This window comes from Takifugu rubripes, chromosome 10 (genome assembly GCF_901000725.2).
Source record: "Takifugu rubripes chromosome 10, fTakRub1.2, whole genome shotgun sequence".
NCBI lineage: Eukaryota > Metazoa > Chordata > Actinopteri > Tetraodontiformes > Tetraodontidae > Takifugu > Takifugu rubripes.
The window spans coordinates 3,844,784-3,982,949 of record NC_042294.1 but is presented as its reverse complement, the minus strand read 5'-3'; the positions used below and the strand labels follow the sequence as shown (position 1 = coordinate 3,982,949).

The 138,166-nt window shown below is 43.1% G+C and overlaps 14 protein-coding genes and 1 non-coding gene across 31 annotated transcripts in view; 7 read left to right on the top strand and 8 right to left on the bottom strand.

Moving 5' to 3' along the window:
* LOC105416982 (sperm-associated antigen 16 protein-like) overlaps positions 1–1,603 on the bottom strand; it is a 1,683-nt gene extending 80 nt beyond the window's left edge. The window contains exons 1-3 of the mRNA XM_029842838.1: positions 1,591–1,603; positions 1,355–1,395; positions 1–820 (exon numbers count right to left, since the gene is read on the bottom strand). The exon at positions 1–820 is cut by the window's left edge and continues 80 nt beyond it. Of these exons, the coding sequence (XP_029698698.1) occupies positions 79–765 (687 nt within the window). The 5' untranslated portion in view covers positions 766–820; positions 1,355–1,395; positions 1,591–1,603 and the 3' untranslated portion in view covers positions 1–78. The remainder of the gene's footprint in view (positions 821–1,354; positions 1,396–1,590) is intronic.
* Positions 1,604–2,394: 791 nt separating this feature from the next.
* On the top strand, positions 2,395–3,743 carry ndufb4 (NADH:ubiquinone oxidoreductase subunit B4). Its single transcript, XM_003967859.3, has 3 exons — positions 2,395–2,617; positions 2,900–3,043; positions 3,600–3,743. The coding sequence occupies exons 1-3, from the start codon at positions 2,435–2,437 to the stop codon at positions 3,660–3,662; spliced, it is 390 nt and encodes a 129-aa protein (XP_003967908.2). The 5' UTR covers positions 2,395–2,434; the 3' UTR covers positions 3,663–3,743.
* Positions 3,744–3,877: 134 nt separating this feature from the next.
* On the bottom strand, positions 3,878–10,539 carry hgd (homogentisate 1,2-dioxygenase). The gene is made up of 14 exons (XM_003967860.3): positions 10,379–10,539; positions 9,469–9,540; positions 9,240–9,328; positions 9,039–9,144; positions 8,302–8,361; positions 8,129–8,220; positions 7,961–7,995; positions 7,753–7,832; positions 7,445–7,544; positions 6,642–6,766; positions 4,880–4,984; positions 4,664–4,790; positions 4,142–4,323; positions 3,878–4,063 (listed from the first exon to the last, which is right to left on the bottom strand). The coding sequence occupies exons 1-14, from the start codon at positions 10,391–10,393 to the stop codon at positions 3,920–3,922; spliced, it is 1,332 nt and encodes a 443-aa protein (XP_003967909.1). The 5' UTR covers positions 10,394–10,539; the 3' UTR covers positions 3,878–3,919.
* Positions 10,540–19,928: 9,389 nt separating this feature from the next.
* On the top strand, positions 19,929–25,832 carry arxa (aristaless related homeobox a). Of its 2 annotated transcripts, none has more exons than XM_003967861.3 (5): positions 19,929–20,360; positions 20,597–21,158; positions 22,336–22,381; positions 23,730–24,061; positions 24,499–25,832. In XM_003967861.3, exons 1-5 carry the CDS (start codon positions 20,171–20,173, stop codon positions 24,758–24,760), a joined length of 1,392 nt encoding a protein of 463 aa, XP_003967910.1. In that variant the 5' UTR covers positions 19,929–20,170; the 3' UTR covers positions 24,761–25,832. The 2 variants fall into 2 exon arrangements, with proteins under 2 accessions (XP_003967910.1, XP_029698943.1); XM_029843083.1 differs by having other exon boundaries at positions 19,930–20,360; positions 23,730–24,057; positions 24,499–24,673.
* A 2,231-nt stretch (positions 25,833–28,063) lies between these two features.
* Positions 28,064–63,495, bottom strand: pola1 (polymerase (DNA directed), alpha 1). Its single transcript, XM_003967875.3, has 37 exons — positions 63,319–63,495; positions 62,912–63,039; positions 62,594–62,690; positions 62,449–62,523; positions 62,260–62,375; positions 62,114–62,176; positions 61,925–62,026; positions 61,695–61,836; positions 61,448–61,610; positions 61,150–61,322; positions 60,960–61,072; positions 60,736–60,849; positions 60,583–60,657; positions 60,377–60,515; positions 60,147–60,301; positions 59,977–60,061; positions 59,823–59,884; positions 59,632–59,721; positions 59,428–59,544; positions 59,185–59,360; positions 58,969–59,098; positions 58,737–58,856; positions 58,572–58,662; positions 58,331–58,455; positions 58,083–58,232; positions 57,835–57,957; positions 50,364–50,396; positions 50,152–50,244; positions 49,855–50,060; positions 49,648–49,780; positions 49,438–49,569; positions 49,135–49,309; positions 48,477–48,655; positions 46,790–46,921; positions 42,784–42,900; positions 35,035–35,128; positions 28,064–29,307 (listed from the first exon to the last, which is right to left on the bottom strand). The coding sequence occupies exons 1-37, from the start codon at positions 63,365–63,367 to the stop codon at positions 29,171–29,173; spliced, it is 4,404 nt and encodes a 1,467-aa protein (XP_003967924.1). The 5' UTR covers positions 63,368–63,495; the 3' UTR covers positions 28,064–29,170.
* A 354-nt stretch (positions 63,496–63,849) lies between these two features.
* On the top strand, positions 63,850–70,710 carry LOC101065897 (choline-phosphate cytidylyltransferase B). Of its 4 annotated transcripts, none has more exons than XM_029842964.1 (9): positions 63,855–64,355; positions 65,007–65,200; positions 66,087–67,183; positions 67,582–67,698; positions 67,812–67,963; positions 69,373–69,451; positions 69,525–69,667; positions 69,745–69,933; positions 70,024–70,710. In XM_029842964.1, the coding sequence occupies exons 3-9, from the start codon at positions 67,018–67,020 to the stop codon at positions 70,246–70,248; spliced, it is 1,071 nt and encodes a 356-aa protein (XP_029698824.1). In that variant the 5' UTR covers positions 63,855–64,355; positions 65,007–65,200; positions 66,087–67,017; the 3' UTR covers positions 70,249–70,710. The 4 variants fall into 4 exon arrangements, with proteins under 4 accessions (XP_029698823.1, XP_029698824.1, XP_011606103.1 ...); XM_011607801.2 differs by having other exon boundaries at positions 63,857–64,355; positions 67,084–67,183; XM_029842963.1 differs by lacking the exon at positions 65,007–65,200 and having other exon boundaries at positions 63,850–64,355; positions 67,084–67,183.
* A 600-nt stretch (positions 70,711–71,310) lies between these two features.
* Positions 71,311–77,326, bottom strand: pdk3a (pyruvate dehydrogenase kinase, isozyme 3a). 2 transcript variants are annotated; one of them, XM_011607802.1, is made up of 13 exons: positions 76,940–77,326; positions 75,637–75,778; positions 75,486–75,557; positions 75,012–75,196; positions 74,853–74,942; positions 74,002–74,079; positions 73,773–73,849; positions 73,556–73,657; positions 73,366–73,473; positions 73,135–73,248; positions 72,912–73,032; positions 71,852–71,899; positions 71,311–71,658 (listed from the first exon to the last, which is right to left on the bottom strand). In XM_011607802.1, the coding sequence occupies exons 1-12, from the start codon at positions 77,040–77,042 to the stop codon at positions 71,871–71,873; spliced, it is 1,221 nt and encodes a 406-aa protein (XP_011606104.1). In that variant the 5' UTR covers positions 77,043–77,326; the 3' UTR covers positions 71,311–71,658; positions 71,852–71,870. The 2 variants fall into 2 exon arrangements, with proteins under 2 accessions (XP_011606104.1, XP_003967912.2); XM_003967863.2 differs by having other exon boundaries at positions 71,311–71,899.
* A 953-nt stretch (positions 77,327–78,279) lies between these two features.
* Positions 78,280–82,666, bottom strand: slc51a (solute carrier family 51 member A). The gene is made up of 8 exons (XM_003967876.3): positions 82,330–82,666; positions 80,730–80,881; positions 80,575–80,648; positions 80,269–80,427; positions 79,343–79,454; positions 78,888–79,034; positions 78,636–78,741; positions 78,280–78,539 (listed from the first exon to the last, which is right to left on the bottom strand). The coding sequence occupies exons 1-8, from the start codon at positions 82,403–82,405 to the stop codon at positions 78,391–78,393; spliced, it is 975 nt and encodes a 324-aa protein (XP_003967925.1). The 5' UTR covers positions 82,406–82,666; the 3' UTR covers positions 78,280–78,390.
* Positions 82,667–84,316: 1,650 nt separating this feature from the next.
* On the bottom strand, positions 84,317–92,955 carry zdhhc20b (zDHHC palmitoyltransferase 20b). 3 transcript variants are annotated; one of them, XM_029842962.1, is made up of 14 exons: positions 92,833–92,955; positions 90,920–90,946; positions 90,675–90,769; positions 90,455–90,575; positions 90,306–90,375; positions 90,180–90,212; positions 89,936–90,056; positions 89,497–89,532; positions 89,164–89,296; positions 88,425–88,551; positions 87,329–87,418; positions 87,117–87,229; positions 86,965–87,010; positions 84,317–86,879 (listed from the first exon to the last, which is right to left on the bottom strand). In XM_029842962.1, the coding sequence occupies exons 3-13, from the start codon at positions 90,732–90,734 to the stop codon at positions 86,970–86,972; spliced, it is 945 nt and encodes a 314-aa protein (XP_029698822.1). In that variant the 5' UTR covers positions 90,735–90,769; positions 90,920–90,946; positions 92,833–92,955; the 3' UTR covers positions 84,317–86,879; positions 86,965–86,969. The 3 variants fall into 3 exon arrangements, with proteins under 3 accessions (XP_029698822.1, XP_029698821.1, XP_003967926.2); XM_029842961.1 differs by lacking the exon at positions 92,833–92,955 and adding an exon at positions 91,760–91,892; XM_003967877.3 differs by lacking the exons at positions 89,497–89,532; positions 92,833–92,955 and adding an exon at positions 91,760–91,892.
* LOC101069753 (arylamine N-acetyltransferase, pineal gland isozyme NAT-10-like) lies at positions 92,115–93,811 on the top strand. 2 transcript variants are annotated; one of them, XM_011607806.2, is made up of 2 exons: positions 92,115–92,234; positions 92,678–93,811. In XM_011607806.2, exon 2 carries the CDS (start codon positions 92,728–92,730, stop codon positions 93,586–93,588), a length of 861 nt encoding a protein of 286 aa, XP_011606108.1. In that variant the 5' UTR covers positions 92,115–92,234; positions 92,678–92,727; the 3' UTR covers positions 93,589–93,811. The 2 variants fall into 2 exon arrangements, with proteins under 2 accessions (XP_011606108.1, XP_029698826.1); XM_029842966.1 differs by lacking the exon at positions 92,115–92,234 and adding an exon at positions 92,278–92,326.
* marchf6 (E3 ubiquitin-protein ligase MARCH6) lies at positions 93,771–101,674 on the bottom strand. 2 transcript variants are annotated; one of them, XM_011607804.2, is made up of 25 exons: positions 101,190–101,674; positions 100,648–100,747; positions 99,786–99,859; positions 99,440–99,583; positions 99,168–99,240; positions 98,920–99,088; positions 98,604–98,787; positions 98,322–98,383; positions 98,212–98,244; positions 98,079–98,130; positions 97,944–98,002; positions 97,782–97,862; positions 97,576–97,644; positions 97,416–97,490; positions 96,528–96,662; positions 96,215–96,435; positions 95,971–96,108; positions 95,666–95,888; positions 95,500–95,569; positions 95,217–95,398; positions 94,969–95,103; positions 94,790–94,879; positions 94,582–94,714; positions 94,356–94,491; positions 93,771–94,240 (listed from the first exon to the last, which is right to left on the bottom strand). In XM_011607804.2, the coding sequence occupies exons 1-25, from the start codon at positions 101,206–101,208 to the stop codon at positions 94,153–94,155; spliced, it is 2,745 nt and encodes a 914-aa protein (XP_011606106.1). In that variant the 5' UTR covers positions 101,209–101,674; the 3' UTR covers positions 93,771–94,152. The 2 variants fall into 2 exon arrangements, with proteins under 2 accessions (XP_011606106.1, XP_003967913.1); XM_003967864.3 differs by having other exon boundaries at positions 98,604–98,790; positions 101,190–101,672.
* Positions 101,603–103,884, top strand: cmbl (carboxymethylenebutenolidase homolog (Pseudomonas)). Its single transcript, XM_029843150.1, is given in 6 exon segments — positions 101,603–101,608; positions 102,426–102,685; positions 103,273–103,431; positions 103,464–103,522; positions 103,525–103,720; positions 103,722–103,884. Coding segments are annotated over 6 exon segments (843 nt in total).
* On the top strand, positions 101,991–102,064 carry trnat-agu (transfer RNA threonine (anticodon AGU)). Its single transcript has one exon. It is a non-coding gene; the product is annotated as a tRNA-Thr (tRNA).
* A 39-nt stretch (positions 103,885–103,923) lies between the features above and the next one.
* cct5 (chaperonin containing TCP1, subunit 5 (epsilon)) lies at positions 103,924–107,349 on the bottom strand. The gene is made up of 11 exons (XM_003967865.3): positions 107,099–107,349; positions 106,673–106,733; positions 106,429–106,593; positions 105,915–106,113; positions 105,565–105,757; positions 105,296–105,445; positions 105,090–105,209; positions 104,765–104,950; positions 104,555–104,692; positions 104,291–104,471; positions 103,924–104,202 (listed from the first exon to the last, which is right to left on the bottom strand). The coding sequence occupies exons 1-11, from the start codon at positions 107,201–107,203 to the stop codon at positions 104,075–104,077; spliced, it is 1,626 nt and encodes a 541-aa protein (XP_003967914.1). The 5' UTR covers positions 107,204–107,349; the 3' UTR covers positions 103,924–104,074.
* Positions 107,350–107,483: 134 nt separating this feature from the next.
* Positions 107,484–135,609, top strand: mtrr (5-methyltetrahydrofolate-homocysteine methyltransferase reductase). 8 transcript variants are annotated; one of them, XM_011607810.2, is made up of 15 exons: positions 107,484–107,594; positions 108,092–108,236; positions 108,362–108,515; positions 108,586–108,733; positions 108,840–109,296; positions 109,367–109,480; positions 109,559–109,715; positions 109,792–109,880; positions 110,855–111,035; positions 114,757–114,799; positions 116,206–116,386; positions 116,986–117,104; positions 120,635–120,727; positions 122,678–122,884; positions 123,886–131,150. In XM_011607810.2, the coding sequence occupies exons 2-15, from the start codon at positions 108,093–108,095 to the stop codon at positions 124,028–124,030; spliced, it is 2,232 nt and encodes a 743-aa protein (XP_011606112.1). In that variant the 5' UTR covers positions 107,484–107,594; position 108,092; the 3' UTR covers positions 124,031–131,150. The 8 variants fall into 8 exon arrangements, with proteins under 8 accessions (XP_011606112.1, XP_029698281.1, XP_029698279.1 ...); XM_029842419.1 differs by lacking the exons at positions 107,484–107,594; positions 123,886–131,150 and adding exons at positions 107,619–107,972; positions 132,542–135,609; XM_029842422.1 differs by lacking the exons at positions 107,484–107,594; positions 123,886–131,150 and adding exons at positions 107,619–107,972; positions 121,911–121,951 and having other exon boundaries at positions 122,678–122,867.
* The last annotated feature ends 2,557 nt before the right edge of the window (positions 135,610–138,166 follow it).

Genomic DNA, 138,166 nt, shown 5'->3' with positions numbered 1-138,166 from the left:
GTGTCTCGATGCTTTAAAATTGGAGTGAAGAACCAAAAATGGCTGCATGCAGGTCCGGTTATTTACAGGTTGAGGAGGTCACAGATCACAGGTCGACTCCAAGGCCAGCTTTCCTGTCTGATTTGCCAGCTCTGCTGCCTTGTCTCTCTTCCACCTCATCAGCACGGTCTGCTTCACAACTGCATGGTACTTCTCATTCCACCGTTTTAACTCAGACTCGTAGTGGTTGTACTTGACCTTCAGTTTCCTCAGCTCCTCGATGAGCCTGTTTTTCTCCATTAGGACACGCTGGTGGTGCATCTGCTGGATGTGTCTTGCCTTCCGGACCTTTTCCAGTATATCAACTGCTGCAGACGATGCCTCCCTGTATTCTTTACCCTCCTGTTGGATTTTTTTAAAATTACGAACTAGGTGTTGGATTTCTACGTACACATCTGGCACCATCTCCACCTGCTGGGTATCCACCACTCCCCTTTGTATCAGCTCGGCCCATTCCATCTGAAACCAGTCAAGTGTTTCTGTCATGCCCATTTGGAAGAGAAAACTGCTTAAGAACTCATCCCCAGTCTCATGGTGGTGCAGGATGGGAGCAGCAGCACTGGCCTCTCCCTGGCTTTGGATGGCCTTAATAGTGGCCTCCAAATCTGCTCCCCCCTTTCTCAAATCCCAGTCATCATTTAGAGCGCCGTCTTCACAATGAAAGGCAGCATCTCTGTAGTCTGGAGCCATCTCATCCTTTTCAAGGGGTTCAGGGCTGGCTCTCATGCTTTCATTTATAGGTTGGGTATTGGGTATTGTTGCTTTACCTGTCAAAGAACCACTGAAAGATAAACACACACACATCCTTGTAAATCTAGCATGTACATCTATGCCTTAAACTTTATTGTTACACATCTTATAGGCAAAGTAATTGTGGACATGTTTTTTAGAGCTCGAAGTTACAACTAACTTAAATGGTTGGTGCTTCTCTGATTTTCGCTAAATTCAAGTTACATCTATCTTTTTGAGGACTTTCATGGGCATAATGCATTAGACAGCCCCTAACTCTAACCCTAACCAGCCCAACTCACCTACTAAACTAAACTAAACAGACTTCTAGCCTCAAGCCTAAAACCATGTCTAAACCATCAAACAGCCCTTTGAAGTTGTCTCTGTCAAAATGTCTTCACATCCCAAATAATGGTCTCACTATGTTAATAGAGTACATTTTGTTACTCAGGGTGCTGCAAGAACAAGAACACACACTACAATTTCATATAAAATTAAATCAGTACAGGAAATGTCTGTCCTTATGAGGCAGAATCTGGCCCACTCCACTGCTTTTCTCAGGAGAGCCTGGTTGCAGACTTCTCACCTCAGGTCACTTCCGGTGTATGTTCCCCTCTCAGGCAATCCCTTGTATCAAGCCAGGAAAAAACTAATCAGGAAACTTCAAAATATAATTGTGTGAACGCATTTGAAAGAGGTGGCTTTTTCCTGTATTTCTTGACTTGACCAATCTCCATTTTTAAATTAATTTTGAATGATTGAATGGTTGAACTGAACACACACTCCTGCAAAGGAAATTTAGTCTTGTGGTCAGTATCTTACCTCGTATGTTGTATTTCTTTATTCTATACTGGTAATATAGAGGACAGTTGTAAAACAATGCAACGTCATCGTAATATATTATGTTGCTTTAGATAAAAGCTCCTTTGATCATTGAAGGAGCAAATAATGGCAAATGGATAAAATGTTGTGACCTCACCAAGGCCTGTTTTCATTCCTATGGGACAAAAAACTGACAGAGGCATTGCACATTCAAATGTGAAAAGTGATAGATAATTTACTTCAGTTTGTTATTAATAAGAATAAAATATGAAAGAAGGTTTAAACTGTCCACTGTACATTAGTGGGTAATTTATAACAGATTATATAAGCATAATGCACAATTTCACTCGTAGTTGTTTTAATTCAAAATACAAAAGTTGGTGTGTTCTGGTTGGGTTGCTACCAAACCCTTCTCCAGGATCAACATGTGTTCCATATGTTGATGTGCTATAAAATATATGATTTTGTTAGACATTAATTTAATAAATGCACAGCTTATACATATACCCAAATAAATTTTTCTTTTTCTTTTTCTCATATTTACAATGTAGAATCTGACCCACCTTGCGTTGCATTTCCGTTTTAGCTGGTTGCTATGGCATCAAGAGAACTTTTGATTTTGGCCACAAACTATTGTGACACGTCTTATAAGACAGGTAATTGTAGACTTTCAAACGTTTTTAGAGTCCAAAGTTACAACTAACTTATTATTTTAACGATTTTTAAAATAATAATAACAGAACAACTGTTATACACACCTCCGAAACAGTAGGTGGCGATGTACACCGTTTAGAAATAGATCACCCCCATTGATGAAGTAGAAGAAGCGTTTCCGTCGTCATCAATGATCATGGCGGACTACAAGGAGGCGCCCTTGGCCAGTCGGCCTCAAACATTGGACCCAAAAGAGTATTTTAATGTGTCACCGGAGCAGCGACGTGCAGAAGCGGACCGGGCAGCACTGCGAGCGAACCTGAAGCTGCAATATCTGACTCAGCTCAATAACCCGCTTAGAAAAGAGCTCATTGTAAGTGCTACCTGTTAGCTAGCAATGTCACCCCTGATAATAGTCCCAAAACTACAATTCTCACATCACCGCCCAAAAATATTTTGCACATTAGCTTGCAGTTTTGTCCTGGGAACTTGGTTTATAACAATTTCAAAAATCGGCTTGGTCTTAAAACGGGTTGGTGTTGACAAACCTTAGCGTTGATGATGGTAAACACTCATATTTACGCGACTATAGATGTATGAAGAAGCGTTTCCGTCGTCATCATATAAAACTTGCATTGTGCTGCACCGTTTTTAGGAAGACCCTGCTCTGACACGTTGGGTGCACGCACGCGCAAACCCATATCTACACTTCAAACCCACGTTCAAGACATCGCTGCTCGGGCTGTTGTTTGGAGTGGTGCCCCTCTTCAGCCTGTACGCCATCTTCAAGACAAACAGGGTAAGAGCTCTGCTTTGTCCTGCAGCCAGCATCTGGACTCATGTCGGAAAAGTACAACAGAGAGTTTAAGGTTCTGTCCGTAGCCACAGAATAAATGAGATGCTACTGCTGGGTCTCTATTAGTTGGAAATTTCATATCAGATTTGGGATTTTTATTCTTTTGTGGTTATTGCTGCCCTGAAATATCGCCGGGGTCTCTGTAGGCGGTTTACTTGAATTCCAGCAGCACATGACCTGCCGAGCTGATCATTTCTCCACATTTTGGAACCTAAACTCATAGTTTACTATATACAGTATATATTTCTGAACATGTATATTTATTAACTTTTTAAGTTATTTTTCTAGCATCAGACAAACCAACAAATACAGGCTGTCATTGTTTCCCTTGAAATGTGTTGTGCTTTTCATGCGTTTCTCCTCTTGTCATGGAAAAGGGAGAGTGCAAAGCTGGGCTATCATGTTCTCTACTGTAAATCACAATATCTCGACCATTAAAAACATGCGGTGTGAACATCTTGATGCTCCTTACTAACCATAATCTGTGTTCTGTTAACAGGATAGAAAGGAGGAGCAGATTCAGAATGGAACCCTGACCCGCAAATTCAGTTTGTCATCATGAGCTCCTGTACAAAGATCTAATTTATGTTCTAGTGATGTTTGTAATTATTATTATCCAAATAAAATAATCCCGTCAAACTGCCATCTGCTTTTTATTAAAGCAAAATTGAGATTTTTCGGGTGTAGTTTTGGGCTCAGACACATACTGTACACCTGTGGTGGGTTTATCTCAATGATGATGAAATCATGTAGGAAAATATGCACAAAATCAATTAGTTGTTTTCACTGCATTCAGATTTTATTTCACTCCTTGCTTGTTTATTGTTTGCTGGGCTTCCAGCTTGGATCAAAGTGGCTGCAGAGGTCTTCCCAGCACTGGTAGTAGTTCTTGTCAAGGGTCTGACATGTTTGCAGGCCCCACTTGGTCACAGCCATGCTGAATGATGATTCAAACATGAAAGCCTGGGGGGAGAGACGGACAAACTGAGGGTTAGAGTGCTTTCCTCTTAAGTCCTCATTAAGCCAGCAGTCAAGTCTTACCATGGTTCCTTCAGCCACCCTCTCGGGTTTGAGCTCAGCTCTGCTGTTCTTCTCAAAGCAGTCCACGTCCGGACCATGTGGGGTCATAATGCTGTGGAGGCTGGCCCCGCCTGGCTGGAAGCCCTCCTCTTTAGCTTCGTAGTGGCCTTTGATGAGGCCCATGAATTCACTCATGCAGTTACCTAACGCAAACAGCAGAGGGAGCTCTAATGCGGGCCACGCTGGGTGGATCGTTGTAGAAGCTCCACTAGATGGCCTTCAAGATCTTTACAAGCAGAGAAAAATGTGGCCTGGCGCTGCCTCAGCTGAAAGGACCCGTACAGCAGGTGGATGTTGTCACCCACTGTCTTGATGCGGGATGGATGATTAGATGGTGGCTTCCGCATGGCTCTTTTCATTTATTATACTACGAAGTTAATTGTATTGATGGAATCTTCTACTTGCATTGCAATTAAATTCCAGCCTAACTGCTGATGTTTTTCTTTAATAGCAAACAGCGTGTGTGTTGCAAGGCGGTCTTACGGTGATAGTACGGTGGACGGAAAGTGCGGTCGGCCACACCCCACCGAGGTGGGAAGATGACAAAGTCAGCAATGGCCACACCGGGTCGTGTAGATTTGGCAGTCAGCACTGTAAAGATTGATGGATCCTACCAGGAGGTTGGAGGGGGAAATAAAAGGCCACTTTAGGGCATTTTGTTGAACAAGTTGATCAAAGGAATGTTATGTTAGCTCTCACCGCATGATCAAAGGCCACACAGTTGATGACCATGAAGTTGGTCAGGTTGTACTTGTATGGCGTGTAGTTCCCATGCCAAGCCACCACATTGAAAGGAGAAAAGTCCTACGTAGAATGAAAACAAATAAGGCGACTCTGCCCTAGCAACATGCACAAAGGGTCTTAAACTGAGGCTTTCAGGGAGAAAAAAGAATAATAAACGTCTTTGTAATCTTACATTGCCAGTGAAAGCACTTCTTGACGGGAGGGGGAAAAGTGGTTATAATGATAAAGGTTGATTGTGAAAGGAGGGTATACTTCTTTCAATTCTTTCAATCCCACTGAAATGAGGCTACAGGTATTGTGGAGTAATTGGCTTCACAATCAAACTTTCCCAAACTTTGAGCGTTTTTTGGAACTCACAGCGGCACAGCCATGCGGGGGAGTTGGGAGGCAGCTGCAGTAACAGTGGGTGCAGAGATATTTCTTTATCTTGATTGTTAAAACCACGGCAATTTTATATATTTTCTCTGCTCTGATAATGCCGCCGCGAAAAAGACATTCAGCGGCAGCTCTAAAATCAATACCGTTCATTACAACTCAGGCAGCCTCCTGAGTGACCTGCATGCTCCCTGCAAGCACACCTCTCGTGCACAGTGCACACATGCACTATTACACAAAGACGAAATCATGCACACACCTGCACACTTAATTAATTAATTTAATTCAAACACATCATTTCACCTATAAACACAAAAAAAAACCACTTTTTACATTTTAGATAAATATAGATAAAGTGTTACTTGGTGCTGGTAATGTCTTCGACATCCTTTGCTGCATTCAATTCAAATAAAAAGAAAGGGAAAATGGAGCACGGCAACCACTTGCACACACATGCACACAAAACACAAACATATTGGCCCAGTCAAGCAAATAATAAGTTAATTTGAGCAATTTTAGTGCTCCACAGGGGAACAAAACAGCAGGACCAAAGGGGGAGAGGCTGCATCTCGCCTGAGATGAGGTGCGCATGTCTCCCGTGTTATTTTCTCGCCCCTGTGGCCTCACCCTTCTTGACCTGCAGGGTGGACATCATAACCACCGTGTCAGGTGCAGACCTCTGACACCCAGCACCAAACAACGGGCGGCGCCCATGAAATGGGGGGAATGTTTGTTTTGCTCCAACGTTGGATAGTCACCCTTGTGTACTTCCTTCTATGCATAATAGCAGTGCAGTTTGACTTGGTTTCCACGGTTACAACCCCCATCCCCCACTTGTGACAAACCTCTCCTCCCACAAAAAAAAAAAACAGCCCTCCTGTCAGACATTATTTGTCGATCCAATTATGCACCCAACAGGACATTATTGAGGTGCAGCATCATTCTCTGAGTGAAACCTGCTGAAATTAACACTTAAAACGTGTTTCCTTTCCTTCACTCTGAAGCTCAACGGGTCCTGTCTGTTACTCCTGGCTGCCTTAACTGATTATGAGTAATTAAGACTCATAAATGAGTTGATGCAGAAACCTGCTCAATGGGTAATAACCAACACTTTGATATTAAATCATCGGGTATGGCATTCCAATTGGCGGGGGCATCTAATGGATCATATGCCTCACTTGTACAGTTTCCTGTTTGTCATTTTTCCAGTCCACTGGTGTTTACTGAAGCAAACATGCTAAAAAGGCTAATAGGGCAAATATGACTGTACGCGTTGTTCCCTTGTCGCACGGCTACGTGTCATTGTGCTGAAACGGAAATTGATGCACTGCTGAGCAGTCACCTGTTGGCAGGCAAACAGCTTTCCCTGGTACTTGTTGATAATGGTGTAACCTGCAGCCACATGGCGATCCTCATACCAGGCAACCGGGCACTGGAAATCTCTTGGGTTGGCCAGACCATTGCCTCCTTTAAAGTAAGAAAGGTCACAGTCACAAATGGATTAACAGTCCTGGCAGTCTATTTTATTCCTATTTAATTTATCCTAGCAGGTTTCTCTCCTCTACTTGTCCTCCCCCTTGTCCTTCCCCCCTACCCAGCCGGCCATCAGCAGGATGGTCCCCCTACATAAGCCTGGTCCTGCTCAAGGTTTGTTCCTGTTAGGGGGAGTTTTTCCTTGCCACTCTTGCTTGTTGGGGGTCAGGCCCTGGGATTCTGTAAAGCGCCTTGAAACAATTTTGATTGTAACAGACGCTATATAAATAAAGATTGATACGATTTGATTTGATTTTGAGGTTGGCATTCTACCTGCTAACCTCTGGTTTGCCGTCTATCTGGTAGGACGGAAAAACCAACTGGATAACAGTCATCTTAGGACTGGTGTGACACTTTATATTTCACAGGTAAAATTAAGTTGAGAGTAATCTTCATCTACAAAGAAGTTGTTGAGATACTTCAGTTCAGGCAAAAGTGTCAAGGGACTCCGTTAATTAAATGTTTATCCTCTGTGGAGCGTGAATCCTACAAAAGCTCATTGAAATGAATCTGATAGCTGCTGTCCAGTGACCACAATGTCACTGGACAGCAGTTTTTTCAAAATCACATTGATAGTACCATTTTAGAGCACTCCCAAAATGCTTCACACACCTATGGGCCCCAGGTCTGGTAGTTCAAAGTGAGCTCCATACACCTCAAGGATGTAGCCTCTGGTTGCTCCAAACACATCCACGCTGAAGCGCATCCCTTGCTGGTAAAAAAAAAAGAAAAGGCGAACAGGTCTTTAGTGCTGTTTATAATCTAGATATTGAATATTAAAAGTGCTTTAATTGTACTGTTTTCTGTGTTGGTTATTTTGGTATATTTTGAGGTTTATCTTATAGAGACCACAATATGTTTGCAGATAATAGAAACTGGAGCATCCAGAACTGTATTTTTCTGAGCGAAATCACCCTCACCTGGATGACACAGATCTCGTTCGGCTCGACCAGCATTTTCCCAAATTCAGTGGTGATCAGGATCTCACCCTGCTGGGGAACTACAGAGACAAACACACAACGGGAGATGGTAAAAAGGAAATCTAAACAGAGAATAGCGACTGGGGATTGAGCAATCATCCTCCTGGTGATGGATGACAGTGAAAATATCAGCAGCCTTTTCACTCACCAATCAGAAAGTCTCCATCTGAGTTGTTGAAGCACCTGTATCAGGCATAAAAATTACATTATATATGTGTGTGTGTGTGTGTGTATATATATATATGCTTAAAAATGTGTGAAATGTGTGAAAATGCTTCTATCATGAAACATGGGGCCCATTTGCAAACAAACCCACATGTCAACCATGGAGGCATTGCAGGTGTAGATGTGGACGCCGATGCCATTTCGTGATTTGGCATCTCCGGCACCACAGATGGTGTGTAGACCCTGCAAAGACGGACCCAAAATTCAGATGAAGGAACCCAAAATTTGAATCGGAACCCTTATAACCTAAGTCAGCTCACTCACGGTGGCAAAGTCCACTTTTTTTTTGGTGGGTGTGGGGATGGAGAAAGGCAGCCATCTCAGCTGAGAGAAGATAAAATATTGTCAGTTCATTGACAACAAGCCTAAAAGAGTGTTTTGTAGGCTGTTGCCAAATATAGACAGTCTGGTAGCCATAATAAAAATGAGCAATTGCTGAATGTTGCACATTTACCTTTGTTATATATTTTTTTTAAAAATTAAAAAAAACATCTGTCAATAATAAGGTTCCAAAGAACAATAATGTTTCGACAGTAAAAGTTATTTATATGGGTCTTTTTGCATGTTGACATCTCTAAAGTGGGCGGGGCTTCAATATCAGGAAATTCTAATCTAAGATTTGAAGTCTTATTTAACTATTCACTTTTTCTGCCTCACAGCTATTATTTTATTAGGTAAATGTGAATGCAGCTGAGTTAGCTTAGCATTCAGACAAGGTCAACAGGCTATAAGACAGAAGACGAGTAGGTTGGTGAGCATTAGAGGTTCAATTTAGCATCAGGTTGCTAACCAGCTGCTAATTTTATCAAACAAATTGGAATGGTGTCAAAAGACTCTAAATAAATTAAAATGTACAACATGAGATTTGCCCTAAATGTGAGGCCTTGCCTGCCTTAATACACCATTCTGCCTTTTCCATCCATTCTACCATATATAAACCTTCTGGCGTTTCACCAATGCATATATAGTATACTAGTGTTGTAAACAGAACCTTTGCACACCTGGTTCGGGTCTGGTTCCACCTCATTCCAGTTTTCTGTCAGATCACCACAGGGTGCTGCAATGAAGGGCTTATGCTTGACAGAAGGCAAAATGCGGTACAACCAACTGCAGACAAAGGGGGCGATGGAAAGGCAATTTTATTGTTCCAGCTCCATTTGGTGATAAGTGAGTTGATCTAAATGTCAGGAACAATTAAACACCTCCTCTTATTGGCTGGCCGTGGGCAGGTGAACGCAGAGCCTGAGAGCTGCTCGGCATAGAGGCCATAGGGACAGACCTGAGGACTGTTCTGCATAGACAGATTCCCGTTTAGTTATTATTTATGCTATTAATCATATGTAAAGATTTATCTACTTTAACGAGTTCAGCCAAAACAAGCAGAAATAAAGATTAAAGCAGCTGTGGCAGGTGTGTGTGGGTGTGTTTTACCTGCCCCTCTGGTAAAGCCCCAGGACAGCGAGGGTCTTCAGAGGAGAACTCATTCCCAAATCCACTCATGTACTGCAACGAGAAAGACAGGCGCAAGGGGGTGGGGGGGGGGGGGGGGGAATAAAAGCTCCCATAAACATCACGCAGCTTCATTGTAATTCAGGAATTCAGGATAAATGTGTTCACGCTGGTTATAATTAAATTTTAAAGCTTGTCATTACAGCCATGTCTTTCCGTTAATTGTTGTCACATTGATTCGCATAAGATCTAAAACAAACTGCGGTTGTGACAAATCCCCCCAACAGCCAGTCATCCATTACTTTTGTGCCACTGAGTAAAAACGCTAATTGCGCTCACGTCCTCTTCCTCGGTTGCATTTTGCGCCGTTCTCACATCGCAGCGTCATCAAACAGACCAGCCGCAACGTCAGAAAACTTGCTGAATCACTGTCAGTCTGCAAAAACTGGCTCAACCTCTCGGGAACGTTTCCAGACGTGCGCGTCACTGCGCTTGGGGACCAATGTCATTTAAAATGGTATTTCAAACCCCTGGTTAGATGACTTCCCAACCTCCGTTGGACTTAATAAATTGGATTAATCAAAGTTACCGAGAGAGGGTTTAAGTGTAAACATCATTATTCCGATGCTTTTTCCGCTGTCCACATCTGGGCAGCTGCTGAATGCAGCACTCTGATTGGTTGGAAGCAACACCGCCCAACACTCCCAAACAGGTTAGCACGGCTCCAGGTTTATACAGTTTATTATTTCTGTTGCAACTTGTAGATCATCTACGCCTACAGTCCTGCTTTCATCCATGCAGTCATGGAATCGCCACCATAACTTCCCAGGCTGTTCAAGTGTTGTTGATGGTGAACAAGTTATGAAGAGAGTCGGGAAAATTAGAGTTTTACCTTGAGACCAGCCATTGTGCAGCCTGTTGAAGCTCTGACTATCCAAAGTGTTTCGCCTGTTATAAATGATCTTGTAGCGCTCCTGTACAACTCTCAACGCATCCTCCTCGACCAAACTCCACCGTGGGGCCGGGACCTGCGCTTTATGGAGCGAGGGGAGAAGGGGGCTGGAGTCTTTCTCAACATGTTTTTAATTAAACCCTGACAGACTCTGTGACGCAAAGGCAGACGCTCGGGCAGGATTGGGTCAGATTGGCAGAGCGTGTGTAAACAATTATCAACGCAAACAAGAGCGGCCGTTCTATTAAAGCTCTGAAGGTCGTTGAGCTTGGACTACAAAGCGTCGTAATATTCCTATAAATCAGGGCAAAGACTAGAATATGGTACAAGCCCACATCTGACTGGACAGACAAGCGTGGATTTATCGTCAAACGGTGGCGAATTTTTCCAGAACTGCTTATATAAACACGAGGTCGTGACCCTATAAAATCAACAAGGGACTACGTGTGAGTCAATATGTTCAGCTTCACCCTGAACTGTGACAGCAGCAAAAAGTTCTATTGAAACGATTCCTGCTGCTGCAATAAAGCGCTGGATTTATAATCAACGTCTGGGATTTTATTGTATTGCACAGTTTAGACACTGTAAAAGCACTTCTGTCAGGATTTAATGAATCTTTACACTCTTCATACTGGGTTTTCTCTTGACAAAATGAACAAAATATAAAATAAATATACAGTTCTGGTTCACTTTAGGTTTTGCACTCCAGAGGATCATCAAGTTGCTCTTAATTCTGTTATGCTGTTTTATTTCAAATGATTTAACAGATGCATAATTAACCAGCATCTACCTAAACCAGCCCAACAGATCCACTACAGAACAGGCAGTGAGCGATTCAACGTCTGCCTGAGCGACAAAAAACGACCTGTACGTTACTTTACACAAAATATATTCAGGTCATTTCGTGAAATAGATGGTCAAATGAGGTGTAATGTCCCCCGTGCAGCATGTATCAACAAGAATCAATTCTGCCTCTGTCCTTCCCTCGCTTCTCCTCCCGTCATTTCATTTCTTTTTGGTAGGTGTCGGGGAAAACTAAATGACGGCAATTCACGTAGTGAGGCACAAATAAACTCGTCGCGGCAGAAGTAACTGTTCTCCGCCGAGGCATGTAGCCGAAGCCCGTACCCCCCGCTGAGAGCCAGCCAGGGTGCTGCGCCGAAGATGAGAAAGCCCAATGACAGGAAAATATCAAGTCCCAGTCTGAGGAAATTGATCTGCTCCTTGCATGGAGAAAGAAAATGAGCCATTTTAATTTCATCCCTGAGCCTGATGATAGAATTCTAGAGTATTTGGGTCAAATCCGGATGGTGCCCGTGTGTTTTAAGAAATAGCTGGAGGCAGGAGAGAGGAGACCGCTGCCCACTGACACTTATATCTATGCATGAGTAAGTGGGCTGTAAATGCTTTGTTATTAGATGCCTGCTGAACTCAATGGTTTGAAGATAAATGGTACACTTACCTGGCACTGTCTCCATATGCATAAACAAGCAATCTCTCTCTCTCGCTCTCTCTCTCTCTCAAACTTTCCAAGGCCTTTCCTCAACACTCTGACCCTCCATAAAGCATCATAGCATCCAGGTATGAAGATACACTCCATATGTATTCGTATCTTATTTCTGAATTTGATTTCTTAGCCAAATGCTAATGCTAATCTAGATCAATTTTGCCTTGTTGCACCAGAAGTTGCTATTAGCCATTCTTGCCTTGTCCTATATCAAAATGCTGCAATCATATTTAAAATTTAAACCAAAATGCTGTAATTCTATTAGAGTACACAAACCCCCACCCCTTTCTGCACCTGTATCAGCAACTGTTACCATACTATTAGCATACACACGCACACACACACACACACACACACACACACACACACACACACACACACACACACACACACATACATACATACATACATACATACATACATACATACATACATACATATTGGTATTTGGTATTGGTATTTTGGAAGCATGTTTATTTTAATGGTCAAGGGAAAGCTGTCTTCAGCCATCAATGTTCACTCACTGGTCTAACTAACTATGCTGTTTTAGGACATAAAATTACATCTATTTTGCGCTACAACCTCAATTTAAGGCCCTCATTTTGCAGCACAGTACCACCCATATAGGTTATTTCATGGCTCAGAATCCACACCTTCAAATTTCTGTCAGAACAGCACTTTATATTTGTATCTGTGATTATCTATATGCATAAATGTAGATCAAGTATTCTTTTGATTAAATTAATCAGGCAGATCCAAGTAGCAACAACTAATTAGAGCTTACACTTATCTCCCTGTGCTTGTTTCTTTACAGGTGTAAAGTTTCTTCAATTCTGCCATGAATGGGGAAGGCAGGCGCCAGATATGCCTGTTGGACACAAAGGGGAACAAAACATCATTTTTATACAGCGTAAATAAGCGCTGAATTTTTATTCAAAACGTGTAATTGAGTCTTTTGTTGGCCCTCCTGATATTGCACAGAATTCAAACCATTCAGTCCCAGCAAAACGTCGGCAATTCCACAGAGAAGATAAAGTTACAGTGATGCAATTTATTCTAATCAGGCAGCTCTTTGTGTTCTGAAGAGCTGCTGCAACTGTTGCTCAAAATATTAAGAAGGGGGGAAAAACAGCACTGAAACAAGTTTTTTGAAGGACATGAGCGGACTCAACGGGCATTGTTGCTACTTGGCTACATCAGTCGTCGACAAGAACGAGCTTGTATTTTTGTACTTTCTAATTACAGCCCTGTTACTTGCCATCCCAGCTTAATGTTAAATGTCTCCTGATGTGAGCTATCCCATGCGGCTCACATCAAGGCCACGTTTGACAGCTCCATTTAACGCTGATTAGATTTGCAAGGACATAGTATGCTCTCTTTCCCTCTCCGAGTAGGCCGAGTATCTCCTGAATCCTATATTTTGCCGCTAATGTTATGCAAATGGTTTAATATGAAGATAAAGACTGTTGCGGCGTGCGGAGCTCATCTGGTTCACAGCCTCGCGTTTCCAGGACGATAGCTCTAACAAGGAGGGCACTATTTGGGAGTCGTTAAATGATGGCCTTCCTGACACGCACCCGCTCGCAGCCGCTGCCACCCGCCCCGTGTCGGCCATTAAAGTAGCTCACACCCACACCAGGACACACACTACAGATGCCTTTTAGTGCCAGCTCCCAGTTTCTTACACACCACAGTGTCACAGAATAGAAAATTACACTCTCCTCCCACAGAGAAAATTGCTTTGGAATTGCTTGGTTATAAAGATGTGCTTTAAAAGGAGGGGGCGCACGCAATGAAAAGGACACACACACACAAACACAATTACTTAAGAACTCTAAGGACAATTCTTACAAGTTAATCAAAGGATTTACCAATTATTGATGTCAAAAGGATTATGTCGCCTATCTGTTTGTGTCTTCTGCTTGTGTACTGCAAGACTCTGAATGAAAGGCTAGTTAGCGCATCTTTTGGAGTGTAGATCCTGAATTATGGCGCATATGAACAGCAGAGATGTTTTCTACACAGCTAGAGATGAGCTATTAAACAAAACAAAGCAGGGAAATAGAAGGAATACGTCGCGCTGATGCCGTTTCAGAAAAGCAAAGAAGATGCAATGCAGTAGAAGGCTGAAGACAACAAGGTGAAAGGACCAATTGGCATCAGCGGAGCAGCATGAGTCTCATCCTCTTAGAAGTCCAATTCGTGTGGAGACACTTCCTGTCAGAGAAGGGTTCAATAAGGGATCTCCTGAGGATACATGTTAGCATCAAAACAATAGAGGCCTATATACCTTATCACTATGTACAGTTTACATTGTATTATAGTTTATATATCTCATATTGTTTTTTGACAGGATGGTTAGATGAGGAGTGCATTTCATGCAAGTGCAATAAACCACAATAAGTCCGCAACTGGTTAATCTTAACGCTGTCTATGTTATTAAAGTTAAATCTCGATTCAAAACAAACTTAGCATATATTTAATATCATTGCTTTGCAGTAGCCTTACCAAAATAGCATAGCATATCTGTCCTGCCCTCCCACGCAGCCATTTACAGGAGGGTCCTCCCATATGAACCTGTCCAAGTTTCTTCCTGTTAAAAGGGTGTCTTTCCTGCCACTGTTGCTTGTTGCTTTCTGCAAAGCCCTTAGAGACAATTTTAACTGTAACAGACATTGTATAAATAATGCTGAATTGAATGACGTAGGATAACCAAACAACAGAAATGCAACATGCGATGACCCAGGTGCAGAAAAAGCCATTGTGAGGCTAATGATGATGCTAACAATAACACACACTGATCTCCTGTGTATACCACATGTATGTCATTATACACAGAGTGCATATAGTTTATCATACTTAGGGGGTCGTCTAATCATTAGGTCACATCTTAGCTATGCCGTTATAGGTCAAGGCTGCCGGGGTCCGGAAACATGATCACCTGACAGGCCTCTGTCACCCCCCACTGGGTCATGGTTTCCTCTCCTCTCCTCTCCTTTCCTCTCCTTTCCTCCTCCTCATCAAGCAGACTAGTTATGCTGATTCCTGTGTAGTTTTTCTGCTTCTCTCCCCCTCCATTCATTTACAGGTATCGCTGCCTTTAGAGCTGCATGATGACCTCCGGCCCCACTGACCCGTTGTATAGTGTATTTTTGTGTGTGTTTCTGTGCTCTGTGCTCTGTGCTCTGTGCTCTGTGCCTCTCCTCTCCTCTCCTCTCCTCTCCTCTCCTCTCCTCTCCTCTCCTCTCCTCTCCTCTCCTCTCCTCTCCTCTCCTCTCCTCTCCTCCTCCACCTCCCCCTCCTCTCCTCTCCTCTCCTCTCCTCTCCTCTCCTCTCCTCTCCTCTCCTCTCCTCTCCTCTCCTCTCCTCTCCTCTCTCTACCCAGCCGGCCATCAGCAGGAGGGTCCCCCTACATGAGCCTGGTCCTGCTCAAGGTTTCTTCCTGTTAAAGGGGAGTTTTCCCTTGCCACTGTTGCTTGTCTGGGGTTAGGCCCTGGGATTCTGGAAAGTGCCTTGAAACAATTTTGATTGTATAAGACACGATATAAATAAAGATTGAAATTTGATAGTGTTTAAAATGCTCAGTAATGTATTCAGACAGGGGAACCTTAGCTCCTTAGTAGCTGAAGGTTTGGAGAATCATAATGGTACATCAGCGCTAGCTGTGTTTTCCTTGAAAAGTAACCAAAAGGAAAGAGTGTGTCTTTTGTGTGGTGTCAGATATACTGCCCACACCTCCCCTCTTTAGAGTGTGGACAGGTAGAGAGGATACCTCCTCTAATATCTGCAGTTTAGCCTGGCGAAGGGTGGTCTGAGATTTGAAGAGGCCAACTTGAAGTGAATGGTCTTTGCACAAGGGTGTGTTTGTGTCGCCGTGGTTTTCTTGTCCAAATGCGTATCGGACCAGTGCCAGTGTGCAGCTGATGCTGTCTAGATCCAGCAATCTGGCACACGTGAGTGCACACACACACACACACACACACACACATGCATCAATCTGTGAACACCTTCATTAGGTCACAGGCAGTCCCAGCGCTGGAGGTGTAGCTTGGCCGCTCTTGCGGCCTCTCAGGCCAATTTAGGGGGAGAAAATCACTTCGATCCTGGCCTGCAAGTCTGAAGGTCCCCAGCGGGAGACAGTGAAGCCCTGCAATCTATATTGGATTTATTCCTTTTCCATCTCCAGGCCCCACACGCCCCACAGAGAGGAAGTCTCAACTGCACTGACTCTGTCCCCTAAGACAATATGTTATGATACACACATGAGCACACATAATGGTGTAAACACACACAGGCATACACACACTCAGAGGTGCACCTAGTCTATCTTCAAGTCACACTCCCCCCACAGCAAGCAAGTTCTAGTAGCACACTTTCTGTCCCTGTGGGAGCTGCGCTGGGGTCAAGAAACACTTTGTGATGGACAGAAAAGAGAGAAGCCTCCGAAGAGGTGAGCATTGTTCCGTATTGTTCCAAATTAAAAGGCCCCTGAGGTTAGAAAAAATAAAAAAGAGACAAACTAAAAAGTAAAAAAAAAAAAGAATTTACATAAAACTCAGACAAGGTCAGAGAGAAACGAGCTTCTTAATTTAGTCTAATCAACAGTGATTTGCATCACGCCATTTGCGCATGGTATTGCTGCTAACTGAATAAATGGACTTCTTCAGACTCAAGGGGGGGCTCTCCGGCTTTGATAAGCTGGCGACATAACTGATTTGCATATATTACTTTGATTATCTCATTACTGGGATCATTCTTGCGGATTTTTTGACACCCGCGCAATCGAATTAAAATGAAGGCACGCAATCAATAAAAGGGCAACGAGGCTGTGAAAACAGGCGGCACCCCAGGTTTGTGTGGTCAACTCTGACAATGATGATGATGATGGTGGTGGTGGTGATGACGATGATGATCTCTTCAGCTCAGTAGTTCCTGGACTCTGTAGTAGGTTTATGAGAGTCCTGTGATCAAAGCAGTAATCAGTGAAGACAATCGGGGCCGTGAAATTGCCGCCCGTGTTCGGGTGACCTCTTCACCTGTCATGAATCCAAGAGAGGCCCGCATGCGGCTCAAGTCGATAATGGTGCGCACATCTCTCCTCTGTACTTCTCCGGCTCAAAACGACCGTGGCACGGTGAGATCGTGCGTAAGGACGCACACGCCATGTGATAATATATTGCAACGCAGTCGCCACAGTTACCTGGTCGGGAGCAGATACCCCCCCCCCCCCACCCCCCTTCCCCAAGATATTCTAACCACATATGTTCGAATGTGGAGCTTAGAGTAATTTCAACTGTCAACATTCATCTGTGCATATCGTGCTTTTCCTCCGCCACAAACCCTACAGAACAGTTTTCTGCCCCGCGGAGACGCTTGTGCACAAAAAAAACAGTCGGAAAGGAAGCCACATGTCCACCTTTTAAATCCCTGATGTAAATAATTACAGCTCTGGAAATTGATTTCTTTCTCCTTTTCCAATGAGCGAGGCATCCGCATCACCCCCGCCCGTCCCCCGAAGAAAGCAACCTCTGTTGAAGCATTAAGTCATTAATTATTTTCCTTACATAAGGACAAATTATCGAGTCAGTTGAGCGAAATTAGAACCCTTTGTTTGTGATCAGACCGCATTACCGCTGGAAATTACGGATGATGGCTGCGTGCGCGCTCGCCTTTGTTGTTTCGATCATCGCCTGTCGCTCTGAACCCGCGCTAACAAAGTCATTAAATTGACTCCCTCTCGCTCTCATTATGCGGGCTGTTAATAACCGCTAATTAACTTTGCTTACGCGCGCCTTTAAAAGCCTCCCACCCCTCGCACGCTCTCTCTCACTCTCTCTCTTTCCGCCCCTCTCTCTCCCATTCTCTCCTCTCTTCCCTCTCTCCTTTCCTCCTCGGCCTCTCAGGCGGTGCAAGTGTCCAATTATGCTCGCGTAAAAGGATATAGGGCTGTTAATGAGTCACCATCTCCAAGGCCACTGGCGAGCAGCGTTTACACGTGTTGCATACGGACAAAGTTTAAATATCACATGAAATGATCAAAGAACATGAAATGCAACAGAAAATCTTTCATGAAAGATTTTTGCATTTAGAATCTGCGTTTGAGCGGTTGAAGAAATGGTGAGTTTCGATGACTGCAGTTCGCTGTTTAGTACAGAAGATGGCGCCCGATGAATAATCTACAACGTATCTGCTGCGCGGCCTGCAGCGCACCGTCTCCGGCCTTCACATGGAGTGGCGTGAACAGGGAGCGTTTTCTCAAAAGGAAAAAGCCTTACATTTACATGCTTGACGCTAAGGGCTTTTAGGTTGACGCCAAACGTACAGAAAACATGCAAAACAGCGTTTCCCACCGCAAAGTTACGGGACGCAAATGCAGCGGGGGCCGCGGAGGTGGCGCTGAACATCGGTCTCTGTCGTCGACATATCGTCACCTGCGCTTCAAATAGACAAAATTGAAAATGTAGGAAAATTAGGCACCGGCTATTCTGTGCCACCCTAATATGTGCGCGTAATTAGTGCATTTAAACAAAGCGCGGATGTCCTGCTGGCTGAAATGCCGGCTGACATCTCTTTTTCCGCAGGGTTAATAACAGTGTGCGGATAAATGAATCAAATTGTGGCCCCCAAATTACAGAGCGTCTCTAAATACCCGTCTGCATTACTCACGTCTGTTTGCGGCGGCGAAGGAAACGGCATAACATTTTAAATTGTTATTACACGCATTACATTGATTTGTGCAAATAAACAAGCTGGAAACTTTGTGACACGCATAAAAAGTTGTGCGTGGGTTTAACCTGCAGGTGTGAATATCTGATTATTTACTGCGTTAGATTGTGTTACACTGCAGAGGTTTACTGGCTTTTTATTTCTGTAAATAAATCTCTATATTGTTAACGCGATGAGAAAGTGCGGTTGGAAAACAAATCCCAGCTGCATAGCGATCACCCGCGTTGGTGTCCAAGATCAGTTACACATGGCCTCAACATGATAAATGTTATATTTGGTTAGAAAGAAAGAAAGAAAGAAAGAAAGAAAGAAAGAAAGAAAGAAAGAAAGAAAGAAAGAAAGAAAGAAAGAAAGAAAGAAAGAATTGAATTCTGAAAATGATCCTTTTAGCAGTGATGGGCTCTGAGGCGAGGAGAAGGGTCATGCCATTCACAGCGGGTTAAATAGACTTTCATTTAAAATTACATTCTCGATCCATCTCTCTATCTCTTCCCCTCTCTACGGCCGACTCCCTTTCGGCTCCCTGTTTCTTCACCGCCGCAACAATGTCAATGAACAGAGAGCAGCAATGAGAAGATAGATAGATAGACAGATAGATAGATAGATAGATAGATAGATAGATAGATAGATAGATAGATAGATAGATAGATAGATAGATAGATAGATAGATAGATAGATAGATAGATAGATAGATAGATAGATAGATAGATAGATAGATAGATAGATAGATAGATAGATAGATAGATAGATAGATAGATAGAGGCTGAAAAAAATCCTGTGCCAGATTTAGTTTTGTTGCTACATTTGCTACATGTTGCTAATGTATTATTATTATTGTTGTTGTTGTTGTTGTTAGTATTACGAACAGATAACTAGTGCACAATTAACTCACTTTTTTGGTTCATGTGACAAAAAGGAAAAAAATCAGCTAAGCTAACATGAAATTTTTTCATAATAATGCAAAAACTAGAAATTAAGGGCCGATTTGAATACTCTGAAAAAAAATGTCTGGCAAAAAATGTGAGGACATTACTGTAATAGCAGTTTAGGTTGTTGATTGTACAGAAAGTGATTTTAATGTATATTTTTATTTGAAGTCCGCTCGTACAGCTTCTCAGTCCAGTTCGCTCCAGCAGAGAAAGAGAGTCCAGGCCAGATTTTGTTGCCTTTCGCCCCCGCAAATTAACTTTAATCGCAAAATATATAAAGCGGCTCCGCGGTGGCTTCACGCGTGAGAGCCAATCAGGCGCGATAACAGCCTACACGCGTGCGCGCAGAGCGGAGAAAGCGCAGCGCGAGATCTGAAGCGCAGCGCGAGGCGGTCAACCAGAGAGAGAGACAGAGAGAGGCAGAGAGAGAGGAAAAAAGAGAGAGCGTTGAAACAGACACACCGGCCTTAGAGGGGGAGACGGAAGAGGGGGAGCGCGAGGGGGAGACAGTTGGGAGAGAGTGGGAGACTGACAGGCGAGACCAAGAAGCAGAAGAAGCCAAACGTCGACATGAGCGGTCAGTTCGAGGACGATATCTGCGACCGCAGCGAGAGGAAAAGCAGCAAGTCCCCGACCCTGCTCTCCTCTTACTGCATAGACAGCATTCTGGGTCGTCGGAGCCCCTGTAAGGTTAGGCTGATAGGGACGCAAAGTTTAACGGGACTGCCCGGTAGAGGGGAGCTGGAGAAGACGGCTGAAAGTAAGTTTCATTGGCCCTGACCGAAGTTGTCCTTGTTGTTGGAAACGGAAGTCAAAGCTCGGCGAAATTCGCTAGTTTTTAAAGCATTGTGAATGTTGATTTTTAAACTCGCGTTTTGCGTCTTATAGAGAGCTACAGCTGTTTTTAGATCCTAAACGCATTACAGCAAAATTAAGATGCACAAGGGAACATCACAAGGAGCTGTCATTTAATTGCAATCTCGAATCCCGTTTCAGAGCCAACAAAGGACTTTTGTCTCACCTCTGACATGCACCTGCCACCAAAACTCCGCCGGCTCTACGGGCCAGGTGGGAAATACCTTCACGATCACAAAGAGACTCTGGACAGGGAGCGACTGCTCATGGAACAGGCCAGCGAGAGCCTCAAAATCAGCCAGGCGCCACAGGTGAGCATCAGCCGCAGCAAGTCCTACCGGGAGAACGCCTCCCTCGGCCGCGGAGAGGGCGAGCAGAGCCCCGGCGAGGGCTCGGAGGACAGCAGCCTCGGACTGGTAGACCTCGGTCCGTTAAAGTTCGAGGAGGAGGCCGGAAACAAGGAGGAGAGCTGCAGAGACGCGGCCGCGCTGTCCCCAAAGGACGAGGAGAGGGAGAGCTTGAACGCCGGGGATGGGGACGTAAGGGACGGGGAGGACAGCGTCTGTCTGTCGGCGGGTAGCGACACGGAGGAAGGGATGCTGAAACGGAAGCAGAGAAGATACAGGACTACGTTCACCAGTTACCAGCTGGAGGAACTGGAGAGGGCTTTCCAGAAGACACACTACCCCGACGTCTTCACCAGGTAACCATTAAAAATTTACTCTGAAATTGTGAAAAGCTGAATTCTCAAAGGCTCCCAAAAGTCTGTTGTTGTTGTTATTATTATTATTATTATTATTATTATTATTATTATTATTATTATTATTATTCGCAAAAATATTTGAATATATGAACGGAATCAAGAAATACGTTTTCAGTTAAAATCAATTCCTAACATTTCCGTATTATATTTATCATATTTCTATATTATATAGACCAGTTAGGCGTAAAATAACACGAACTACTCAAATAATTCCTTGAATTAAGGCGATCATTGTTTGTATTTATTTTTCGCGACTCCATAAAATTCCCCAGAAGCAGCTCTGGTAAATTCCGCTCGTCTCTAAGTGGACCCGGTGCGGATGGATGACACTTCGTAAAGCTCCCTAACACCCAAAGCCTCCGTGGTCCGCGTAAATGGGCACAACAAAGGGGGACGGGGCACGACAGCGAGAGCGCTTGTGGTGCCAATATTCGCGGTGCAGCTCAGGTTACCCGCTGGGCGTGGGGAAAAAAACCCTAAACTGGACTCTAACTTAAAGACGTGGGGGTGGGGGTGTGGGGGGGTGTTTAAAAAAAATTAAACTTTAAAAATAGCTTTTAAAATATACACCTGTAGAAATAATTGCCACATTCCACCCACATTTTACCATTCAAATAAGCTACAAGACGTATATATTTTTTTACATGTATTTTCAAAAAGAAGAGACTATTCCTATTTTGAATCAATTTACTTTTAAAGCGATTTGTAAGTCTAATTTGCGCTGCGAGCGCATCTCGCGGCTGAAAGGAGCGCGTCAATTGCTTCGTGGCAGGCTGGTTTGGATGTCATTATTGCAGCCATTATGTTGTTACAGTGACAGCCCGGCCTGTGCTGGGGAAATCTAACAATCACCAGGACTATTTCTATCCATCTGTGACAGACAAAATAGAATATGGCTGCGGCGTCTTTCTGCGTGCCAGTGTGGAGTGCGGGTGCTGCTGCTGCTGCTGGTTGGGATCGAACCTACTTTCGTCCTTTATTGTTGACAGTGAAAAACAGGAGCGGACAAAACAGAACTTTGCTTCCAAACGGCGGCCTGCAAATCTTGAGTCTTTTCCTTTATCTTCGACACCCTTTTCCTGCTCTCTCGAACTTTTTTATTATATTTTTCTTTTAGAGAGGAGCTCGCAATGCGTCTGGATCTGACGGAGGCCCGTGTGCAAGTAAGTGGCTCGACTTTCTGCCCGTCTTATCTGTGTAATGGAGAAGGAAGCGGTTTTATGTCCTCCATAAAATGCTCCCCGCGCATGGAGCCGGATTATAACCGGTGATATGCGTCACTGATCGAGGATCAGCGATTAGGGGCCAATTTGAGGCGGTAATTTATTACAGAAGAAACGTGTTAAATGGCTCCAGGACCTGCGCCTGGAGGGTCTTTCCTGTTATTGGACGTTATTACGCGAGGACGTGTAGACGTTTTAGCGGCAATTAAGGCGAAACTGGAGATTCATAAACGGCGCACTTAGTGCAGGAGCAAACATTGTCCATATTCCTGCGACGTGATGCTGTTTGGATTCCCATCAGGAGGGAGTTGGTGGATTTTTTTTTTTATTTGATTTTTTTTTTTTTTTTGGGGGGGTGGGGGGGTAATGCTATTTGATTTCCCATTATGTGATTGCAATAGACCTGCATTGATCCGATGCATTGCACTTGGGAGCGAATGAGAGAGGCCATTAAAGGTGTTTGCTCCCCCCCACACACACAACCACACCCCCGCTCCCTCTCTCTCTGCCCTCGCCCTGAAAGCGTGGCCCGCATGTCGAAATAACCAGAGAGACAGTTCAAACACGGCGGAGCTCCGGGAAGTTATGGCCGACGGTAAAACAACAGATGTCTCTTTAGGGGGCTGTAGGTGAACAAATCACTTAACGGGCGCCATCAGGAGGTGATAAAAACTCATAAATTCCCGAGGGGCTGTGTCATGCTAAACAGCACTCTGAGAATAATGTGTGTGCGCAGGCCCTGTCGCTCAAAAGCTCGCCCGTTCAATCACTTTGCTCCTGTTGACATTTTGCTCATTGTCAAAGCCCCGTGCTTCTGCAGAGCAAACTGGGCACCAGTGGATGCGTGGGAAAGTTAAATAGTCTCTCGACGGCAGCTCACTTGTTCTACATTCTCTTAAGAATTTAATTTAAAGCGCATTAATTGTTATTGGAGCCGGTTCAACGGTAATTTTCTGGATCTTTTGTTAACACTGCTCTTAATTATCCCACCCTTCACTCTGAAATCTACAGGGACACGGAGGTTTAATTAGACAGAAAGTAGATTTAGGGGACGGTGAACAGCAGGGTTTACCTTGCATGTAATTACTGCTGACTTTTCGCCTGTTGGCACCTGAAGCAGACAACTAATTGAGCACACTGACAGAGAATGCTAAAGCTGAGAGGGAGGCTAAAATGTTCGGAATACAAGATATGATGGAGCAAATGCGGCTTATTTACGCCCAGAGGTTTTTATTTATGCCCAGAGCTTTTTATTTAAGGAACATTAAAAGACGTATGTTTTGCCCAGGTATGGTTCCAAAATCGAAGGGCAAAGTGGAGGAAGCGTGAAAAGGCTGGGGTGCAGGCCCACCCATCAGGACTGCCATTTCCAGGCCCCCTGGCAGCAGGCCACCCCCTCAGCCACTACCTAGAGGGGGGACCCTTCCCTCATCATCCCCATCCTGCCCTGGAGTCTGCCTGGACAGCTGCTGCAGCAGCCGCCGCTGCCTTCCCGGGCCTGGCACCACCACACCACAACGGCTCTGCTCCACCCCTGGCTTCTCCTCTGGGCCTGGGCACCTTCCTGGGCACAGCTGCCATGTTCCGCCACCCTGCCTTCATTGGACCACATTTTGGCAGGTACATTTTAAATTGATCTCTTTTATTTTTCACTCCTTTTGCACAACAAGTTCAGAACAAACTGCCGTAAGACTGGAGGAGGCCATGTGACCATGTGTTGTGTCCACCATGTCTGAGAATCTAAATATGTTAATGTGTTAAGCTTTAACAGTGTTATGAATACAAGCTGCCAAATGCCTTAATAAATCAGCACGCTGTGAGGAGGTGACATTCCACATGCTACCATTAGCTTCTACATTATTTTTACCCACAATATTAGACAGATTCATGCAGCAAATTAAAACCATTCTGGTTAAAGACATTAGGGACCCACTCAAAGACTGCAATTTTCATTAGGGTATCACATTTCAGATGATATTTAACATCCTTATTCAACTTTTTTTTAATGAATATTGATGCTAATCCAAGCTAATGGGATAATTTCTGTACCTTCTCAGGCTTTTCTCCAGTATGGGTCCCCTGACCAGTGCTTCCACAGCTGCAGCTCTCCTCCGTCAGCCCGCCCCAGCAGTGGAGAACCCCTCCCACGCAGGTCCTGTCCTGCCGGACCCATCCAACTCATCCCCATCCTCCTCTTCCTCGGCAGACCGCAGGGCCTCCAGCATTGCCGCACTGCGCCTCAAGGCTAAAGAACACTCAGCCCAGCTCACCCAGCTTAACATCCTGCCGGCCGGAGCTGCAGGGAAGGAGGTGTGCTGAACACTCATCCACCCCCCCCCCCATCCCCACCCCTAGTCCAATAAAGAAAGAAAAAGCCTGGAAAGAAAAATCTATTCATACCTCTGAAGGCTAGCGTCCCGAATTCTCCAACAAAATAGCACGACCAAATTCAAAAGAGCACTGGATGCGAAAATGTGTGTGCGTGTGGTTATGCATTTTCCACCAAAAACACACTGTAGCCAACATTACATCGCTGAACACAGATAAATAAACTGTGAAAGTTTTGAATATTTATTCATATTTTCCAAGCACCATGTCATTGCATTATCATAAAACCTGAGACTATTATTCAAGGAGTTTTTGGGACACACACACACACACACACACTCTCTCTCTCTCTCTCACACACACACACACACACACACACACACACACACACACACAGCACACACACACACACACACACAGCAGAACCAAAGGAAAACACATCACCCTTGCCTCCACTACAGGTCTGCTTCCTCTTTTGCTGCTTGACTGTCCTCCACCACGTCAAAGTATTTTTAAAAATTCTATTCACATTTATTTACTTATTTACTATTTACATTTATTACTTAAAGGTCCACCCAGCACCACCATCATCAACCACCCCTTTATTTTCCCAAGTCTGCCTCCAGGACACAAGCAAAAATGGAGATGTGAGATCTGTCTCTCATGAGCTGATTGTGTGAAAGAAACCTGTAAATATTGTTTAAAGCTGAGAAGAAGATGAAGAAGAAGAAAAAAATACAACAAAAGACAATTTTCAAAACAGGTTTCACCGAGCTTGTTTTGATATCTTGCACTCTGTGTAGTGTTTTAATGAATGTGTAGAATTTCACCTGTGTTTTTCCATTATTAGGCTCATAGATACAAATATTTAAGTCGATGACGACATGAGTGAAGTTTTTCTTTTCTAATTGATTGTAAGTTTCCTGGTTCAATAATGTTAATTTTAATACATGGAGTATCTTTTCAAATTTCTTTAGGACTGACTTATAGGTCTAATTCGGGAAACACAAATAATGCGAAATAGATTATTATAGAACTATTAATAAATCGTGTTATGGAAAAATGGTGTTTGAGATTCTTGTGTTAAAGTTGTTTGAACGGTGACGGAACATGCCACGCACTTCTGGGTGTTCACGCCGCCTGCTTGGTGGGATATTACCCATTTCTGGAGGCGCGCCGCTCCACCTGAATGACGCGTAAATCCAGCGTGCAGCGGCGCGTCTGTGCCCTCCCCAACGAACGGAGTTGACAAAATACTGACCATATATTCATGAGCGTAATCCCCGAACATGTGAAGCGGGCGACAAAAGCGAGGGCTTTTCAATTAGATCACCCACTTTTTTTCTTTTTTTGGGGGGGGGTCACAAAACTTCCTTTAAAACCCCTTTAAAGCGCTAAATTGGTCTTAACATCTGTAATGCCGTGTCGATGCAAGCGAGTCCCCTTTGTCATTAATGAAGTAACAAACCGCTTCATCAAACGGCTTACGCCTACACATGCGCACACATAGAGGGAGATTTAACCCCCCTCCCTTGTCTGGATCTCTCTAATGCAGGACTATTACAGCAATCAATGGTGATTCTCATCCGTTTGACCCATCTATGGTCTCCAACCATTTTGCGTGAAATTACTCTGCGGATTAATGTAGCCCCCCCCCCCCCCCCTTTTTTTTAATCACCCCCAAAACCATCCACATTGTTGCGGGCCTGTCGGGTTTACATGTGTTAATCTCGTGTACCAAATAAGTGTAAATGAGAAATTTGGGGATAATTTGGACGGATGTATCCTTGCATTCTCGGAGAAAATTCACCCAGGCGCATTATAGGAATGAAAATAGGAGAAATAACAATTTTCCACTACAGACTCCGTGTTTTTAAAATTCCATTTCCTTTGCTCGAATCCAGTGAACCGTGTGTGTTTTTCCATATAGGGTTTTAGATGAGATAGTCCACGAAGTTGTTAATCTTATTGTACATATAACTAATGAATGGCAAACCAATTTGTCCCTAATATCCAGGGAATGCCGGGAGGCGGATGACCTGCTGGGAGCGCGGCTTAAACTTTCTTTCCTGCGCAGAAAGGCGAGAAAATTGAAATGGTGTCGCGCAGGGCGGATCGGCAGCGGATTTATAAGTCACACTTGTTGGCTGTGTGTTCGTTCAAGACAGACCTGCACTCGGGATTAGACCCACTTGTTGCATGAATGATCATGGTAATGAATGTTGATGTAAAAGACTCAATCATGCGGCGATGTCGCGCGAAAATAAGATGAAAATCGTGAATTGCTTTGCTGGGTCAAATCCACGGGCCTTTGGCTCTCATGCATTCTAACAGGTTAAATCCAGCCCCCCGCCCCCTGCTGCCGTATCGTGCCCATTTTCATCATCACCATCCATCAACGTTCTTGATTTTGGCCCGTGATTTTGGATTCTTCACGGCCCTTGTTTCTCCCACCGCGTCCCTGGCCGGAGAGAATAGGCCCAATCACTCCGCGGACGCAGACTGGAAGCGTCCTCGCTCAGGGGAGACCCCGCTCTAAAAGGCGCTTTGATGAACAGCACCCCCCCCCCAACTCCATCACCACCAGCCTTTCCACCTCTTCTTCCCCGCAGGCGGAGAACCAAGCGCGATGAAAGGCCTGAATAGCAAGGCCACGGCACTGCGCTCCTCTCCCGGATCGCCCCTTAATTCGCCGTCTCTCTTGCTCTCATCCAATTAGCGCAGTGTATTAAGCGGTTTATCGTCTCATAACCGGCTTTTCAGCACCAACAAGGGAGACACTTTGCAATTGGGCCGGCTCTCCTTTTGACACCCTCTCCGCTGCTTGTATGCGCCAGCGCGCTATGAATAACGCGGGCAGAATGGGCGACTAATTCCCTCATCAAAGCCTACCTTGTCCAGCGCTGGTCAAAACGACAAGCAATAAAGCTTAACACGACAATACAAAGAGACGTGTTCGACCTTATTAGCTTAGCAGGGTCGAATTAATGCGAGGACTCAATTTGACTGGGTTTTGCGCCAAACTGCGAGGACAAAACGAGGCCCTCGTACTTAAAACCCCGCAGCAACGGCAGTGGGAACGACAAGGTTGTGCAACTCTGATTTGATTAAATCCAAGTTTGGGAAAAAACAGGCACAAGCAACTGTGGGAGAAGTAGTCGTGGGCTCTGATCTGATTGGAAATGTAAAGTTATGAGGGTTTAAATGCACCCAGACACAATGTGCACTGAATCAAGGTTTAAGCCTCAGCCCACTTAAGGTTTCCTCCACAAGTAAGGAGTTGGAAGTGATTTGTGAGGCACGCTGTCTTTATGGAAATTTACACTACAGGATGGAAGCTGTATAAATACAAAAGGTTTTCTTTTAAAGACTAAAACGGTCAAGCACTTCATGGCATAAACTCTAAACTGTGACTGCAGTCAAAAGCAACAATACATTTTCTATATTACCGGTTAGCTTCAAGGGACATGCTGAAACCAGCTGCATGCTTTCATTTAGATTTATATTTAAAAACTACATTTAGATGGGTTAGGGTTAATATATAATACCCCCAAACTGTTATCTTTAAACACCATTGTGTTTGCTGCAACAGTATTATGGGCTGGGGGGCTGAGATACATCTTTACTATGACCCTTTTAATTTGATTTGTTTGGGATTTAAAAGATCACCAGAATTTCTGACCTTTTTGAGTTTTTCTTTTTTAGTTTATTTCAATCAAATTCACTTTTTACTAAAGTTTTCATTTAAAAAAAAAAAAAGGTTCTCAACATTAGCAAAATACTCAATATGAAACATTCTGGTCACAGAGTGGGGAGAAAAATAACATGAAGCGATCTGAGCAAGACAAATCAGACAGAAAATGACAGGCATTAAAACACAATCTCTAAGGAGAGGAAGGGTGAAAGGGATGAAATGACATCAGTTAAGCAGAGGCGGCGGAGAAGATCAGCTGTTCGATAGGGAGACAAAAGCAGTGGGGGGAGCAGCCCGTGTGGCCTCCTTCACCCCGGCACTCCCTTCATCCTGGGGATCTCTCTGACAGGCGGCGTGAATAGGGGTAATCAGGACGAGTGTCCGATCGCTGCGGGCATTCAGTGGTCTCAGTGGCCGGGGTCACTGTTGTGGGACAATTAGTGGCTTCTGGTCCGACGCCTCCAAGGGTCGAGCCTTTTTTCCTCCATGAGTACGCACATCTGGGCACAGCTAACCCACACACATTTGGGTATGGACGATCATTTGGGTATGATTGCAGCTCCTCTTTACCATACAGGGTCAGGATGTTGGGGTCAAGAGTCTGGGGTGTCTGTTAAAGGAAACTGTCCATTTTTCCCCTCATATAATGAAGCAAAAGTATGGAGTTGGATGTCCGACTCAGGTTTTCCCAGTGGTGCTGTGCTGTTTTACTTGAGGGAGGTAAACGCTTGGAAGAGTTTGGCCAGGTTAATGTCGGAGTAGCTGCTGGCTGCTAAAGCTTTGTCGGGCACCTCTTTCAGCCGGCGGTACACCTCTTTTTCTTTGTTACAGTTCTTCACGTGACCTGGAAGCGAAGGAAGAGAAAACAGGAGTTAGTAATGTTGCCAGGTTGGGAATGTATGGACTGCAGACAAGGATCATTTGGGATCTGAACACACTACACATAAAGCAAATGAGTGTTTATTCCCTGATCAGACAACAAACAGAGGGAATATATAATCCACAAAACAGAGTGATGGTGGTGTACGGCCTCAACACTGTGCAGAATTGCTGTGATTGGTAACGGAAGCTACACCAACTGGATAATTTTGTTGTGACTGATTGAATCTCCCCACAGATTTCATTGAGATTGGCTGGATTTGCATTAACTGGCAGTGCTGAGAATCCCAGATGGGCCTGGCGGGTCTCACCTTCCTCTGCTGTGTGTGATTTCCTCCTGCAGCCTGTAACAGTAATTGAACCCAGTGCCCCCCCCCAATGGAGCGCTAGCTGATCCAATGTTATCCTACCAGCAACGCTACAAGTTTGAGGGGTGTCTCGGAGAAACGAACCACAGGGTTGATGACGTGTGCGCAGAGATCACAAAATCAATGGCAAAGCCAGATGAGAGCATGGAGTCAATATCTCGGCCATTCTGTCCCCTCAGGTGGGCCATAATAAAGCCAGAGAGGAGGCTGAAAGCAACTATCCTGGGGCGGTACACAAAACTAGACCTTTACAACTTACACTGAGGTTCAAGTGTAGATTACGCTTTATGAAACCAAGTAATAACAAACTATCGAACAAAAGAGTGCATGGAGGAACGTGAGCGGTGGTAGTTGATGGAAACGAGAGAAAGTTTTCTTTATGTGACTGACTTACTTTCTAAACAGCTGATGAGACATTTAATTTGAGCCTATTTGATAAAAAAAAAGCCACTTTTCTCCTGTGTAATGCACATGTGGACTGACTAACAGACAGGGACTCAAATAACTAACAGTTTTTCCATTGATGCTACGTGCTGACGAACACTCTTGATGAATAATCACCGAATCACCTTTGATTGGTCTAATATTTACATGTCTGTGCATCTGTGCACACACAGGAGCGTTCCATATGGCTTGTTTGTTCTGTTCTCGCCACCTCTGCAGCTCCATCTCCGGTCTGCTTCTTCCTGCCTGTTGCATTAGTGGCTGCTGGATAAATAACAGCCTGCTAACCATGAACAAAGGTTAGACACACAAATCTACAGTGTGACACACACACATGTGTGCAGGCGATGCTAAAACTGGTGACGGTATTGGTTACCCTACTGCCGACGGCAACAATTACCAGCTAATCTGCACGTTAGCGAGCGCAGAGATGGAGAGAAAAAGAGATGGAGAGACAAACTAGTCCATTTATCCGGGGAATAGAAGACTGGTGATAATGCACGATCAGACGAAAGCAATCATGTCATCATTTCTGAAAGGTGGTAGAAAATAATCCCCCCCACCCTCCCTTCCCATCCCTCGCTCCTTTTCCCGTTTCCACCTCAATCACCGTGGGGCGAATAGATAAAGGAATGATTTGAGAGTCACAGAGAGGAAAAGAAAAGAGGGAGAGACCTTGCTGCACAGCGGGGAGTGCGGCTCAAATAAATTGCCTTCCCCTAAAGAGCGAGTGTGAGGCGGAAGGAAGCATTTCGGGGAAGGCCGCGGCGTGAAAGAAAACGGAGGGAAGGAAAGATGAGAGGAACGAGGCTGCAGCGCCACGTAGGCATCTAAAACCAAATGATTACGTTGGACGTGGCCCGCTCGCAGGAAGTGCATCAGGGGTTATCTTTGCTCTAACTAGGTGTTGTCACACAATTGCACATACTCTGGCAGTCCTGGGCACAAGTAAATCGAGGCTCTGCACGCTCTAACTAGGTGTAAATACAATAACAAGCCTGTAATTAAGTGAGCATGATGAAGTTAATGGAGATCGGCCATTCCGCCGGCCGCCTCCATGAATATTCTATTAGGCTGGTGGCGACGGGCAGCTGGAATAGCAGTTAATTTAATCACCACTCAGAGCAGAGGGAAACTTCTTTGTGTGAGTGTAATTGCACAGAATGAATAATTGATTTGACAATCGTACCCGTGGATTTCGCCACCCTGCATTGTATCATTCGAGGGAGCGAGAGACAGCGACAGCGAGCGAGAGAGGAGGAAATGGGAGGGGGGGAAGAAAATGGAGCGGCAGAGGATGAGGAGTGGGAGGGTAGAAGAGGAGCAAATGCAGAGGTCTGAGAGTGGCAGGGAGGCTGTCGGTAAATGGATCATTAGAAAAGCGCAGCTCAAGGACAATTTATATTTTATCAATGCGGTGGAATTTCATTATTGCTTGCACACGTAATCATATTGCCCACACTCGAGGCTGAGACCTGAAGGTGTGTGTGTGTGTGCGCGAGCGGTGAATGGAAGAGATGCTACTGAGAGGGACAAGAGAGATAAAAAGGGAGGATAAAGGAGATGAAGAAATGATTTGAAAGTCATTGATACGGGATGTTCCCGGCTGCAGAACGGAGCATGTTTTTCCCCTACGGAGGGTGTGTGGGTGTGGGTGTGTGATTTTGTACGTGTGTGTATACTTTATTAGTTCTCCTGCAGCGGATGAAATTACCTCCATGCTTTACTCAGTCGCAGCAATCAGGCAGGAAAAATGCAACGTAGATAAGCCGGGCACACAAACGCACATCAGTGCTGATGAAATTATTCCGCCTTAACTAAAAGCTCTGCTGTGTGAAGCTATTTTACTCTGCATTATTGTGTATGTTTGGCTGAATGAGCAACAAATATTGGCCATCATCTGAACAACAGGTACCGTTCAGAGAATTTTGCTTCCTCCTCATTGAATTACATCTAATTTGTAAATCAGTTTAGGTGTTCGTGGTCTATAAATTAGCCTGTTAGCATTTTCAGGATGAAAGATATAAACTCGATGTTCACAGCTGGGAACCAACCAACTAACCTTCACAAAGGAACAAGGGAGGGTGAGGAAAGGGACGCGACTGTAATCTGACTCAACTACAAGTCTCCTGTTAGGAGCCAGAGTGGTGCCTTTTAGCTTGGTGGTCAGTTCGAACCACGGGGGGAAAAAAAACACCTTGAATTTACCTGGGGAGTGCTAGGAGAAAATATTAACTCGCTTTAAAATTGCCCTTATTTCCAAGTTCATTCATGTGTATAAAGAAGCAATTCTTCCAAAACAGGATAAAAGACAATGTGTTTCTGTGTACTTTTCCTAAACGGAAAGGAAAATAATTCCAGTCAATAGACCACTTTGGATTTCCTTAAACTAGCTCAAGCAAATTGAAATGCTGCGCTTGTCATGGACTAGCTTTAGCTGAGCGTTAGCACATATTTACAACAGGATGTGTTGCTGCCTTGCAAGTCACAATTGTAAAACATTGCTTCCAACTCTTGCTCTAAAACAGAATTGTAGATGTCCAGTGATCACCCCACCTCTTCCATTCACTCCACCAGGAAAACAGTTGGAATGTATGCACATGCTTCTGCAGGGGCAATGCTCAAAGACAGTAGAGAAGGGTGTGAAGGGTTGTGTGTTTCTGCCCTGTAATCTAAGCAGGGTGGCCTCTGGCTGGGTAATGCAGTAATATGTGGTATTACTGCCCCAGGACAGAGTGATAACACCCTAAACTGATATTTTATAGCAGCAGGAGTGCCCCGACAAGTGTGGCAGATACACTATTGTATGTCTCATTAAGTGAAACCACATATATTCACAATAAACAATATTCACAGTTTGTGTGATGTTTAGAATTAAAGCTAATTCAGGTAAATCTGTGATTGGTGATGTTGGCCTCTATTACCGGTAATAAAATTATGGCATACTATGTAATCCCTTGAAGTAATAGAGAGCTAAAGTCATTTAGTCTGCTGTTTAAGAATAATTAGCTGCTGATCTAGAGTTTAACTGTCATGCAGAGACACAGGAATATTGTTTGTGGATAAAATCTGCCCAGAAATAGTGTTTTCACTTCCATCATGCTTGAAAATGATGCACACTGATGTTGATGGTACAGTACCTGTAACAATAACACAGTGTAATGAACCAAATCAGCACAAGTACAGCAGCTGGCTAGCATAAATGCTCCTGAAGGCATATGTGGTGAGCAAAATAGAGGCTACACACCACAATAAACTTCATTAATGAAGTAAATAATAAATAACACACCGCTTAAGAACAGAGAATGTATCAGAGAGTCATGTCTGTGGTGATATCTGGTGTATATCTGCCAACACTAGCTACGCTCAAACCTCCCAGTTGTGGGTCACATTTTGCAAAACATTACAATCTCATCACACCAAACGGTCAATTTAACATTTTCCTACTCCTGACGGTGGAATAATTTAATGCTCACTGGTTCTCACTGGCATTCACGCAGAGTGTTGAGCTGAGAGACACGAAACAATGACATACGGCACCAAAGGAAGAACTTAGGCTGACACACACACTCTCTTTACATCCAACAGTATAATGTGGGTTTTTATGTCCACCAATAGGACAGCACACAAATACCTGGCATACGTGTCACATCAAAGCCTCCATGCCGGTAGGGGGCAACATGTACTTTAGCTTTGACATTTGTCTACTTGTGATTGATTTGTTCTTGTAGTAAAGGCTCTCAAACACGACTGTTCATAGGGCCAGTCAGGAATTGATTGGCGATGATTTCTTGCATCTGGCTGTATCCAGGAATAAGAGAAGGCAAAAATGGAGGCTATAATCATGTTAGTACTCCTTGCCTCTTACCCCCTCCTCTACACTGGCCCAATCCTTCTATTTCAGCTCCCTCCATTTTCTGAGTGGTCATCTGTTGATTACATGTTGTATTTACCTCTGCTATCTCACTCTCTGGCCGCCTCGCTCCAGCTCCGTCAGGCACACACGTGCTCTTAGCATTTTAGGCATACATACATATATAAATATTTAATCAAATAAATAAATCCCCCAGCCTAGCAGCCCCTTCTAATCAAGTGACATCAATCAGGAACTATGGGTAAAGAGGCCTTGTGTCTGACGCCTACCGAGCACACCCAGAGCCATGGAGTAGCGTCTATTTGAGTCCAAGGGGGGAAATATACGCTCCATGTCCCATTATAGGAGAAGGGCTATCCTTTCCTCAGCGCGCCCATTACTAGCCCTATCATTTCCCCAAATCTAAAACCTGTTTTCAATCAACACAACCAAACGAGTGCCTGTCTAAGAGAGGGAGGGGGGCAGAGGGAAGCGGTGGAGATAGACGGTGTGGTAGGGGTAAAGGGAACGCCATCGAGGGCTCTTTCCTTCTTTCTTCCAGTGATTGAAGCGTTTTGCATTCTGTATGTGTGTGTGATTGAATCCGTCTCCTAAATTAGGGCTGTCGACTCGAGGAGCTGAATGTTCTTAACCCCCACCCTCGCATCCAATGCCCATCCTCTGCACGCATGCCTGTGTGTGTGTGTAGGGTTAGGGAATATTGTAAGTATAGCCTTCGTAAAAGCTTAGCCATTGATTGCTAATTCTATGGTATATGTGAATTTTGGAGGAAACCCAGTTAGAGCATCAAAATTGTTGTAGTAACTTGATTTCTGACTGATAAAATGATTTTGCAGAATAATAAACTGTACATTTCAATGGGGAGAAGTGACTGTTGTGACAGTAACATTGAGACAATAATTCCAGGTCAGAAAATTTCAGAGACATATCTGCACAGGAATGATCAGGATGAAGATTGTAGCGTAATGACAAAGAACGTGTTTGTGTGTGTGTGTGTGAGTCTTACTCTTCTCATCAGCCTGGATTTTGGAAAATGCAGCCTCCCAGTCGAAGATGAAGCGATAGAAGCAGAGCTGGTTGTACAGAGCTTTCTCAGAATACTGCAAAAGCAAAGTGAAATAAGGATCAACAACAAATAAACGCAGAGCAAAAGTGACGGTGCTGCGGCATTGTGGCTGAAATCAGCTGCATTTTCTTCTAACCCTGACGAGGCCGTCTTTTTCAGCACTTAAACATAATATGTGGATTATTGAGCTGTGCGGCCCATTTTGTGACCTTTTGCGAGTCCTCAGAATTGATGCCACTTCAAATCCGCCACATCAGATTGGCGCATCCCTATGAGGAGTGTCAAATGCCTGTTTGCAAAACGGTTGCAAATGACAACAAGCAGTTTTGTGAGTGACGCTCAGTATCAGGTCACCCTTTAAAGGCTGTTAACGGCTAAAATGAGGCTGATCATTTTCCTTCACTTCTCGGCCTTTGTCCACCTCCCATTGTTGCCGTGCAGCTAATTTGTAATGACAGCTGAGCGCTACACCTCCATCCTTTTATAGCAAATGAGTGAAAGCAAGTGTTTGAAAGAAAAAATTATTCCAGTGCATTGGTGACTAACTCTTTTCTGTGTAAAAATTCCAAGAAATGTGTCATTTATTTTTGAGCTAATGTTCCCAATCTTTAGTTGGGAGTCGCTGAATCGCTGATGTCGTGGGTCACCAGCAGATAACCCACATCAGCGTACATTAATATTGGGCTACAAGGTTCTGCTTCTATATTTCAAAATATTTTCAGACAAGTTGAGGCTAATTCAGCCATCTATGAGAATGATCCTTAAAAACGATTAAATTAAATAAAAGCAATTACCGGTAAATTAAATTAAAGCAAAGTTCTAAAGACAGTTTTCAAAACAGGATGTAATAATGCAGCAGTGCAGTGAGTTGGAGATGCTTAAAATTTTGCAAACCACCTGTAAAGAGTCTGATATAAATCCATTATGACCAGACTACAATCTTTTTCAAGGCTGGAGAAGGTGGCGCTGAATTTGCAGCAGCGCCCCCTGTTGGCAGGAGATGACTTTTTCTTATGTTAAAGTTGATTTACAGCAGAGGTGTCAAACTCAAATACCCAGTGGGCCAAAATTCAAAACTGGGACAAAGTCTATATATAATCTATATAATATAATTACATTGCAGACCAGAATTTGACACCTTTTGATCTACAGCGTAGCGCTAACAAAAAAAGCATCCTAAATAAGTCTCACACGCTGTGTCCGAAACCACACACTCGTTGATTGAGTGAACTACATAGTGCACTGAATTTAAAATGATTGATCGGACACTATGGCGCACGTAAAATGACGTGTTCATAATAATTGGTGTCGCATAATAATTACGAACCAGTCGCCGGTAAAAGTTGCCAGGTCCATTTAATTATTTTAACCCATCTGAAACACACCCCAATACATTCAGCGGTTGTTTTTTGGAAATGCAATATTTTACGCTAGAAATAACTTTTCAAGCCAAGACGTGATGGCACATTCTCAAGTCATATTCCGCTGTAGTGAAAGCATTTAATAAAGCAATTTTTCATCAAGAAATGGATCCAGAGCTACTTTTCATCTTTGACGGTTGATTGACTTTTTTTTTCTTTTTTTTTTTTTTACACATTTATGTTGTAATATTTTAAGCTGATCATATTGGACCCCTATTGAAAACAATTGTAAACTACACATTGATTTCTTATTTCCCAAAAAATTCCTATATCAAACCGCACAGTGGAAATTACGTTAAAAAAAACGTATCCCATCAGCCTTTATGGTATCACGTGATACCGTAAAAGCCAGTGGGATACATTTCCGAGTTAGAGAGCATCGGTTGTACACTACTTTTTGCAGTGCATTGTGGGATACATTGAGTGCACTACATAGGGTACAGCGATGCTCACTAAGAATTCGGACACCATTTCAAAATGGTGTGCACACTATCGAGTGCACTATTAGGGTATAGGGGGTGGTTTCGGACACAGCGGCAGTGTGTTGACAACTGATGCATTGCTATCATTCAATCAGTGAGTAAAAAGGGCATAGCAGCAATGATAACGAACAATTCTCAATGGGGGATTTAACGGCTAACATATCGCAACCACCGAGTTTCTGTACACATGATGGTTCCAATGGTTTCTTCTCTCCATCTCTTTGTCTCAAAATAACCACAACCTACACAGTGATCCAAGTCTTCAGCTAATAAAGCAGTTGTCGGTTCAGTATTACATAAATGGCTGTGACTATAGCACAATGAGAATGGACGGATTAAATTACCGGGTGGGGGGGGGGGGGGGGGGGGGGGGGGGGGTCGAGACTCTGACTCTGCAAATGTGCTCAATTGACTGTATTTCTGTGAAAACATCTCCCGTCGTAGGTGACGCAGCACAGCAACACAACAAATCTTCTCGCTTTGTTAATCTGTACTGCAATTAACCAGATAAGAGACGGAGAAAGAGAGAGAGGAAAGATGGCGAGGACAAACAAGACGGCAGAGGTGGGAGGGAAAGAAGGGGAGAAAAGTATACTCAGAGAGAGAAGTTAAGATGGAGAGAATCTGACAGCAATGAAGAACAAGAGAGAGAAACGAGGGGATCGGGCCTGAAATACCCTCCCTCATAATAGTTTGTTGTGATAAGCCATTGTGAGAGAGGCATGTGAACAGCCGAGGCTGTCAATTTGATTAGCCATTATACTGCATGTTTAATTGCAGTTATTGGCTCATCATTTCCCCGCCATGCTGGAGAGGGCATGCTAAGCCCCGACCCCACACTGCCATCAGGTGTGCACTGAGTGCTTTATTATTACCACCAGGAAGAATCCCCTGACAATTCCTGTGCCTTGGTACTTCTCTGTGTATGTGTCTGTGTGTGTACGTGCTTATTATACCTGCCAATCCACAATGTGCGTAATTGTAATTTCAGTTTTCACTGCTGTGGGATAATCAAGTGGCAAGAGTATCTAATGCAACTATATGCAAAGTGAGTGTGTGTTTGTGTTCAATAGCATTCTATGGCTGCCCACATGGCATGCACAGCTGCTGACCGTTGATGCACTGCACAGTCAACAACCAAAGTGTGCACATCCCCATAATGGAATCTCAGTTATGGTTGCCAATGTTGAAAAAGCTCGGAGAGCACAGAAATGCTACGTGGCATCGTCTCGGCTTGAAAATTAAACACACAGTGTGCGTGCTCTCTCATACACACGCACGCACATGCACACTCACGGTATATTCAAACAATGTAATGTTGATTGAGGGCGGGCTGGTGGCTGCTTAGCAAGTGACTGACAGGTGTCAAAAAGGCGTGATAACAATGTTACAGGGTTGTTATTGAATTTAGGGGCCCTCAACCCCACCTTTCTTTCTCTCTCTTGCACACACACACACACACACACACACACACACACACACACACACACACCTCGACATTCAGCGTGGTGCTTTGTTCCTTCACTGACACCATTTCAATTTTCTCCACAAATCTGTAGCATTTTCAGCCTGACTGACTAAGGAGCAAACCAGCTGTGAAATTGCCTCTCTCTCGGGAGCACAAGAACCCCCCTGCAACCCCCTCCTTGTACCCCTTGCTCCTTTGCCTCTCTTATCCCTGGAACGACACACACACACACAAACCCTGGTGCATATATCCACAACGCGGTTAAGCCAAAAGTGGCAGGACACAATTAAGAATAAAGGATAATCCCCAAAAAACATGTTCAATCCCAAAGATTGATCCTAATCTGACAGCAGAAAACACTCAAGGTTTACAGGAAAAGAAGCACTTAGGACTTCCTTTGGGTGTTTTGAACCACTGCCTATTTTTTTGGACAAGAACCCACAACCAGCGACAGAAGATTCCAACCTCCAAAGAACTTTCCATCATTCAAGCTCACCAGTGAAGCAGTAAATTAAAAGATAGTTCCTCTGAAGGATGGTGCAAAAACAAAAAGAAACACCTGTGAGAGGGCAGAAAACAACAACCGTTCAAGGCCTTGGCATGGACGCAGCTTAGCAGTAAACAGAAGAGCGACAGAGACAACAGGAGGCCTTGGAAAGACTTTTCTGTGCATTGTTCAAACCGCCGCTACGATATTTGAGGCCTCGCATGGCCGCAGCTGCAGAAGGAGACAGGAGGAGAGAGGAAGAGGATGGAGAGAAACAAACATACATTTTCCCTCAGCTGTGAGGCCACAAGGCTTTAAAGCTCTTGAGCTTTTTAAATGCAATGAGCGTTATTGCCGGTTGTGGTAGTCATGCCGATCAGCTTCACAAGACACTATAATGAGTCAATATATGTAAATCTTTACTAGGCAAACACGACGGGAAACAAAGGCATTTAACTGGTGCTCTCGCTTGCAAGCCTCCAGCGATTCAGCACCGGTAATTTCTCCCCATTGAAAGGCATAATTGCCTGCTATTTGAAGATATTCATGCTCAATTTTTGAAATTAATTTCAATTGGAGGGAAATGTAGAAATGTCAGCTCCAGTGAAAGGGATTTGATTTCAATTATCCTCGCTCAAAGGACTGTGATTTCCAAATACACTTAAGCAAAATTATGACAAGAATTTTTGTTCAGGAAAATTCAGTGTTTAAAGAGCGATTAGGCGATAATGGGGCAGCTTTGAGCCGGCAGTGAATGCAGCCGTCTCCCTCTGAAAGGCACTCAATTATCTCTGATTGCTCCCGCTATAATGTATCAAATAGAGATACCTGCTATTGCCGTAATTTGTGTGAAAATTAACATGCTGCAATTTCCACTAGAGGGAAAAAGGGAGCTCTAATGGGCGCCTAAGCGTACATCAATAAAATGAGGGGAGAAAAAGAGAGATGGAGAGAGGGGGGTGATGAGGAGGAGAGAAAGAGCAAGCTGGGAGAGAGAGAATAAGTGGAAGAGCTAAGGAGGGGAAGAAAGTGAAAAGGATGGATGAAAACAGATGAATAAAAGACAGGGGAAAGAAGAAAAATCGAGACGGGACACATTTGTGAGGGGGAAATAAATGGCCCATTTGTGTTAAGCACTGATGGAAAGATGAAAAGTGAGGCAGTAATTGAGGGAGAGAAAGAAATTTAATTTACTGAAAATATTACAAATTGCACCTGTGCATAACTCCTCAAAATTACCAACCAATCAAGGCAGAGTGCCTATTACTCTCCCATTACATGGAGATCAGATCACACTCTGAATGTGTGTCCAGGGAGGGGAGGAGGACGAATCACGGAGAGATAAACAGATGAGGGGGGGGAAACCGCAGTAAACGTGCCATTATGCAACGAGGAAAAGACGGAGTCAATATAGAAATGTCAGAAATGTGGGTCTCCACTAATATTAGTTTTTCAATCAGGGAAGCTGCCAGCACACCAGGAACTCCAGCAAGATGCACGCAACAAGAGGCAACATATGCCTCGTCCCCCACCAGTGAAGGCAGAAGGAGGATCCGAACATTTATTAGGAATATTAATATGTAAGCTACTTGGTTATTAAAATCAATGTGCTGGTTTGATTATTTTTTTTTAAAGAAAAGAATGCAAGCTTTGTAGAAATCCAGCTAAGGCAACGTCATGGGAATAAAATAGCAGGAGAAGGGAAGGAGAAGATTTAAGAGGGTTTAAATATCTCCCCAAGTGGCACTTCAGCAACTTTGATGCAACTCTTTTTAAGTCATAGAAAATTATGAACAATTCAATTTTATATGTATAATATATGTAATGTCTAAATAAGAAAAAAACATTTGTATAAGCCTAGATATCACTTCTACAACTACAAGGTTGTGCTTTTTGCTTAAAGCAGCTGAGCAATCAGGAAATGAGACAGCAGACAGACACTGTAAACACCATCTTTAACTATTTCTGCAGCAGATACCCTTCTTTATGGCACAACAACCCCCAGACTATGGAAAACAGCAATACTTACCAAACATATATGACAGTATCAATCATCAACTGTCCCTGTTATTTGACGCCCGACAGACACAATGGACTTTGAATCATCAATTTGTGGACAATTTCAGTCTTCTCTGACTTAGCTGCTAACTGCTGCTTTTTATATCCCCAGCTGAGGGCTGTGCACATACCGAACCATCAACATGTCACACACTTGTCTCATCCTGTCGGCCTGATGCCGTTACACCAACATCAATACAATAGGGGCTTCAGGTATTATCCTTTTGACCTTGCTTTTTCTCAAATGTACAGTCACTTTCAGTATTTCTCTGTAAATTAAAGGAGTAAAATGACAGAATGTAGAGATCGGACACTGGTCATGGGATGTGTAAAATAAAAAGACTGCAGGTTTTTAGGGCAGAGAATGGGGCGCACATGTTTTATTCAGTACTGCGGTTTAAAGTGCCACGGCCCTCAGACACAGCAATGGTTGCTTAAGTGGCTACAGTGACAGCAAAAATTGGCCTTCTGGTTTACAACCTGTCGCCACAGAGTCAGCCCCAGCAAAGCAGCCGGCGGGGTAGGCAAGAGCGAAGCGCCCCAGATACAAAAAGAATAAAAAATCTGACAAGAGAGTTAAAGCTAGAGTTGAGACAGGACTGGTGAGAGAGGGGCAGATAAAAAGGACAAAAAAAGAGCCTGATTGAACTGTCATGGGCAAATTGAAAGGCTGCTGAAAGAGTGTTTCTAAATCCAGTAGTCAAACTAACAGCACTGGGAAAGATGCTTTTAATGGTTTAACTACCAGCTCTGGACTGGCTGATGAAGACATGAAGGCAGATGTGGGTGTTTGTGTCTCTCTCTCTCACAGGTACATACATACACATACATACACACACACACACACACGTATATGTATGTACCTGTGAGAGACAGAGAGACACAAACACACACATCTGCCTATACATATGTGTATATACGTATTTTCTGGACTATATGTCGCTCCGGAGTTTAAGTCGCACTAGCCAAAAAATGCATAATAAAGAAGAAAAATAGATATATAAGTCGCACTGGACAATAAGTCGCATTTTGGGGGAAAATTTATTGGATAAAATCCGAGACCAAGAACATACATTTCATCTTGAAAGGCAATTAGCAATCCATTAGCATGGATTAGCAATAGCGTTACAGTATGCTAACGTAACAAATTCAGGTACATGACCCACAACGAACTGAGTACGTGTCTGCTTTGTTAACGTAACATATTAATAGTTATTCAGATAACTATAGCATAAAGAACATCCGAGCAAGTTTACCAAACAATCAAGTCTAACTCCATAGACGAAGCACCGCTTCTTCTTCTGCGTCACTAAAGGAACTCGTTCCTCAGTACACACGCCTACAACACCCTCTTGTGGTTGTCAGTGTGAAAATAACGACAACGTGAAATTCTGTAATGTATTTATATAAGTCGCTCTGGAGTACAAGTCGCACCCCCTGACAAACTATGAAAAAAAGTGCGACCTATAGTCCGGAAAATACGGTGTATACACACACACACACGCACACACACGCACACACACACACGCACACACACACACACACACACACACACACACACACAGACACACACACACACACACACACACACACACCTATATATATGAAACATGACAGTAAAGATTACCAATGGACAGCAAATATAAGGAAAGATTTAGGCTCTATAGCACTAACGGCTGGACAAAAATATATAAGCTTTGTGCTTTGAGCCTGACCTTTTGCAAAACAAGATGAGTGTTTTTTCATTTATTCCTGTGTGAGTGTGTGTGTGACCTCAGGTCTGAGGGTGGCTCTGGAGCAGGCGGGGCAGATGGGTCCCTGGCGAGAGAAGGCAATGGGCAAACGTCTGGTCCTGTTCTGGCAGGCCTGGTCCTCACACACCAACCAGCCCTGTGACAGCAGAACAATCAGATGCATCACTATAACAAACTTTACAGCTAAATGAAGAATGCGATTTATATTTAGATCATATATGCGACAAAACTTATCATGACACCGAAGGCTACATCAGACACACATTCACAGCACTGGTCCAGCTAAACTTTTTATGAAATCCCTAATTTATTTGAGACTCTGGCAACAGTTTTGTTGAAGATTGATGCTCCCCTTTAGCTGCTTCCACACAACAAAAGTGACAAGAAAACTCAACATAAAGGGAAAAACGTGAGGGGGTGGAAAATTAAAACTGCAACAAGAGCTTGCAAGTCACCACCAGCTGCTGTGCGTCAGCGCCCTGCTCTTTGCGGGCAGAGCGATGGACAGCCAAAACAGCAGCAGTTAGGACCCCCTGGGGTGAGACAGTGACCCTGGGCAGGTGCTTTGGACTAACCCTCTCAATTTACCCACGTCTTCCCGATGCCTCTACCCCGGTCATTACTACAGAGGGTTTAACGGAGAGGGGCTTAATGCCCAACTAATGACAGAGCTTTAGTCCCACATCATCAGAACCTCTCCCACTTTCTTCCATCCATCCATCCATCCATCCATCCATCCATCCATCCATCCCACTGCTTTTTCCCCACCTCCCCCCTCCAAACCACTGCACCTATTTCTCCATCATAGACCACACACAAAGACAGGCAGGTGCTGCTCCTCTGATTGATTTTTATTCTTGGGCTTTGTCATCTGTTGATCAGTTCTGAGCAGCTGCGGTGGCCATAAAAGAAATGTTAAAGATTTTTTCTCCCTTGAGGTGTTGAGAGAGAACCCAAACAAGCTTGAATTTAAATCTGCGGAACTTCATCAAATCAAAAAGATAAGCTTACTAAAGTTGGTGAAGCCTGTTCCAGAGGAAGCCAGGCTTAAAAAGTGAAATAGACTTTTAAAATCGCATATTTTATAAAAGCTATCTCTCTCTTTCCCACTCTCTTACACACGCACACAAAAATCCCTTCTTAATTAAAACCAAACACACACATGCACATGGCCAAGTCCCAAATCAATTAGAGCAATCCAAGAGTTCACAGATTTACCCACAATCCCCAGCGTCAACACTAATTATCCAAACACCTGATTTTCTTGGGCAAGGGACAGTGCATCATGGGAATATCAGTGTGTGTGTCACTGTGTGGCTACCTGATTACTGTCATTTTATGTATTTATACTGGTTCCGATGGGTCTTGCTCATAAAAACAGCCACTTTTGAAGGAAAATGTTCAAATAAACTACAACAGATCCTGTGCGGGCAAAAAAAACAAAACAAAAAAAACCCCACAGCATTGAAGGAAAAAAATATATAATTGAGGCATTTCGGGGAAGTGAGGGTGGGGGTGTACAATCGAAGAATAAAGGACCATAATTGCATAATTATAGCAGTGGATACCTGACATGCTGAATGCAGATGTCAAAAGAGTTCCACGTAATTAACGCAACACAGACAAGGCAGCACCATGACAGGGCTCACCACGGAGCGGACCCTCTAGTGATGTCTGATATAGTTTGATATTCAAAGCGATTGTAAATTCCCTTTATGGAGCCCACGACGGTAATGAAACACTCTCTTCCATTGCAGAGCGAGACCATAAAGGCAAGAATGCAGTGGTGTTCTGCACTGTCGATGGGATTCAAGAGAGTGGGGTATACTTTTGTGAAATATTTTGATTTGATGTGATGATTAAAAAAAAAAAACACATAGTGAAATTTTACAAATCTGTTACAAATGCTGTATTTAAATCACTGATGGAATGCCTAACTGGTGCTCAAGGATTCACCTTTAAATAGCTTTTATAGTTGAAGATCTTGTCTCTTGATGCACTCAGAGCACTTAAAAACAGAGGGAAACAACTGGCATCCAGTTTACATCAACTGTCAAAGTTGCTCAAACAAGAGCAGCCAATGTTCATTTCTGCCAAATGTCTATTAATTTCAGCTCTGTTGTTTACAGCACCAAATTTAATAAGCGTTCACCAACGTGACTCCTGAACTGGAAGAATCCACCTGACCAGAATGAGCTTTTGTTCTCCGGCATTTGATACTTCTGCTCTTAAGTGAACCAGAGAAAAAAATTCAGTTTTACTTCACCGACTCCCCCGTCTCTCTCTTTCACACTCGCACAAAATAGAGCTCGAAAGGTCCCACTTTGTACCTCCTCCGCTTTATCAAAGCGTCTCTATTCAACAATTTGACCTTTTGTTCAAAACAGGATTATCACCTCCTCTGGTCTTCATTCACTTTCTCTCTCCCTTCTCCTTTCTTCTCTTGCCCCTCAGCCCGTTTCCAGGGGCGACCCACATGACGAGGGTAATTGCAATAATTTGTTAAATGCCATGGCAACGGTGGTTGGGGTGGTGACAAGTATTGGGTCGTTCAGGAAACGAGCAAATCTCACATTTTGCCAAAAGGGGCAGGATGAGAGGATGACAACAGCGTGTGAGTGTGTGAAATAAAGTGAGGAGTGAACGAGTGTTTGCCCATTCTCAGGGTGCTGGTTTATTGATAATAGTGGGGGGAGCAGGAGGTAATTTCACTAATGATTAATGTTTCTGTGGTCCTTGCTTGGGACGCCAACACATGCAAGGCTTCTACGCACGCACACACACACTTTACCGGCCAGACAAATAACTCTATTTGAACTCTCCCTCAGCCTGAAAGGAATCCTTAATTACACAATATTACCCATCTTCAGTGCCCTGCCGTGTGTGCTGTGTCCACTGCTGTTCAGACTCCAGTGGTTCGTGTTCATGTGTGTGTGTGTCTGTTGCTGTGTGAGGTGTAAGTATTCAGTGGTAGCAGCTGTTTCACACATCATGACAAAGAGCTTGAGGGGGCTTACTCCCCACTTATTCACCAAACTAATTGATTTCTGTTCAGCACTGTGGGAGAGTAACCCCCCCCCCCCCCCCCCCCCCCCCCTCTTTGCATGTGCACACATGCAAAGGTGCATTCCACTTACTCAAGGTGTTACACACTAAAGTGAGAGAACTCTTCAAAGACAACACAGGCATCCAGTTTACATCATATCAGACTTTGAGGACAGTGACAACTTGCCCTAAACCTGATTCCACTCATCCTAAAAGGAATCCAGTGATGTGTTTTGGGTCTCTGGGTATCAGCTTGCAAACAATGTGGCAACATAAATGAACAACACTCCACAAGCAGAATGTGCAAGCAGCCTTCAGCAGGTAGCTTCTATATTAAAATAACTGAATTAGTAGCATTTGTATTAATTGGCTTTCATTTTCTGTGTTAAATTAGGCTGAAACATTTGTAATTAATCAATTAATAATACAAAACATAGACAAATGACAAACTCGCATGTTTTATCATTTTGTGTCCCCTTAATTTAATGGCACCTAACTAAATAATTATTGAAACCAACAGCTCATCTTGATGAATTAACTAATAATGACAGTGAAATGAAGGATTCATCTGCATTTTAGAGCATTTCCTCAGAAGCTAATTTACATTTGGGCTATATTTAGGCAAATTTTGAGATGGCACTCATCATTTAGCTTAAATTAACAAGAAAAAATCAAGATGATGGTGATAAAATTGCCTGCTCCAGACAGCAACACACTTGCTGAACACTGCAAACCCAAAAACTGCAGTTTTTGTTTAAGTAATTTTGGATCTTCACAAGTAAGGCAACCAAGATTGAAAGTTAGAAAAAACGGTGGGTATGAACTATCCAACACAAAGTCCACCATTAGGTTCTAAAGGAAGTCCATTTAGTGGTCTGCAAGTCCAAAAACACAGTATTTTTCTGAGCATGTTGGTTTAAGTGAATGTGAGTTGGTGGTTTATTAGCACATTTCTAAAAACTTGGCACACAAATACTCACAGCGTAGTATTTTTTGATGTGTCGACGGATGTCGAGCAGCAGTTTGTTGCAGATGTTGACAGAGTAGTCAATGGGCCGACTCTCACAGGGGATGTGGCAGCATCGCATCAAGCTGGGCTCCAGGTTTAATCCCTGAAAGAGGGATTGCATGGGAATATAAACACAATAAGGCCACCAGATTTCACCATTATTAATAAATATATGCACATAGAAATGCACCATAGGTGCATGGGACGCAGCACTAGAACCACTTCAATAACAGCAATTTAGCTAGTGTGCAGCTTCACAAATAATTTCTTGCAAGCTCTAAAGTAGTACCGGTAAATGGTTTACACAACCCCCAGGACCAGTAAATTTTAAGAGGTCAAGTTGACCGCAGCACCTCTGAATGGTCAATCTGACAGCATGGTGTAAAGTTAACGCAGGAGGAAAAAAGAGACCACACCAATCTTTAACAATTACTGGAAATACAATGGCTTTAAAAGCACAACATTTAACTGGCATGCTGACAATGGGGAAAATGGCTGCTTCAATGTACAGTTATAAAGATCACGTGTATCTACATATTCTGTAGCTGCAAATATTTCTGCCAGTTTCAGTTCAGGTGAATTATATTGACTCTTTCTATTTCGCCTTTATTTTTGGCTCTTCTCACTTGCTGGAGAGGAAAGCAATGTCCTACTCTCGTTAATGCCCCTTATGTCATTCCCTAAACACACACCGCAACTTGCCTCTCTCGTGATTGTGAGATGGTACGATTGGAGGGTGACTGAATAAATGATTAGAAAAACACGTAGCACTAAGCAGGTTTTGTTACAACATGAAACTTCAGCTCTATCTCCTGAGTCCCTCTCCATCAAACATGTTCCCTCCTTTGTCTGTCCTTCAGCATCCATCCCTGCCTCCTCCTACCACGGCTGGCTCCGTGTCAACCATGGAGTCAAGGCCCGATCTGTCCTCCCCTCTCACTGAGTTGTTAGACCATGTTGACCATCCCAATCAACTCCCTGTCTTATCAGGTTTCCTGCGACCAGGCATTCCGGTCTCTGAAAAAATGTGGGAAAATTAACACCAGCAATCAGATGTGTTCTGCTTACATAAGCAAGGCAAAAAAAAGAAAGCTTTCTAATTTATTGCCAGTTATGTCCACCGGTGGAGGACAGAAGGTCATCAGTTTTATGAGCTTCTTTCAGACAGGAAAAAGCTGTGCGCCCTGCTCCTCATTAGAAGCTGATAACAAGCAAACATATGCAGAACCTTGGCCTTACAAATGGGAGGAGGGAGCGTGTGTGTGTGCGCACCAAGCTGCATTAGATATGTGTTATTAAAGCATCACCAAAAGATAAAAGCTGTATTTTTACATTTGGTGTGTCTGGTCCTCATTTTCATCAACGAACCCAGACTAAATAAGTGAACAAAGTGGCTGAGTAACCACTCTGTACGTGCCTTCTCATATTGCCCCACCCAAATCTGTGGATACGTGGGACACATCCACACAGACCAAAACTCTTTTCACTGGTCTGCTCCATAGCTACATATGTCCTATTAAACATTACTGCAGCTATTTGAGACACTAAATGTTTGTTTTATCAAATGTCTCGTCCTGTCGAGAAAAATGTCCTGAAAGATCAGCTGTACATCGCTGACAAATAACCGTTGAGATTATTACGGTTAAACTTCCACTCACGGTTCCTTCAAAAACACTGTCACAGATGTTGTCTGTGCCGCACTGTGGGCAGGTGAAGGTGAAATTCTCGCAGTCCTTGTAACGTTCCTCGTCGGTCAGCTGGAGAGAAACTCCCAGCAGGTGATTCTCGTCCTCCCTCTGGTACTGCTGCTGAGCCCGGAACTGACTGGGATCCAGACCTGGTACAGAAGCAAACTCCTATCACTTTTCATTTTGTATGAATTAGAGTGTGCACACGGATGCAATAAATATTTCAATCCACACTGGTTAAATTTATGGTCATTAACTGACGAAAGATCTATTTTGCACTTTTATTAGGCTGGTGTAAATTTGGGCATGACTGCATTTCTATACTTGTGTGCCTCAGCTGTCAACAGGCTGTGAAACTGGAATCATGACTAATGCTGTCACATTCCTAAAGAGGGATTAAGTAGTACCAATTGAAATAAGCAGTCTCAGAAATACCTCAAGGCCAGTTTCCTTTTCAAAGTTAAGTGCACCCATAAACTGTAACTCAATAAGAAATATGCTGGCGTCACAACTAATTAGAAAAGCTTGCCCTTTTTCAATTTTATTTACACATTTCACCATAAAATGTGATCGATTTATAGCTAATTTCTATCATTTGTCAGTTTTCTGAAATCCAGCCAATCATTACCCAGCCATGTAGCTATGAGCACTCCATCGATGCCCTCGATGGGGTCACAGATTCGGGACACCACAGGGTGGACCTGCTGGGCAAGGTAGTACTGAGTGTCCAGACTGAGACCCTCCTGTTTCTGGAGCTGCTCTTGTGTGTAAGCTCGCTGACTGGCTGCCAGCGTGGAGCCGTCCTGAATGAAAACACACAGTAAACAGTAGATCAGATGACACCGGGCTGGGCTACAATAGCAAGAATTAGGTGTTAAACCACAACTAAACTGGATACTGAAAAGACGATGTCTGTTTCTGTCACACACACCTTACAAATGATGTAAGAGACCGTATCTCCAGCTTTGACGCGGCGACCACCCTGAGAGTTGATCCACAGTGCCACGTGGACATGAGGGAGGCTTTTCTTGTCTGGATAGTCCTGAGGATCTTTAGCCAGAGCCTACAGCCACAACAAAACAATAATGAGCAGGCAGGTAAAAAAAACCAAAAAAAACTCTCTCCAGAGCCACATCCTCACCTTGTGTATCTCATACTGGTTTAGTGGTATGTCTCCAGCTGCTACCTTCTCCCCCATTTCCACCAGATGTTTCTGGATATTCTCCACAATCACGTCACGGCTCTGATCCGACAGTATCTGACCAATCACATAGCTGCAACGATAGCGGACAGTGACGCAAACTCTTCCCCAATACATGTTCTGGAGACGAAGCTACGTTTGACGTACTTGCCACATTCTTTGGCCAGGTCGCACCAATCTCTGCGCACGATGTCCAAACCTTTGAGCTCCTGTTTCAAGGTGTAGCGTCCATCGCCATGGTTTTCCACAACCAAAGCTGCGTACTTCTTCTTCTTCAGCAGAAGAAGTGACTTAAACACGCCGTCAATGTCGATCTCCAGGAGCTTGTAGAGCTTGTTTACTTCAGCCTTCACCTGAAAAGAGCACATATGCATCAAGCCAAAATCTCTGCTTTTATTTACATTTTATTCACTTTTAATGTCAGAAACAACCTTTACTTCATACCTTATTGCCAAGTTTGAAGACCTCTTCCAAAGATTTGCTGTTGGTGTTTATCATAATGGAGTCTGTATCGCCATAGATGACATCCAGATTCATCTGAATCATGCAAGAGCAGACATGCAGGATGATGTAGACAGACAGGAACATATATACAGATATAGACAGATAGATATATTTTTCCTCCTATGTAAGCTGAGATCATTACATTTACTGACCTTTTGAACCATCTCTTTAGTGTGCATCAAAATCTGGAAGAGCAAGCAGAGACCAAAGCATGAAGAGCAAATGCCTCGCAGCACACAAACATTTTCTTCAGCAATGCTTGCTCATTAATAACCATGTTTTCATGTGCTTTCCTTTGTGTGTATGTGTGTGCATGCGCACGTGTGCGTTTATTAACTGTGCCGTGGTCACTTGAACAGAGCAGGTGACTAACTTTTAAATGGGGGATAATTGGCAAAGAGGGCAATTATGAGAGCATGCTGTGACAAACATCTTTTCAACCCACACACAGCCTAACAGGGCAACCCACACACACACGCATACACACACCATCACCCATGGAGTGAGTGATGGACAAATTAGGGAATTCTATTAGTCCAGGTTGGTTGACGTTTGTGTAGGAACAGGGGAAAAGTGAATCAGAGAAAGTCGGGAGAGGGATCCCAACAGGGGGGGTTACGAGGTGCATAATCTGAAGGGGCTCAGGGGAGACAAGACACAGTTTGACCCATCACCAGCAATCTGCTCCTCAACCAACCCCAGCTGCATTTACAGGCAGGCAGACACAGACACAGACACAGACACACACACAAACACAGGCGCGCGCGCGCGCACACACACACACACACACACACACACACACACAGAAACACAGGCGTGCGCACACAGACACACAAAGAAACACAGGCGTGCGCACACACAGACACACACACACAGAGCGCTGTGTGTGGGGACAAGGACGAGGCTATTTCAGAGTGCGAGGAAGGGGTGTGATCGGTGGTGGTGAGGTGGGAAGTTCCATTCTGTGAAACCAGAGTGGGATTTAAGCATGCTTTATGGGCTGCTGCATACCGCTGTACTGCAGGCCGAGTTCACAGAACAGCTTCTCCATTAAAAACTGAAGTCAAGGTCATGGTCTCGGCGGGCAGAGGACTGCGCTGGAAGACGCTGATTAACGCCAGAAATATTGTTTGCTTCGCTATCAAGTGTCAGAAAAGATCAAGTCTGTCACAACTGGAAGCCTAATGAATTAATAGGGATAAAGGAAATCTCAAATATTGGATCCATCAGTATGGATTTAAAGTTTAAAACTAATGGAAGGCTTATAATTCAGTGTGTTATGAGAAAGATTCTGGAAGAAGAGACACCAAAGGCACCTTTCAAACAACGCAGCTGTTAACATTTCTGTCATTCTCTCTGGCACAGCTGGAGCTTTAGCAACATGTTCAGATGGCAATGCATCCCTTTTTCAGGACAGTCTTAATTTTAGCTTTTTATATCTAAAAATCAAATTTTGGCTGAAAAGTTTTTTCTCTTTCCATATTACATTCTGAAAAGTAATGTGCATACACACACGCACAGATAAAATACTGTGTTGACAATGTTCCTGGGATGATTAATCTAGCTGTGGCCTCTCTAAATAACAAAAGAGAAGAAGAGGTGAGAGACAGGAGCAGAGCGTGGAAGGACCGGGAAACAGACAGAAGGCAAAGGCAGAGAAGTGTTGAATAGAGGGATGTGGGGCAGAGACACAGATGGAGGGGAGGTGAGAACATGTTGATGTTATTGATGTGTGGACTCATTTAGCCTGATTTTCCATATGCTGTCACTTCTGTAAAGATGGACGGCTTCATGGAACAAATCAAGTTTGGCTGTAGTGAGTGAGTAAGTGTGTGTGTGTGTGTGTGTGTGCACACGCGCGCTTCTGCACACAAAGCGACACTCACATATTCTATAAATGAATGCAATCAGATCCCAGTGAGGGTAAATGGAATGTCTTCACTTGAGCAACGGCATTAACCCCAACAGTTCATGCTGCTCACACTGATGCCCGCCAATAAAAAACCTGCAGTAATTATGTTATTTCTTTAAGATGTTCAATATGTGAAAGGATGAATGAGTGAAAGGATTAATATTTTCATGGCGTGAGCCCGCCTCCTCTGCGCAGGGTTACTCCCTTTCACCCAGGAGTCTGCCAACGCTGCTCACAGATGAAGCTTGAGCCACATAATGTCAGAACAGTTAAGCCAGAGAAAGAGGAATCAATTGATACGTTTCACAATCTACAAAGTTCTAATCTGATAAAACCTTGCCCCTACATCCTAAACCCATTTTAACGTGGGGCTTTTCAAACTGCACCTGTGCGTCTGCACACGCGCTATGGCCATTAGCTGCGTGTTATTGCACCCTGTCATAATAATTGATGAGTGCTGCAGCCTTGTTGTGATGGCCGCCTTTCCCCAGCTGTTGCTGAGCTATTTGTTGGCCTTATCTGTTATGGATTTATGTTCTTGTTATCATGTCCTACTCATGTGTTCCCCGTTTCGCTCTCCACGTGTCGGCCTCCTCTTTCTGTTTCCTTTTGTCAGGCTGTCATTTTTGAATAAATGTTCCAGGTTCTTTCTAGTGACTGGTTAAAAAGTGCTGTGGAGGGCCTTGACATAACATCGGCAATGTTTTAGAATATAGAGTTAAGAGAATATCCTGCTCATATCAAAGACAAAAATATTGTATATCCATAACCATATAAGCAGGAACTTATTAGTGGAACCTTTATCCACCTTCACAGATTATGTGTTTTTGATAAAGACATCACTCATAAACTTCATGCAGGTGACAAACAAAAACACACCATTGCTTTCACCATCTCAGAAATAACCTCTGTGTAATAACGATGAATGAAATAAGACATATTTCCTGAATGTGCAGCTCTGAATAGCTTTACCCAGAGCCTCACTGTAATTCAGCTCATTGTTACACTGTCCAGAACAGTCTTGATGTACTGGTCTAACCTCAAAGCTCTCACGGAGCCATTTCCACCAGGACCTGACAACTGCACTAAGGAAAAATGGCTTCTGAGCACCAAACACGGAGAAACAGAAAAAGAAAAATCGATTTGCATTCAGCAGGTGGCCAGAAACATGACTGCAAATGAATCCTGATGTCGCTCTCTAACTGCTGGATAAGAAAAAGAGCGTCCATTTACCAACGAGCCTGCTACAACAATTTGTTTAATTATGGTATGCTACAATTGGGAATATTTAGCCCTGTGAGTAACATTATAGCTTAAGTATCAACAAATCCTTTCATGACTTTGGAGTCAATATAACATTCATTATTTTCTCCAATTGAATCGCCATTATTAGGGTCGATAAACATGGTCTCCCTGTCTAAATCTGGATCTATCAAAGGAATCCAACTGTAAATGTAGCTAGTATCTCCTGTATGTTTGTTAGTTTGTAGCTGGCAGAGCCTGACACAGCCTGGTTAAAGGAGATGATATAATACACTTTATTTTCCCCTTGGGGAAGATCTGTCTTGGACTCAGTGCAGCCCGCATGGATGCTTCAGCTCCAGGGGACAAACAGCATATGGACAAAATGGCACCAGCTGTACCAGTCACAACACTCTCCAACATGCCAAGAGCATGGCTATCACTTTAAAATAAACCATTACGTGACATAATTGCAGCATATTTAACACATAATGGTTTTATACATATGTGAGATCTTTCTTGGTGTCTTTGTACAAAAGCCCTAAATTTAGTTTTAAATTATCCAAAAATCAATAATTATAGTTTACAGTTGTTTTTATCTAGACAGACATAAATATAAATAGTGAATTTGTTTCTGAAGCTCATTTGCTATTAGATTAATTGACACATGCTACGTAGAGCTAAACTGCTAATTACTGTGCTAACTAATGAAATGTAATGTATCCTTTCTCTAAATGTGCAGACAATATTAGTTGGCAACAAAAGTTACCTAGATGTTTTATCAAGTACACTTGCGCCATCTTACACAATTTTCCTATCTCCATTGGCAACGCTGTGTTACAACTCTGGAGTTGTGGTGAATATGACCATAGCTATGATGAAGTGGAACAGAGCAGATCTCACAAGTTGGGAAGTTTTTGCAGATGTTATATGGTCAATTTTCAAAATAAAAGCCTGGAGTTTGTAGCTATAATAAACACTGAAATCTAGGAAGCAGGCTGCACATATGAGCGACCTACATGCTAAGCCAGCTAACCCATGTCCTAATCATCTTCTTATTTACAGTTCTCTCAGAAGTCCTTCCACAGGCACCATGTGTCAGATCCATCAGTAATAAATTATAATCCCTGCCATTAGACCATTCTCACATGGCCTCATTAGTAGGTGTTACTAAAGTTGCAGCAAAGACACTGAAACCCATCTCCTGTCAGCTCTCACAGACAAGCTAATATAGCCAAAATAGCAGCACCGTTCCCATGTGACTATTTGTTAAGTCCACTCATATCAGGAGTAAAGCCAGGTCTTTAAAGGGACTCCAGGTCCATGGAAACATGCAGCCCTCATTTCCCCTGACATGAGAATGCATACAAGAGTGGGCTGACACACACGCCAGCGCTGCCTGGCTTACATATTCATACGTCTAATTCAGGGAAATGGGAAAACGACTCCTGAGATTCGGATTCAGAAGGGGTGATTAAGACGCAGAATGGGAGAAATGAGGGCACAACTCACGCACTTGTGCAACAATACTGGGGGTTAAGATATTCCTGTGTCTAATTCGCAGAAATGATTTGTGGTTCTTGAGACATATGGAATGATACAGAACCTGAAGGAGGGACACTGGGGCAACAATATTTACTTAGACTTCATTACAAGTCCACATACTCTTGTACACATATGCACGTAGAGGCTTAACCTAAACCAAACTTTGACCCCTCCACACCCTCAGATCTGTTACCCAAACCCGCTTCAATCCCTCACTCTGCATACCATCCAATAATGTCAACTACAAGCTCCTGTCAGGCTGTTTTTAAACACAAGGACAGAGACTCAATTACAGCCGAAAGGCTCTGGGGAGTCATCCTCTGCCCCCTCGCACCCCTGCTCCCACCCGGCAGACACACACCTGCTAAATGCTGTCATATTCGCTGGCAAATGGGTCAGAAGGTCAAACCAATCTGTGCTCTACCACCTCTACTGTTAATATTTCTCAATTGTTAAGTAGCGAGCATAACCCCCCCCCCTCACACACACACACACCTATGTTAAGGTGGTAAAATTAGGACCCCTACAGTGCTGTTGGAAAAATGGAGCAACCTTATTTCCACTAAAATTCAGTAAAGAGAAAGGAAGTACATTCCAAGAAAAGCCACTTTTGTGGTTCCCTTGACTGGTAATAAATGCTACTGGCTGCGACTGGGACCATTAACACCAGCAGCAACAACAAAAAAAAAAAAAACCACCACTGTTGCTGTCGGAATACTTTCTTCTGTGATTCTCACCATTTGTCTGAGTATGGACAATAAAAGTCTTCCTGGCGTGACAAATGCATTCATAAGTCCATTCTAACTGCACACGTGTAAGCTATCTGGTGGTTCATATATCTGTTTCTCTACACCCAACTGTTCTCTGGCGAACATACAAAAGAACCCAAAATAACGCTGAGGGGTTAAGGGGGACATCAATCTGTGGCTGTGTAATCCAAAACCTTCACCTTCCCCTTAATACCCATCAGCCCACCCTTTAATACCCACACATACCAGGACATAGTAGGGCCACAACAAATGGTGCCCGACAAAGGGCAGAGTTCACCCAGGAGCACTTGCGCACACACATGTACATCAACACGTATGTGCAGACCCAGAGAGATGTGAGATAAACTGACGGAACACGGATGAATGAAAAGGAAGCTAAGAGGGGGAGTTCCCTACTTAGCTTGGCAAGACCGATCAGAAGAGGCGCTGCCGAATATTTGTCAATCCCCTCATCTGAAACACCCCCTCAGTGAAGAAGACCCCGGTTGCCTGACCCGTCCTGCCACTAGAGGGGTTCAGGCTTCAATTTAAAAGCGGAGTGGGAGAAAGACAAGAGCTGAGCCAATCGATAAATACACGGAGGATGTGTTTCATCCGAGCAGACGAGGGGTGCACGGCAAAGGGCAGGGGTGGATTTACGCCACGGACAGGGTTACATGTCGCAATTACAAAAATAAAAAGCCTCCTAAATCATGCTATGCAAATAGAGTGCCAATGTGACGAATTAGACGAGGCCGGGCTGTCAACCACAGTGCTCAAGAACACACTTAAAAAAAGGGCCATTAATGCCAGCTGGCTCGCTACAAACGGAAACTACCAGGAATCTCTGGCTGCTGTATGTTTAACATTTGGAAACTGGGCCAAAATGGCTTCCTAACAACAGATTTTGTTCAAATAGAGTCTAAGATATAAGATTAAACCACTTATTAATGGCGAGACCTTATTTATAGGGGGACTTCCTGGTTACACAGCCTTTAGTATAAATAGACATGGATACCTGGTAAACAAAACAAAACAACCAAATTATGTGAAGGTATCACCTTCAGCGACTCGAATCAGCACATCATGCCTTCAGTTTGGACTTCGCCTTTGTCAAGCATCTCTTCAATCTGTCATAATACCACCAACTGTGTGGATGTGAAACCACTGAATGGCCTATAAATCATGAGCATTTGTCATTACAGCTATTCTTACTCAAATGCCTGGGGAAAAATACTTATCAAAACCTTCAAATTGATCTTTTAATTCATGAGATATGAGGGATAATGCCAATCTCAGTAGTTCTTTGACCTGTTGAGTGCGTAAGAGACACTCGTAACAATTTCCAAGACCCTGTCAGATTGGGCTAGTAAAGATATTTTAAAGTTACACTGCTTGCAGTGAAAGATAAAGCCAGAATAATGGGAAAATCTATCTAACCCTTCCACCTACGATAGATGACACAAGCAGTAAATCTGCAGGGAGAAGACTCGCACCTGTCGCAGGGAATCAAATGTGCCTCTTTAACAACGTAGTCCTTTTAGCCAGATAACGTGGCCAGAGACGCGAGTGAGTGACAAAATAACACACAGTTGCTGCCCTTCCCTCCATTAGAGCACACAATGAGTGTGTAAGGGATCGTAATGAAGGACTCCCCTGAGGCAAAGCTTGTTGCCTCTGCTGAGGATGTGTACTGTCAGAGCTCATTAAATGAACATGAGACCCGCAGAAACGTAGGGAAGACAGTCCGTGTGTGGGGTTTGTTTACAATACCAGATTTAGCTACTGATGTCATGTAATATGGACACCACCATGTGGCTCCAAATGTGTAGGCTGGGAAAAAAACAAAACAACCTATGTTCTTTACATGAAGAGAGCATATGATGATGTTGATAATACAGATGGTCACAAACTCATTTTAAAGAACGTACATTGTAGTGAATGTGTGGGGGAGTTTTCTAATTGACAAATTTTATGAAAGGAAAAAGGAAACCGGTAACATGTGTTAATGTGCCAACAGTGTCATCGTGTGGACATACATTGAAATAACAGAATTATTCATTCTGCTGAAGAGAAAAATATCTACTGTGGTTAAAGTGTATCTGTCTAAGGTTTAGTATCCTGCTTCATCTTTTTTAGCATTGAAGAAAATTGTCAAGCAATAGTTTGGCCCACCTCTCTGCCTTTGTGAGTGACGAGGGCGGCGAGTGGCTTGGCGTAGAAGCGGCTATAGCTGAAGCCCAAACATCCGTACATGCTGTTAGCAGTCAACTTCAGAGCTTTCTGCCGGATGTCATACTGATGGAAAATCAGATTTTGTTTAGATTGACAAGATTAGATCAAATGTCACAGAATAGGTGAGAAGGTAAAACCCTAATTAAGACCCTGACTTTAACCGGAACCTTCTAGTTAACAATGCGTACCTGCAGGTAGGCGTCTGGGTTGATGTCCTGCTGTTTCATCAGCTGTTTGACTTGTTTACGTCGCTCCACCAGCTTCCTAATCTCTTTGGGGAGAATTCCCATCTCCAGGCTTGAATCTGGAATCTCGGGAATCTCTTCTTGATCCTCTTCCTGTTACCATAGAAACAATACAGTAAGTGTGTGCTGACACTTTGCTGAGCATTGTTATCGATCTCCGTCCAGTGTGCCACAGGTGAACACGCACACACCTCATTCTTTCTCTGCAAGTTGAGAGCCTCTCTCTGCACAGTGGTGAAGCAGATATTGAACTCCTGGATGATTGAGGGGTACAGGCTGTTGAAGTCAAGCAACAGCACAAACTTGTCATAAAAACCTACAGAAGAAAGATAGCGAGGGGTTTCAGGAACAGACAAATGAGACACCAATGAGACAAAATAGACCAAAGAAAAAAAAACCTAACCCTAAAAAAAAAAAAAAATCCAGTCTTACCAACTTTGGGATCCAGCACCAAACCTCCAGCATAGGCGGCCTTTTTCTTCCGCTTGCCTTTCCCCACAGCACCTTCGTCTTCTCCTTCAGCCTGAAGAGAAGAAGCAAAAGAGTCAAGGGTGTAAAGGATGCAAACAGAAACTTTGTGACTGTCTTCAATTTCACCATTTCCAGCTGGGTCTTTTTGAAGGAGGGTTTATCAGGAACAATGTAGTTTTTCTCATGGAAGGCGTGAAGCAGGAGAAACTCGTTCCTCTCAGAGCGACCGCCCATCAGAGTCCGGGACTGTGGAGGAACCACAGGAGACAATGTGTGATTAAAGCAAAATTAAAACAATATCTGTGTTTTGTGGAAATTCAAAAGGCTGCTATCAGGTTTGATTATTAAACTGTGCAACCATGACGTTGCCAGCGATGTTGGTGATCTGCAGGGCCAGAGGCAACACATTCAGTTCACACATCATCTGCAGGATCAACTTGGCGTCCGTCCACGTCAACTCCAGCAGGCGAAGCAGGTGAGGGGAGTTGCTGAAATGCAAACACAGACCCATTTTTCAACACACAAATGTTTTGGGGAAAAAGATGCAATGATGGTGGAGAATGTTCCAGCAGACCTGTAAAGATTTCTGATGTTTTCTTGAGGAACCGTGACTCTCTCCACCTTCAGGATGTGTGCGGTCAGTTCAGTCAGGTGGTAACTTTTACAGCGTATTAGCTCCTTGGCTGAGATCTCCACATCACACACCAGGCGGCCACAGGTGGCGCTCTTCTCTGCGAAGGCGCTGCGACCCTGAACGACACAACAAAATAAAACGCAATAAAAAATAAATCTCTTTTGAGCACTTAAGTCTTCTTACCCCTAATTTGGGCATATTGGCCCGACGGAGACGTCCAATTTTAGACCAGTGGGGGACTTTGCAAACGCTGATTCTCTGCAAAATCACTTCTAAATCGAAACCAAAGATGTCGTGACCCTAAGAGAAAGATACAAGCAAAATATATGGCTTTGCTGTGAATCCTATATGTGATAAAATGATGATGACATGCTATTATCTACTCACCACCAGCACATCAGGGTCAATTTTGTGCATCTTTGCCAAGAAGAAGCCGAGCAGAGTTCGCTCTGTCTGGGCTATTTCCACTTTTCCGTTCTGAAAAGGGAGAGAGGGGTGTGAAATAGTAAAGTCTCTGGACTCAACTGACTGATGTAATCTGGACCAGTACAAATAAGTTTAGCCCCATCCAAACTCACCTTCTTCCTCACGGCCTCTTTGAAATCATATGGGAAGATACAGTCTGATGGTTTACTGATGACTGCAAACAGAGCAAACACTGACACTTGAGGGCATGTTCATTCTCCTGGATTTATGACTCAGTTTACACGGTAAAAAAAATAAATATCTGACCGCAAAAATGTGACTGGTATGGAGGCTCGGGCGCAGCTTTGTCCATCTGGAACTGATGGTGGATGAGAGCTGCCAAGGACACGATCTAGAGAGGAAGAACAGCAAAACCAGCATTAGGTAACAAATCCTTATTTAAGAGCACGAAACAATGTCCGACTGTGCACTCCAACCTCGTTGTGGAGCGTTTTGGGGTTCTGCACCGTCTTGAGGCTGATGGACATGACGGTGAGGGGTGGGGGCACCAGGTCTTTGATCACACTGATCAAGTCAGGCTTCAGGGCCAGAGCCTCCACCTTACACCAGCTGACGGGCTGACTCATGCGCTCTGACAGAAGAATGTGCACATTGGGTCACTATAACTGTTAATAAATATATAATGGTAGCGCAATTCCGTCCTTACGTGGCGTCGTGACGTCGAGCCAACACGGGCCTTTAATTTTCCTGCTGAGCAGCAGGTGCTCCAGAAAGGAGGTGTTGGTCCCAAATATGTGAGAAAATGTTGAGGCCTTCAGGTCTGAAGGTAGTGCAGGAAACTCAGCCTGTGAATAACAAGCCTCGTCACTTTTACTGCATAGCCACACAGAATATTTGTGCCTGTCTACTCACAGAATATCTGACTTCCAGGTACTCGCCGTGACTGGAAACGTCTGGAATCTCAAATGCGTAGTTCTTCTCCACTTTCTAAAAACAGGAAACGGAACAAGCAGCAGTTACATTCGTGTCTCAGAAAGTTAGGCCGCAGCAGTTGGTAATTCTGACCTTTGACTTGTATTTCATGATCTTGAACTTCTCGGAAAGCTCATTAAACTCCTGGTAGACATCCATCATTCCTACAGGCGTGTCAGACACCTCCCCAGTTTTGGGGTTTACTCTCTGTTCACAGAAGCACAAACATGGTGAAGCAAGTCCAGATGACCCCCACACTCTGACAAGCTAAAGACTGACAACCTGTCACATTAACTCAGAATAAGCAGGTTACTCACATACTCCCGAGGCAGGAGATACATGGTCCTCTCAATGTTTCTGACTGTAACACAGCAGCTGACGTGAGACTTGGCTGACTCGATCCACACTTTTCCAAACAGGTACACCACACCTGGGCCACAGGTGACACATTACAACCAGGATATAGTTTACAGCCTTGTCTGATTGACCAGCATGATCATGGGATACCTGGATGGCTGTATGGCTCTTCGAAGGCATCCAACCAATAGAAGCGGAACACCTGCTCCCCATCTGGCTCCTCCACCAGGGGGAGCTGGCTGGTGTCCACTTGGATATCCACTGGAACCGCGCTGGCCCTGTCTTCTTCCTCTTGTTCCCACGAACTTTCAGTCTTGCTGGAGCTGGGAAAGGAAAGTGCAGGGAACACAGGACACCCACCCTCTGAGTCCCAAGTTGGAATAACTGTACAAAATAAAGACGATTTTTACGCCAACCTCAAAGAACAGAGAGCTGGTAAAAATCTTACAATAGAATAGGATCATGGGGTTCCATTTTAGGCTCCACTTTAGGCGCCACCTTTGCTTCTCCTTTACTTTTAGCTTCGTCCTTTACCACAGGTTTCTCCTCCTCGAGCTCGACCTCCATCAGCTCATCGAAGTCGACCTCGTCAAAGTCCAGTGTGTGACTCACTGAGAAAAGAATCGTTGAAACCTCAGGTGCTGCAAGGTTAAAAACTGAGGAGGGGGGGGAGAACCATGGTATCTGCATTTAACCTTCAGTTTCTAGCTCCTCCTCTTTTGTCTTGTGTCTCTCTGTTGGAGGAGCCGGGATGGAGGAGGGGTGACGGATGGACGGTCTGGCTGTGCTATTAGCTGGTGGTGGCTTGATGACCTTGGATTTTGACCCCATAGACTCCTGATGTTACAAATATGAGTATTGTGGTTTAAACTATAAATAAGCAATATTTCAACATTTAGATCACAGGCGGATGACTGAAGGACACCTTTGACATCTGAGGTTTTATGGAGAAGGGGTTCATGGGGGATCCATGAGACTTCTTTTTCTTAAGAGTGACAACTGGTGGAGGAGTCAGAAGAGTTTTTTTCTGCAGGAAACAGAGAGAAACGATTATGTATAAAACTGCTTATGGGAAAGTAAAGTTAAATGTCAAAATGCAAAAAAATGAACCCACCTCAGAGTGCAGGTCTTGCAAAATATCTCCTAACAGCTCATCTTTGGATAAATCCACATCTTTCTGAAAGAATATTGCAGAATGCTAAATCAAAAACAGGTTCAGGTCAAGACTTGAAATGCAAGTGAGCAAGAATGCCAATGCACCTCAGCAGGTCTTTTTACATTGCTGTTCATGAACAGGCTCTTAATGGTGTTCGGCTTGGCAACAATACATTTCTTCATGTTTTTCTTTGCGTCTGCTCCTTTAGCACCAGCTCTCCCTGTGGATGAAACACTCTCATTGGGTATTTCAGCCAAGGTACATGAAATAACACTGAAACCATACTTTTGTACCTTTGTTTTCCACAATGTCTTCTTCCAGGTCATCGTCAAAGATCTCCCTTCCATCCTCAACATAGCCTATTCCATCTGAACGAGAAGAAAAACATCTCTCACACACACCTATATACCTGCAGCTGTGTGACAGATTGAGACCCACCATCATCAACAATCCAGTCGTCTTCTTGTCGGTCTCGAACAAGCTTTGAATACTGTTCTTCATCCACCTCCTCATACACACTTGTCAACTCCTCCACCTGGAAAACATCAACACTGGCTGAAGGTAGATGAACCAAAGCAAATGTGCTGTTAATATAATAGACTACAAGTATTAATTATTCTAATCCTTGCGTTGACTTAATAAATACCCTCAAATATCTAAAATAGCAGTCATGTCAATTTGATATTTAAGTATTTGCCATCTGTCAGAGAAATTATTGTTATACTGATATTCAGTCTTCCGACCAAAGATTCCTACCTTATATTTGATTTTCTCTCCCTTCTTGGCTTTCTTGAGCTGATCTAGGGCCGACATTCTCCCGGACTTTGCTCTCTTCTCCCGTCTCGAGCGAGACTTTGCCAGGCCGCAGGTATCGCCTCCATCATCTGAGGAAAGGAACACACACGACCACTCAAGCACCCGCACGAACATGGCAGACAACTCTGCTGTCCCAATAAAACTGCACCAATCCGACGTTTGTGGAGTGCAGATACGCAAGGCGCACACTAATAGTGTGAATCAGTTCTAATAAAGAGGTAAATTCAAATAGTAATAGCCAATGTCAATTTTCCAGAATGCTAACTAACGAGTTAGCTTTCTTCTTGGCTACATTGAGGAAAAAACTTCAAAACCTCCACCTAAACCCATGATTAAACAACCCTCACCGCCATCCGGAGCGTCCACGTCTTTGTCTGGGTGTGACACCGGAGCCATGACTTTCACTCTTTTGCTGTAATGTTTGCTGAATGACAGCTGCCCAACTCGGCGGGAGAACAACACAAAAACAGGACCGGATCGTCCGCGCCAAATTCTCTTCCCGGGGACTCGAGTGTAGCGGATATTACGTCACTGACTCCTCAGCCAATAAAGTTGAAGCTCTCGCTATTTCATTTATCCACAGGGTAGCAGTATTGTTCCAAATAACAGGCGTTATTTACTCAACATACGGTTATTGTTATTCAGTTTTTCTGTTTATTTCCCCGAAATTATAAAACATATACTGTATGCAAACGTCTCCATGTAGCTACGTTTTAAAAGTATGAATTAATTTTAACTAAATTCAGTAGATTACAGGGTTGAACTGCTCTGTTCGGATTATTTTAGTGTGTCAGTGATGTCTCACGAAGACGCCGTTTCCGTGGCGACCGTGGGGTGGGGTGAGGGGGTCAGGAGAGGCACAATGGGACCCTGTCCCAGAATGGGGCCAACTTCTTGCAACAATGAGCGCACAGAGGGTTGTTTATTAGTTATTCGTGGATCCTTTAAACTGTAAATCGTATCACGGCTTTATGCAGAATTACTTTGGTGTGTGCGTCCATTTTTAAGCTATTTTTCGAATATAATTTATTTACTATACTTTCGCTCTATGAAGAGTCCTCACCAGTACTGTATGATCCAAACCATATGGTGTACAGTAGAATGTCTGCTAAATGGACCGTGACCCCCACAGTTGTCACCTTAAATCAGTGCCGAGCAGATTATCCTCACGGACGGACGGACTTTTTGTCGCTCTTTCTATCTGCTTCATCAGAGCAAACACTGAAGTACACATCCAAGCAGACAGACACAGGAACCGGGCGAGCACCTGTTATTTCCACACGACTGTTCCGATCTAAAAGTCATGGTAAAAAAGAGACGCGTCTGGACGCACTCCTGCTGCGCAGCTGTTGCACCTCTTTGTTGCAGAAAAGGACAGACGAAGGTAAACAAGTGCGCTTGCGCCACGAAAATGAGTTTGAATCGCTATTTACTTATTAATATTTTTGTCAGGCGGTATCCTAATTAGATATTTAATAGATATTGCGAGTCGAAGCATTGTTTTCTCCGTGTTTTGTTTTTTGTTTGTAAAATATCAACAATAGCCAATGCCTAGTCTTAACTCGTCTTACCTAGAACTGATGGGAGAATGTGAAATATCAAGGTAACATGAATTAAATTAAAAATGAAACCAAACTAATTAAACGTCATCACCGGATTTATCGCCCGCTGTCACACTGGGGAGAATCTTGCTATGGAGCCCTCCTCCACCAATCCTTACTGCTGATGCTAGTCTGCAGGATCTATGCTCCCATTGGTTCGTCTCCCGGAGCTTTTTCCTCCTTTTCTGTATCCATGGTGAGCCTTCGTGTCTCGGTGGGCAAAGATCGTTTATTAAAATGATGACTCACTCATAGCAGATCTATTTCAATACATTTTATCAGTTCAAGATACTTTTGGCTATGGCGCGATGAGGCTTTTGTATTTATCAGAGTAAAAGATTTAAATGTATTTTATCTGGGATGTAGTATGACTCTCGTTTTGCAGTAAAATTAGCAACAGAGTGATACCTCTTACCCGCTTCTCTTCTCTGCAGCCGAGGATAGGAGGAGAGAGTCAGGGAGGTAGAGTAGGAAAGAGGGGGCGTACAAAGGAGAAAGAGACTGATGAGGAGGGATACTTCAGCTCACTGATGCTGAGTCACACAACAGAGACACTCCAGCTACATCTCATGAGTGTGCGCGTTTCAGCATGGAGGAGCTTGAACACACCTGTCCCCATCCTCGGACGGTAGGACATGTCAAGTCTGTGCGTGATCGTGCATGTGTTTATGTGCAGAGACACATAATGTGACTGAAAGCTTGGTGGTAATGTTTCATTTGAGAAGAGTGTCTATCTTTCTTCATCTCTGATACCTTTGTTTTCTATTCCCACCGACTCTAAACCATTTTAAACCAGATGTTGATAGCATATGCCAGAGGAAGGCTTTGCAGGATGCTTGTCCTGATAGGCCGTTCGGTTAGTATAAGCTTCACCATCTGCTCTGGCCAGTGTGTGAGCCAAATCTCTGTTGTCATTGTGTCCAAGGGTGCTGCAGCTGAGGGTGTTCTCCCCTTGTTGCTCTGTCTTTCACATCACCTTAAAGGGGCAGTTCACCCCAAAATCAACTAGAAAAAAAGCACCAGAGAGAGCAACGGTCACTTACACCCATCGCAGAACAGTAATACAAGGTTACATAACATAGCAGGTTGCTTTATGGTCAAAGCTCCTTGTCTTTGATCTTGGGAAGATCAAAGGTTGAAGTCCCTCTGGAATAAGGAACATCATAGAAATTTAGCCATCACCAACATTTCCAAAGAAATTATTAAAATCCATACATGTTTTCAGGCAGGCATACATACATACATACATACATACATACATACATACATACATACATACATACATACATACATACATACATACATACATACATACATACATACATACATACATGCATACATACATACATACATGCATGCATGCATGCTGGCTGTCCCATAACTTCTTTGGCGGAGGTAAAGATGTTTTCATCTTTGACATCTCCTGCCCTTATAAAATAATGATAAAACATGCTTAATTATTTAATTGGCTGCATTTAACATTAAAAATGAACTTTCTATTAATAACTGCACAGGTTTGCATACCCACCTGTCAACGGCATTTTCCTGCCCCGGTTCATGCTGGGATTGTCTCCGGGACCCACTTGACGCTGATCAGAAACAAGCAACATTTGACAGTGAATTAGTGGCTGGATGACTGAACCCTGCAAAAAAAGATATGTATTTGTGCTGATTTAACAATAATTAAATAAATCACTGCAGTTTTCAATATGATCTTTGCATTCAAATTTAAAGGTGAATTGTTTTCTTACATTCCTCAAGAAAAACAGTTTCAAAATGATAAAGATTTTTTGGAGTTATTATATGTGCTCGGTGCTCTTTGTTTCAGTTTTGATCATCACAAAGGCTCATCCAGACCCAAAGGAGACAAGTGATTAAATGCCAGATAACCATGTAAATCCTGAACGTTTGCAGTCATTCCTCCACAGTCTGTGTCCATGTTTGCTGCTGCTGTTTCAGGTGTATGTGTCGACGCCATTTGCCAGTCCTGTTTCCAGAGACTGGATGTATTCTTTCATCCTCCTATTGCTCTCCCACACATTTCTGCCCTGTGTCGATTGTCTTTCAGTGGTGTAATCGAGTCCCCACAGTCAACAGATGGCACACTTCTTACTTTCAAGCAGGAGCAGTGCACCAGTTTCACCATGTAGCCTCATCAGCCGCTAAATCTGATTTACATCTGTTTACATGCTAATTATTTTCTCTTATAGCTTCTTCCTTTGCATATACTGTCTGGAGCTGGAAAACATAAATGACTGCCCCCCTGTTCTGTATGGATGTATATCTCTGTCCCTGTTTGAATTTGTGCTTCAAATCAAGGTTCCAGTGAGTGATCAATCATGCTAAATGCAGTTCACCGCCCTTCCATCCATTACCCCAGTATGGAGCAGACTTCAGCCATGATCAATTACTTAATGGAGGCCATTGTATCTTTTCAGACTGGATATGTTGTATGTTGTAGCAAACATCTCCATAATTCACTTGCTTTGTTTGGTGTTCTGTCTGTCCCAGACTCTGACAGCACCTGCCATCTTCGCCAGGGAATCTGGCTGTGATTGTCAAGCCCCTCATGAGAAACTCACTATGGTTCAAGCTCGCAGAGGAACCCCAGGTGCTGCTCCATCCTTCCATCCTCCTCCAGCTCCATCATCCACAATGCTCTCCTCTACTTTTACTTCTGCATCTGTGTTTATGATGAAACGGCTATTTCTGATGTATACAGCAGCATCTATTACCATTTATTCCAGTTAATACTACATTTAACTACTTCTACTACAGGTTAATGCTGAGTTACATTAACCTGTTATAGCTTAACATCACGTGTGCTATCTTATTCAGTAAAACAGCTAATCCTAATGTAGATCCAAACTCCAGAGACAAGGCTTTTGGGAGTTATTATTTTGCAATAATAATCACTCCAAACACCTTAGATATACCTAGTAAATGAGCTAATACAGACATGTATTTGATATTATTTTATGCTATGATCAGTGTTGTTTGTGGTTTCAGTGGACCGACCAGTCAGAGTGTACGCAGATGGCATCTTTGACCTCTTCCACTCCGGACACGCTCGTGCTCTCATGCAGGCCAAGAACCTCTTCCCTAACACCTACCTCATAGTGGGAGGTAGGACGGACACACTCAGAAGACACACAATGTCACAGTGTGTAACTATCATAAAATGTTTCTTATAATGGACGTGTTTTGACGAGGACTTCCTCTTTCTGTGACCGGGACAGTGTGCAGTGACGAGCTGACTCATAAGTACAAAGGTTTTACGGTCATGACGGAGGAGGAACGTTATGAAGCCCTGAGGCACTGTCGCTATGTTGACGAGATTTTGAGAGATGCACCCTGGACTCTCACCCCAGAGTTTCTGGAGAAACACAAGGTGTGTGTATATGTTTTATTACCACCTGTGTGAATACGAGTGCTAGCTACTCTCCGATACCTTGATTTAGCTGTCTGAGTTTCATTTTGCAAGGATCCAGCATCATCCTGTCTTTGTCTGAAAGCCTATGATGTTGACGTTCTAACTTGCTGGCAGAGGTCACGTTGTTGCAGCGTTACCACAGGATTTACTTTCACTATGCTACCATCTCTGAAGCAGCCACCTCAACTGGAAACTGAAAGCTTTTATTATTGCAGTTTCACAGAAGCAGCTGCTGTGTGACCTCAGCATATAGAAATACAAAATGTTACTGTGGAGGTGCAGATAGATGTGTAGATGTTTCCATCAGCAGCAGCAGCAGGTATTATTCAACTTCCATTGTTTCTGTCACTGTAGGAAAACTGTGTGAATGTTAAAGGAGCAGATGAGAGGAGAGGAGAGGAGAGGAGAGGAGAGGAGAGGAGAGGAGAGGAGAGGAGAGGAGAGGAGAGGAGAGGAGAGGAGAGGAGAGGAGAGGAGAGGAGAGGAGAGGAGAGCACAGAGCACAGAGCACAGAAACACATACAAAAATACACTATTTATGCAAGCCGCCGGCCGAGTGGGTCAGCGGGGCCGGAGGTCATCACGCAGCTCCGAAGGCCTGTAAATGAATACAGAAGGACGGGGGGGGGGGGGGCAGAAAAACTACACAAGAATCAGCATAACTTTTCTACTTGATGAGGAGGAGGAGGAGGAGGAGGAGGAGGAGGAGAGGAGAGGAGAGGAGAGGAGAGGAGAGGAGAGGAGAGGAGAGGAGAGGAGAGGAGAGGAGAGGAGAGGAGAGGAGAGGAGAGGAGAGGAGAGGAAACCATGACCCAGTGGGGTGACAGAGACCTGTCAGGTGATCATGTTTCTGGACCCTGGCAGCCTTGGCCTATAACAGCATAGCTAAGATGTTAACCTAATGATCTGACGACCCCCTAAGTAAGATAGTTTGTCTGTCTATGATAGTAACTGGAACTGCAGAATTAGTAACAATAAGCTTAAGAGGTAGGTTTTAAGTCTGATCTTAAAAGTAGAGATGGAGTCAGCCTCCCATACCTGGACAGGGAGCTGGTTCCATAGCAGGGGGCCTGGTAGCTAAATGCTCACCACCAATATGGAAGGTCACTTCCTGTTTCAGTCACATGATCATCATTCCAGGATGTTTAGTGTATGAGGGATGAACATAAAGCTAGATGAGGTCAAGTTTAGGGCATTTAGCTGTTTCTGCCAGTTGTGTAGGTGGGTTCTTATGGCTTCGTGTCTATGTCAAAATCTCATTATAATAGAATAAGATGACATATTGTGTGATTATGGGGAGTTTCCTACCTCATGTATATGTCAGTGCAGCTTTTTGCGATAGAGCGTGTCCTTTGATTGCTCCTCAGATTGATTTCGTGGCCCACGATGATATCCCATACTCCTCAGCAGGAAGTGAAGACGTTTATAAACACATCAAGGAGGCAGGTGAGTGGGTGTCCAGGGACACATAACCCATTCTCTCCAAAACAGGCGCATGTTTTAATGTTTTGTCTACCAGGGATGTTTGTGCCAACACAACGGACTGAAGGTATCTCAACCTCCGACATCATCACCAGGATCGTCAGGGACTACGACGTCTACGCCCGCCGCAACCTTCAGCGCGGCTACACGGCCAAAGAGCTCAACGTCAGCTATATCAACGTAAGGCCGGCGCTGCTTGCAGACATCTAGGATATTATTAAAACTGCGTAACTGACTAACAGTAACCCTTCTCCCAGGAGAAGAAGTACCGGCTCCAGAATCAGGTGGACCGCATGAAGGAGAAAGTGCGAACGGTCGAGGAGAAGAGCAAACACTTCGTCTACAGAGTGGAGGAGAAGAGCCATGACCTCATCCAGAAATGGGAGGAGAAATCACGGGAGTTCATTGGCAACTTCTTGGAACTATTTGGACCTGATGGAACCTGGGTGAGCTCCTGCAGAATACCGATAAATCGCTGTAATTTGATGGAAGGCTTCGATTGGCTGATGTCCGTGACTTTGATTCTCTTTCTACAGAAACAGGTGTTTCAGGAACGCAGCGGGCGAATGCTGTCCTACGCCCTGTCCCCCCGGGAGTCGCCCTGCAACAGTCCCCCACGCGAACTCTCCCCCCTGCGCTCTCCCTCGCCCCCATCTCCCCCCACCCGCTGGTACAACGCACGGCCCTCACCCCCAACTTCCCCCAAGGGAGCGTCTGCCTCCATCAGTAGCATGAGTGAAGGGGATGAGGATGAGAAGTAGATGGACTGTGGCAGTCACGCACACTGCCAAAGGATCACACACACACACACACACATATATTTCTATGTGGGGACTTTCATAGGCAAATACATAACCCAGCTTCTTATCCTAACCCTTCCAACTACCCCCCCCCCCCCACCTCACATGGCCCCACTGTACAAGTAGAATGAGGATTTTGGTACTCAATATGTAGTAAATGTGAAAAAAACACAGATGTGATAGTAAAGATCCAGTTACTCTTGAGAAGACACTTTTTCCTGCAGACAGAATGCTTTCCTGATTTAGAGCCGGGCTCACGTCACCTCAATGTCTTTTATGTCTCTGTAGCTTCTTTTTTTTATTCAAATCAGCCATGTTTTTGTAATCTTTTGCTATCAGGGGTTGTGAAAAGGCAACCGGAAGTGGATTCATTGTGTTACAGCACCCCTTTAACAGTTGAGAATCAACATAAGGGCATACCTCTCCGTGCTAGCTTGCACTAATGTGGCATAAATTGTTTTTCAATCATTATATAACAAATCACTACATAACATGACCTGTTACTCCTCAAAGCATTAATTTACTTGTGTCCAATTAAAAAACACTGTAGAATAAAATATACCCCTAAAATGAAGGGGCAAGGGTTAGTTTGTTCTACCATTTACAAAAAAGGAGTCTTCCAATCACACCACCACTCATCCATCAGCAGCCCACTCCCATTTAACTATAATCTGCTTGCATTTATTTCTTTTTCAGACATATGTCTTCTGTATTTTATCTGTCTGTACCTTGTAAGACGGTCTCAGTCATCAGATGCTGCTGGAACTTTTCTCCAGGACTCTGCTGATACTCGAAAATAATCCAATTGCCCCAGGTGAACCATCAGGTCCAAAAGCTGGAAAAACCCTCCATGTTCTTCTCAACATACATAAAAGAAATACAAAATATTATCTAATGCAATGTAGAGACCTTTGTGTGGACCTGCACTGAACTGTATGTACAGACTTTGGGAATGTGGCTTTTTAAGTCAAACACCTTGACATGTAAATTGAACAATGTATGGATAAAAATCTCAATCCTGTGTTAATGACACACAAGGTTTTTTTTGTTTTTAATGGTTATTTCTGTTAGGTGGTTAATAATCACATGCTGGACAACTGTTACGTGACACACTCCCCATGTTTTTGGTGAGGGAAACCTGAACAGTCAGCGGTTCACGTGCATTCAAAATAAAATATTTTACTGAAAGCTGATTATGAACCGAGTCCACAATTGTTCGGTACAGAAAGTTCTTTAACAGTGGAGGGAGACGCCACTGGAGTGAACACATGGAGAGTTGCCGATTGTTGCATGATAACCAGTGATGGAGGCGTTTGGCAGTGATGGATGAGGGTGAAGAGGCAGAATTCTTACTTTTCACATCAAGTGGCACTAAAGGAGACGAGAGAATGGAATCACTCTTTTTTATCTCTGACATTTAGGTTGTAGGTAACTACATTACCAGCATAGTCATATACTTTACACTCCATTTACAGGGATTTTGGTATTCTCTGTTGTTTAAAACAACAGCTATATTTGTGGGTCTGGTAAAGTGCACTGGGTTAAATAAATAGTTCAGTAGTACCCTGTAATCAGTGGCCACTTTAACCACTCTTTCCTCTGTTTGCAGGCCCTATTGTTAAAAACACACAAAGAAAAATGGTCACATAAAACATCTTGAGGATAGTGAGAAAACCAGCCATTTAAATTGGTGATATGAAAAACAGGACCTCATGTAAAACTTTAAATTCTTTCACTGAAAAGTGAGGATGAATTAGCCTTGAGCATCCTGCTAATGTTAACGTAGCAGAAGCTGCAAAGCAGATGATGTTTGGCTGCTCTCTCATTATTTCATGCTGACCGGTGAGCTCCTCTGTGGGGAATAATGGAGCACACATTTGTGGCAGACAAAGCTGTCCCAACTGGAGCTACTTTGGTCCTTGGGCAGAGGATAAGTAAGGCGACTGCGCTGGAGCGCTAGCAGAAAACACATCACCAATGATCGATTAGTGAAGCAGCAATAAATAAATAAAAAGCTTATTTCTACAGTCCGTTTCCTACAGTACATTTCTGTATGTTCAGTCTGGTCCCATAAGGCAATCATCGTATAAAAATCCTGGATTGTAGAACATTAAAAATAAGATGTATTCTTTATAGTTTCTCACTCTACAACATACTGGCCAAACTGTCAATGTAAATAAACAATCTCTTTCTCAAGCAACTCAAAATAATGGGTCATTTGGAATAATTAAACATCTAAGAAGGCCCATTTCAGACCCAGAGCTTTCTTTACAGCGAGGCGACACTGGTTTAGGTTCAATAAAAATTAATAGTCAGCCTAAGTGTCACTCACGTTACCACACAAAACAAACAGTGGGAATCATTTAGTCCAAAAGTGTTTTTTTTAACTCCATCTCAGTGCTAAGGGCACCACAATGCTGAGCTACTCTTACGAAGGCCGTCACTGTCGCATATAAATAAAATTCCATGCCCAGAGCTTTCCTAGAGCTTGAGCTGCTGCAGTGTAAAAGTCACATCCTCAACCAGAGGTTAAGTTTGATCATGCATGCTCAGCAGCAGAGCGCAGGCATTTATGCTGGTGGTAGGTTCAGGCAGTTATCTGTTGGCTTTGTAGTTGGACTTGCTGGCATCGCGCGGCTCTTTGCTGGGGTTGCTCCAGTCGTCCGCCTCGGCACTGGTCTTGTAATGTCGCCAGGCGGACTTGTTGAAGACAGGAAGGCGCTCGAAGGACTCGCTGGACAGGGCCTTATATCGCAGCAACAAAAATGGAGATAAGAGTTGATTTTAGATAATGCTAGAGGGATGGAGTCGAGGGATGGAGTCGAGCTGCTTTAAAGAACACTTCACCTTCAGATAGATGACTGCATCCGTCCCTACGCCCTCCATGGAGTACAGTTTCAGATCACCTTGAAAATATCGGGCATAGAGCCTTGAAATTGGCAAACCGTAGCCAAAACCAGCCTAGAGAGCGAGGAACGGATGGCACAAGTTCAAAGTGGGGTTTAGCACGTGAATGCAGCTAATTTTCTGACCACGTTGAAGGATTGAGGACAAAGAAAAGCTGCATATCATCTTTACCAGAGGGACAGCTCCATGTTCCAGACTTGGCGTGGGAGCGGTGGAGTACATGTAGTGAAACAGGCGATCTATCTTCCTCAGTGGGACTCCTCCTCCTCGGTCACTGATCTGAGCACACATTGTGGGATTGATGGAGTCGCGTGTTGAGGCTGAGGTATAAACAAACAGCAGTTTGATGCATCTGGTTTACCTTTATAGACAGATCTTCTTTACCCAGGGTGACTTTGGCTTTCACAGGTGGTAACCCCTCTCTGCTGGTCTCGTGGAGCTCCACTGTGGCTCTCATTGAGTTCTACAAACACCAACATACTCGGCTCAGCACTATCCTCACAAAATCCTGATTGTGCTATAATGAAATTGAATTTAAAGTCCACCACAGCAGCAGAGTCCCTTCCGCTGATACTGACCTTGAAGAGCTCAAACAGCATGTGGAACAGATGGGACGGCACGTACACAACCTGGATAGGCTTTCCAGCTGCCTTTGCTTATTTAAAGACGGAATAACAAAAAGGCTGGTTGTCTCTGAGGTAATTAGATGGTGAACATTGTAATTGCAGGTTTATATTTACCGACGGAAGCTGCGTAACATTGTGACTCACTAGAATCGCATACAGGCTGAAATTAAGGAAATCTTACTGTTAAATTCTTCGATCTTCAGCTTCGGAGCAGCCAGGTAGTATTTCTCACACAGCATCTTGGCGGTGTCGTAGGCATCTGACAATGAGGGCACAACAGCGTGAGCGCGTGCTGTCATCAAACAAAGGACTTGGAGTCCTTGTCGGGGTCACTTAGAGTTCAGATATGGGTCTACTGAGCTGGAATTGTAGACACTGCCATTATGTAAACATGCCATCAGATAGGACTCATTCTGGAGCTGTTTAGTTATTTTAGAGGGGGTTCGGCTGATATGTATACTGTAGTATAGAAAAGCCACCCAAAGAGAAGATCCGCAACTTAAATTTTCAATCTTTTCCAGGACCTTTGAGAAGGGGCTCGAGCAACAGTGCAGTTCTAAGCTATCACCAAGTGTTTGGACACTCAGCAGATGGAGATAATATACAACTCATGTTCATATATATGCACCAGTGCAAATAAAAGGGAGAAATTGCTTCAGTTTTACTTATCGGTGGATTACAATAAAAAACGTTTATGTCATTTATTATGATCACTTGTGTCAGCGGCCATAAAAAGATTGTTGCTCATCATCTTATTTATTGAATGGGTGCAGCCCACACCTTCCTACCTGAAAATCTGCAATGTTTTATGATCTTGGGCTGGGCTCATGCTCATCAGGATTATGGTTCCTCAAAAATAACCTCTGACTGACATATTTGATGAACCACACACATGTCTGCAAGTCACCACTTAAAAGTGTTTTAGGAGTATGCCTGCACATTTATGGCCTACAGTTTTAAGTGTTAGCATGTTGTAAATGCTAAGACGTCAAGATTATACTGAAAAACTAAATTTTTTGACCTAAAACTCACCGCTAACAACTTCCGCCACACTGCAGGTGGGATCGATGCTTCCAATGTGTTTGGGGTGGGCAGGGTTGGTGTCATTGCCAAACAGGAGAGCTGCACATAAAATCAACATTAAGAGAGAGACAAGGCGCGCCAAGGCAGCCTCCTCTGAAGAACGCTCACTGTGCTGGTTGATGAGCATGCGGAAAGAGATGCGGTTGGTGTAGAAGCGGTCGAGGAAGTACTGGACGTTGCTGCTGATGAAGGGGTCGAAGCCAAATTTCTCCTTGTACTCGATGACCCCTTGAGCCATAGTGGGAACTACGTCATTGTGACGGTTACGGATTTCAATCAGAAGCTCCAGGAAGCTGAGAAAGAGTTACAAATAAAACAGCCATGCATACACCAAAATTAACATTAACCTTTTAAATCTTTACAGTTGTTCTAAAAAGAACGACTTATCCAAATCCTTATCAGTGTCCCTCCTATAGGCATTGTTATAGTATAAATATGAGTCTTTAGCTGTGGAGCCAGCAGATATCTGTGGGAGTTTCGGGGATTAACTACGTCGATAGGACTATAGCCCTGATGTGTTGCTCATGTACACGTATTGTTCTTTTATGACTTTATTTTTATATTATCAATATATTGACTTACTCATTTAGAGTGTGAGAATCCTCTGGGTTTCTGTTTTCATAATCCAGCAGCTCAACAAAGCTCTGCATGTACCTGCGGGACACAAGCAGAGGTTTATATAAAAGCAGCCTTTTCACAAGCTTGACAACATAATTTCTGACACAATTCTCACCATTTCTGCACTAGTTTAACAGAAGGCTGGCTGAGCAGCTTGTCGGGCAAAAGGTTGACCTCTTTCATGGTGTTGGCCAGCCGTACGGGCAGCTCCTTACGCAGGAACATGTAGGATGTTTTCTCACATGCATTTTCCCTGCCTGAAATTACAAAAAAGCTGCATTCTTCTGAACTTCTGTGCTTTGGTATTTGAATCTTTAAATATAACAGTCAACTGTGGGCCTACAAACTTTGCAAAATAGATTTAAGTGGTGTCTAAAATGAACATTTTGGATTTTGGTTGTAATTTGACAGTGGCTCTGCAACAATCATTTTTTTGTAGATTCTGGAAGTTTCAAAAGGGTAAACAGGATTTCCAGCTGAAAGGTCTGGTCAGACACTGAGGTTGGTTCCAATTTCCAGCCTTTTTGAATATGATACTTTCAGCTCTGCTCGCCAGACATCTATTTACTGCCTGCCGACATTAGCTTGAACCATTCAAGGAAATCCTAAATATTGTGATGTAGCCGAGAGTATTGGAGTCATGGAAAGCTTAAGGGGGATTTCTGAAGAGGGTCTAAACAGGAAAAAAACAAATCACTTTTATGTCATTTTTTCTCCAACAAACGTTCCAGCTTCTGTAATTTGTGACTGCCTGAACAAAATGTCCCCTCACCAGAAAACAACCTACAGGAAATCTGTTTTGTACTTCCCAGCTACTTAAAAAGGGAACAAGGCTTAAGTGGTTGCAACACATGGAAGCATAGTGAAAGGAAATTTTCTATTAACGGTACTCAAAGCAAACATTTCTCCTGATTGAGCAAGTGCACATAAGGACTCCTGCTCTTCTTAAAGGTACCCAACAATGACTCAGCCTCAGAATGACACAAAAATCGACTGCAGCTGTCCAAGCATGAACGCTTACAAACAGCAGAAATTACATAAGAGAGATGACTGTTTAATCAGAAGATGGATTAAGACCAGGATTAAGTTACAGTCACCATGTCTTGTGTCATGTGCAGGACATACTATCCTAGATAAACGCCTCCACGTAGTTTCTTTTTAATTCATATTTCATAGAAAATGAAGGCGTCACCAGAACAGTTATAGAAGAGCAAACAGCTGCTTTAAATGAATTTAACCATAACGATGGCTAGTTTTCCACAGCAGCTTGTACAGGACATCTATTACTAACTCACTAGAGCTAAACTGTGACATTTCAGACAGAAAATCAACAGGATTTTGTCCCTGTCGCGGTGCAGGAAATGTAAACAAGGCGATCCGATTCTGACATTTCTCTTTTAAGATGACAGGCGACTTACCAAAATCCAGAAACTGCTTAATGGAGAGCGGAGAGGGCGAAAACCTGGAGTAATATTCGATTTTAGGGTTGACGTTTTTCAGCAGAAACGTGAAAATCCTCATTCTGAAAGTTTAACAGAAATGCTTTGATCTGGACTTGGCATAAGATTCAGCCGCGCGCAACCACAACATCCGCGGGGACAGCGTAAAAAGCTAAGCTAATGTGAGGCAGACAATACTGCTCTAACAGTGCGGTCCACATTTCTTCCTGCTTCTGGTGACAAAATGTTCTAATTATTCATCCAAAAATTAGAAAATGGTTTGACAATACAGCACAAACGATACGCATAAGTGTGCTTCCGGGCTCTGAGTCGTCGGGCTCTCTGACCAGGAAGCTAGTTCCATTCAGAGTTAGACTTCCTGCTCGGCATTTCAAAATATTATCCAAATACGCTGCTACGGTAGATGCGATAGCGTCACTTATCTTCTGCTTAAAAAAATGTAAAACTGAGTGAAAGTACATATTTTTTAAGACTCCATTGGCAAATTATATTTTTCAGTTATTTTTGTGCTTTAAAAATAGTCACTGAAATTGCTGAATGTTTAAGAAATTAAATTGATTTGTATCCACTTACTTTAACATGCGTAAAAACCTGACCCAGGTGCAGATTAAACCGAGTCAACCTCTTTGGCTGCCCCTTCATAAGCAAACAGTTCAAAGGAAGGTTTTATTTTCAAAGCCTGTGTCGCTTACTTCCAAGATTAATCGTTTATTTTGAAAGGTTAACGTACACACTTCCTTTCTTTTGATGTTTTCAACGAAGCTTGTCAGCTGCCATCGTTGATTGGTTTAGGACCAGGAAGTGAACAAAAGCGTCAACAAACACCGTGGATGGATGGAAGGATGTATGGATGGGTGTATGGAAGGATGGATGGAAAGAAGGAAGAGTGGATGGATGGGTGAATGATGGATGGACGAATGATGGATGGATGATGGACGGATTTCATATATTAAACGTTTGAATGTTCGCCGAGTCACCAACCAGATCGTGGTGTCGACTGCCACCGAGTGGTGCCGATGAAAAACAACCCCACAAAAATACGCAGTCCCAGGTTTAAGCTAAAAGTGCAATAATTACGGCAAAAATATCTATTTGTATCTAATACCACCGGAAAATCTGTACTAAATAAAATGAAATGTTTAAGAACACAATTGCTATTAAATTCAAACAGAATCCCTAAATCAATCACAATCTTTCATTAAGTATATAATGTAACTACTTTAGTTTCTCCTGGCTAAATTTGAAAGAATTGCCCTGTCAGAATAACAGTGTTCTACTTAATAAATGTCACAGAATAATTGCAAATATAATTAATATTTATTGAATATTAATTTATAAAATCTCTTAATCACATACAGGTAGGAAGTACAAATCTCTCTCTCACACACACACATACACACACAGTGCTCTCACGCAGATTTAGATATTGACATCATTTTGGTGTGTTCGTTGTCATGGCATTCCTCCTCAGGTAAGGGCTCGTACTGACGGCGGTACAGCAGACGGGTCACCAGGGTGATGATAAACATCTCCAGGATCAGCAACTGCTGACTCAGCACTGCGGAGACAGACACAAGCGGGAATGGTGATGTCACGAACGTCATGAACCGTGAGGGTAAAGACCCGAAGATAGTTCAGCTACTGGGCGACTTACTGTAACCTCTGGCTTTGGAGGAGAAGGGCGGGGCGCAGGCTATGGTTCCATTCAGAGCCAATATGTTGATGATGGCTGTCTGCAGCTGGCTCAGGATCAGCACCAGCTGCACACATAGAGAAAAATGTAAAAACTGGCTGCTTCAAAGAGCATGGACACCATCAGCATCTGGGGGTGAGTCCTTAATGTCAGGTTATTATTCATTATAAACTCTTTATATGTGCAGAAGTACATTAAAGGTCCAAAGGTTACCTGGTACATGGCATACTTTGGGATGATCTTGAGCGTCCTGAGTGTTGTCCTCAGGTGCATGAACATGATGGCAACAGGCCACAGGGCTATGATAGTCAAGATGCCTACAAATGGGTTGATCCATATGGCAGAACCGCTGATACTCAGCTGAAAAAGTCAGAATAATTAATATTTTTAGCAACGTTTTGAAATAGAGAAGGCTGTCTGTCACTGGCCTTTACATCACTTTAAAATTAGTTTTATTATCTTTTATTTAAAGGAGAAAGCACTTTAATAAATGGGGGTTACAAATCTGCCAGGCTGGTTTAATGCTTTTCCAACACTTAGTAAATAATGATGTAAAAATAAAGTGAACACAGGACATTTAAATGTCACTTATCTCACTTGTGCTACAACAAAATGCCAAATAGATCCAAAAGAAGAAATGAAACATTATTGGGAGTCACCCGACTCACATCAGACAGATCAAAGAGGCCGTTGGTGTAGAGCACAATAGAGAGGATGGTGAAGACGATCTTCAGGACAGCAAACTGGAAGGATCCCAGTTTGAGCAGGAAGAGCGAGCGCCTGGATTTAGGATGGAGGCAGAGTAAATAACCCAAAAGAAGAACAAACCCATAACTCAAAAGACCAAATGCAACATAATAAATCTCAACAGCAGCGAAGTGTTGAAGAGAAAGGGGGCCACATTTTCCATGTGCAGCATTAGCGACACCCCCCCCACACACACACACCCTCCAAGAGCTTCCAAATGCTGCCAACAACACCGCCTGCAACTGATTTGTGAACAGGAAACACCCCCATATGTCCGAGGAAGGACTTGAGAACATTTTTCTTACTTTCTTATGAGTGCATTACTGTTGTTTACTTTGGAATTTTAACTGTTCGGATCAATGATATAGAACCAAAAGTAAAGCCAGAAAAGAGGGAAAGCCGACGATGCGTGCCAGGGCAAGGTTGAATGGCCATCAGTGCAATCAGATAACGGGAACGCCGATGCCACGTGTGCAGAAGAGTTCTGATGTTACACAATCTTCAAACACAGCCCCAGAAAAGCCGTACTCTTCTGCGCGGTGTGCCCGTCACCTTTCCAGGGTCTGTGCTTAATTGGTGTTGCAGAATGTTTCCATTATCCACCCGCTAATGTTGGGGTGCATAAGATGAAACCCCGGAGTAGCTTCCAAAAAATCTGGAGGTGTTTAGTTTTCTGATGCTGTTGTTTCTGCACTTTGAGGCTAACAGGAGAAAGTTCAGCCAGAACTAATAGTTAGCGGTCTGGCAGCCTAGCTTAAAACACAGTCATTCACAGTAGCACCATGCTTATGCTAATGTAGATGGAGGATTTAACTATCTGGTGGAATCTCTTTGTCTTTATGCCCACCGGGTAATGGCAACATATGGCAAGCAGAGGCAGCAGCAGCAGCACGGCCCCGTGCTGATCTTCAATTTATGTTGTCCCGCTCGCCTCAAGAAGGCCTCATCACCGCCCACCTCCTCCAGCATGAGGATCAGGAACTTGAAGACCACCACTGCGAAGTAACTGCAGGAGGATGCAGACAGAAGGGTTACTGACAAAACCCCCAGAATTGTGGGAAGATCCGGTTTCTGTGAAGGTCAGCAGGTACTAAAACGCAGCACAGCGAGTAGTGAAAGGCGAGTGAAGCGTAGCGGAGGAGGAGAAACCCACCATGCTGAGGTCATATCGGTAAACATGGTGGCTCTGGGGATCCACATGGCCAAACATGACATGGTGCCAATCACCTAGGCAATGTGAGTTAGGTTAAAAAAAGGGTGCATATCTATCATCGGTAATAAAACGATAAATGTGTTTGTATGTCTCACAGGTGCTGCCCCATTGACCCAGATGATCACACTCTTCTTTTTGGCTGGCACCTTCTTGTAGATGTAGACGCATTCCTCCAGGTAGACGAGCATGGACATGAGCGCCATGAAGGTGAGCATCGAGTAGAGGATGAGGCCGAAGATGTCCAGATCTGCAGGGAACAAATGAAAACATTAATGCAGAGGACCCTGAAGAACACTGCCCTGGGTGGCAGGCTGAGATAAGGGAATAAAGTCACTGGATACGAATGAAACCTGCTGATTGGAAACTTCCTGCACTGATCTGGATCAATGTATTGATTTGTTTTAACATTGATTGACTAAGGACGGCGTAAAGTAAACTCCCTTATCTACAACAGTGTCAAGACTTGCTTTTATTTTGAAACTGCCTCTGTTTCAGCCTGCAGCCCAGCTGGTTTTCATTTAAATACCAAAACATTTTAGCAATTAACCAAAAGTATAGAATCTTACTGTCTTTGCATTGTTATTGTTTGTATTGTTTGTAATGTGAAACTGTTGAAGCTGGTTGCTGCAGCTAAAAATAACACAACAGTTACAACTAGTTAGTTAACAAAGTTTAATTTAAAGTAAAACTGTAAACAAATTACCTACTAATAATTACAGGCTAGATAAGTGAACAAAAACGTATGCTAGCACACCAAATACACTAAAGGCTGACATTTTTGGCCTCAAAACCTAACCTTAAGAGATGCAGATAAAAACATATAAGAGCCACAGGAAGGAAGCATGAGCAATTTTGTTATAAAACCTTGTTTCCTGTAGGTTTTACTACATGCAGCAACTTGTTTTTCTCTGGTAGTCTATGGCTAATGAAACACACACACACACACACACACACACACACACACACACACACACACACACACAAACACACACGAGTACACATGGCCATAAACAATCATTTCCTTTAAGTGACCCTTCTCTCTTCACTCTTATGTGTGTAGTCATCATTTTCGTGCTTTTTTGTTTTTATTTCTAAAAACAGTTTGTTTGTTTTTTTTTGGGGGGGGGTTCCTAATTTTTAATTAAATAAACTAAAATAAAGATTTTTTTTCCCGCTTACCCTCTTGAACATCTTAAAGCGCAGCGCATGACTCACTGTGTTCAGTGAAGTCAGGAACTCTCTGTGATAAATTCTTCCAGATGACATTCGTGAAACTTTCACTAGCAGGATGGACCAGCAGCAGTTGTGAGGCTCAATGTTTCACATTTACATCCGAATGTTCTGGCTTTTTATTATTTTTCCTCATCATTAGGGAGCATTACTGAAGGCCTGAATGTGTACTAATTCCCTTTTCTGATGCTCAAGTTCATCCTCACGTTTGTGTGCGTTTTTATCTTTGTTTTACAAAGTAAAGAAGATCCCTGTACCCTAAAGATCTTATCTTAAACCTAAATCGATCTCTTCTCTGCTGCACCTGAGTTACTTTGAAACAAAAATGACACTGAACAGGAACCACAGTCACAAGCAACCACTTCAGATTCATGAGGTCGGAGGTCCGGTGGCTGCAGTGATATTCCCACAAATGTTTGTGGGGAATTAGTTTTGCTGGGGGGAAAAACTCAAAAATGTACTCACTAAGGATGATGTCGATGGCGAGAGGAGGCTGATCCGTGCAGCTCGGGTCAATCGAGCGGTTGGATCCATTATTCATGCTGGCGGGTCGGTTTTCCACAGCTTCCACAGCAGCTTCCAGTTGACAGGGTGAAGAATCCACACTCGTCTCCAGAATCGAGCCGTCTCAAACCTTCTGCCTCCACTTGTCCCAATCTCCGCCTCTCCCTCCGTTATAGGACGGCGGCCATTGTGACGTCACAGTGTAGCGCTCCGTTTTGTTAGGCATGCATCCGATTCCCTCTAGCGCATCTTAAGGATGATTAGAAATAGATAAGAACTGTTTAACACACCACTCAAATTCTGCACGTAATGTCAGAGAACTCTGATGGCTTGGTGAGAAATTCTTGGTTGAATGAGAATAACTCCACAGGTTGTGTAACACTGAAAAGAGGGTTTGTGGGTGTAGAAGCTTGGCTTTAAGCGTGTGTGAGTCACATGTTCTTGTTCCCACGGCAACACGTGTAAGGGTGCCATCATGTGAGGCATTCACTGCAAATCTTTTTGGCCTTTGGCTCATTTCCCCTCAGCAGGGAGGCCTGACCATTACTGGACATCCTCTACAGCTGTCTTACATTAGGCTATTCTTGAGAAATGACTCTATTTATCCAGATTCCCTGGCAGCTTCTTGAAAGCATTTCTTAGAGAAAAAGCCAGAGGTTTCTGTGTAACCCACCATACAGTATTCCCCAATGCTAGTATGAAGCAAATGACTCCTCTGGGGCAGCAAGGTGGTGGTTAGTGCCGTCACCTCACAGTGAGAGGGTTCCAGGTTTAAATACCTTGGGGTTCTGGGGCTTTTCTGTGTGGAGTGCATTTTCCAGTATCAGCGTGCTCCGATTTCACCACTCATCAACTGAAGTGTGATGGTCTCTTCTGTGTGTCTCCCAGCCACCCACCCTGTGAGAGAACTTGTTTTCAGTAGGTTGAGAGATGAATATCTGGACCACTCCTCCTTATCACACTATTGGTTTTAAAAATGCCCTTAGGTCGCTGGCATTGCTGTTGCCAAGGAAAACTTGCCCCTGGTTGAGTATGTCCTTGCAAAATGGTTGAAGGCAACCTGACAACCAGACAAAACCACAGTTTATAAAGCAGCGTGTACCAGCCACTGAAATAGGCCTGGAGGAGAGGAGAAAGGGCAGCAACCAGGTCAGGTCGGTTCAGGATCAGGTGTGCTGGTCAAGGAAGGGGGGAAATGTGTGAAGGGATAGTATGGATCATTTTTTACATTTGATGATCATTTCTTGGTGTGAATCAGCACATGATCATTGGTGGCCATTATTTCCGCCTGTCTGATCAGGTAAACTTGCCTCCAGGGGTTATTTTCCTCTGCTCAGACACCAGCTGCAGTAATCCTTGAGCTGCAAGCTTGGACATATTTCAGGGCCATGAAAACAGAGGCACATCATTGGGCACGAAACGATGACCAAACCTTGCTTCACCTCAGTTGCTGCTGAAGATTCTCTGGATCTGTCCCGACTAGCTTGGAATTGAAGAATTGCAACACCTTTAAATTCTTTTAATGAAATAAAATCTCCTCGAATGTAGCAATACTCTGCTGGGTACGCAATGCAACAGGATAAGAATCATTAACAAGTAAATACAGTATTTTATGGGAGAGTTTTCTGCTGTGTCGCTCTCCTAAATTAACCAATTAGCTCTTCACTCAACCTTGTGTACATCCACGATGGCCTCTTGGACGTTCGCCCTCTTCGCACTGTTTACACTCTCTCAAAAAACTGACACTGTGGTCATTACCCTCGAGATGACGGCCATCCAAGAACCTGAAAACACACAAAGCCTTTCTAAAAGAAAGCCTTTTATTTTAGGTGAGAGTCTGGTTTCCGAAACACGTGCGGAGACGTTTAAACACAGCAAAAACTCGGCGACAGCTCCCACTCAGTCGCTACGCTAACCGTGCACTGTTGGGACTCAGTTAAATCACTGATGAGAGGTTTAAAAAAACATTTATTATAATTTTCACGTTATTTGAAATCAGCTAAGTACTTCATTCACAAAATAGGAACAGTAAAATTAATCCAACAAGAAAAATATATGTAGCCTTTTTGTACATTATCAATATATATTTACACACTTAATACATAGTCACAAATGAAAAAGTTGCGACAAAAGAAGCGATTTCGGATATGCTACATCTGCGATGTGAATACAGATGTTGTCGTCGGTCTCCAGAAAAGAAACTGACGATTTTACGCTGTTCGTTCGTATTCACAGGAGATCTTATGGCTTCATTTAAAAGGTTAAAACAAACCAGAGTAAAGCTGATTTATAACGTGAAGCACCTAGCGGTCGTTGAAAGAACCCCGATTTCTGTTGGCTCGTCATAATCCCGCCGTGGAAAAACCGTTCTTCGAGAGTTAAGTGCCATGCTTCCGAGGATTAGCTCAACGATATGTCATGGCGGCGTAGATGCAGTTCTCCCACGATGACGACACCAAGGAACAAAAACAACACCCATGTCACACCATTAAATAATGAAAGACAACATAAAGAGAGATTACAGGCCATTTTTTAAAATAACAAAACAACAGGTCCAAAAGTTCAAAACCAAGCCTGCTTCCTGCAGACAGACTCACACTTTTAGCAAATACGCCACCACATCACTTAATCTGCTGGACTGACATGGTCTTGTGAGGCCTTCAATCCAGCCAAAAGGTCAACAAGACTGCCAGCAGTGCTGTGCTTAATACTCCATCACAAATGCATGCTGCATGTACAACATCCAGCACAACCCTGACCACACCCACAATGAAAGACCAGCAGGACATGTAGCACAACACCAATCAATCAATCAATCAATCAATCAATCTTTATGTTACCTAGAGTCTGTTACCTAGAAACAATCAAAATTGTTTCTAGGTGCTTTACAGAATCCCAGGGCCTGACCCCCAACAAGCAACAGTGGCAAGGAAAAACTCCCCTTTAACAGGAAGAAACCTTGAGCAGGACCAGGCTCATGTAGGGGGACCCTCCTGCTGATGGCTGGCTGTGTAGAGAGAAAGGAGAAGGGGGAGGAGGACAGGCAGAGGAGAGAACAGGCACCACCGAAAACTCACCACGATATAAACACCTGTAAACTTGAATGATGTGGAAATTGCATATAATCAACAAAATCCCTCGCTAGGTTAGATCGCCTTCCTAAACACACCAGATTTGGCTGACTTGGAGAAACAACCACAGAAGTTGTGATGTGTATAAGCCATAAAGTCTTATTTTTCTTTTCTGCGCCCATTTACACGTTCTATGTCACGCCGCGAAAGCAGGAGCAGACGATACAGGCGGAAGCTGTGGTCACACAGGTTTGAGTCACTTTCACAATCCACGCAATAAGAACACAAAGAAGCCAGAAAGGTCGAAGAGAAAGCTGCATCTAAAACTCAGAAGGATGTGAAAGGAGCCCTGAGCCTTAGAGAAAACTGGCATCACCTATAGGTGAGCATTGGTTTTGCAAGGACAGAGTGGCCTCCCACAGGCAGCAGGGGCAGCAGGGCCTTGTATAAAACAAAACAGGTAAAAAATAATGATTTGGTTATAGTGATATTTGTAGTGAGGATAAAGCTAGAATGCTGTAAACACTTCACGGTCAAAGGTCAGAGCTTCTGACTCTACAGCCCTTATTTGGCATTGAGGATGAAGAATGCTAAAAACTGCTATATGACTATAAAAACAAGCAGTGGCACGCTGCTCTGTGCAAAATAAATGGCTCGTGTGGAACCGTCTCTTCAGAAGCAGCATGTTTTGACACGAACAATGCGATTATTTCAGTTCCAGTTCTGTCAATTAAAAAAAAAGACAGCAATGACAAATGCTAAATCCATTCATGAACACACACACTATACACCAGAATTCCAACTACAGTTGTAACCACGATGATTTTTGGACACGATGACACAAGAAAAGCGGCACACACTCTTCGCTGGACACCGGGGAGATACAAAGTGCAAAATGTGCCATCTTGTGCTCTGGTAACAAAACTCGCCACCAAAAACCACAGCTACTGTTGCGTTGCGTTGGCCCAGTTTGATTGAACCGTGCTATTCGGTCCGCTGTAAGACAGTCCAACTCATGGCGGGAGGATCATCCATCTAACACACTCCAAATTTATGAGTATAAAATGCACTGAGACAAAAGGGATCTATCACTGGGGGTTTGTGTGTACCTGCCTTTAAAATCCACCAGGGGGAGATAATCAAAACAAAACAACCTGATCTGGCTAGTTCCAAAATGCTTTGAAGCAGGTTTCGGAGATCAAACAAGAAGTTTGGGGAGAACTTTGCTAAAGACACCTGGACCCCTCCATTGAGACTCTGTCCAGATATAATTTAGTGGCTGTAAGAAAATCTATTAAAGGAACCAGCGTCTGCAGAAAATGTAACATTGCAGCGTGATAGAGAAGTCTAAAGCGTTTCTGTGACTATGCTGAAAGGGTCTTTGCGGTCAGGACAAAAGCAAAAGCTTAAGGCATCGTATAGATGGGTGAGAAGTCTCTCCTGTGGATGGGGAACAAAGAAGAGACAAACTCAGACTGGTTGGTACTTAGAATGTAATAAATTGGTTCATTACAACAGTGCTTACCACTTTTAGGACTCTTTGTCAAAGTAGATTATGGTTTCACTTTCAGCTGTGATGAAAAAGAAAAACCAACAGTTAAAGCTGACATGTGCCCAACAGAAAAACGCCAACCTTTTAATTTGGTTTTGAAGGGGTTCAGCGGTGGTCGCGCTCACCAGATTTGAGGGTTTGATTTTCCACATGCCCTCCGATGTTGTTTGCATCGACCTCGTTGTTCAGGAGGCGATTCTGTGACTCGCTGAGGGGGCTTGTGGAGATGTCAGTGGCACTGAAGAGGTGCTCAACAAAATGAGCAAAATGAATTAGATGTCCACAACCATTTTAGAAAACATGAATCCTTGTATCAGCTAGTATCACAATTGATCACCTTTTATTGGCCTCTGGTTGCAGGGTTACTGTTGGCTGCTCTACATCGGTGTTGACCAGTCGGGCAGGGAACGATAGGCCATCACCCTGACTGCAGGAAACATTTTTATTTTAATCCTTTAGCAGACACTTCTGTCCAAAGCGACTTACAGAGAGACACAATGAAGTCACCGCGCAATCAAGACCAATGTGAATAAAATACTAGCTTACAGTTCTAAACCACCTAGAACAAGTGTAACTACCAATGCAGAGCTATGGAAAGGGAGTGAAGAGGGACATAAACAGGAGGGAAGGAGAGGCAAGGTGAGTAGAAAGGGGAGAAGAAAGATAAACAGTGGTGCTCTTGGAAGAGCCGTCTTCAAGAGAGAACAGTCTGGATTGCCGAGCCTGAACAGATGGCTTTGCCAGATGCCGTCGATGTGAAGAACGCAGCGGATGAGGGGAAGCGTGGGCTCCAAGTAAGAGGGAGCAGGTTCAGATGGTGCTCTGTAGGTCAGCAAAAGTGACGAGAACTTAATGTGGGCAGCGCCAGGTAGTCAGTGAAGCTCGACCAGCAGTGGGGTGATGCTCCACAGTTTGTGGATTCCCAGATGCGCTGCTGCATTCTGGACCATCTGATGTGGCTTCCCCCACACAGACACACCCGATAGAAAGGCATTGCTGTAGTCAATGCAGGGGAACATCATGGCTTGTACCAGCAGCTGGGGGGCATGCTGGGACAGGAACAGTCTGATCTTTTTAGTGTTAAATAAGGCAAAGCAGCTCGACCAGGAGGCTGAGGCCACATGATCATTAAAAGTCAGGTGATTATTAATCGTGACTCCAAGATTTTGTACAGCCTTAGTAGGAGCAAGAGACGGGTGCCAATTTTGATATCAATGTTGTGATGAATAGATTGGTTGATTGGGAAAACCATGAGCTCAGTGTTACCAGGGTTACGATGGAGGTGGTACTCTTGCATCCATGTGAAATGTCTGAGAGACAGTTTGAGATCAAACAAGTGTGATTTCTAAAAAGGTGATGGCATTTAAAAGATCTACTATTTTAACTGTCTAGTACTCCCAAAGATGGAAGGCTTTTGTCTGTTTTTCTGTTACCTGGTGAAAACAGGCAGCAACCAGTACTTCTTCTGGTCTCCAAAGACTTGCACGATATTCTTCTTAAAACCCAGAGAGAAGCCGTTTTTATCGGAGCCAGTTCGAAAGACCGGTGCCCTGAAGGCTTCTACAAAGGAAGACCATCAAACAACAGGTACATTAAACAATGAACATTATAAATATATACCGCCTGACTCTGTCCATTCACAAGATTCCCTTTTCTTACCATCAAAACTAAAACCAAATTCAGTGATAGCAATCTCCTACAACTGTGACCACGATTCTAAAATGGCAAGTTTGTCATCAGTCACAACCCAATTTATGGCTAATGTATCACTTCCCAAGGAGAAAAAATATGGTAACTCCAAGACTTCCAGAGACTGGATAAAATCTTTAATCTCCTTTCACTATCAATTTATGAGGCAAACACCATCTGATCAAAGAAAGCCATTATTACTGGGATGATGACTTTTTATGCTGCTGCTGGGATTCTGAGTGGTATTATAGGTGAAGGAGACATGACATGAAGCACTGAAACACTATCTATGCTCATTTCTCACACTGGAACTCAATTAACAAAAAAGGTTTGACAATATAAATGTCCAACATATGACTGACTAAAGGAACACAAAAATAAGACATGAACTACCTTTAAATTACACAACACAGCCAGAGAGCAACACTATTCTTCCAGTTTAACTGTAACTGAATCTAAACTAAATCCAAGCCTCTTTCTTACCTATAGTGGACCTGTTCTTCCCAACCAGCCACAGGTGGTAGCTAAAGAGGGACAGAATACTGATGCAGAACATGGCTGCCACAAAGAAAAGGAACAAGACGTGGAATTTGGCGTGAGTATCTGGCAACTCGTTCTGGGGGAGGTAAGAAGGAGAGAAGAGGAATCAACGACAAATCTAAGCTAACGATTGTTACAGAAAGACAGTGAAATGGGAAGAAAGGCAGAGGCAGAGAGAGAGCGTGAGAGAGAATTTTGGTTCGTTGTGAGAACAATATTGAAACCAAGATGGTGAGTCAGCACTTCACTAAAGGCTTTGGAGGACAGGTGGGTTACCTTCGGACAGTTCTCTGCCGATTTCCTCCGGCAAAGCTTTCATACAAACAGAAACAAGACCGGTTAGCAAAGGTTGGAGAGAACATTTAGGTAAGGTGGAAGCGATTCAAAGTTAGCAGGGAGACATTTAGCAAAGGTGGAATTTGGTGGTCAGAACAATAAGAATGATATGAAAGTTGAAAGTTAAAGAAAGCCATTGCCCGAGTGGTGTGACAGTGATAGGAAGAGCTCAGGGAACAAAGACCTAGTGTGCATGAATGCGGATAACAGAGGGGGGAAATGAGGGAGGTCAGAGGGTGGAGGATGGGAAGACTGAGAAAACAAGAGGAGAGGTCAGCACCATGCACAACACACTCCACAGGATGTGCTACTGTAACATGTGTGCAATCTGCAGCTCCTGCATCATTTGGTACTAGCCAAAACGCACATCGCTACTCACTGTCCAGAATTTGATGAAATACTGCAACACGGTGGCTGCTATGAACAAACAGTACACCAAAGAGTAAGCCAGGAAGAGGATGAAAAACTTGTAATTGGAGAACCCCACACAGTTGTTCACCCTGTAGATGCACAATTACACTTATGAGGTAGAGATCTTCACCACAATTGCACCAATCAGGTGCAAAAACATGTAATGTAATACATGTAATGTAATAATGATGTAATATGTGCAGGTGACATACCAGGGGCAATGGTGATCCATCTTCAGCACACACCTACCGCACAGGATAGAAGAATTATATATATTTTTTAAAGTTTTGTAAATGGTGAGAATTGTGCCACGTCCAAATGAAATAAATATGCCTTACATGTCGCAGGCGGAGCAGTGATGACATCGGTCAGGCTTGATAACCTGACAGCGATCACAGTAACGGATCGCTGGAGCGACAAGTCACGTTTGTGGTTAGGAGACAACTTTAAAAACAGAACATTTGGACATGGCTGTGACTGAAGGTACCTCCTGCTCCTGTGCGGGTGTAGAGAGGCAGATTGCTCGCAGCTCTCCAGAGGATATCTTGCTGGGATTCTGGCCTCTCTTCCTTTTCATAGCGCTCTTTTTCAGCCTTTGGCAGGCAAAACTGGAGGTGGGAGAAGGCAGTTTTTAAGTAATCATCAATTATTCTCAACAGAAATGTGCAGACATGCAGTGGAAGTATTCAATTTTGATGGACCTGTACCTCTTTGGAAGGGTTTGAAGGTTTGGTAAAGATGGTCTTCCAGTAAGACCACACAAACATGATGAAAGAGAGATGAAAGAAGAACAGGTACACAACTGTAGAGAAGCGTGACACAAAGTGACAGGGTGAAAAACATCAATTATCTGCAATGCTGGTTCATCACACATTATTTTCACTCTTTTAAACCACTCTAAGCAAAGTTTTTGGTCACGTGTCAATGAAAATTCCATTAATGCAGAACTTACCCTGCTCTCCTATACTTTGTATGGTAACTGTGAAAGAGCAGAAAACACAGACAGGATAACAAAATCAATAGAATCAACAGCAATTCTGAAGAGCCCAGAATGGAATATTTGTCAACTGGTCTTTGATTTCGACCTCGACAAAGCCACTTTTCATTTAAGGCAGCAAATCCTACAACAAAGCAGCAACTGAGGACAGATGTGTCAACAGATCTGCTGCTGCAAACCCCCCTGAAAGTGAATCCACTTTTCAGTCACATCTTGATTGTCTAATTGCAAAACCAAACGATAACTTGCCATACCTATCGATACATTCTTTAAAGTTCATTTCCAAAGACTAATAAAAGTAGTTGGAAAAATGAAGCTTGACTGCCATCGTTCGTATTTTACGAATCAGACAAGAGCAGTTATAATGCAACGACGGGTTCGCTCATTTATATCTTGTAAAAATCGGCATTTTTCAAGGCTAATCGCCTGTAGGTGAATAGGACCTGGTCTAATCGCCTGTAGGTGAATAGGACCTGGTGATCAAATACCGTTGTTCTTTATCATTTTCAGGACACATCCCAATCAGCTAAACGGGATATCAGCGTAAAAGTTGTGGATTATTCACATCATGTAGGTGGATAAACGCAACGGCTGTGAAGAAAGGCAGCTAACAGATATAGAGTTGGTGCTGAATTAGGAGCGACAGACTGGCCAGCACCATTGTTGAGCCGCAGTCCCATCACTTCCTGCTGGCCGGCGGAGCAGCAGCTGGATGTTTGTGTGGTCGGCTCGATGAAAACAGCAGCGGTTCGGCGCTTTAAAGTAGACACAGACCGACGGACAGCGTCGACTTACATATACAAAGCTCCACCACGTAAGCATAATACGACCAGCAGACCACCAGGGCGATAAAAATGACAGGTATCCATGCTAAACCCCGCTGACAGCATCTCAGGACATGGATGGGCGCCATCTTTCTCATTCGACTGGGAGTGTCTGAGCGTGGCGTCACGTGACCCTACCACGGAAGCGCGAGGCGAGTTTGGAGAGAAAAATCCCATTCTCAACATTTTAACATGTATACAAATATACATATACCTAAGGAAAACATTGCTGCTATGACAATGCATTTCTAACTAGCTTAAGATGTTCTAGGGAGTATTAGTATACTGTATCTAAAAGATATTGTTTTATAATATACGTTTTGTAATCAAAGATGTCAATAAAGCTTTATTGCAAAGGAATGTAGGTTTATGAACAGAGAATGTAGTGATACTAAACCACACGTGGAAGTTTAACTCTTAACAGAAGTACAGCAGCTTTTACTTTTGTAAGACACACCATTTGGTATTTTCTTTTAATATTGCGTAGAAACGCCAGACATTTTTATGAAATGGAGGATCATATATCTACAACTCCGTGGTAAATTGGTAGGACCGAACGTACACATATATGGGACAGATTGTAGGGTAGATATTATTGCAGTTTGGAAACTTGGTTTCCGAAAGGTATAACAACATGCACGGTAATGATATGAAGGATGCATCATGGACATGAAAGCTGCTCTTTTCATTCAGCAAAACTGCCTTATGCCTGACACAAAGATTACCATATTCAGGCTAAGTTTTAAGAAAAAGCCACGCCTTATTGCCACCGATTTCATGAGCCCTATTACTTTATGTGCGAGTGGAGGGTGACGGTCCAAACCAATCGTTTACATTTACCCACCGGTATGCGCTAACTTTGATCTTTTGAACTTTGATCACTCCACAGGGACCATTGCGACTGTCAACATTCAGCGGAAAAGAGCGATATTGGAACAAATGTCTCAGGTTAACATGAATGTCCAGAAGTATCTGACGCGCATCGGATTCTCTGGTCCGACCGAGCCGACCTTGGAAGTTCTCGGGTCGCTGCACAGCTCTCACCTGCACTCGGTGCCCTTTGAGAACCTGACTATACACAGCGGCGGACGCGTCCACCTGGACCTTCCGGTCCTGTACGAGAAGATCGTCAACCAGAACCGAGGCGGGTTCTGCTATGAAGTCAACGGGCTCTTCTCATGGCTACTCCGCCAGCTGGGCTTCCAGGTGACCGTGCTCTCGTCCCAGGTCAAGAGCAGGATGACGGGTTTTTACGGGCCACCTTTTGATCACATGATCCTCATGGTCGTTATAGACGGGAAACGCTGGCTGTGTGACGTAGGTTTCGGAGTTCCAGTCTTCCCGACCCCTCTAAGTTTGGATACGGGGGACCTTCAAGAGAAGGGCCACAGGGTTTATCGGCTGAGGAGCACCGATGGGATGACCTTTTTGGAGTGGCAGCAGGAGGAAAACAGGGGCACAGACGGAGACTGGGTCGAGATCTACAAGTTCACACTAGAACCTCGGTGTTTCCAGGATTTTTTTCAAATGTGCCAGTACCACCAGACTTCACCATGTTCCCTCTTCTTTTGCAAGTCTCTCTGCATGTTGTTCAAGTCAAACTCAAAAGTGTCATACATCGGCCGAAGACTGACAACCACCAAATTCCCAGATGGCCCAGTCGGAGAGGTGGAAATAACAACCCGAGAGCTCAAAGACGAAGAAGTTCCTGGAATACTAGTAGAGACATTTGGAATTGTCCTCAAATCTCCTCTCATAGTAAAGGATGAGGGAATCACACCCCCTGAAGTCTTTTACTGAGCAGCCTTTCCTAAAAGGTCCCTGGGAGTATATTCTGTTGACTGGCTGCAAGAAAAAAAACCTCTGATTTGTATCTAAAACTAATTTTATGATCCAGGATTGAATATGGGTGTAGAGTTTTTCTATGGTGTGTTTGAAGATATATTTACCCGACATCTATAGAAAATGCAACAGTCAGAAAGGAAATTTGACAATTTGATTTAATAAATTATACACTTTTAAGATGTACAGCAGTCATTCCATTAATCCGCGTTTTTTTTTTTTTTTTTTTCATAAGACAAAGTCTGCATTCAGAGTATTTACACATGTACAATTACCAGGCGGCAGTTTACAAAGCGAGGCGTGACCGACGATACGGGCGTGTATAAGTCTACAGTCCTGCTCCATTTCTCTGAGGCCATCTCAAAGTGTGGATTTAATAGATAATCCCCATTCCACATTTGATGGGCGTAAAATGAAATGCAAGAAATTAAACATTGTCCATCTAAATTAGATTGAGAGGACCGTGGACCGAGCTAAAAAAAGAGAAGAAAAGCACATAATGTGACAGCAGGGGACACAAATCTACTCCGCAACTGGGTCGGAGGGCGGAACTGAGCTTGTCCTCCCTGATTTCCGTTCGTAGTTGACAAGTCTCTGTCCTACCAGATATCTGTGGAGAGAAACCTCACTTTATCAGCTTTTGATTTTTTGTCTTAAAGTAATTGCAACATGAGTTATATATTCATAATATTTAGATTATTACAATTAGGCAAATTTATACTCACTTATCATTCTTAATGTGTTCATAAAGGCGTTTAAACTGTCGAATCTGAAAGGAAAGAATGCCGATGAGTAGGACCACCATCAAGAGGAAGGGGTAGATTCTCCTCTGCATTAGGATCTCCATCTCTGGGGTTACTCCTACAAAAATGAAAAGGTTTTCAGCAAACGTCTCATTTGCATCCGCATCTCTGACGTCACCATGATTCATGGATACTCGGTGTAACCCACCTACGGCAGGCACCACACCAGCAGCAATCACGTACGGCACACACAAGGCCAGCAGCAGCACCGAGATGACCGGAGCTGCTAATTTGCGGATGATAAACTGGAGGTCGATATTTCGAATCCCGTTTGCGTACACCTGAAGATAATTTTTACAGTTTTTACATCATAAAAAACAATTGTGGCACTGCAAGATCACGCCGATAACACCCACCTGCTCAATAACAGTCTTCAGCCACCACTGAGGGCCCATCAAGGTGATGGCGGCAATGATTTTGGCGTGGAGTACTCCGAGAGCCCAATCCTGTAGGTGCCAGATTAGTAAAAATATATTAACACAGCATACATGTTCAAATAAAACGCAGTGCGCACCTGAGAGACAATGAGCAGTACCTGCCAAGGGTAGAAGAGGGGTGTCTGGTCCAGGGGCACCCTGAGTGGGGCCACAATGACCAGCTCAAACAGCAGGCCCAGCAGCAGTGGAATGACTCCAGCAACCAACAGAGCTACAACCAGGGTCTTCAGAATCTGTACAAACAGCAACCAGTACAATTATGTGTATATTAGTTTGTTTTTTTAATATTACAAGATCCAGAGTAAAGAATTCATTATGTTTTTTGTGCCTGCTTACAGAAACCTACCATCAGCGTCCACTCCTGGACTTTGTGGACAATGACTGTGCGCCCTTGTGGCATCCAGGCCAGCAACACAGTGACTCCACGGATGGACAGCCAGCAGACATACAGTCCACACGCTGCTGTGTACAGCTCGTGGATTTTAGAACTTCCTGTCCAGAAGGACATCAGCCAGCGCCCAGTGAAGACTAGAAAGATTTGTAACAATCCTTAGGTCAAAGTCATCAGACCACAAATCAGATATGATTTTGAGTTATTGTTTGACTTGGGGCTGTATTCAAGTCATCACCTGGTAAAGTTAGACACACCAGGCTGGCCACCAGCAACGTGATGCACAAAAATGCAATGAGTAGTACAATCTGGGACGACAGGGAAGACATATTTTATTAAGCCCCAGCTTAACTTTAAGACTCGCAATGTTATGATACATGCTACATGGTACAGGATTCTCTCACCCTGAAAGGGAAGCGCAGGGGTCTGTGGTAGGGCTGAAATCCCACTGGTCCTCCTTGCTGCAGGATGGCCTGATGGGCTGCGTGCAGGCCCTCGCCAACAGCCGGTGCAGGGTTGTTGTGGTTGTTATGATGAGCAGGAGGAGCGTTGTTATTGTTGTTGTTGTTCACAGGTTGGTTGGGGTCATTGTCCTCCTGCTCCCCAAGCAGGTAGGAGTGCAGGTCTCTGCAGGAGTTAAGATAAGTTTGTTTGAAGAATGAAAATCTGCAAAATTAGTATGAAAATATATTAACACAAACAGACTTACAATAAATACCCAGCACTGACTGTCCAGGCCCGGACCAGGCCTTTGAGCCATTGGCGAGTGTGCCCTTGTTCCAGTAGAGCTGGCAGCACAACCTGGAGCAATAAGAGCTCCAAAGACAGCTCACTGACTGGAGCATCACTGAAGGGCAGAGTAACGAACTGGGTGAAGGAGAGCTCTCCCAGAAACCAAAACACACCCAAAACAGGACAGGATATGTAGTCAGGGCTTAGGCTGTGCTCGTTACCTGTAGAGCATGACATTGTATGGCAGGAAGGTGGGCAGCAGTAGTTTGATGAGCCTGATGGGCAGCCAGAGCATGAGCAGCACGATAGAGCCGAACACCACCACCGAAAGGATGAACCTCCGCAGGTGTCTGTAGATGGGCAGGTGGATCATCTCCTGCACCGGGTTGAAATCTGGATCGTTGAGGTTTCTCAGAAACCACAGCACTCCTGGCCTCAACACCTGACAAGGAAAAGAGTATTTTCAGTCACATTTTACAGGAGGAAAAAGGAACCAATGTAAAAAAAAATAAAATAATTGTTTTAGAATCCCACCTCTCTCAGTAAGAGGATAAAAGAAGCAAAATAGAAGACATAGACCATTCCCACAAGCCAGTGTAGGAACATGGTGGTACCAGGGGCAGATTTAAAGCTCAGCTCTCTGTCTTTCAGGGAGGCATCGAACATCTCCTGCAAAGCACAGACAGTTAAAGGTCACATAATAACACCATTTTAATGGGTTTACTCACTGTTCCAAGTCAAACACAAACTTGGCTCCATCAATTAAAACTGCATCACTGATGTTTGCAAAGCTAAACTCTTTTTTTTTTTTTTAAAAGTGTTTTTATAGGGGAATTTCCAAGGAACAAAGAGAAGCTAAAGCCAGCAAGAAGTCAGTGAATGATGGCATATGTGCAAATATCTGCTACATTTAAAAATAACAGAATTAGTTACATAAATAGAAAACTGAATATATGTAGATAATTAGATGGGGGGGGGGGGTGGGTGGGAGATGACTGGTTTGAGGCGCTTGTGCACACAGATAAAACCAGTATTGAGAATGAGAGCCACAAGAGAAATATTCTAACTAATCCAGTTGGTTAGGATAGTCTAGCTGAGTTAGAACACTTCTGAAAACATATCCTTGAGTCGTTGTACAACACAAGTCTGTTATACACCACAGAAATGGCTGATACATGCCTCTCTCCTTTTAACTGGCTTCAACAACTTATGAGCCTTCACTGAAAGGTCCAAAGAAAGCTTAGCCCGAGGAAACCTTTGCAGCTGGGAGAAAATACACACACCAGTTCTGACAGGCATGTGTCTCTCCAAATATAGCACTGTAAATATATCAGCCAATGATAAGGGATAAGTGAACCCACCTTCTTATTTCAAAACTTTAATAAGCAGTATAATATAAAGAGGAGAAGAACAGAATCTTACTAAAGAGCAGATGTCGAGCCACCAGCCACAGATAAGTGGAAAAACACCAATCTCCACCACAACAAGCAGAGACACCTGCAATAGAAGAAGGGGTGGGTGACCTTATATAAAAATGTCAATACTTCCTCGAGCGACGAGGGCATTGATTTTATGGGATTACCTTGACAACAATGTAGCAGACTCCCAGGAGCCGCCGTGAGCGCTGGAACCTGACAAGAGCGGCTAATCCCTATGATGGCCATTAAGGATCAGCGATGCTCACAGACTAAACAAATATTTACAAAACAGAATGTGTTGAATGTGTGATAGCATCTGATTTTATCTGTCGGGGGAGTGTAAAGGACTCGTGGTCATAGACAAGGATACGTGACACAGGATAAGAGTCATGGCCAACAGGATGTAGCCGACTATGGTTGTGATCAATCCCTCAAAATGGGAGGCCTGCACCTGAAGAGAAGAAGAACATTGTAGCTCAGAAAATGAGCCATCAGGAAAAACATACAATCTTGAGAAAAAGCAGCTTCTTACATATTCTTCAAAACCGAGACCTACAACGGAGAAGTGTCCAATATGGTAGGGGCAAAATGCTAAATCAAGGAAAGAAAAATAGTTATCCGGTAGCTCTCATTTTACGAACAAATTATTTAAGCAGTTTCTACTGACCAAAGACCAGAATGAAGAGTGTGTTGAGAGATACAACCCAAAAAACGTGTTCCTACAAAATAAAACAACATATGAGTACAAACACAAAGTAACCGTGGTTAAATGGAAAATTACAAAACAGAAAGAAATTTACCAAAAATACTAGTGATCCATCCAGACCAAGCATCTGAAATGAATGGAGACGTTTTAATGTATGCAAGTTTTAAGTATTTAAAATGTGCAGGTTTGGTCGGGCAAAGTTACCCTTTCCCATGTGAGCTCCTCTGCTGCTCTGTCCCACTCTAAAGCATTCCAATTCATGTCATCTGCAGCAATGACATTCACAAAAATCAGCAACTCTAAAGTGTACCTGCAGCATTTCTACTGACTTTTATCACCAACAATAGCAAAGTTAATATTATTCAAGAAAACGGTTTGCCTGGAAGCACAGAGCAATATATTATGCTATATTAATTTAACTGCAGTAAACCTCTACAGCAATAATCATTAAAACATTCTCCCAAATATCTGTTATTTTAAACCGACCTTGTGCGCCATTGTTGGCGTCTGCATCTTCGGCTGCGGCTCCCTCCTCTTCTTCAAGATCAGGATCATCACCCTGGTCTGGGGGCACGTCGGGTGGTTCAGGCTCTGCTTCATTCTGAGCTGGTGGATCAGGTGGGGCTGGCTGGGCTGCAGGGGGCTCATGAGCAACTCCTTGGCCTGCAGCCTGCTTTTAAATATTTAAAAAAATGACAGGAGAGGAGAGTGATGGTGATTAATGAATGACAATGGTTGATGTGATGTGTGGGTTATAGCAGAATCAAATAATTCTCTGGCCATATTTTAGCTAGAAATGTACCTCATTAGCTTGACCAGCTGCATTTTGTGGTGGTGGCTGATGCTGCTCCAACCACTGAGGCGCTCCACCGTGAACTATCTGTTCTCTCAGCCACACCAGGCTGATAAATGCACACAAGGTGCATGTGACCACAAAGCAGCCCTGCAGGCAATCTGCAAGGAGATTCTCTCTGCAAATGCACAGAAATCACAATCAATACTGAACAAAAGAGCTTTGGAATACTGCTGGAATACTGTGTTCCCACTCACGTGGAGAGCATGTCCAGTGGCAGTGTCAAGAGTGAGCTCACAGAGCCAGTAAACAGACACTTGTAGATACGACCTGTCAACAAATTAACCAAAAATATCTAAAAAAAAATTTCTACAAATATCACACTTTAAAGGTTCTCACATCAACATATGAGAATTGGGCGTTAATCTTAACACCTCAAGTGATTCAAATATTGATAATATCATCTTCACATAATTCAAGAAGTCATCATCTCCTGTAATAATTCTTGAGCATCAACATTGGTACTTACATGCTGTGAGAGGAACCACCCCGAGCCATGCGAAGGCCACCAGTGTGTAATGGAACCAATAGCGGATGGCTGTTCCCACACTGGTCAGCAGGCCAGCACAAATGTCCTGGATGGGCAGACGTGAGGGCATGTCCGGGGAGTATACTGAACAAGACAGAGGAATAGCTAGCTGAAGGCATGTTCTTACATTTTTAATGCTTCAACAAAACTAATTATCTTGAAAAAATTTGCAAATGATTATACTGAAATCTCATTTTGAAGAAAACTCATACAGTCCCGCAAGCTGTTGAGATTATTGAGTCTGTTATATCAAAGTGGATGACCCATCTGTGTCACAAGTACTCACTTGGTGTGAAAGCAAATCTGTGCTTGCATAATTCACAATACTCCTTTCTGCTGTGTTTCAGCCACTGGACCAAACTGCAAAGCAAGGTTCCAAAGGTCAAAAGTACAAATTTAACAACTTAACAGTGTATTCTTTTTGTTGTACACCTTTCTAGAAAATGCAGTGCGCCTCCTAGTGGTCGGCAGCTTAGAGGAAAATATAATAAAAGCATTAAACCAAAATGGATGTTTATAAGCATGAATAACCTAAATTAAAAAAAAATAAATCTGAGTACATTTTATCAGTTTCCAGTTTTTGGGGGCAAATAAATATAATGTGCTGGTGGCATGACTTTAGGTGAAATTGTGTTTGGAGTGTAACACTGTGTAACACTGTTGAGTAATTGTTTAAAGAACACTGAGGCTGAACATTCCCATCAAGAAGAGTCTGTGAAAATTGGGCATGTGGGGCTCAGAATTCAGGATCCAACACACACACACACACACACACACACACACACACACACACACACACACACAGACACAGACACAGACACAGACACAGACTATGGGTCAACACTGATTCAGTGATATTACACACTTATTTGGTCACTACTAGCTAGAATTAATGATCATATCAGTTACCAATAAGCTGATTTGTGCTTGCTGGTCATTATAACACAACTTTCATACAGTTGTGACCTCCAACAGACCCTGGGATTTACAATTGCATGATGTAAGCGTGGCATTAAATCAGCTGATTCCATACATGTAACAGAATTAAATAGAGCCAAAACAGGGCCCAACACACCATAATGAACATTTTAATTATGATATGTTTTTAATGTGAGGGGTTAAAGTAGACATTGCAGAAAGACACTTACCATTCCTGGTGGATATATTTAATACTTCCAGTGCAGACACATGGGTGGTACAAAGGTTTATCTGGGGTCCCCTCAGACCGACACACACGGCAAATATCAGCTGCAGGTACAAACACACTTATATCACAAGTTATATCATGGGCATCATTTAGAGAAGAACAATGCTCAGAGACATTAGATGTGCTGTGCTTTAATAGATGCAAGCAGGAATTCAGAGGCAGGGACATTAAAAAGGCAAACTTTCACAGAGCATATGTAAATATTTAAACACAAACACACCATTTCTAGCTCTCTATATGTTCCAAGAAATTCCGTTTAGCTCGCCTGTGTAGACTCTCCGGAATTATAACAACACGAAGCAGGCATTTGCCATATTTACGAACACGAAACAGAATAATGGCTGGGCTGATATGATATTGAGGTCCTATTCTGCTCAATTGCCCACTAGTAGGCCAGCTCAGTAGTAGGCTTGGTTCTAGCTATACACATAGGCTAACTCCACTACTAAATAAGTACGTCAAACGCCCACTATATATACTCACCTTCTTCAGCAGTATCCATATTGTTCACCGAGGAGCAGTCACTGTTTCTCCCAGGAATACGTCGTAACTACAAAGAATCCATCCACGGACCGTCACTGTGCTAAGCTAGCCCAATTATGCTAGCGCACGGTTATATCCCAAATGTATTGACAATCATAAAATGGTTTCCTCACAAACTCAACACCAGTACTTGCTCCACCGTATCTTTTTAGATTCACTTTGTGCTCACCGCCAAATACCAGGCTGTATTTCAAATGTGCAGGAATACACACGATCTGGATTGCTGAAATGACAGATTAAACCTGGGACAAACTGCTATTCTAGCACCTACCACGGCTAACGTCACAATTGCTGTCACTACAATAAGGACGTCAAAACAGTGCTTTACGGCAGTAGTTTATGCTTTACGCGAGATGGCTGCAAAAAATACTTTAATATCGGAGCGTAAAGGTCTACAATTACAAAGTACAAATATCTCTAACCATACATATTTCAGTGCACGGTCTGAAAAAAAATCCTCACATCAGGGTGAAGTTTATAAACGCTGCTGATACTATTAACTGAGCTTTCTCTCAGCGAATATGACGCACTGACAGCGACACCAAGTGGCCATACTTCGTAATAGAAAATATAAGCGTAGACATCGCTCGAAGAAAAAGAGAACCATTTCCTACGGTGTATCAAAATAATTATAATTATTTCCCTATTTTAATAATAAAACCAACATAAACTGGGAATTGATTATTCATCAAGGAAGCCGGTGAGGCGATCATTTTCGATATATTTTACGTGCACTTCATCGGCGCCGTGGCTTAGTTGGTTAAAGCGCCTGTCTAGTAAACAGGAGATCCTGGGTTCGAATCCCAGCGGTGCCTTTTGTTTGCGTCGACATCTACTGATTCTATGCAGATTGACTTGATTCACCCCATTTATCCAAAAGCTCTGGTACCTCGTTAATATTTAATATTATTCCGGGTTTGGCAATTGTGATTAGCAGTGCACTGTAATGGTGACTGAAAATTTTTAACTACGTTTTTTTTTTATTGGAAGTGTGGAATCATTGAAATTACAATGCAGACTTTAGCTTTACCATTTCTTTTATTGGCTATCAAATATTTTATCCACTTCAGCGTGTTTAGTTGGATTAAATTTAAATCATTGAAGCTTTTACTTTTGAGGGCCACAACAGGAAGTTACTTCTTGAATATTGACCTTGTGATATGGTGTTGAACAAAGTCTTCTTGTGCTGTCGATGAATTTTGCGAGAGTTCCTTTGAAAACGTCAAAAACTGCTTTGCCCTGTTTCTGCAGATAGCTAACAAAGCCATGCTGTGCCCTTGTGACATTGGTGACCGGATGGACTACGGTCAGGAGGTCCAGGTGGAGCACATCCAAGCTTATTTAGTGAAACCAACCTCACCATCTGACAAGACTATCATCGTCATCCAAGACATCACCAGATAAATGGCTGATCTTCTGGCTGCCAACAGATACATGTATGCAGAGGGAACAGCAAAGTGTACTCCATCAAGTACTGCACTTCATTTTCCCTGACAATTCTTTCACCTTTAAAGAAAGTCATTACGGTAATTTGCAGTCTGTGCTGCATGGGAGTGTTTATTGGCAGATATACCACTGGTGACAGGCATATTATGGAGTAGGATGGCAATGTTTGTTACAATTGAGACGGACAAATCGAAGCTTTACTTTTGTTTTTCCAGAGCAATCAAGTTAATTATATGTATATTTTTTTAATTGCCCAGAGTACGAATATATCATTCATGGCTTCAGGGGATGCTGGTTTTTGGAATAAATAAAGTAGCAGCTCACATTAGCTAAATGCATCGCTTCTGGCAGTTGTTTCGGAGTTGATCCCAGAACTTCGGGTTCGGCAACAGCCGTATATTAAAGTTTCAATGTTCAGGTCAAAGGACAAATTGCATAAACTAATGTGGTTCATTTTACTTTTTTGGAACAAAGGGTGAAAATGGTAAGGGCCCATTTCTTCATTAAATCAAATGCTAATAACCAATTACATAAAAATATTTTTATTAAAGCGATGCCAATATTCTGCTGTGTGCAGTGCCATTTGTCCAGACTTCTATGTTGGAGAGGAGCCATGGAAGCCATCCAATGACTGATTGACATTTCAAGAGTGGCTAAAAAACAGAAAGCCAACAGACATACCGGTAAAAACCCTGTATTGTCTGAATTCTGTGCATCTAAATGTCACAAAAGGCGTGTTTAAGACTGATTTATGTCTCATGTCTGCAGAGGAGTAGAAGCAGTGTGGAGTTTCTGCTGGTGATTGATTGCAACACATTACATTGCCCTTATTACCGAGAGGTCAATCCTGGAGTGTCATTCTATGTTTCTATGATTATTAGTATAATGTCTGCAGGATCGATTGAGATTTTATGATTTTCGTGTTGCCACGCAGGAATTCTCCGTGAAAGAGAGGACAGACATAAGCTCAAGATCCCAGTCTTGTTTATCTTTGCTGAAAATGATGATTATATTCCTTTGGAGCAGTTCGGTAGAAGGCAAATCCAAAATGAAATATCAAGTGAGGCTATTCCCTGTTCAACCACATGGGTTTGCTCATCGCAAGACAGAGGACATCAACCCAGCAGGCAAACCCCAGATCGAGGAGGCCAAGACAGACATGCCCCACTGACTCAATAAGTACACGTAAATAAAAGTGCAAAACAATAAAAAGATCTACAAACTTTGGAAAATTTCAACTTGTCGATGTTTTAATGGTGACTTTCACTCAACAGTGTCAATACATGAAATGATAAATAGCAACCTGCACCACAGTTTGGAGGAAGTGCCTTGGAATCTGGAAAACAGCTCAGTTAAACTTTAAGCGTACCAGTGGGCCTTTAGTCCTCACTTTCTCCTGGGTTTCGGATGTCATCGATCTTTAGGATCATCTTGACTACTTGAGTGGCGAGCAAAATTTGCTGCTTTTTGCCGATCAGAGTCTCCACAACATGCTGCTGTTTCATGTCTGTAAGAACGAAACAACAGCCTCTTAATATCACGTGGATTTCCTTTGAGTTTAATATGTGGTGTTAATGTTGAGGTGAATTACTTACCACTTGAGTTCTTGTGAAGACAGTCGATGCCAAGGAAAAAGTTGGACTCTTTGACCTGCCTGGCTCTGACCTCTGTCATGGTTTGAATTGGGTTCAGACCGCTGTTCTCAGCCAGTGCCATTGGGATCACCTCTAGAGCATCGGCAAAGGACCTCATGGCATACTGTTCCAATGTTGGACACTAAAAACAAACAAAAACCTACAGATAAAGATGGGCTAGATCACCAAGAAAAACAACATGCTGAACTGCAAGTTGGATCTCACCTTATCTGCAGCCTCATTGACAGCAAGGGCACAGGCAATCTCTGAAGCCCCTCCACCATATACAACACGGTTGTCTTTGACCAAGTTACGGATCACACAGAGTGCATCATGGAGGGCTCGCTTTGCCTCTTCAACAATCTAAAAATAGTGTGTACAGTGAACCTAGAGTAATGGCTTACCATAATAGTGAATATTAACATTTGCGCATACCATTTTGTTGCCTCCACGAATAAAAATGGTTACAGCCCTGGTGTTTTTACACTCTTGGATGACCAACATGCGGTCCTTTGTGGTACCAAAGGAGATCTCCTTTACCAGTCCAGCTAAGCCAAGCTTTTCAGGTGTCAACTCACAGAACCTGGGCACGATTCTACCTCCTGTAGCTATGGCAATCAACTGCAGAGGGAGAAAACAAAAATGCAATAAAGACATCTCACAAACTTCACTCCACTAAATGCAAAGATATTGTATGTGAACAACCTATCAGAATGTGACTGATATTGCAAAACATAAAAGCATTCTTAATGTCTCTCACCTCGATCTCAGGTCCTCCGACCCAGCGTATAGCTGGTAGCTCATTCTGCAGCAGTAGGTGGTTTGCTTCATCATCAAAGCCCCATTGACAGATGGCCAAGTTAGCCCCATTGCTTTTGACCTAAGACATACAGGAAACAACCACAACGCTGTGCTTTGTCTGGGTAAAGATAGGTTGGAACCATCTTCACCGTTTTGTGTACCAACCTGGTGGATCATCTCCTCAAACTTCTCTTTCTCATATTTCTGAAGCGCTTTGTAGTCCTCCACAGAGGTGACATCCAACTTATGCTTGGTCTTGGGCTTAGGGGGCTCAAACGGGCAGGTGAGGATGGCAATTTTAACATCTTTCAGGACCTGAGTGGCCATGAAAAAAAACAAAAACACTTGTCACCACACACCAACCTCAACACCATTTGCTGGTTCCAACTCATCAATGTAATAAATATAAAAAGGTGATATATTTATGTTTGTACCTTTGGCATCTGCGGGTGACTGAATTCTTTATCGACTATGACTCCTTTGATGAGCTGTGTGTCTTCTAATTTGCCTCCCACTTTGCCCTCCATCTTAATGAGCTCAAAGTCCACATCTTTTCTTTCCATGTCAGCCACGGTAAGGATGGCGTTGACTGCGATCTCTGCCATCTGCCTGTGGCACCGGTTAATACTTGAAAGACAAAAAACAATGAATGTTAACCAAACAATTTACAGTGAAAGTTTTGCAAATTACCTGCAATAACATGAAAGTGGAACAGAAACACAATCTGTATTAAACACCAAATGGAACTCTAGTGTAGTACAGTAATAGCAAAATTTACACTCACATTTTTGACCCCAGTGTTGTCATGGCAGTCTCAATGAGTGGTTCGGTGTTGTTGGGATCACAGGGTAATGTTTCTGCAATTTTGTCAAGCTGCTCAATAGCAATGCGTGCAGCCTGGTCATAACCATCTGAGATCCTAATTGGGTGGATTCCACGATCCAACAACTGTTCAGCCTGCTCAAGCAGAGCTCCAGCAAGCACTGTTAAAAAGAGTAAAATTGGACATATTACAGAAAAATCTATAATTTGACATTTTTGGCATTTTATTTTCAAAGTATTGCCTTAAAATTTGTCTTCAGTGACCTTGAACAGTCTTCAATAAAAACACAGAAAAAAATGAAAATAGCATACCTGGATTAATGTTCTAGAACTAAAATATGCTGTCTTTACAAATGATATGTTGATAACATTGTTAAAGTCTCATCTCATCTACCAAGGGGGAATAATATTTGAAAAATAATCATGTGAGAGAATAATAAAATAAATAAATAAAAACCAAAAAAATGCATCCATACCCACTACTCCAGTTGTTCCATCACCAATCTCATCATCCTGGGACTTTGACAGCTCCACCATCAGTTTGGCAATCTGGTGGTCCACATCCATCATGCTGAGAATGGTAGCTCCATCATTGGTGACAGTAACCTCTCCATCCTTGTCGACCATTATCTTGTCAAGACCTGTTTAAAACAAAAAAATAAAACCAAATTGAAACAGAGGATTTTGCCTCACGACCTCACACAACTGACCGTTACTCACCATTTGGTCCCAAAGATGTTTTGAGGGTTGAGGCAACTGCCTTTGCTGCCATAATATGGGACTGCGAATTAGACACATTTTAAACTATATAATACTTTATTGTGTTGAATACCACATGTCAAAGACAAAGTAAAGCTACCATCCTTAAAAAAATAAAAACACAACTACTGGCGCAGACCATAACGGACATCAAGCAACACCCACTAGCTCAATGAAAGCACATGGGCCGCAATGTTAGCATGAGTAATCAACTCACAATAATGTGCTACTGACACCACAATCTTTTTAGAGCACAAACTAGAGTTTACGAAATAACTACACGTGCGTCAGTTTCTTTAATAAACCTCGGTGTCTCCAGTTGCACGTAAAAAAGAACGAAATATACACTTTGCTATCCAGCGTCACATGCTTGTTAGCTCATTGTACCTTCAAGGCGTCAATTCCCGATAGCCGTGTCTTTTTGTCTTGGTCTTTAATGATGATGAAAGGCCTCCCGTACTCGTCAAACGCAAGCGTCCCTAAAGCGGACATCTTCACTGATGCGTTAGTAGATCTAAATCGGTCAGAAAGATGAATTTAGCGATGGAAAACCCTGAATGTGGCTTTGCCGCAAGTCACACAGATTCGCCGGCGACTTCTGGAAGGCTCCACGGGCGGGGAAGGCAGAACCATGTACTGTTAAGATTGTCTAGTCAATCATTTATAGGCATTTTAATTTAAAATCGCAAAATACACTTCAGGGTTCTGGATTACTCGGAAGGAATGTTATAGTAATATAGTAGATATTTGTATGAAGTATTTTTCGAGTATATTTAACTATAAATTTTAAGAGTAATGGTATCTTCCGATCACGTCGGATCTCGCGGGAACACCAGTAAATTCTCCGACAGATTGGGTGGAGTGAGTTTACAGTTTTCAAGAGGTAAATATTTACCTTTATTCTCTTTAGGTTTGATTATATCATAAGAATTAATATTTGAGAAGGAACACTGTATGCTAGCTCGACAAGATAGCTCTTTTGTGAGTTACATGTTGATAACCTGTCTAATTCGTAATGTCATGGTTGTCTCTTTATATTTACCAGCTATTTCTATGTATATATATCTAAAGACAGTTCGTCATCCTATGGCGGTGAAATCTTAAGCAAATTGATTAATATGCTAAAATCCACGTGCAGTTTGGTAGCGACTTAACGTTAAAAGTGACGCAACTTCCGGATATGGCATCGTATGGCATTTAGGTCCGTCAGGGCTTCTCTGTTGCAGTCTAATATTTACTTGTTACCCCATGCATTGTGCAGGTAAGCAGGATTCTTTTGTAATTTGTCCGTAACATTGGTCGTGGTTCCAATGACTTACTGCAACTGCTTACTAAACGAAATGTTTAAATCTGCAATTATATTCTCGTTTGCCCCACCAGTATGCCCAGTGAAATGAAGCCTCGGTTCGTGCTCCTGTACGGCTCACAGAAAGGTCAAGCCCAGGCCATAGCAGAAGGGGTTGCTGAGGAGGCAGAGACGCACGGGCTCTTTGCAGAACTTAGTTGTTTGGAGAACAATGAAAAGGTAACTATTGAGATAATTTTGGCACGTCTACATTCCAGTACACAAAGGCACTAGTAAAAGAGATTTGTAGTGAATTATTCAAGTATTGTTTTTTTCATTTATACTTAATTCATATGTTTTTCCAGTACAACTTAGAAACAGAGACTGCTCCAGTTGTTTTCATCGTGTCTACTACGGGGGATGGGGAACCTCCAGACAATGCTCTCAAATTTGTAAGGAACATCAAGAAGAAAACCCTTTCCAGTGACCACTATAAACACATTTCCTATGCACTTTTAGGTAAATGATCTAAAGTTACTCTTTTGTAAAACAACAGTGATTAAAATTTTAACAGCTCCATTCTTTGGAGGTTTTCAGCTGTTGTCCTTGTTGGCCATAGGCTTAGGAGACACAAATTATGCAAATTTTTGCAACTGTGGGAAGGCCATTGACAGACGTTTACGGGAACTCGGTGCCAGCCAGTTTTATGCGAGTGGATATGCAGATGACGGTGTAGGGTAGGTTGTGCTAAACACACTGTATGAGCCTTAAATTTCAGCATACACGCTGCATTTTTTTATGTATTTTGCATGTGTTGCTAACATTGAAACTGGGTTAAAACAGGTTAGAGTTGGTTGTGGACCCCTGGATTAAGGGATTGTGGAATGCAATCAAAGAAGAGCTATCAAACATGACTTCTAAACAGACTGAATGTGTGAAAGAAGAAGTGCGCGATTCTTCAAAGGAAACTCCTGACCCTTCTACTGCGGACATGCAACTAAACCTATTAAGCATTGCTAACTGCCAGAACTGCAAGTCAATTGGGCAGTCGGAGAAATTAGCAAATTTGGCCTCTCCTTCAGTTTCCACTACACAGACTGCTGGGTCTGATCTCAGGCCAGATTCCTCTTCAAGGAGAATTGGGTTGTCATCCCGGACTGATGGTGCGCTCAGTGCAGATGCTGGAGTTGCCTCCCTGACACACTCGCTGCCTCCACTGTCTCAATCTGCTCTTAACATCCCTGCACTGCCTCCTCCCTACCTGTGTGTCTCTCTCCAGGAGATGGAAACCACTGAAGATGTGAGAACAATTGATAAAGTCGGTGTTTTTGGGATGTTTTGCCTCAAATCTTACAGCTGTATCTTCTCAGATTTTTGGACCTTTAAACAAAGAGAATCTTCAGGAGGTTCCCATATCAAAGGCCACTCAGTTGACCAGGGGTGATTCAGTTAAGACAGCCCTCCTTTTAGAGCTAGACATCTCTGTAAGCTTGAATTTGTCCTACAATTCTAAACCAGCAGTATGAATGAAGAAACATTCACACTTTGAGTCTTTGTCTTAGACTTTACCTGCAATGACCTATCAGCCAGGAGATGCATTTGATGTGTACTGGCCTAACAGTGCCACTGAGGTGGAAGACATGCTTCACAGACTGGGTCTACAGGATCAGAGAAATCACAGAGTGCTCATTTCTCTACTCAAAGACACTAAGAAAAGAGGTAAAGCCGAGTTGAAAATACTATTTAACGTACTACCATGATCCTTGTAATTTATCTTAACAATCAAATGTTGTAGGTGCCCAGGTGCCATCCTATATTCCCCAAAATGCATCTCTGCTGTACCTGCTCACATGGTGTCTTGAGATCAGAAGTGTTCCTAAAAAGGTTTGTGTCTTTGTGTGTGTCCAGTTTTTCTCACTAGAATACATTTACATTTGAGTCAGAAGGAAAGCTGTACACTTCTTCAATCAATACACTATTTACGTATTGCAACATTGCTGAATACACAAGTATCCCCAAACATAGAATACTGTAACTCTTGGGGTTTAAAGTGACTGCACTTACTGTGTTACTTTATAATAATCCATATTAAATCATGATTAATGACATACTCAAGCATTTTAACCTCTGCATTATAATAGTTTGTCACATAACTGAGAGATTAAGAATTTTAGTTTGTGATCTGTTCTAAAGAAGCATTTACAACATGATAAACAGTGCACAAAACTTTTGTAGTGGTGTAAAGTTATCACGTCACCCTTACTGTTGGCATACTTTTGGTTAATGCACTCAACAGTATCTCTAAAAAGAAGACACATTTTGCAGACACACAATCTGAATGTTAGCTTAGGAGTGCAGCGATGCTAGTTTAATAGTGGCGATGTGATTATGAATAAGGTGAATCATTTTCTGTCACCAGCCACAGGAATGTACCTTTATAAACCCAAATGAATTTACGCCAATGCGTGGAAGGTTTCCGAAGCTGTAGAGTGAATAACTGATGCAGAATTAAGGGTTCATTTCGTTCACTTATATTTTCAATATATTTTCATTGTTATTTTGCATCATTTAAGTTGCATCACAGCTGAGAGAAATGGCAGCAGAGCTCAAAGAGCAGCATGAGACCGATGACATGAAGACATCTGTTGCATGAAATAATTTTAAGAAATTTTGTGGGTGGACACTTCCAGTTGTTTTAAAGAATTTGGATTTTGGAAAATGTGAAATTACAAAATCAGCATTTTAAATTTTTGTTTGTGCATGTGAAAATAGAAAAGGACACAGGCAGATTCTGACACCAGTTACAGAGCTGCAGAACAGTCTGGTGACTTAAATGTCACTTTCTGTCCCTCTGTTAGGCATTTTTGCGAGCGCTGGTGGAGTATACAGTCGATGGTGTGCAGAAGAGGAGACTGCAGGAGCTCTGCAGTAAGCAAGGCACCACTGACTATAACTCGCACCTGAGAGAACAAAGCCTCAGCATTCTGGAACTTCTCAATGCTTTTCCGTCCTGCTCGCCTCCTCTCAGCATCCTCATAGGTACCTGTTTTAATGCCACCCTTTCTCCAAACATTACAGAATATCATAAATACTACTTTTGTTCCATTTTATCTTTACATCACATCATAAATGAGCATTTAATGTCTGACATCGGTCTAGTAGCTAGTGAGAAAACAATTTTTGCATCTTTTAGATGTTTGGCACAAATATATTATAATTGATTCATGTTTAATTAAATGCAGACTTTCATGTTGTTTGAAGCTGTGGGGAATTACAGTGATTGGCATTGGGATTTGGAGAACACCTGCGCAAGATGTCAGCAGAAAAAAATGTCTTCAGAAGTGTTCATAGCTCTTTTAGTTTGGCACTGTGCTGACTGATATCCAGTAGGGGGCGCTGTAGCACCAATAAAGTCTACTTTGAGAGCAGAGTTATTGCTGCCTCCTTAGACCTTTTAATTACACAGAATGGTCATATAGTGTAGATCAGAGAGCTCCCTAAAGGATCAACTCTCACTTATTTCCCTGTTTCATATTTTAAAAACATGCAGTATGTCAGCAACTGTGAAAGTTATGCCATTATTGTAGCAATAAGTCAGGAAATCACTTCATTATTTCTTCCCTGCTAATAGAGTTCATAGCTTTGCTGTTGTTAGCTTTTTTGGCCATCTTAGCTCTTTGAGGCAGACTTAAAAACTAACAGTTCATCAAGATAGTTGATAGTCGGTCTAATTCTCATTAGCTTTGAGTGAAACTTAACAGACGGTGAAATTATTTGGCCAGAGTTAAGTTGTCCTCTAAAACAGCTGTGCCACACATCTTGGTTGGCATAGTTGTCTGTTATTTTTGCTCTACTTGCCTTTCACAACACTTTTTCCCCTGTGGTGAACTGATGTGGAAATTGGGAATGGTGACAATTGTGCCCTTATGAAAAATGTGGTTTCCGTGGCTCTACGGGGGCTGCCAGCTGTTACCGATGTGTATCCCAAGGACATAGAGGTACAGGGTTAGTGTGGATCAGAGGTTAATGATTAACTCTGACTCAGTGCTTTTACAGCTGATGTATAGCATTGCATCTTTTGGGCTCATTAACCAACCTATCAGAAGGGGACATGTTTGCTGATCACAGGTCCAGTTAGTTTCTAACTATAAATAATGAGGGAGCTATGTCTGGGATCGAATGTCCTCCAGGTACGGGCAGGGTAGCAAAACAAATTCCTGGTATAAATAGACCCCTGCCTCCCCAAGTCAGCACTCTTGTTATTTTATCCATGTTTTTCTTGGCTGAGAAGATAAGTTTAAGGTCATGGGCTGAGAGAGCTAGATGCCATTCATGGGCATCTATTTTCAATCTTTAATAATAATCTTTTTTTCACCTGGGGTAGAAAGTGACTGGTTCTTTGAGCTCTCGCTTTCCTTGTAGAAGCAGCAGATTTGAAATGAGGCCACCTGACCACTGAGCGTGCACAGTGTAGAATTCAACCTTGATATCTTAAATATGATAAAATGCTGTTTCTCAGGGGCAACGTCCAATCTGCATCTATGGGTTGCTAGAAAAAAAGATTCCCTTTTCCCTAATTTCATCTGGGGTCAGAATTCCACCCATATATCTTTAAAACGTTCAGCCACATCTTCTGTTTCACTAAAATTGTACCTCTACATATAATTTGTGGTGTGAAAAGACTTGCGAGGTGGAAAAGATTATATTGTTGTGCAGCATGATCGATGGCACCCCTAAAAGTGATCATTTGACTTGTACTTTTAAAAAAAAAACACAACATATTTTAAGACATATCCTTGGCCAGGAAGCGCAATAAAAAAAAAATCTTGATTATGAAAATAATTCATTGTGGTGTGGCAATGCGGAATGATGGATTGATCGTCTTTTTTTCTTGACGTGCTGTCCGTGCGTGCCAGAACGGCGAGAAGTTGAGTGTGGAGAATTACGTTAACCTACGTTATAGAGCAGCTAATGGAAAGGATTTTCTTGCAATTACTACAAATTCCTTAGATTGCACATCGGTTTTTCACCCTAGTTTGAGGGCCGTCCTTGTGAGCTCGCCTGCCTATTCTATTTTTTTTAGTATACGTTCAGTTTATTTGAAAGGAAATACAGTTTTTCTCCATACACTGGTGGTGGTGGTGCAGTGGTGAGCACTGTAGAGCCAATGTGGGCACAGGGAATGTGCATGTTCTCCCCTCTCTGGTTATGTTATGTTCCTCACATGCTTTTGCCTACTCTAATTTGGTCTTGAGAGTGGATGTAAGTGTATTTGGATGTCAGTCTCTGTATGTTAGCCATGCGATGACATTGTCCAGGTTGTATTCCAATTTATCTTATTGAATGTTTTTAAGCTACAGTTTTGGACAGAGTGGACATAATTAGCAGATTATGCAGCAGTGAAAGCTAGTCAACCTTGACAACCTGAGACAAAAAGTTGTGGAAAAGTTTAAAAGGCTTTTTGAACGGAGTTAATGTACAGTATTGCGAGGCTAAAATATACAGAAACTCCAGGCAGTATTTGCAATCCTGTGGTTTTATGCAAAGGTACCAATTATGAATATATCATATCACCAATCCTCAGGAATATAATGATAGGCATTTTCTCAACTAACCAAGTCATGGTGTGAATAATAACTAATGCTGGAACCCTGATTATGACCCTAATGAAATAATGAACATTCTTGTTTTATTCAAAATTTATTAGAAAATAATGTTAAACTCTACAAGCTCCACATTGCCAATAATAATTGCTTCCTTGGAGTACATGGTCTGTGTTTTTATATTATTAGTATTTTGACAGCTTTAGATCAGAATTGAACAAATGATCGAGAGGAAAAAGACTCGCGCGCTAATGCTTCATGTTTGTAACCTCACTTGTAACATTAGAGTTCTTGATTTATTTATTTATTTATTTTTTCCCCTCTCGCATGTTTTATCACCTCAACTGTATACAGATTGAATTTGACATGTGAGACTGTCATTGCACCAAGGCTGACGCTGTTTTTCAAAACAAAGAAACACACTTTAAGTGCTTCATGTATCATCATTTAAGATGCCGATCGGCTGGGAGGGATGAAAGAGACGGTGCAGCACCCTCTCACGAACTCCCTCAGCTGTTTGGAAGTCACATACATCCACAAAGCAAGAGAAAGCTGATTTAGTCCAGCTGTTTGAATTTGGAGGCAATTTAGCAGAAAAATATGTTGTCAGATGGGCTCAGCTGGTGCCTATGCTTCAGCTTTACTTCCCTCTCTTAATCTGTCACTGAGATACAAATGAAAAGTGTAGAAGTTTGCCTTTACCACATCACATGACTCTCAGCATCTCTCCTTGCCCACATCTAAACGACGGTGGTCACGGCATGACAAAAGGCAAATCTGGCTGCTGCGGTGAAAAAGTTAGCTCTAACTCAAAGTTTTCCTGATTTCTCTGACACGTCATCACAAATGATCTGCCTACTATCCTACAGGGGGCACCTTCGCAGCTGTCATTGAAAATAAAGCCCTGCATTAACAACCTGTTTTCTACTGCCTCTAGATATGGGCACCTGGGATTTAATAACCCTGAGTTTGTAATTTCATAAATATAGAAATGTGTCCTAGAAATCAGACAATTACCTGGGCGGGGTTCGCGTAGGAACGTCTCGGTGGACCGAGATGACTTTCTGTTACTTCGCCTCAGTGCTGTTACGGTTGTCTGCAGCACACTCTTTTTGGAAAAATGGCAAAATTGATTGACAGCTGTGTTTGCCTTCCAGAACATGTGCCCAAGCTGCAGCCCAGGCCTTATTCAGTTGCCAGGTAAGAGAAAATGAGAATGCTGTTTTCATTCTGTACCACTACCACTTAATAATAGAAACCGAGGATAAATCACATGATAAATAATGGCTACAGATTCAGACTTTATCTCTGTTATGGAAGCTACTGCAAAATTACAGCCTCGGTTCTACTCATTAGTTCAGATATTTTTTAAACGGCCTTGATTAATTCCAGTCTGGGCTCTCCGACACAGCTGTGTCCTCTGAATTTGATTGTATCCTTGATTATTATTTGACACAGGAGATGCAAAAGCTGATGGAGGCGCTCCATTTTAATGTTGGTGTTGTATCTCTGTCGCTGCGCGTTTGCCTGATATTATGAAACAGACCTTTAGCAGTTGATATACTTTCTCAAGAGTTGCTGGCTCAGTAAGGTGGACTGAGTTTTCAGATCACCTGACACAAATAGTTGCCATGACACCCAAGACAGTTTTCATGGATATGAGTTTAATTTTTGAGAAACTTAAGGAAAAAGGAATCCATGATGCACAGACCTTGATGAAATATTTGCTCATAATAATTCAGACAATGTGGTTGGAACTCTTTTAACCCCACAACCAGATGTAAATGGTCCATACTCCATAGATTTCTAAGTGTTTGTAGATATAATTACCAATTAAGTCCACTTATGGAGGACAATTATACATAAAAGAATGGCATGAATGTGTAGCTTTGAGCCGTCTGATTTTAAATAAGTCTAGGTTTTTTTTCTTCCGTTTTGCTACTCAATTATTGGACTTGCTCTTACCCATTAGCTCTTACCCAAACTCACGTGAAATGGAACATCTAACACAATGTCAGAACCTCTCTGCTCCTCTCATTAGTCTATTGCAGTGTGTGCGTGCATGCACGTGCACTAAGAGATCTGGCAGCGGAGACAGCGACTGTAGTTTATCAGATTGTGTGGAGACATTAGAGGCCTGCATTATTGATGTAGCGGTCAATAAAGGTCTCTGGTGGCCCAGAGGAACTGCAGGTTGAAGGATGAGAGAGTTCCTCGGTCAGCAGAAGACGGAGAGAGACACTTTTATTAAAGCAGGATAAACAGGAAGTTTTCTTTCTTTTTTCTTTCTAACTTCAGTCAGTAATGAATATATAGACCAAGTCTTGACATGCAAGTTGTAAACCTGCTGCTGGAGTTACAACTAGGTGTTTCGGAAAGTGTAACAACATCTTAGCTACCACTGCTAAGTGTGTTTTTATGCAGATGATTTCATTTGCTAAATGTAGAAAAGCTCCTCTCCTTATACTTGTTTATAGTTTTGCCTGTCTTCTGTACCTCCTCTTCTGTCTTGCCACTCTCTGTCTGTGCATCATACATGCACATACTTGTCTCTCTACATTTCTGTCTCCTTCCATCTTCAACTCTCTGCGGTACCACCTCTACAGCTCCTGTCTTAGGCACCCAGGAAAGCTGAATTTTGTCTTCAACATAGTGGAGTTTCCAGCATGCTCTGGGCGGACTGCAGGGAGGCGAGGCTTGTGTACTGGTGGGCTGTTTGACCTCATCAGTTCTAGGCTGGTTCTCCCAGGGAACGTCAAATCCTCAAGCAAACCAGCTCTGCCAAAGGTAATGACTACATGGAAGCCTGGAAGCTGAAAGTGGATTGTGTAGTTTGGTGAACTCTGGGCTGTATTTCTCGGTTTGCCGCTGCTATAGTCCAAATGTTCAGGTGTAATAGCTGCCATTAATGACTCGCAGTGCAGGAGTGAAGTTCTGCGAGACAAAACTTGCCAATTTTTATGTACTTATTTATTTTAGTTCTGCTTTAACTGCCAATAAGCTTCCTCTTCATATATTTTAGTTCAAGAGGTTTTAATAAATAAAAAACCAGTGCTTAATAAATCAGTGTTGTAAAACTTTCTTCTTAAGACGTCAGAACTTGAGGCATTAAAGGATTCTGTATGCTTCAAGCTTCTGTAGAAACTTAGTTTAAATGTGTAGGAAGATGCCCGTGCTGCCCATTGTGTGTGGTTAATTAAGGAATAATTTAAATTAAAGCGAGTAAATCCTCAGACTCTGGATTCCTGTTGGCACTCTTGAGTTTCAGTGGGCTGCTAGAGCGAGTAGATCAAAGAACAGATTTGTAGTCCCGGACTTGCTTTCATTATTCTTGTAATGACTCTCGTTTACTTTTTAAAATGCTTGCTAATGGCCTTTGAACCTAGATCCACGTGAACTTGAGACCTACCTGCACCTTCAGACCTCCGGCTGATGTGTCGGTGCCCTTCATGATGGTGGGGCCGGGCACTGGAGTTGCCCCCTTCATCGGCTTTCTCCAGCAGAGGTGAATATTAGAGATTTATCAGTTGCACAAATGTTGCTTTGCAAACATATCCCTCAAGAGGAGTCAAGTGTGTGTAGTAATGTGCTTGAACTTGCCACGGTTGTATATTAGTAACTTAGCTGTTAGATAAACTGCGAAAACACTGTTGCTGTGGTCTCTTATGCTAAGATCCTGCAGTCTTGTAATGCTTAATAAATCTTGATGTGAGGTTTGATCACATCAAAGATTATTTCAGAGGCAGGGCTAAATTAGGCCCGCTCTGATGTGCACACGAAGGGTTATTGATCTGAAAATGAACAGTCCAGTTGGCGGTTGGAGCGTTGCTGGTTGCATAAATTGTGGTGTTAAAGACATGGTGTGCAGATATTGACTTTTAGCTGAGTGAGGCCTCTATATAGCTTATTAAATACAAATGCTTAGATGATCCCTGTGGTTTGGAAGAACTTTTGATGTCTTGTTAAATTTCAGAGGTTTCAGTCGGACCACTATATTTGTATGAATGAGTTTTTAATCCAGTATTCTAAACTTTGATGTCTGCATAGATAATGACATACATTTTACATTTTGTTCTCATTTGCCACAGTGGCCTTTAAAAAAAACACATTACCCTTTTTATTTTCTGGTTTTCACTCCACCTGGTAACGAGCAGTGGCTGATTAAAAGTTTTGTGTTGTAGTCCAGAGTTGGAGAAAGTGTTTTTTCAGCAGCTTGATGTAGCTGTGGATGGACAACAAAGGTCTGTCCACCATGCAGGGATTTATCAAGGAATGTTGACTGACACTGATCAGAAACAGCTCTGAAAAACTCATTCTGGAACCATGACATTGCTCTTGGAAAGCTTTCAGAATACATTTAATTTGCAGACAAACACTGACTTTTATTTTGAGCATTTCAGAAATACACTTTTTTCTTTTTTTCCCCTACCGTTTACAGCATGCACTGGTGAGTGGTCATTATTTTGATTGTCTTCCACTTTGTGGCTGCCCTACCAGCTGTGTGTTCTCTGCAGGATGCATGATCCACAATCCGACTGAGATTCCTGGCAAAGCCTTGGTGGCCGATGCGGCCATAAGCATTCCCAGTTTGTCCACGGGACTCCACATCTGCCTCGGGGCCCAAAGAAGGGTCCCGTCAGCAGCCCGACAACATTGGAGCCTTTTCGACCCTCCCCACCCATCCCTCCCACTGCTAATCGATGGTTGTTTTGAAAAGTAGTTTGTATGAGTTTGTTGTGCTGGTAACAAGAGAATGACAAGTCTGTAAAGGTCAGAAGCTCAGGAGGAGATTTTAATAAACTCCCCCCACCCTCCCAAGTTGCTGTTATTGATTGCTGGGTGTTGTTTGAAAGGACTTTATAGAGTCTTCCATAATAGCTGGAAGCAGTGGCCATTAAATAGGATATTATATTTAAACTGTGGTTAGCCTTAATGGCGTTAAGGGTATTTTATCTGTACAGGAAATGACTCAGGTTTGTTCAATTTTACTATTACAGTTGGTGCGAAGGTGCAGTATGCTTGGCACAATGTGTAGGACTGTTTCTGCTGTATGTTCTCAGGTATCAGTTCACCCAGAGAGCTGATTGTAGTCAGGCTGCAGCTCCTGCACACCAAACTGAGTTATTAAAACATGTTTGTAGTATATTCATGTAAATCTGCATGTAAACGTGATTAAACCTGCCCACTTTCTATTCTTATATTTGCACACCTACTAAGGGAAAATAAAAAGCCCAAACAGAGCTGCAAAGAATGAGGAGGGGAAAATTTAAGGTAATTGGAATATTTATCAAGTCCTCATCCCAGCTCTTCATGCAGGTCCCCCCTCCCGCTGCTCATCTGAACGGTACTGAAAGGCAAACTCTTCTGATTTGGACCCCAAATGGAGCGCTCAGCGGATGATGCCCCCCCCCCGGGAGTGTGTAGCCCGCTGTTCTAGTGCGGAGATGTGATGTGATTTGTATTCAAGGAAAGGCGCCAGTGTGGTCTGCTCAGAATGGAATCCAGGTTTTTCATATTGGTATTGATCCCTTCAGGGCAGACGGTAAGAGGAGAGAGATGGGCACACCAAAATGAGTTTACTTGAGGCTGTTTGCAGATCAGAAGAATCTCGTCCGGGATGCTAATGGATGGGATCTGAGTGTTTGGATCAAGTCGGCCAGACAGCTCTGTTACTGAGCGTTTACGGGCATGAGGTTCAAAGCAATTTCTTCTCTGTGGATTTTTTTTTTTTTATGAACTGGTCAGCTTGGCATTTATTATAGAGCTTGTTTTAATTCATTTTTTTCAACAAGGTCAAACATGATAACTGCACTGCCAGATAGTTATTAAATGTCAGGTTTTAGTACAAAACTCTAAAGAACAATTTACTTGGCATTGCATTTACAATGACAACAGTAGAATATATGTAAAACAGTTTTCGCTGACTTTTTTTTTTTTTTTTTTTTACATTTTATCACACTAACACATGGTACTTCTATCTTTTGCGAGGAGTTTTGTAAGCATAATACAGTCCTCAGCCCCCTACCCCATCCATCACAACTAAATGTCTCTGACCCTGACCTAAACCCAGTTCTGACCCAACCTTAAAATACAAGTTAACCTTCAAACACTCTGTTAAACTGATGAACACCAACCAAAATGTCCTCATTTTGCTGGAAGACTGAGTATTTCGGTACTTGTGGGTCTGTGCTTCTCGTCTCATTGTACAAATCTGCATTTTTATTTTGATCAGTCCTGCATGAAACAGATTCATTTCATTTGGCGCCATATTTTTGCTCAAGACGTTCATTTTCCCCTCCACAAATCTTCAGTTCAGACGTGGTTTTCATACTTTGGTGGCAGTGCAGATAATATTTTGGTCTAATTGTGGCATTTGCACTAGACTAGACTGGATTAACACTAACTGGCCCAGCAGCATGCTGTCCTCCAGCGGGTGGGGTTTGAACAGAGCAGCACCTTATCCCCCATGTGCACAAAGAGCATATTCTTTAGTTTGTATTCTCCATCTGCTGCTTCTACATTTGGGTCATTTGAGTACCCTCGCTCTTTTCCTTTATCTTCCTTCTCATGCACACTTCAGAGAGTTCACCTACTGAGGGTACAGTGAAAGGTTGTGGGTCAGCTGTTCTTATCATGGGGAGCTTTGTCACCTTTGCAGCAGGTTTTTGCTCCAGATACCGATATCTACTGAGCCAGCTGCACTAGCAGCACACGCAAAGGATTCTGGGAGCTCTGCTGAACTCCCAAACCAGAAGAATAGACTTTTACAGCCTAACTCCTCAGCTTCATTTTTAATAAATACTTGCTGTCCTTCAGTTTGGATGAATTTATTAATGCTGCAAATTGACTGCTGCTGCAGCATGAGCAGTTGTTTCCAGGCATTAGCCTTTGTGCACTCTCATTGCACACAGTGCTTAATGGTGCCACTACTCTTCTTTAACCTCTGCTACAAGGGAGGACTCATCCTCCTCCATCTGGTCCAGCTGTCTGCTCATATTGATTGACGGTTTTCATCTGTTTGTGTTAATTTTTCAGGGAGGAGCAGCGGCGTCAGAACCCCTTGGCCACATTTGGAGAGACATGGCTGTTCTTTGGTTGTCGCCATAGAGACCAAGACTTTCTTTTCAGGTGAGCTTTGTTTCTGTTCTCAAATACAAATTTGATGCAACCAGATATCTTTATTTTCTGTGCATATTTCCTGACCTTTTTGTGAGGCATGCACATATTTGAGCTCCCTTTTCACATCCCTACTTTCACCTTTACTCTGCTTAATGATATGTGACAACAGCATAGTGATTACCTCGATGCTTGCATACAATATTTAACATTTTCTTTATCCCTACAAATATCAAAGGCACAGATTCAACCATTGTTCAAATGTAGTTTGGTCATGGATGCACATTTTCTTCAAAACAGATGTTATTGCAACAGTATTGTTTGGAAAATGTTGATGCAATCACAGTTTGTTAGATGTTTGCTCATACTATGCTCCTTTTGTCATCCCCTCCACAAATCGTTTCTTCTGCCACCTCGTGGATGCAATCGACGATGCGGCTTTGTGGAAGGTCATCTAAAGTGTGTTTGACAGATGATGTCAAAGGCTTTAGACTGGATAAACAGTTATGGTCTCAAATAACCGGCTGCACGTCAAAACTGACCCAAGTTAAAGTAAAGTGCATCTGTTTCTCCTGTTTTGTCGAAGCACTGTCATCCAACACCAACCTACGTGTCCATCACTGCCCCGATCGATTTGTTTCAGCTTTGCCCTGACTTCACACTAATTGATGGAACGAGTGTTGCCCGCCACGGCATGCTGTTTTTTCTCTTGCTGGATTAAACGGTGTGACTGGATTAGCATCCCTAATCACAGAAGAACAGATCACAGAGGATGCTGTTTGTTCCTCTGTTTGTTGCCTCTATCCTTTAGTTAAACAGCAGGTAGTGTGCAGCGTTTGCTCCCAGCGTGGGCTTCTCTGATGAACACCCCCACAGTGTTGACAAAAGTGATTAGTTTGTGTTTTATGGACCGCCTGTGATGAGTTCTACGTGATTCGAATGGTTTAAGATGGTGAACAGGACCAACATGGATACGTGGTCATGTTTATGGGATTGCTTTATAGGTAAATGCTGATTGTGGGGAAAAAAGTCATTAATGTAAATCAATCATATGGCGTTAACAGAAGAAAAAAACAATTACCGTTTAGGTATGATACTAATGCAAGTCTGCTTTTCCCATTAACCCCCCTTTTCTTTTCACTACACTTTTTCTGCTTTTGGTGATCCCCAAACTCTTAATGGGAACCGGTTCCAGGCTGTGGGAGAGGAACCAAGTGGAAGGCCCGCTGGGTTCACGTAAGGGTCCCACGTATCGCCTCAGGCTCAGCTTGCATGGACACACCAAGGAGTCTTGCAGGTCGCAGCCCTTGAAAGCCACTGCTGGTGGTTTCTGTGCACACAGTGGTGACTCTCTGATTTTAGAGCTCATATTCAGCCTTTTGTTGTCTTTTTTATTTTTAAGTTGTCCAGAAATTGCACTTTGTGTGATCACTTACTAATGGCTTAAGTATGTTTGTGGCAGAAGAAGCAACTACACTCGTGTCTCTTTAGTATTCACACCATACTCTGTGCTTCTGGGGGGAAAAAATGCTAATTTTTCTTGAGGGGTTACTGTAAAACATAAAACAAGCCCCCCTGATGTGAAGACCATCATCCACGATCTCAGGGCCACAGCTTGTTATGACCTCATCTTGTCTTTCATGCTTTCGCTCTATCTGCTAAACTTTACTCAAGTTGCTCTGAGGCACATTAAACTCTTATTCCCTCACCTTGTTCCCCTTGCCTTTCCTTCTAACCACAACACAAGCCCACTAAACAGACAATAGCAGCAGGTAGTAATGTACCAGGTGCGGGGTGGCATGCAAAACTAGCAAACCTGAACTAAGCAAGCAAGCAAAAGCTTAGTGTTTCTTGGATTGATATTTTACTTTTCCTCACTTTGATATAGTTACACATTTTTTATTTACTGCTCAAGCACCTTGTAGGTAATTCTGTCTGTGACATTTCCTTACCTCTGCCCAGGGAGGAGCTGGAAAGCTTCGTCTCCAGCGGCGTTCTGAGCCACCTCCAGCTATCATTCTCCAGAGATGATCCAGAGGAGCAGGAGGGAGCGGACGAGACCATCAGCCCCACGGCCCAACGGAGATACGTTCAGCACAACCTGAAGCTCCACGGCCGACAGGTCACCGACATCCTGCTCAAACAGAAGGGGTGCATCTACGTCTGTGGGTAAGACTGATGCAGAAGGTCGGCAGCAACTATCATTACTTGCTGTTATCTCTGCTTGAAAAATGTTCTTCCCTGGAACACGTGTTATGTTCTCTGTTAAAAGATCAAATTTTTGCACACTGCCTCCTGTTGTGTTCTTGTTAGTCAGGCAGTTGCTCATGGCTGATGATTTTAGTCCTGCTAGGACAGATTTTTTAAGTTGTATAAATATGGATTTCATTGTGAGAAGGACAAATTATCCTCTCCTTCCTGTTCTTTTGTTTTTGTGATGGAAATGTTCCTAACATACTGTTACCGTAATTCAGTCACTGGACTTTCCTCACATCTTTTTAGACTGCTTTGACATGCCATCACTACTTTCAAGGTGCATTTCATTAATTTTCAGACAACTAGCTCAAATATATGCAATCAAACCTGACCATATTCAGTTTTCAGAATGTGTGAAGAACAAAACATATCACCCAGGAAGAATTTCTGTCCTCTTGATTGACGTGAGGTCCGTCAAGATGAAACTGAAGAGTAAAAGCAGGAATAATGAAAATGTTAATTTATGTAGGTACAGATGCTGCCTGCTATACCTGCTTTGATTCTAATGTGGCTTTGACCTCAAGTGAACGATCTGACATAAAACAAGTCAAACTGAATGAAGTTTCTACTTGCAAGGCCTTTGAATCATGGGAATATAGTGAAATGTCTGTCTGAAAAGGTAAACAAATCACACAGCACAGGAATCCATAGTGGCGATATTTGTAGAGCTTATTGCTACCCTGCTATTAGAATTACACCTTGTACTTTTGACTGAAAGATCTGATCTGGTTCTATATCAATATGCTGCCCCACCAAGAAACTATTCCTCCCAGATTCATTTCTGGACTGAGAAAGCAACAATGGTTTGGCCAATAATGGTCTTACTGTCCTTACAGGCACATAGTTGTTCTATTATTCAACAGACTTCAGTTTTGGTTGTTGTAATCACAAAATCCCCTCTTTCCAATCACCAGAGATGCTAGGAACATGGCTAAAGATGTGGACACCACCTTGATGGAGGTAATCAAAGCAGAGCTGGGAATGGATCAGCTGGAAGCCATGAAGACCTTGGCAGCTCTGAGGGAAGAGAAACGCTACTTACAAGATATCTGGGGATGATGAGAAGAGGGCGTTTTAGGCATCATCCGAGCTCTTTACTTATTCAGCTCCAGGCCGTAAAATTGCGGACGCTAAAGCCAGTGTTGAGTTGACACCACCCAACTCTACTGAGATGGGAGAGTAGCACACTGACCCAGGGGAAATCGGTTCAGTACATCATCTCGGGCTTTGTTGTTTGAACAGAAATGACCTTAGACATAGGAGTAGTGTGGGAGATTGGTTTTGCACTGTGAAAATGCTTTTAGCGTAGACAAGCTCCTTTGCTTTGTCCTGTCTGCAGAAAGGGCATTCACTTCTGTCAGCTGCATACGAGTGTTTGGTTTTTTGTCTTTAAAGGAGAAAGAGTGCAACATCTCCTCAGTGGAGATGGAAACCAAGCAGCAATCCGTACTTGTTTAATAACGCCCACACACAAACACGGTTGCACACTCAGAATCTGTAAATTGGGTGTTGTCAGGATGAAAGGCGTGTGTTTGTGCGCTTTTTTTCCCATTGCAGACATGCCAAACTGGCCCCAAATACAGCATAATATACCTCTGAAGTCTTTATTAGGGAAAAAAAAAGGTTGCTAAATGCGGTGGAAATGTGTTGCTTTTTAATTTATTCTGGAAGTATTTTCAATAAGAATGATTTTTAACTGTGTTATAATAGTAATGAGGACACAAGCTCACAAAGTACTGTAAAACCCAACTCAGATGGGTCCAAACAAACACAGATGTGCTTTATCTGATTAAGAATTAAGAGATATTCCAGACTAAACCTTTTTCAGCCAATGCCTTTTCACCTGTTGCCTTCTTGTAGGTGACCTTATGCGTGTGCAGGCCTAGTGTGTGCATGGTGCCATTCTCGCAATGATTGAGACCCGCGTAAATCATTGGGAAGCTAATGAACTCTAATTGTTGGAAAAGATTGTTTTAATTTGAATTGAGAGATCATTTGATTGTTGAAGGTGACTTTAGGCAGGAGATGAAGAAAGCATTCTGCTAATTGGAGGCTTTTCTCTGACAGGCGTTTTAGAAGCTCCCAGGGGAAGAGATGGTTCTTGGAATAAAATCTTCCAACAGCAGTCTTTTTACACATCCCTCTCAGTGGACGCGAGAGAAAAACATGTTTCCAAACTCCGCCGCCTGTGCCGCGGATGATACCCCCGTTTGGTACGTTTTTTTTTGAGCTGAGTACCGTAAACAAAACCTCGACTGTCACAGTAAACAATCCCTGATTGGGAATAATTGGTCTAATCTGGCTTCGTACTATCTGGAGTTGTCTTCTTCTGTTTGTGCAGATGGGACTTAAACCCTTCTCCTTGTGTGCTGCTACTTTTGTTAAATCTTAAGAGCAGAGGAAGACAAAGTCAGAAAAATAACACCAGTCTCCATCTGAAGACTCAGACTTGTTATTGGTGACACAACAGCTTCATCCCAGTGACGCAAGTCATCTTTTGTGGGTAACCTGTGAGCTGTAAGACACTGTGAGCTATCCTCCACCTTATTTCCATTAAAGGATGGAGAGTCTGCTAGCTACTTATGTCACCTCAACCGGCACCCTCTGAGGACTGATGAAGATTTCAATTATGTCTTCATAATTAAAGAGGCTCACAGCCGTGGCCGGAGTCCCGCAGCAAAAGCTCGGGATGGACGGAATAAATCAGGGTGGCGGAGGTCAGCGCGACCGCGGAACGCCGACCGGTTGGTGATGGATGCGCCTTGTTAAGGAAAGCTTAAATGAAGCAGAAAGAGGTGTGCTGAAGATAATGACTGTTATTATGGAAGAGTTGAGTGCTCCAAGTGGGAGATTCGCCCTGTATCAATGAGATGAGGGACTTTCAAAAGGGGCCCCTATAGTATTCAGCTGTAGAAAGTAGGAGAAGTTGAGAGGACAGAAGCTGGAACCTGTAATGTCCTTCCATCGTAAGATCTTAGGGAAGACTGTCTAAATGTTTGTGCATGCAGATTGGAAAAAATATGTGATTCTCAACAGAATCCATCCATCCTCCCTCTGCAGACTGAGATGCGGGTTAAATTAAGTTTGAAGGTTGTACAACTCCAAAGGAGTCCACCTGTCTTCCTGCATTATTGCGTGGGCCAGACTGGGCTCCTCTTTGTCATTGGAAAGGACATTTCCACTCTGTCTCTGTCATTCTCGGTCTGCTGTCAGCAGCCCTGGAATGCCGACTCGGCTCTTTGATGTGGTGCCGACGACAGTCCTGCACGACCAGATGCATAATGAGACGTGCTTTCAGGCTGGTTCCCAGCTGGGCTGCACAAACACTCCGTCAGCATCTGACAGAAAGCTTTGAGAAAAATCCGTCTTTTTTAGATTTGCACTTGTTCTACTCAGTCTGCAGGTGCTTTGCTTTGTTTATCGATGCAGCATTTGGGAGTTGCTTCAATTGATGAAGGCCGGAGGACAAGGAGTTCAATCAGGAAGCCTTTACTGGGAAGGAGCTGGAACAAAAATGCTCTCCAGTAATTACTGAGATTTTTTGTGCCACTGGTTGTGGAAGAAAGTGTCCACCTCATCAGCCGCATGGAAAGAATATTCCAGGAATAGATGTTTTTGTCTCCCCCATCACTCAAACAACAGTTAAAATTGGCTGTGCATTTTTAAAGTCACAGCGATGGATGAACACTTAGGAGAATTTATATCCTCCTCGGTCCTCGCAGTCATAATGACATATGCAAATCTGAGGTTAAGTGCTGAGATGAGCCTTCTCATCAGAAAAAAAAGAGAGGCATCTACACCCAAGATTGAAAGTGGAAAAATAGAAGACTTTAACCTTGGCGTGTCCCATTATTTGTGTGGGTTTTGTTCAGCAGATGTTACCATGGAACCAGATCGGCAAGGAAGCTTGAAGAGGTTGTTTGAAAATTAAAGAGATTTTCCACATTCCTGGCCTCTATTAAGTGGCATAATGTTACAATTACTGTAAAGTCAGCTATGAAAAGCATGTCGGTCTCAAACTGACATTTTATATTTAACCAGAACACACAGCCAAATCTTTGCACAAGCAGAGGAGATCAGAATAAAGTTCTGAGATTTCAAGGACTGCTGCAGCATTGTTTCCTTTCAAGGACTTTCAGACGAGTACATATCAAGTCAGTTAGATGCCATTTTTGTTCTTATTTTCAATGTGAACGGGCTTCTGTAGAGACATTTGAAATGTAATGGCTGCTCTTAACCACTGCGAACTGTCTGCTGAGTGAGGCCCATCAGCGGTAGATTAATGTCCGACTGCACTTGAACGCAACATGCCGCAAGTGGATGAACAGAGAATGGGATGAGGAGTGGCAGTGTGTGGAATGGTCCCATAAAGAGGCAAAGATGAGGTCTTCACAGAGAAGGAGACAGTGAGAGTGGCACATGAAAACAAATTACCTCAGAGAAGAGAGAGATTAGCAGATAATGGTGGGAGAACAGCACGTACAGAAGAGTGCAGCTGGAAGCAGGAGAAGCTCCTGACTCAATTTATCGTGGCACTTTGTGTTCAGCAGGAGGTTGGGGAAGTCTGTGCGCGTATCAGATTAAATCCTGGAGGGATTACACCAATTGAACAGCTCTTTTAATATTTTTAATGAAAATGCCTTAAATCTTCACCTTCTCTAACTAGCGATGATCTTGCACCTCCGTCGGGCTCAGCATGCCGTACTGCGTGATGTATGGCCTCGGAGGCAAAATAATGCACTTCAGCTCTACTTAAAGCTGTTCACGTGATCAATCATCTTAAAATGTGACACCTTGTATGCAAGTAATGCGTCTGCTGGGATTTCTCCATAATTACTGTTTTATTGAAAAATGTATGCGCAAAGAGCTGCTACACTACTTAATGGACAACAAGTCTGCATTAAAGCAGATTTTGTATCCATCTGTTTATTTTTAGTCACTTTGAGATCCATCCTTGTTAAAAAGTCCTGCTGAGATAACTTTAGTATAGTCTGCCTGGCACAAGTGTGTATATATATAAAGATTTTAGAAAGAGACTTTATCATCTTTAGTCCCAGATTGTTGCCACTGGCCTTTGCTATGACTAATTAACTAAATTTCCCATCAAGCCATCACTAATAGTACAAAATGCTATTTTAAATACAAGTAACACTTGCTATGATTTTGTAGCAGATTTAATTTAGTCTGAAAACTATGAGATCTAAGCCCTCCACTCATTTACAATGTTATACACTAGAATCTTTCCATTGGTTTAACAACAAACTCAATAACAGAACAAATCTTAATGAGCCTGGTCCTGCTCAAGGTTTCTTCCTGTTAAAGGGGAGTTTTTCCTTGCCACTGTTGCTTGTCTGGGGTTAGGCCCTGGGATTCTGGAAAGTGCCTTGAAACAATTTTGATTGTATAAGACGCTATATAAATAAAGATTGAGTTGATGCTAACATGACTGTTGCCGTAGTAACTCCTCGATCTCAGTTTAATACTTGGCTGCTGTTTGAGTTTGTGGCTCACAGGGAAAATGGGGTATGTGTCTATTGCAGTCTGCAGTTATAGTCAATCACACCCATCCAACTTTTTCTTACACTTGCCTTGACAATGCCGTGCCTGTGCTGGATCTGGGAACCTTCTGCTTCACAGCCCAGTTCCCCACTGACTGAGCAGATCGCCACTGCTGCCCACCACCTGTACTTTTTAAGCTTAAAAATATTCCAATTCAGAATGTGTGTTCTCTCTTAAGACTTGAAATAACACATTTCCAATAAATCCCTCACTTAACTCATTAAATGAGGTTCTTCAGGGCCATGATGCAAAGCTTATTTTATTAACTCACCGAGTTAAAAAATGTAAATATCAGCATGTACAGTACTTCCCATCTACACATGGACTTTTTAAACAAAAAAAAAATAAAAATCTATTTCTATATCTGATACTTCCCCTGTAAAATAAAACTCATCAGTTGACTCATAAATTCCAGAAAGAAGTTAATGAACCCAATTTGTTGCAATCAACTATTTAATGAAGTCCAGGCATGCATTCATTATTTGCTAGAAGTTAATGAATTTGGCTTAATTAAAACTTGACTGGATGAAATACTGCCAAGTTTGTTTATTTAGCACAAACCTTAACTGGTCAGAGTATTATTTAGAAACATGCTGCTTTCAAGATTCCTTATGTTAAAACATCGTTTCTGCCAATTAGTGGGTTAGTTTTGGACCCTATGCATGAGCAGTGATGGTCTGTGATGTTCATATATTGAAATATTGTATTGCAAAGGTGCAAAAGAACAGGAAGGGATCTCTTGTGGGATTTTGCCCTTGAGCAAGGCACCACGCTTTTTCATGAAGATGAATGGGCCACAACCGTAATTAAATTGTCTTTAAACTCAACATGAGCGATTCCAGTAGAGCTTGTGTGGGACAGGACTGCAGATGGCAGATTCCAGAATGATGGGCCTGACCTCTGACCTTTTCACCACTGCTGCAGACTCTGATCCAGGATTTAACTGCTTTCCCATCTTTGCAGAATCCAGGGCAGACTTCCTATAAGCCAACAATGATAAATGTTGATTTATCGAGCATCCTGATGAAGCTTGAAAGGCGGCAGAGTTATATTCTGCCATTATCACTCATTGTTCTGATTGTCATCAGTCTTCCTACTAGGATTGGTAATACATGTGGTTTCTCCTGGATGAGATCCTGAACCAGAACAATGAGATTTGGAAAGCATCAATAGAGATCGGACATTTTTAGTTCTACCTCTACCTCTATTTTGCAGAAAAATGCTGCATTAATGATTTCAGAGCCAGCAGATTTATGAACCCATGTATGGTGTATGGGTCTGGCGAAGCATTTTCAGTTCTCATCAAAAATAAAACGATACACTTAATTAATTTGTTACAGTGAGACTCATTGGCCTTGGCTCATTCTCTGAAGAATATATCCGAACATTTTTAACCACACAGTTGGGGAGGGATGTGATAAATATAGCTTTGTTCTTCAGTTCCTCATTACAGTTGACCATGAAGGGCCAAAGATTCTCTTGAACTTGTCAATGATTTTGGTAGCGAAGAAGTTTCAGTATATGATGCTCACATTTCTATAAATTCAGTCTGACTGGGTTTAAAGAAGAGAAAGAGACGAAACAAGGAGCCACTAGGACCAGCCTGCCAGCAGCCAGCACAGAAATGCAGATGTAAAAAAAAAATGAACCCGAACTTTATTTTGCCCAAGAAATGCCAAACCCAGCGTGGCTGCCAGTGTGAGCAGGGAACCATGGCAGTTTCTCTTGGGCAGAACCATCAGTTCTTCTTGCAGGATTTTCTTCTTAGATTCCCTCCACTAAATTATCATTAATTGCACAAATTAAGACAGACCCCAACTCCAGAGAAGACATTATGTTCCAGACCCCCCAGCCTCTGCAGCAGGAGGAGCAGGATCCTGGAGAAGATTGCTGGTGCACCATCCACCCGACCAACAAAACTACCATCTACAGCCAGCGGCAATGGAAAGAACTGCTGTAAAGTGTGTGGACCCAGGATGGTCATAGAAACACTCTATGCATGTGAGAAGCATACATGTCTGCAACACGCCGGCAGTCAAGCTGTGGCCTCGTGTGCTGAACAGGCTGGTGTAACCGAGTCGTCCAGATTGGCCTCAGGACTGAACGTGCTCTGCTTCTATTGTCTAACCTGGCCTGAATGACTTAACTGTCTAATAAAGGTTAAATGTCTTATGGGACTCTGTTGAGCCTCTTATCTTACATATCTTGATTTTCTTTGTATCATGTCAATTTATCAGAAAAGAAACCAAAAATCAGTAGGACATTCATTGTAATTGTCATCTAACATCTGCCAAGGATAAATTTTTCCCATATATGTTGTTTATATTGGGTGTAATTGGGATAAAGTAAACATCTTTTCAGTATACTGATGTAAAAATGGGATAGTGTTGAATAAAATCACTGGCTAGGTAACAAATCTATGAAGGCCACACAAGAACTATACAAGTTTGTTTTTAAGCCCAGTCACAGTTTAGTTTTTAGACACTTAAGCAAAAACATGCTCAGCAATTAAAAATTCCCTGTGACCATGCAAGAAGGATCTCCTTCCCTCTGAAACTACCAGCAAAATGTAGATGCAGTACCTAAACCTTCATGAAAATAAAACTATTCTGACAATGTTGGATTTGATGCCTCATGATAACTATTATTTATAATAGATCAATTGTACTTCTTACCCACTCCCCCCTCCCACACACACACCTCCTCCTTCCCCCATTCGCTGACCACCTAGAATCTAAAGGTGATCCAAAAGATTTGGGTCAGGGGGTTCGAAGAAGAACCAGTGCTGCAAGAATTGCTCAGGCGGAGGGAACTAAATCCTTTATTATCTACTCAAACAGCAAAGCGGGATAAGTGTCACAACAATGCAAATTTGTTTGCTGACAGATGAATAAGAGTTGAAGACCACCAGCTCGTCAACAATCCATGTGTCACATCAGATCTGTAGCACATTAACAGTGCGAGCAGCATTTGCTTTTAACAAAGCCGTCGTTGATTATTTTTCTCTTTGACACAAAAAATGTTTGAAAACAGCTTAAGTGACAAGTGGGGGAATTTATCCCTTTGATTCCTCATGTGTGTGAGTTTGTTTCTTCATTTACTTGACATGTCACCTGGAGATGGATGACAAAAACACATACCAGCCCTGAACGTCTCATCAGATGTCAGCAAAACAGCTCTGTAGCAAGATTTCTTTGCACTGGCAGCTAATGACGAGGCCTGAAGCCTCCATATATTAGATTTATTTTGAGCAGAACTATCTGATTTAAAAGTAGGCCGGGGCCCATACATTCCTCTGGATGATGATGAGATGGGAGGGCAAACGTATGCGCCATGAATGTGGCCACTGAGGGCGAATCGCTGCCCTCTCATCATTCTTCCATTTCCAACTGGACCGGAAAAATGAGGGAAAACTGGAATGTGAATTTTAATGAAGAATCAGGAACTAAAAAGGCAAAGGGAAGGGTGAAGGGAAGGGCTTTGAAAAAGATTGAGCTTTTATGTTTGGTATTAGGTCTGATTACTGCCAGAGCCCTGCTGCATAATTTAGATTAATAGTTTGGCAAAAGTTCCTTCTGAGCACATTTTATCTGCACTAAAAGAGAATGTCTACTGTTGCTCACACATCTCACATCAAGTGGTAAATCAGCACTTCGTTAACCTAATCAATACTGAAATGATGGAAATAATCGGTTTTGTGGCTTTCTACTATGTTGCACGTGTGGTGGTGCACAAATCCAATTAAATATCAATTAAATAGGATCACATTTAAGCATATTTTCTCTTTCCACTGGTTTGATGACCACCATTTGATGAAAAATAAAATAAAATGTCAAATATATGATCATCACTGGACCACTTATAAGCCATCCAGAACCAAAGAAACACCCTTTTAGATGTTGTCATTGCTGCAACCTGTGGATACATGGGCGTTCCTGCATAGCCTCTGCAGCCAGTAGGTTCACATCAACCCTTCAGCCTCTCTCCCTCTTCTCTCTTCTGCCTCTTCAGTCCTGTCCTCCCAGTGGGTTCCTATCACCAGTGGATCCATCACCACTCACCCCCTCACCTGATGTGTCAAGACCACAGCTGGCTGGTCTGATGGTGTTTGGAACCTTCCGAGACCGAACGGCATGATCCTCCATTGCCTTCTTGTGCAAAGTCATCTGATGCTTTAATGTTAATTGGCACTAAACACAGCTGGGGATGATGGGAACGTAACTTGTTTTTAGGGACTTCCATCGGCCAGAATCGTGTGATTAAAAATCTAATTAGCATCGCTAGTCAGGGATTCAGCCATGGCTGCTGAGGGGACGTTCACGTCATGATCAAATTTCCAGATTACACTATCTACACGGGATGCAGCCTTTAAATCTCCCACCCGCATTGTGTCTGTGGGTGGGGGGCAAGTGGATGGGACAGGTGAGGGATGAAGGCAGAGACTCTCATCATCGTTGTGGTCCTTAGAGGGATAATTGCTGGGGCCAGAGATGGAGACTGGGTGGGTAATGAGGCAAGTCACTAATTAGCCATTGGTGTCACCGGCCTTTCTATGTTCACATTCTGCTTGCGCGTACATGTGCATGTGCGTGCGTGTGTGTGTGGGAGTGCACCAGTGCGTGATTGAGACAAAAGAGTACTTTTGCATCGTTTTCTTTACCCTGACGCAGGAATTACTGTTGTAAGAAGCAGCAGACATTGGGAACAACACATTACTGAGGCACAATGACATACTACAGTCCATTTCCAATATTTCTTCTGGACTGTGGTATTTTTCTATTGTGATTTATAGGACTCAGGTTCGTCGAAGGTTAATGCCCCGCAGCAAGCCAGCGAGGAGGAGTTTGCTTACACAAAAGACTCAGCTGAAGGCCGACTAGACTGTTGTAAAGAGATGGGCCTCAGGTGCTGTGTGTCGAGGGAAAGTACCAAAAATCGCAAGCTAGTACCAGCTTTCTGTGCAAACACTACATTTTTATCCTTAAAAGCATGACTATTTGTGTCAAAAAGGTTGAGCAAGGGCAGAATAGCTGCTATCTAGAGGTAGGCTGCAGTAAGGGAATAAGCCCCGCCTCTCCTCTGTTCTGCTCAAGGGTTCTTCCTATTAAAGGAGAATTTTTACTGCCAGATTTGCTTGTGAGGGTCAGGCTCTGGGTTTCTGCAAAGCGCCTGGAGACAATCTTGACTGCAACAGACTGAATAAATTCGCCGATTCAATTGAATCAGCAGCGTTGAGCGGAGACGCCTTTTGCTAAACTGCTTACGACCTGTTCACCTCCACCTCACTGCCAAGGCACCCCTGCACCTGCTCCACGTCACTTTTACATGCACGTTTCTGGCAGTCTGATGAAACGTCCCAGGGTTAAGAGCAGTGACACCTCCAGGCAAGTGGGGACAGTTCTGCACCTTGGTCTCACTTTAAAGCATCGTGGCAAAGGACTGCTCATAGAACCTTGTGACAACAAGGACACATGCTCATAAGCAAAGACCTTTAACCATCACTCTGGCTTTGCCTCCCCCCTCCACACTCACTCACACTTACCTAGAGGGCAGAGAAGTTGATGGGAGTCTACTGTAATTGCTGTAGAACAGAAAATTGGAGAGCTGCCTGCCACTCTAATTGCTTTGTGTGTCTGCAAGGCCATTAGCAGACGGTTGGGAAGACTCTCAGTTGAGAGACATTGCCCCCCTTTTGTTTGGCCACAGGTTGGATCTAGTATGTCTGCTGTGATCTAAATGCAGCTGAGCTCCACTGCATGGGGGTGTAAGTGATTGGACGAGTCCACAGTTCACACTTCTGTAGCCTTATTGTTGATTAACAACATGCATGTCATTCATGTTGCCGGATGTTTTACCTGCACTACAAACATTAATTGGAGTTTGTGCCGCTGGGAGGTGTGGACACCAATCCACAACTCCCATCTCAGATAACTAATTAAAGCTCAGATTCATAATGTGCTGTTTCTAGAATGCCAAACCAACTCAAAGGTCAGTCAATATCTAATTGCTTTGTCAACTTCCCATCTTTATTAATATGTTAAATATTTAATATGACATTAAAAATTCAGCGTGGCATTGTGGTTTGGAAAAATCATGCCATGGTGTATGTGTGTGTGTGTGTGTGGGGGGGAGGTTCTCGTTAGATGGTCTTTCATAATGAACTACACCTTTTCCTGTCAGAAACAGACAGCTCACCCCCCCCCCAGGAGAGATCACCCCCCCCCCACCATATAAACTACGTAAATAAGGGAATAAGAAGGGAACGATGGCAGCCTGGTGATCAGGAACCCAGCCGCAGGTGGAGACCCAAACTGTTTGCTTCAAACAGCCAGAGAAAATAATGGACTGGTTTGATGAGATTTTTAAAAAGGTTCCTGATGCTTATATCTCTTGTATGAAACCGTCTATCGGCAGTTTCAGGACGTTGAAGTTTATAATCCACTGCATTTTTAGAGGGGTGGGGGGGCCCCTCTGTTCACTCCCGTTGGCAGGAAGACGGATTTACTGCAGTGCTGACGTTGTCCTGACAGAGGCAGCAGCTTCCAGATTACAGATAAACACACGCACACGCACACAGACCTGGGTCACGCTCGGAAGAGCTAACTTTGACAAGCTGGATTAACTTTTGGAGACTCCCAAGCAAGAAGGCAATTACTTGTGTTAACACTGATATCCACTGTAAGGCCCCTGATGGATGACTGCTCTTTGTGTGCTCCTTCGCTGGTGTTTACATCTACGTAAGAATGGACGGCAATAAAGATCTTCCAGTTTTGCCTACTTTGTATGTGTGTGTGTGTGTGAGTGGCTCAGGGAGGACAGAATGTAATAGAGACAAGCAAACATTAATGAGGATGTGTGTGTCAGACTGAGAGGCTAATTTGCACCTCCCTCGCACTCATGGCTTAATTTTTTAAACTTTGCTTCATTGGAACTCAAGTGTAAATGAAATTTTAGAATCGTCCTCTCAGTTAATAGTGGCTGGGTGCAGAACAACCAAATCAAATCAATTTTTATTTATATAGCGTCTTTTACAATCAAAATTGTTTCAAGGCGCTTTCCAGAATCCCAGGGCCTAACCTCAGACAAGCAACAGTGGCAAGGAAAAACTCCCCTTTAACAGGAAGAAACCTTGAGCAGGACCAGGCTCATGTAGGGGGACCCTCCTGCTGATGGCTGGCTGGGAGAGGAGAGGAGAGGAGAGGAGAGGAGAGGAGAGGAGAGGAGAGGAGAGGAGAGGAGAGGAGAAGGAGAAGGAGAAGGAGAAGGAGGGGGAAGAGGAGAGGAGAGGAGAGGAGAGGAGAGGAGAGGGAGAGGGAAAAGAGAGGAGAAGGAGGGGGAGAGGAGAGGAGAGGAAAAGAGAGGAGAGGAGAGGACGGGAACATAGCACATAAACACATACAAAAATACACTATTTATACAGCGGGTCAGCGGGGCCGGAGGTCATCATGCAGCTCTGAAGGCAGCGATACCTGTAAATGAATACAGAAGGGAGGGGGGAGCAGAAAACTACACAAGAATCAGCATAACTAGTCTGCTTGATGAGGAGGAGGAAAGGAGAGGAGAGGAGAGGAAACCATGACCCAGTGGGGTGACAGAGGCCTGTCAGGTGATCATGTTTCTGGACCCTGGCAGCCTTGGCCTATAACAGCATAGCTGTTAACCTAATGATTAGACGACCCCCTAAGTATGATAATTTGTCTGTCTATAATAGTCAAATCAAATCAAATCAATCTTTATTTATATAGCGTCTTATACAATCAAAATTGTTTCAAGTAATAATAGTAATAATAGTAACTGGAACTACAGAATTAGTAACAATAAGCTTTATGTTATATAAGAGGTATTTTTTAAGCCTAATCTTAAAAGTAGCGATGGAGACGGCCTCCCATACCGGGACAGGGAGCTGATTCCATAGCAGGGGGGCCTGGTAGCTAAATGCTTGTCCCCCCAACAACGAGGACCTTTACACCAAGGTACACTCTGACAGCCTTTTTCAAGGTGGCCAGACTTCAAAAACTCCATCCTTGAAAAATACTATTTAAACCTGAGGGTAAGATTTTCTCCTCTTTTGAGCCGTTTCCAAGGCAATACAGCTGCAACGAAAGCATCCACACGATGACAAAACCCCAAGTTTATGTCAGAGGAGTATATTTATAGTGCTCACCATTTTCCACACAGAAGTTGTACATGAAAGTTAGCAGACCAAACTTTTCCCTCAAACTTTATTCTAAAACAGCAGTGGGAGAGTGTGTGTGTCTGTCCCCCCCGCTGTCATCTGTGCTTGCTTCCTGTCTCATGTTGTTTTTTTTTACTTCAGAGTCACTCGTGATGTTGCTGCTGTGAAGCAAGGTCACCCTTTCCAGCAACTCTAACTTTGTTTTTCTTTAGATTTGGACCTCGCTGGCAGGGCCACCCACCCATACGCAGAGACACACCCACACCCACAGCTGTCTTTGTGGGGCCTTTATGCTTACTTCCATCCATTTCCCAATCTATCATATTGCCCTTAAACCTTAGTCACCTTAAAAGGTATTGGCGATGCTGCGGGACCCCATTTTTTAACCTCCTGAGACTTGAATGAACTCCCCGCAGATGGGACCTGACCTACACAGAAACAGGCATGAAGAAACTCATCGCCCATGCAGGTCAGTGCGCTTGTGCCGTCTCCGCTGCGCCAGATGCTGACAGCTGATGACTTTGACTGAATTTGACAGTGCTGACAAACATGTCACAGAGATGGAGAAGACATATACATGTTGGCTACTAAGAGTCATGAAAAGGATGTCTTTTCTTGCTATGACACCTTCAGATTTTTGTTATGTTTCCCCAATTGGGGCTGGAAGGCAGATGGGAATGGGCTCCGCTCCCCCCTGTGACCCCATTAGGGAGGAGCGGTGGTAGATGGATGGAGTAAACGAGTTTTCATTTAGGAAGTCCACTGTTCTTTAGATATGATCAGAACCTTGTAGATGATGCTTCACACAGCAGATTGCCTGAAGATGGAAGCAACCCTCCCCCTCCTTGGTGGATGTTGTAATGTTGGGATTAAACCGGTTACCTTTGTAGCATGATTGCTTTATCCGCCTGAAGAAACTGGAAAACCTGGTTATCTAAAGGTGACCTGAGTTATCCAAGTCTGCATGTGAAGCCAAACCATCACTAACAGCTAGTTTCTCAGGCAGCTCTTTGGCTTTACTCCGTGAAAATGGTTACTTAGCAACAAGAAAAGCCAGGCATTCATCACTTTCGATAAGATATGATTGATAATTAGAGAATTTGAGCGTAGCAGCATTTGTTTATTTAAATTATCATCACATTGGGCTAATGTAGGGAAGTTTGTCCCCCTGAATATGCTATTAAATATCACTGGATAGGAGAATGTTTATTTGTAAAATATTCATTCATAATTTAGTTGGCTGTAAATAGAACAGGTGGGAACAAACCTTTTCTTCACACATTATTAAAGACGTAGTTACTCAGTGAAATCAACAGCGTACTCCTGCTTTTTTATAAACCATGAACTGTTTTCCTGTGTGATCCTGTTATGGCAGGGTTAAGACCCCTTCACACCCATGGCCATCACCTAGGCAACTGGATGCTAATTACAAGATGGAACTGAAACATCTGTGGTGCCTA

Excerpts from the sequence above, each read along its gene's own strand:
- zdhhc20b (XM_029842961.1), bottom strand. The coding sequence starts at position 91,886 with ATGAGAAAGATGGCGCCCATCCATGTCCTGAGATGCTGTCAGCGGGGT. Across the intron at positions 90,576-90,674 it reads CTTCAAACCCTTCCAAAGAG|TTTTGCCTGCCAAAGGCTGA; the intron begins GTACAGGTCCAT and ends TCCCACCTCCAG. Across the intron at positions 89,297-89,496 it reads CGGCAGAGAACTGTCCGAAG|AACGAGTTGCCAGATACTCA; the intron begins GTAACCCACCTG and ends TACCTCCCCCAG.
- marchf6 (XM_003967864.3), bottom strand. Across the intron at positions 99,089-99,167 it reads CCACTGGACATGCTCTCCAC|AGAGAATCTCCTTGCAGATT; the intron begins GTGAGTGGGAAC and ends GTGCATTTGCAG. Across the intron at positions 94,715-94,789 it reads TGAAGACTGTTATTGAGCAG|GTGTACGCAAACGGGATTCG; the intron begins GTGGGTGTTATC and ends AATTATCTTCAG.
- pola1 (XM_003967875.3), bottom strand. The coding sequence starts at position 63,367 with ATGGCTCCGGTGTCACACCCAGACAAAGACGTGGACGCTCCGGATGGC. Across the intron at positions 61,323-61,447 it reads CCCCATGATCCTATTCTATT|CTCCAGCAAGACTGAAAGTT; the intron begins GTAAGATTTTTA and ends TTCCTTTCCCAG. Across the intron at positions 49,310-49,437 it reads TCTCTTACATCATTTGTAAG|GACGGCTCCACGCTGGCAGC; the intron begins GTGTGTGTGACA and ends GTTTTCATTCAG.
- cct5 (XM_003967865.3), bottom strand. The coding sequence starts at position 107,203 with ATGTCCGCTTTAGGGACGCTTGCGTTTGACGAGTACGGGAGGCCTTTC. Across the intron at positions 105,758-105,914 it reads ACAACACTGGGGTCAAAAAT|TATTAACCGGTGCCACAGGC; the intron begins GTGAGTGTAAAT and ends TTGTCTTTCAAG. Across the intron at positions 104,951-105,089 it reads TCGGAGGACCTGAGATCGAG|TTGATTGCCATAGCTACAGG; the intron begins GTGAGAGACATT and ends CTCCCTCTGCAG.
- ndufb4 (XM_003967859.3), top strand. The coding sequence starts at position 2,435 with ATGATCATGGCGGACTACAAGGAGGCGCCCTTGGCCAGTCGGCCTCAA. Across the intron at positions 2,618-2,899 it reads CGCTTAGAAAAGAGCTCATT|GAAGACCCTGCTCTGACACG; the intron begins GTAAGTGCTACC and ends CACCGTTTTTAG. Across the intron at positions 3,044-3,599 it reads CCATCTTCAAGACAAACAGG|GATAGAAAGGAGGAGCAGAT; the intron begins GTAAGAGCTCTG and ends TTCTGTTAACAG.
- hgd (XM_003967860.3), bottom strand. Across the intron at positions 9,329-9,468 it reads GGGCTTTACCAGAGGGGCAG|AACAGTCCTCAGGTCTGTCC; the intron begins GTAAAACACACC and ends CTGTCTATGCAG. Across the intron at positions 8,221-8,301 it reads AAAAAGTGGACTTTGCCACC|GGTCTACACACCATCTGTGG; the intron begins GTGAGTGAGCTG and ends CCGTCTTTGCAG.
- mtrr (XM_011607807.2), top strand. The coding sequence starts at position 107,902 with ATGGCATTTAGGTCCGTCAGGGCTTCTCTGTTGCAGTCTAATATTTAC. Across the intron at positions 108,516-108,585 it reads CATTTCCTATGCACTTTTAG|GTTTTCAGCTGTTGTCCTTG; the intron begins GTAAATGATCTA and ends CATTCTTTGGAG. Across the intron at positions 120,728-122,677 it reads GACCAAGACTTTCTTTTCAG|GGAGGAGCTGGAAAGCTTCG; the intron begins GTGAGCTTTGTT and ends ACCTCTGCCCAG.
- arxa (XM_003967861.3), top strand. The coding sequence starts at position 20,171 with ATGAGCGGTCAGTTCGAGGACGATATCTGCGACCGCAGCGAGAGGAAA. Across the intron at positions 20,361-20,596 it reads GCTGGAGAAGACGGCTGAAA|AGCCAACAAAGGACTTTTGT; the intron begins GTAAGTTTCATT and ends ATCCCGTTTCAG. Across the intron at positions 22,382-23,729 it reads TGACGGAGGCCCGTGTGCAA|GTATGGTTCCAAAATCGAAG; the intron begins GTAAGTGGCTCG and ends TGTTTTGCCCAG.
- LOC101065897 (XM_029842963.1), top strand. The coding sequence starts at position 64,275 with ATGGTAAAAAAGAGACGCGTCTGGACGCACTCCTGCTGCGCAGCTGTT. Across the intron at positions 67,699-67,811 it reads CACCTACCTCATAGTGGGAG|TGTGCAGTGACGAGCTGACT; the intron begins GTAGGACGGACA and ends TGACCGGGACAG. Across the intron at positions 69,452-69,524 it reads TAAACACATCAAGGAGGCAG|GGATGTTTGTGCCAACACAA; the intron begins GTGAGTGGGTGT and ends TTTGTCTACCAG.
- LOC101069753 (XM_029842966.1), top strand. The coding sequence starts at position 92,293 with ATGAAATGGAGGATCATATATCTACAACTCCGTG. Across the intron at positions 92,327-92,677 it reads CATATATCTACAACTCCGTG|GGACCATTGCGACTGTCAAC; the intron begins GTAAATTGGTAG and ends ATCACTCCACAG.
- slc51a (XM_003967876.3), bottom strand. The coding sequence starts at position 82,405 with ATGAATAATGGATCCAACCGCTCGATTGACCCGAGCTGCACGGATCAG. Across the intron at positions 80,649-80,729 it reads GGGTCAATGGGGCAGCACCT|GTGATTGGCACCATGTCATG; the intron begins GTGAGACATACA and ends CACATTGCCTAG. Across the intron at positions 79,035-79,342 it reads GCCTCTTTGATCTGTCTGAT|CTGAGTATCAGCGGTTCTGC; the intron begins GTGAGTCGGGTG and ends TGACTTTTTCAG.
- pdk3a (XM_003967863.2), bottom strand. The coding sequence starts at position 77,042 with ATGAGGATTTTCACGTTTCTGCTGAAAAACGTCAACCCTAAAATCGAA. Across the intron at positions 75,558-75,636 it reads GTTAAACTAGTGCAGAAATG|GTACATGCAGAGCTTTGTTG; the intron begins GTGAGAATTGTG and ends TGTGTCCCGCAG. Across the intron at positions 73,474-73,555 it reads AAGAAGATCTGTCTATAAAG|ATCAGTGACCGAGGAGGAGG; the intron begins GTAAACCAGATG and ends ATGTGTGCTCAG.